At 48.0% G+C, this 137,981-nt stretch overlaps 8 protein-coding genes across 24 annotated transcripts in view; 5 read left to right on the top strand and 3 right to left on the bottom strand.

Annotated features, from left to right (window-relative positions):
* Positions 1–2,407, bottom strand: part of HASPIN (histone H3 associated protein kinase) — a 3,507-nt gene extending 1,100 nt beyond the window's left edge. Inside the window, exons 1-2 of the mRNA XM_028095474.2 lie at positions 2,243–2,407; positions 1–2,111 (exon numbers count right to left, since the gene is read on the bottom strand). The exon at positions 1–2,111 is cut by the window's left edge and continues 1,100 nt beyond it. Coding sequence (XP_027951275.1) covers positions 1–1,375 — 1,375 coding nt within the window. The 5' untranslated portion in view covers positions 1,376–2,111; positions 2,243–2,407. The remainder of the gene's footprint in view (positions 2,112–2,242) is intronic.
* Positions 1–11,807, top strand: part of ITGAE (integrin subunit alpha E) — a 75,000-nt gene extending 63,193 nt beyond the window's left edge. For 3 of the 6 annotated variants that reach the window (XM_028095466.2, XM_028095467.2, XM_028095473.2), the window contains 5 exons: positions 1,577–1,636; positions 1,958–2,065; positions 3,592–3,687; positions 8,429–8,539; positions 10,046–11,807. In XM_028095466.2, the coding sequence (XP_027951267.1) occupies positions 1,577–1,636; positions 1,958–2,065; positions 3,592–3,687; positions 8,429–8,539; positions 10,046–10,138 (468 nt within the window). In that variant the 3' untranslated portion in view covers positions 10,139–11,807. The remainder of the gene's footprint in view (positions 1–1,576; positions 1,637–1,957; positions 2,066–3,591; positions 3,688–8,428; positions 8,540–10,045) is intronic. The other 3 variants (XM_028095468.2, XM_028095469.2, XM_028095472.2) reach the window with 3 other exon arrangements.
* Positions 11,808–24,590: 12,783 nt separating this feature from the next.
* On the top strand, positions 24,591–40,340 carry P2RX5 (purinergic receptor P2X 5). Of its 6 annotated transcripts, XR_015769367.1 has the most exons (14): positions 24,591–24,816; positions 28,885–29,035; positions 29,700–29,771; positions 30,057–30,132; positions 30,219–30,315; positions 30,591–30,671; positions 30,995–31,133; positions 31,701–31,837; positions 32,301–32,394; positions 32,518–32,583; positions 34,904–34,986; positions 35,834–35,983; positions 36,748–37,978; positions 38,252–40,340. XR_015769367.1 is itself a non-coding variant. In XM_028095437.2 (13 exons), exons 1-13 carry the CDS (start codon positions 24,680–24,682, stop codon positions 36,815–36,817), a joined length of 1,353 nt encoding a protein of 450 aa, XP_027951238.1. In that variant the 5' UTR covers positions 24,591–24,679; the 3' UTR covers positions 36,818–40,340. The 6 variants fall into 6 exon arrangements, 5 of the variants coding, with proteins under 5 accessions (XP_027951238.1, XP_027951240.1, XP_027951241.1 ...); XM_028095437.2 differs by having other exon boundaries at positions 36,748–40,340; XM_028095439.2 differs by lacking the exon at positions 32,301–32,394 and having other exon boundaries at positions 31,784–31,837; positions 36,748–40,340.
* Positions 40,341–42,349: 2,009 nt separating this feature from the next.
* On the bottom strand, positions 42,350–43,182 carry EMC6 (ER membrane protein complex subunit 6). Its single transcript, XM_028095436.2, has 2 exons — positions 43,072–43,182; positions 42,350–42,901 (listed from the first exon to the last, which is right to left on the bottom strand). Exon 2 carries the CDS (start codon positions 42,861–42,863, stop codon positions 42,531–42,533), a length of 333 nt encoding a protein of 110 aa, XP_027951237.1. The 5' UTR covers positions 42,864–42,901; positions 43,072–43,182; the 3' UTR covers positions 42,350–42,530.
* A 140-nt stretch (positions 43,183–43,322) lies between these two features.
* Positions 43,323–48,300, top strand: TAX1BP3 (Tax1 binding protein 3). Its single transcript, XM_028095435.2, has 4 exons — positions 43,323–43,465; positions 46,393–46,512; positions 46,901–46,978; positions 47,290–48,300. Exons 1-4 carry the CDS (start codon positions 43,427–43,429, stop codon positions 47,425–47,427), a joined length of 375 nt encoding a protein of 124 aa, XP_027951236.1. The 5' UTR covers positions 43,323–43,426; the 3' UTR covers positions 47,428–48,300.
* A 1,734-nt stretch (positions 48,301–50,034) lies between these two features.
* CTNS (cystinosin, lysosomal cystine transporter) lies at positions 50,035–67,067 on the bottom strand. 6 transcript variants are annotated; one of them, XM_028095434.2, is made up of 11 exons: positions 66,985–67,067; positions 64,381–64,460; positions 60,127–60,205; positions 58,719–58,803; positions 55,353–55,456; positions 55,100–55,231; positions 54,218–54,317; positions 54,006–54,125; positions 52,826–52,996; positions 50,930–51,047; positions 50,035–50,173 (listed from the first exon to the last, which is right to left on the bottom strand). In XM_028095434.2, exons 2-11 carry the CDS (start codon positions 64,439–64,441, stop codon positions 50,118–50,120), a joined length of 1,026 nt encoding a protein of 341 aa, XP_027951235.1. In that variant the 5' UTR covers positions 64,442–64,460; positions 66,985–67,067; the 3' UTR covers positions 50,035–50,117. The 6 variants fall into 6 exon arrangements, with proteins under 6 accessions (XP_027951235.1, XP_027951233.1, XP_027951229.1 ...); XM_028095432.2 differs by lacking the exon at positions 50,035–50,173 and adding an exon at positions 50,212–50,374; XM_028095428.2 differs by lacking the exon at positions 50,035–50,173 and adding an exon at positions 50,399–50,627.
* SHPK (sedoheptulokinase) lies at positions 65,733–100,074 on the top strand. 2 transcript variants are annotated; one of them, XM_028095427.2, is made up of 7 exons: positions 65,733–65,822; positions 80,738–80,879; positions 88,312–88,495; positions 89,035–89,187; positions 90,386–90,561; positions 93,602–93,802; positions 97,426–100,074. In XM_028095427.2, the coding sequence occupies exons 2-7, from the start codon at positions 80,846–80,848 to the stop codon at positions 97,836–97,838; spliced, it is 1,161 nt and encodes a 386-aa protein (XP_027951228.1). In that variant the 5' UTR covers positions 65,733–65,822; positions 80,738–80,845; the 3' UTR covers positions 97,839–100,074. The 2 variants fall into 2 exon arrangements, with proteins under 2 accessions (XP_027951228.1, XP_027951227.1); XM_028095426.2 differs by lacking the exon at positions 65,733–65,822 and adding an exon at positions 67,524–67,746.
* A 10,432-nt stretch (positions 100,075–110,506) lies between these two features.
* On the top strand, positions 110,507–136,898 carry TRPV1 (transient receptor potential cation channel subfamily V member 1). The gene is made up of 15 exons (XM_028095455.2): positions 110,507–110,808; positions 111,607–111,773; positions 111,850–112,002; positions 112,485–112,625; positions 112,773–113,071; positions 113,638–113,817; positions 115,796–115,954; positions 117,597–117,692; positions 119,139–119,209; positions 123,856–124,021; positions 124,452–124,518; positions 127,541–127,863; positions 129,314–129,441; positions 130,005–130,120; positions 136,726–136,898. The coding sequence occupies exons 1-15, from the start codon at positions 110,522–110,524 to the stop codon at positions 136,896–136,898; spliced, it is 2,526 nt and encodes an 841-aa protein (XP_027951256.1). The 5' UTR covers positions 110,507–110,521.
* The last annotated feature ends 1,083 nt before the right edge of the window (positions 136,899–137,981 follow it).

The raw sequence follows: 137,981 nt of genomic DNA, 5'->3' as shown, positions 1-137,981 counted from the left end.
ACTCCAGTTTTTCTGTGGAAAGGCAATAGCTAAAGGGGATAGGACCTTCCTGATTGCATTCCCCATAAACCTTTTCAGCGTCAGATGCCTTTTTGTCTGTGACATGTAGTGTCTTTAAGGGGGTTAGCAAATACATGGAAGAGCAGTGCCAAGGAGACAGAGCACTGTTTGTTCTGTTCATAACCGGAGGGTTTGAATATTCGGATATGAGGGACTCAGAGAGAGAACTGGCAATGGTGTGGCTGCTACATACTTCTGACATAGCAGTCACCATCTTCTTCTTGTGGAAACTGAAGGAAGCCCTGGCTTTGGTCCAAGAGCAGGCATTCTGTAAATGAGCCAGGTCCTGGGCGAGGAATGAGTCTTTTCCCATCTTTTGGCTCTTCTTAAACTGGTGGTAATGGAGAAGGGAGGTTTCTACTGTTTCCTGAAGTTTCCTTTTTCGCCTAGGCCCAGTTTTCTCCAGCCCGTTGATTTCCCCAGGTACAATACAGCCCTTGCAGCCATCTGCCTCGTAGTCCATCTGGGCAGCCCCTGGAGACCCGATCTCTTGACAGGAGTCCTGGTCCGTGGCCCTTTTCTTACCCATGCTTGATAAACCTGGCCTCTCCAGCCTCTTCCCAGCCCGTTTCCTTTCACAGCAAGACTCCCTCATATTCCTCCCATCGGCCCCAAACTCATAATCTTCAGGGTTTCCACAGTCCATAAGACTAAAGACAGCGGACCTGAGACTGGCATGGGCTCGATGGGCCAACCTGGTGAACCTGCCTCCTCCTGTTGCTGCCTCCTGGAAGCCGTGGAGGGGTGCTGGGCCCGGGGAGGCCACTGGAAGGTGGAAGCCGCCCGGAACTTCGGAGGCCGCATCCGGAGAGGCGGAGGGGCCGGGGCCGGGAGAGGCCAGACTGCTGAACAGGGAGGCACTGGTGCCCAGCTCGCCGCCGTCCCCGGGCTGGCTGCACGCGCTGAGGTCCGGGCTGAGGCGGCCTGGGTTGCCGTTAGGGAAGGGCGGCGGTCCGAGCGGGCCGCAGGGGGTGCTGCACTTCTGCGGAGGCCGAGCTCGCAGCCTCGGGCGTCGTGGCGTCGCGACCAGACTCAGCCGGTCCTTGGAGGCTCGACCGCCAGGGCGCCTCCGCCGCTGACCTACCGGAATGCCGAGGAAGTCGGGGTCGTCGGGGTCGTCGGAAGTGCTAGACCGCGAGGGGCCGCCGCTGCTGGCGTCGCTGCTACTGCTGCTGCTGCTGAAAAAACGCTTCTGCTCTTGCGGCGGGAACCACTGCGCGGCTGCCCGATCCGGCCGCCGCCGCGGCCTCCCGCCGCCCACAGCCCCGTACGTTCGGAAGAGCCGATTCCCCGGTCGCTGGAGTGACGCCGCCATAGTCGGCACCCGCCCGGAGGTTCAAATGCAAACACCGCGAGACTTCCTTAAGACAGACGCGCGGGCCGGCCGGGCTGCTGGGTCCTAGCGTCCGGCCGTGAGCACCCGCATCACAATGGGCCCCGCGCGAGGTGGCGGCGGCGGGCGGGTGACGGGCGGTTTGGCGTCTTCCTCTTCGCACTTCCATGGCTCTCGTTTCAGGCCCACACCGAGTGCAAGTCTAGTCCGAAGTCGGACCGCTGTGGGAGCGATCCTGCTTGGGTGAGCGCGACCGTCGCGAGAGGTGGAGGGAGGGAGGAGGCCTCGAAGCGGGCGACGGGAGCGGCCCGGGGTTACTTTTGCGGGCGTTTCCTGCCGAAAGCTTTTGCGGGGTGGCCTCGAGGCTGTCCTCAGTGTTCTCGCTGGGCCCCGTTAGCCACGGTTAGCCACGGTTGCGGCTTTGCTTGAGCCAAGGGGAGCGCCGAAACTGTTCACACCCTCTCTCCTGGGGCCTGAACATGCTCTGCGTGCCCAGTGTTAATGTTTTCTGCTTTTTCACTCAAAAGGGGACGGCGCTAACTATAACCAGAGTTTCATTTTCAGTATGTGGAAGAATGGTATTCAGTGAACTGTACCATCACTTCGAATACAGAAAATGTAACGGTGGCCGCGGAGCTGTCCTTGAATCAATCTCAGCAGATACTTGAGATGGTGAATGCTCCACATTTGATTGTGCTCACGTGCCTCTGCTCTCTCTCTGAGAAAAGTTAACAACATCTCAAATGTAACATGTCCAAGACAGGTGTCCTGATTCACCTTTTGCCCCCGTCTGTTCTTTACACAATTACTTGGGATAATTGATGAGGGTAACTTACTGTATTTACTTACCTTGGGAAATACTTGTGACTTCTTCCTTTCCTACATCCCCATACCTGTTCCAGCGCCAAGCTCTGTCCTTCCACCTCCAAAATAGGTTCTGAATCCATTCACTTCTCTCCACCTCCACTGCTACTGTTGTAGTTCAGGCTACCATCTTTTGCCCAGGCTGTTGCAGTAAACACTGTCTTTTCCTCCGGTCTCTGCTCTTGCCCTGCCCTCTACAAATCTTTCTTCACATAACAGCTATTTTAAAGTAAACATTGTGCCGGAGCATCTGAGTGGCTCAGTTGTTAAGTGTGCCTTCGGCTCAGGTCATGATCCCGGGGTCCTGGGATCGAGCCCTGCATCAGGCTCCATGCTCAGCGGGAAGCCTGCTTCTCCCTCTCCCACTCCCCCTATTTGTGTTCCCTCTCTTGCTGTCTCTCTTTCTGTCAAATAAATAAAATCTTTAAATAAATAAATAAAGTAAACGTGCCACGGCTCTGAAAAGAAAAAAGTGACATTTGAATACATCTAGAGTAAAACACATACTTTTTCAATGGCCTGCAAGGCACTGCATGGTCTAGTCTCTGCTTCTTGAACTTTATCTCCTAGTACTCTCCTCTTTCCCACTTCTTATACTCCAGCTATTCTGTCCTTTTGGTTTCTCCAATATTATTCTGGCCACAGGATCTTTGCACTTGCTGTCCCTGCTGCATGACACTTTTTTTTTAAATTTTCATTTTATTACTTATTTGAGATAGAGAGAGAGAGCATGAATGGGGGGGAGGGACAGAGGGAGAGGGAGAAGCTGGCTCTCCACTGAGCAGCAAGCCGGATGTGGGGCTTGATCCCAGGACCCTGGGATCATAACCCTAGCCGAAGGCAGACGCTTAACCTACTGAGCCATCCAGGTGTCCCTGCATGACACTGTTCTTCCCCCGTATCTTCATGTGCATGGTTTCTTATATTTAGCTCAGATGTTACCTTCTTGGAGAGGCATTCCCTGATCACTCCTTCTAAAGTGGGCACTAGGATCAAGTTTAACTCCTCACAGTGATCCAGATGAGAATGATGAGATCTGAACTGAAGGCGTAGCAATGAGGGATGGAGAAAAGGGACAGATGTGAGAAAGAAAAAAAAAGAATTGTCAAGAACTGATTTGGGGCTGGTGAGTGGGGCTGTGACAGGAGGTAAAGTGTAAAGGAAAAGAAATTGGGGAATGATTGCAGGTTTCTTGCTTTGGCAACTTTATGGTTGCCAAGACCACTAACTAGACAAAGGAATACAGGAGAAGGAACACGTTTAAAGGAAAAGATGCTGTCCAAAAACAATAAGTCTATGTCTAAAATATGTTTTACCTACCCTCCATCTTACAGTTACCAAGAGGTGTAACTGAACTACAGATCGTTGGTGAAATATCTTTCAACAAATCTCTATATGAGAGGCTGAATGCAGAGAACCACAGAACTAAGGTAATCCCTGGCTGTTTTCTGGTTTTCTGAGCGGTGTTCTGGGGAAAACTGTGCCTAGCCTTAGAGCCTCTGTACAGGCAACTCTTCCTGTTTTCAGTCTTGCCACCTCTGATCTCGACTCTACCACAAGCTGCCTCTGTGACCTTGAATTAGTCAGATTCTGCCTCAATTTTTCCATCTTTGAAGTGGCAGTTGAATAAGAGGCCTAAGCTGAAATAACTAGGGTGAAATCAACAGCTGTGTATACTTTGATTTGAAAACGTAGTTTTAAAATTTGCCAAGTGAGAAATTACTTTTTTGTATACATTGACTGTCTTCCTAGTGTGTAGTATCAGTGTTTATAGTATTAACTAGTTACTCAGGAATGTGTGATTCTTTTATAAATTTTAAACTAAATAGTAGGACTCTTGGGATTCCTTTTGCCAAAGTGTGACCACAAGTCAAACTGAAATCTATGGGCTAAATGATCTTGACACTTAACCTAGATATGGTTAAGGGTCAGCTGCAGCAGCTGGCTTGAGAGATAATGTGGGCTCTTTAGTCAGACATGATCATTACTGGAGGGAATGTTAAGAGAGTGAGGCTGGATTGCTAAATATTAGGTCCTGTGATTTCCTTCCTGGAGGAGGAGAAAGGAACAGTTCTCCAGACATGTCAGAAATAACATTACCTTTTATTTTTAAGTATTTCTAATACAAAAAGTTACATGGAAGAAAGAGAAGTGCTCCATTATCCCACGGCCCAGATTTTTTTTTTTTTAAATAGAAGAGCAAGAAAATCCAAGCCTTACAGAAAAATATCAAATGAAAAATAATGGTTCCTCATTCCCCCTCTTCCCATGTCCCCAACTCCATCTTCCCAAAGAGTGCTACAGTTAACAGTTTCGTATATGCACATATATATAATTTATTTCCCTCTCTTACTGATGCTTTCATTTCTGTACATAGATTCCCCATAATTATTTTCCTTTATTTAAATTCAATACCCTAAGCAGAGTATTAAGTTGTTCCTGACAATAAGCAACTAAGGTAGAATGAACCTATGAGTATAAATAGCCATGTATCCAAGCGCATTTCATCTGCAAGTAGGGGAAAACTCCCACTAATGTACCATAAAGGCATCTGTTTGGTCAACAGCCTGGCTCCTTTGGATCTTGTGCCCTACAGGCTGTGCCAGCACAAAGATATCACCTCTCCCAGTGCTGTGTTTCCATGTGGCAGGACACAAAACAGGAAGCAAGAGATCAGTAGCAAAAGGAGTTTTTCTAAGTGTGTCTTCCCTTTTTAGGGAGGGAAATTTTCCTAAAAACTCCCAGTAGCTATCTCCTTACATCTTTTCAGTGAGAACTGGATTTCCTCTTGGTCACTGGCAAAGGCGAATAGCTCTGTCATGATTAGCTTAGACCAGTCATGATTTCTGAATGAAAATTAAAAGGAGAGAATGGTTATTGGGTAGGCCACCATCAGTGTTTGACTACAAGCACTAGTATCCTGTGTCCTGCTTCTCTCTTCACCTTTACCAGAGTAGCTTTAGGTCAAATTTGGAACCTGTGGGTTTAGAAGAGGAAAAGGGGAGGAGGCTTTGAGAAAGAGGAGCATTTCTTCTACTGAAATCTGCCCTGTTACATCACTATGACCTTGGGACTTCATTACTTTCCTAAACCCAGATTCTCAAGACCTTCCCCCTGTCCCCCACTTCACTCTTCCATGGAAGAAAAACCAGCTCTCTTCTTGTTTTTCCTCTCCCTCCCTACTCTCAAGGCCCAGAACTTACTCCTATTAACCTCAGCTACATAGGAATTAAATAGTTGCCTGAAGGATCAACCCTAGGAAGTAACCAGCATTTATAACTTAATTAGAAGAGGCCTTAAAGGGAAATTTGTTCAGGGGCGCCTGGGTGGCTCAGTCAGTTGAGCATTCAGCTCTTGGTTTCAGCTCAGGTCATGATCTCAGGGTCGAGGAATAGAGCCCCGCATCAGTCTCTGTGCTCAGCACACAGTCCACTAAAGATTCTCTCCCTCTTCCTCTGCCTTTCCCTGCTTGCACAAGTGCATGTGTGTGGCGCACGCGTGCGCTCTCTCAGAAATAAAAAAATATTAAAGTTAAATTTGTCCAGCTTTCCAACCCATACAGAAATTATCTCCAAAGCCCCCCAGCCTTGGTGCTTAAACACGTGCATGAAAGGAACTCAGTGTTTGGGCAGGCAGAGAAGTTTTGGTGGCCCTCTGGTCCCACTTAAGTCCTGGGAAACTCTGGCCATGGGAGGGCCATCACTTTCCAGCTGAGTCCTGTTAGTGAGAAGAGGGCTTAGACTCCTGAGACAGCCTTTAGACAAGAATGCTGGGGACAGCAGCTGACTCTTGAGCAACGTGACTCCCCATGTGGTCAAAACCCATGTATAACTTTTGACTCCCCAAAAACTTTACAATAGCATGCTATGGACCAGAAGCCTTATTGTATTAAATACTGTATTCTTTTTTTTTTAAAGATTTTATTTATTTGTCAGATAGAGGGAATGAGCACAAGCAGGGGGAGCGGCAGGCAGAGGGAGAAGCAGGCCTCCTGCTGAGCGGGGAGCCTGATGCGGGGCTCCATTCCAGGACCCTGGGATCATGACCTGAGCCGAAGGCAGACAACCATCTGAGCCACCCAGGCGCCCTCTTTTATGATTTTCTTAACATTTTCTTTTCTCTAGCTTACTTTATTGTAAGAATACAGTATTTAAGGGCCGTCTGGGTGGCTTAGTCGGTTAAGCGTCTGCCTGCAGCTCAGGTCATAATCCCAGGGTCCTGGGATCGGGTCCCGCATCGGGGCTCTCTGCCCCACTGGGAACCTGCTTCTCCCTCTGCCTCTCTCTCTCTCTCTGTCTCTCATGAATAAATAAATAAAATCTTAAAAAAAAAGAAAATCATAAAAGATACATTTACAGTACTGTATTTATCCAAAAAAATATGCATATAAGTGGACCTATGCAGTTCAAACCCGTGTGGTTGAAGGATCAACTGTAGTATACATGGATGCCATTGTGCATTTATTATTGTGTCTCTGAGGTAACATACACTTCAGTTTGGTGAAGAGCAGACAAGTATCTTTGTCATATATTTTGTGTGGGATTTGTGCAAGGTCAAAAAGAGCTGTCAGAAGAGAGTTGAAAAGGACTTAGAGATCATTTAAAATAGGTCATCAGTTTGAAGAGGAGCTTGGGGCTCAAGGACACAGAGTGGCATAGCTGGATGTAGAACTGATTTTCTGTCTTTCAGTGTTCTCTAAAACCTAGAGACCATAATTCTCTGAGACTTCTGTTAAACTGTCAAAGAATCTTTAACAGATCTCCTGACAGACCAAAATAACTGAAAGTATTTTGTTCCTTAGGTAATTTTGTTGTGCTGTTATTGGTGTGTTTTTTCCATCCAATTTTTGTTCTCTTTGCTTTTCATGGATTCCTTTGGTATATTTAGCTCAGAGATTCTTTAACCATGGCCAGTCTACTAATGAGCTCATCAAAGGTATTCTTCATTTCTGTTACACTGTTGTTGTTGTTGTTGTTTTTTTATCTCTAGCATATTTTTTTGGTTTCTTTCCTGGGGTTTCCATCTCTCTGCTTTACGTTACCTATCTGTTCTTTGTCTTTGTTCCTGCATGTTGTCTACTTATCCATTAGAGCCCTTACCATATTAATCATAGTTGTTTTAATTATCAGGTCTGATAATTCAAACATCTTTCTCTGTCTGGTTCTCATGCTTGCTTTGTGTCTTCAAGTTGTGTTTTTTGCCTTTTGATATGTTTTATAATTTTTTAATTTTTTTTTCTGATAATTTGTTCTTGATAGCTAGACATGATGTACCAGGTAAAAGGAACTGCTGTAAATAGGTCTTTATTAATGTGGTGAGGTGTCGGGAGGGGAAGTGCTCTACCATCCTATGACTAGGTTTCAGTCTTTTAGTGAGCCTATGCTTCAGGGCTGTGAACTTTACATTTTCACGTTTCTCATTTTTTTTCAACCCCCTTAACGTGGGACAGGATACCTAGAGTGGGCTTGAGTTAGGTATTTCCCTTACCCCAGGTCAGTTGGACTCTGGTAATACCTTAGCTGGTTAGGCTCCAATTAACTAGTTTCCCCTGAGGGTAGGCCAAAAAGAGTACTGTGGCCTATTTCAAAATGGTTCCTTTTTCTCTCCTGGTGCCAGAGGCACAAAGGGATTTTTCTCTAGTATTTACTGTAGGAACCTGGTAAAGCTCCTGGAGGAAAACCTTATAGTGTTGTGGGGGCTCCATTATGACTGGGTTCCCTTGAGTTTTTAACTCTGAGAGTTGTCAATACTGAGCTTCTCGTAATTCATCAATTACAGATCAGATTTTCTTACCCCAGCACTGGGAAGCCTCTACTCCCTATATTTGTCTATCTCTCTCACCAGTCTTGGGGGCAGCAGTTTGCCAGGTGTCTTTCCCTCTCTTGGGAAGTCAAGAATTGTTGACTTTTGAGTCTGTTCAGCTTTGTACTTGTTAGTACGGAGTGGTGCCTGCCATGTACTCTACACATGGGACCAGAAACTGGAAGTCTCGATGTTAGATAATTTTAGATGATGCATCAAGAAACATTTAGCTTTTTGCTTTACTGTCAGCCTTGGTCAATATACAGAAGGTTGCCAAGTTCTCATATTTTGCTCCTTAAAATAACACGAAGAATTTTTTTCTCACCTGCATTAGCAGACTTATTGGATGCTCTCCTTGTCTCGTTCCAGATCACTGTCATCTTCCTGAAAGAGGAGTATTATTTGTCTGTCATCATTATTATTGGAAGCAGTGTTAGTGGCCTTCTGGTTTTGACTGTGATTATAATCATCCTGTTTCAGGTCAGTTCTACTCATGTGAAAATACCAGAGTACAGAGAGATTTTCCTAAAATAGATATGATGATCATTACCCTATTTAAATACTTTACTCTCCTTCCCCTCTTTTAATGTTCAAACTTTCTTACTGCTTTCAAGACCCTCACTCTGTGGCCTCCACCCCTCTCTACCATTAGGTCTTGCTTTTTTCTCTAAACACGTGTAACTCAGTAAGTTTAGTGTCTCTGTGCTTGCTGTCTGTGCTGCCACCCCCCACACCAACGCCTTTTCCCACTTTTTCACCTTGTTCACACTATTCCCTTAAATCTCAGCCCAGAGATTCCTCAGTCCTCTGGGCTGAGTTATATGTTTTTCCTGTGAATAAGCTGCTTTCTGGAAACGCAAGTGGTAGTCATCACAATGTATGGTAATTATTTTTGTTTCTACTAGATTGTGAGTTTCTTTTTAAAAAAAAAATTTTTTTTTTAATTTTTAAGCAATCTCTACACCCAGCGTGGGGCTCAAACTTACAACCCTGAGATCAAGAGTCACTGAGCTAGCCAGGTGCTCCTAGATTGTGAGTTTCTTGATGTAGGAGGCCATACTATGCATAGTAGGCTGAGTATTTTTACATAAATAAGATCCATTACAGCTGAAACTAGAATACTTTGCAGATTTAGTTAAGTTAAAAAGGTTAAGGAACTTTGGGGCTTAAGGGGAAGGTGATTTTTCACTTCTGACCAGAGAATGAGCACCAGAAGAGGCTTGTGGAAAGGCAGCATTTAAGATGGATCTTGTACAACTGTAGTGAAAAGGGGCACGTGCACACCAGTGTTCACAGCAGCAATGCCCACAACAGCCAAACTGTGGAAGGAGCCGAGATGCCCTTCAACAGACGAATGGATAAAGAAGATGTGGTCCATATATACAATGGGATATTACTCAGCCACCAGAAAGGATGAATACTGACCATTTGCATTGACATGGATGGAACTAAAGGATGTTATGCTAAGTGAAATAAATCAAGCAGAAAAACACAATTATATGGTTTTTCACTCATATGTAGAACATAAAGAATAGCGCAGAGGACCATAGGGGAAGGGAAGGAAAATGGGGAAGAAATCAGAGAGGGAGATAAATCACAAGAGACTCTTGACTCCGGGAAACAAACAGGGTTATGGAAGGGAGGGGGTGGGGGAAAGGGGTAACTGGGTGATGGGTATTGACGAGGGCATGTGTTGTGATGAGCACTGGGTGTTATAGGCAACTAATGAATCGTTGAACACTACATCAAAAACTAATGATGTACTATATGTTGGCTAATTGAATTTAAATAAAAGAATTTTTTAAATATAATCATTCCTGATTAAAAGAAAAAGACAGATCTTGAAGGATCAGGTTATCAGGGAGAGATTCAGAGGAGGCATGAAAAGCAGAGGAGTATAAGGGCTATTTTGGCAACTAGATAATGGTTTTCTAAAACAGGTGGGTATCTTAGGCCTATAATGGGACTTCCCCTCCTTTGTTTTAGTGTGGCTTTTTTAAAAGAAAATACCAACACCTGAACTTGGACAGTACAAGGAAGACCCAGCTGAAATCTGAGAATCTGCTCGTAGAAGATTAGGACCAGCTTCCTCATCTGTTGGGAGAGAACATCAACCAGTCTTGGTGTCGTTCCTTTTTTTTTTTTTTTAAGATGATCTAGAGTAGAATCTAACAAATTAATTGTGGAATATTGTTTTTTAACCATACGTTGTACTAAAAATGTGTGTTGTGCAGAAAATAAACTTGGTAAACATCTGATATTAAATAAAATTAAACTGTTTTCTTTATAGAAGTGCCTTTAATACAGAAACATAATATACTTTGTGATATTTTTTCCCCAAGAGGAGGTACGGCAATTTCTAACCTTATTTGCCTAAAAATGCTTTTTCTCGGCATTTCTATTAATGTCTCCCAATGTAGTCTTCTACAGAGTACCTCTTGGGGGACAGTGTTCAGAAACATTTCCTAGTCTGGCATTTTCAAGATCCTAAGATGTTGCCTATTATTTCAAATCAGGCCATAAAAAAGCACCGCCTATAACAAATGTAAAAAGGAGAAAAACAAAAGTCACCAAAACAGGAACTAGGGAGGCAAAGAGAAAACAAAGACTTTGATCTGTAGTTTCATTTCTGTTGTGTTTAATGCACTGTGTTAATCCTTACCCAGCTTCCTGCTTAGTGACTTGCTCAGGGAGACTTTTGTTCCTCTGTAAATACTGTCACTGGGAGAGAGCACTGTTGCACAGGTGGAGATGGAACCTGGCCTGGGAGTTGGGGGCACAGAGATTAGGGCCTCGTTACAGGCTGGCTTTGTTCTTGGTATCTTACTTTATCTTTATGCCCCATGTTAAAACTTGACCCATCTCCCTACTCCTAACCCTGTAATGGAGCAATCTTTGTTTTCATGGATCATAAAAGTTATTGCATAAAAATTAAATGGTGTGTCAGTATATAATGTAGAAAGTAATCCTTGTCTTTAATTCAGATGCTATCATTTTTTTTAATTTTATTTTTTTTCTGAAATTTATATGTGTATAAGGTATGAATTAGGGACCGAGTTTCGGTTTTGTTTGTTTGTTTGTTTGTTTTCTCCCAGAAGCATAACTTTTACCACATCACTTACTGAAATAAACACCTCCTTTGCTTATCCACACTCTCCTGTGTCACAGGGGCTGAAAGGTTTTAAACATTTCCCAGACTCCTTTGCTGTGGGTTTCTAGTTTAGGTTTTGCCAGTGAGAGGCACTTGCATGAGACTGGAAGGTGGAAAGAAGTCTTTCTTTTTGCCGTGGACTCCAGCAGTGGTGGCAACTTCCCGCACTTCCTGACCTCTGGGTGATACCAACTCTCCTGTTTTTATTTTCCAGCCCTCCTGACAGATTTGAAACACAACTCTCTTTATTAAATCCCTTTCTGCTTGAAATATCTAGAGTGGCTTCTGTTTTCTTATTGAACCTGAGTCTAATTATATTATTTCCAATGAATAATAGTTGTCCCTATGTCATTTATTGAAATGCTCATTAATAATTTGAAATTCTGCTGTTACTCCTTGTGAAATTCATATACATACATATAAATTCTGGAAATTTAATTTTGTTTCACTGGCCTGTTTGTTCCTGTACCAGTACCACAATTGAAGGAACACTTTCTAGCATTATGCAAATGACAAATTCAGAACAGCACAAAGGTATCTAAAAAAGGAAAAGTCAGTCTCCCTCTTCTCTCCACCTCCAATATCTTTCCAAATGCAACCACTGTTAATAAATTTTTAGATATTCTTTTATTTTTTAAAGTATTCTTTTTTTTTTTAAGATTTTTGTTTATTTATTTGTCAGAGAGAGAGAGAGAGAGCACAAGCAGGGGGAGCAGTAGAGGGAGAGGGAGAAGCAGGCTCTTCACTGAGCAAGGAGCCCGATGTGGGACTCGATCCCAGGACCCTGGGATCATGACCTGAGCCGAAGGCAGACGCTTAACGACTAAGCCACCCAGGCATCCCAATTTTTAGATATTCTTTAAAAATATTCCTATGAATATACCAGCATAAGCTTTCTCTTTCTCTAGATATATTTATATATATACAAATACAAATCTGTATATAAATGGAATTACATTGTACCTAGTGTCCCACCTCCTGCTTTTTCATCTAATAGATTCTAGGTATCTTTCAATAGCAACATCTGCAGATCTACCCCAATCTTCTTTTTTAAGATTTTATTTATTTGACAGAGACAATGCCAGAGAGGAAACACAAGCAGGGGGAGTGGGAGAGGAAGAAGCAGGCTTCCCGCTGAGCAGGGAGCCCGATGTGGGGCTCAATCCCAGGATCCTGGGACCATGACCTGAGCCAAAGGCAAATGCTTAACGACTGAGCCACCCAGGCACCCCTCAATTAAATTTTTTTCATAGATGATGGCAACCTCCAAAAAGTTTTTACCAGTTTATACCCGTGCTTAGAGTATATGAAGTGCCATAATGTGCCTTGTCACCACTGGGCGCCATCAAACTTTATTTTGCTAACCTGATCATTGTAAAAAATGGTATCCTGTTTTTGATACCAGTTTTCATCATTATAACTTTGCAGTAAATTTTGATACCTGATAGGACATTTTCATTCTTAAAAAAAATTACTGATTATATTTTTTCAGATAGTTCTTAGTATCTGTGTTTCAAATTCACAAAAGAAACCCCTTGGGATTTTAATTTAGTTGTACAGATTAGGCTGGGAAGAATTGCTTTCTTTATGGTACTGTTTTCCTACTCAGAAATATGACATTTTTCCACTTGCTGAGATTTTTTTTTTTTTTTAAGATTCATCTATTAGGGACGCCTGGGTGGCTCAGTCGGTTAAGCGTCTGCCTTCAACTCAGGTCATGATCCCAGGGTCCTGGGATTGAGCCCCCGCATCGGGCTGCCTACTCAGTGGAAAACCTGCTTCTCCTTCTACCTCTGCCCCTCCCCCCTGCTCATGTGCACTCTCTCTCTTTCAAATAAAATCTTTAAAAAAAAAAGATTTGTCAAAGAGAGAACACAAGCAGGGGGAGAAGCACTGAGCCACATACGCGTTCCCTGTACTTTGTTTTTTAATAGCTTCTTAGTTGAGTCTCGTGGATTTTCAAAGGAAATGCTATCTGGAAATAATGGTGATTTGGAGTCTTATATTTCTACTCTTTTCACCCTTATTTCTTTGACTAGAACTTGTAGAGCTCTGAGAAGTTAATGGGATTTCTCTGTACCCTCCACTGCCTGGCCCACAGCCTGCGCATGGTCCCACTCCCTGCCATCCTGCCTTTGGGCAATTTCTGGGCCTTTGGTTGGAAAACCCATCCACTTCTCATGGAGCCTCTTATTGTGTTAAATCACCAGGCTCTTTGATTGAGAGCATGATCAACTTTTCTGTTGATCTGATTCCATCTGCTTCACTTCTTTCAGGAATTCCTTCGTATTTTTTTTTTAAAGACTTTATTTATTTATTTGACAGAGACACAGCGAGAGAGGGAACACAAGCAGGGAGAGTGGGAGAGGGAGAGGGAGAAGCAGGCTTCCCGCCGAGCGGGGAGCCTGATGCGGGGCTCGATCCCAGGACCCTGGGATCATGACCTGAGCCAAAGGCAGACGCTTAACGACTGAGCCACCCAGGCGCCCCATTCCTTCATATTTTTAGTCCCTTTATTACATCGTTCTCTGTTTCCAATGCTACAGTTCTTCATTCTTTCTATTTCTTGAGTTATTTCAGAGCATTTGCCTTTGAGGGCAAAGAGGTCAGTTTGCTTCGATATTTCTGTTGTTGGACTCAGGAGTTACATCCAAATTTTCAGTGTTATAGGTGACTTACAGCCCTTGCTTTTATATTATTTTATTACAAATAAAACCCTACTCTGATTTTAACAGTCAAGCCTTATATTAAGCACCTATGACCTGTTGACTGACAGCTGTGCTGATCGGATTGGAGTCAAGCCAATGCAATTGTAGTTAAGAGACTACCTAAGGGACCCGCCTGAGAAGGGAGGAGACTTCTGAAGAGACATGATTAGATTTTACAAATTCATGTGCTATAGCTTGGACCAAGGCCTTGTCTTTATTCTAAAAGATGCCTTTCTAGTGCCAGGCATTTTCCATTTCCTTTTTACCCTCCTCTGCCTGGGAACAGGAAGTGCCAAAGCTTGTATAGATCTAAGGACAGTGGGTCACGGCCAATGTCCCGACCAGATAAGACCAGCATGAGGTCAGCTTGACCCCAGCATGGGGAAAATGCCCCTTGTGATTTCTCTGTTTTCATTTCCCCTGTTACAGGCTAATGAGTACAGATTCAAATAAACTTTTTCTCTTGGGATACCATCGGAACTTTGGATTTGGTTGTTGGAGGGATGACATCAAGCAGATGTGAAAACCTAAATCTGTCAGACTTTTTAGGCCTAATTAAATTCTGAGAAAGGATTGCTTCATATGGCCAAGCCTAGCAGCCTTACATTATCCACAAATAGTGTATACTCTATGCACATCTCTACCCCTTCAAGGAAGGATATTTACTTAAGATCAGGATCTAGGTATTTTTGGGTCTCCTAGCTATAATTAGTAACGGTGAACCTTGTAATAGTGCCAGAATTCTACCATTACTTTTTTTTTTTAAAGATTTTATTTTTAAGTAATCTCTACACTCAACGGGGGGGCCCAAACCCACAACCCTGAGATCAAGAGTTGCATGCTCTACCGATTGATCCAGTCAGCCCTGTCATTACTTTAAGAACAAATTTAGTAAATGGAATCAAGGGAAACATTGAATCATTTTAAGAAGAGTAGTTCTAATATCAGAGTTCAGGAAATAGCTGGATGTACCTAAATAGACAATTCCCAACTTCAGTTAACTAACTTGACTGATAAATAGAACAATATTTTGGGGGCGCCTGGGTGGTTCAGTCGTTGAGCATCTGCCTTCCGCTCAGGTCATGATCCCAGGGTCCTGGAATTGAGCCCTGTGTCGGGTTCCCTGCTCCACGGGAAGTCTGCTTCTCCCTCTCCCACTCCCCCTGCTTGCATTCCCTCTCTCGCTGTGTCTCTCTCTGTCAAATAAATAAATAAAAATCTTAAAAAAAAAGAAGATTTAAATAGAATGATATTTTGAAAAGTACATAAATAATAACAATGTCATAGTAAGATCATAGTAAAAAGTGAAAAATTGGGGCACCTGGGTGGCACAGTTAAGCGTCAGACTCTTGGTTTCAGCTCAGGTTGTGATCTCAGGGTTGTGAGGTCAACCCCCACCTCGGACTCTGCTCTCAGCGTGGAGTCTGCTGGAGATTCTCTCTCCCTCTCCCTCTGCCCTTCCTGCTTATGCTCTTTCTCTTACTCAAATAAATCTTTAAAAACAAAAAAAGGTGAAAAGTTGCCTTTGTCACACCCTACCCCATCCGAGCCCCTCCTTAGAAGCTGTGGTGAACTGGTTTAGCATATATCCTTCCAGGCTTTATTCTGTGCATTTATAAATATTCACATATATACATAAATAGTATATGGTTTTGGGGTTTTGTTTTCTTTTACATCAATAGAATCATATATTCTGCCATTTGTGAGAATTTGTGACCATTTTCAAAGAACCGGTGTCAGAGAAAAAATACTGCTGCCAATTGTGGGTGGAGTGGATAAGGAGAGGTGACACTTTAGGTTAATGTGTCCTTGGGGAATTAATAAATTTGCATAGCTCTTTATAGTTCATAAAGAGTTCATAAAGAGGCCCTTTCAACTTTTTCCAAAAGTGCAGTTAAAGACATTTTTGTAATTGCTATACAATGCCAAAGAGCTTTCCCGAAGGATTGAGCCAGGTTACATGGTCCTGAGATCTCCGTTTTTACTTAACTTATTTGCTTGATGGGTGTATAATCATAGCTTTAGTTTACTTTCCTTTGCTGGCAAGACCATGTATTTTCCCATGAAATAAGATGACTTTGTTTTTTCCCCTCTGTGCCTTACTTTTTCTTTCTTGTCGAGTTAAAATATGGCCCTGGTATTTTCTCATTAGCTCTTCTGAACTGCACCATCTTCTGGGATAGAAGTAAGAGAAGTATTTCTCCCTCTGAACTCTGGAGCCTCTGGGGGAGTAAGGGTGATTTGACTCAGAATTGGAGCAATATGACTTCCAGAATGGGGGAACTGAGTCATATAAATTTGCTGGTGAGCATTAGGAAGTAGTAGTCCTTACTGGTAGTCTGTCTAAAAGAGAAACTCTTGGGCACCTGGGTGGCTCAGTCAGTTAATCGACTGCCTTCGGCTCAGGTCATGATCCTGGAGTCCCGGGATTGAGTCCACATTGGGTTCCCTGCTTAGTGGGGAATCTGCTTCTCCCTCTGATGCTTCCCCCTCTTGTGCTCTCTCTCTCTCTTTCTCTCTCTCTCAAATGAAATCTTAAAAAAGAGAGAGAGAGAGAGAAACTCTTCCTAAGTACCCCAAAGAACCAGGACCATGGGGCCAACCTCCAGGAGAGCCAGCTGGAGGTTCTGCTCCCCCCTCTCCCTCCACCCTGAAAACAGGATTCTGGGACCCGATAGCCAGTCCAAGTCCTCAGGGCACAGTTGGGAGGGAGGTGATTGAAGATGTGGCCTCTGGGGATATGTCCTCTTCTGTCCAGGGCCTGGGAAAGGTGCCTGGACTCACCTTGCCTAGAGTGCTGGCAGATGTTCTCGGGCTCTTGGCCTTGGTTTCTGGGGTTTGACTAGTGTCCTACTCTGGGGTAATCTTTTTTCTCTTTAGAGCTGTGAGGTCAGAGATTAAGGTTGGAGTGCTGGGGTGGGAGAAAACACCGCTGGAACACTTTGATTCTGCAAACCTTTGAGATTTCGTAGTTTAGGAAAAGGCTACCAGCCTAACTCCTGGCATTCTACACCGGGGCTTGGGGTACTTTGCCAATGATGAACTCACCCTGTGGATCAGCTAGCTAGTGAAGGACACCAGTACCTCTAGGTCAGGGGTTTCTAACTTTTCTCTGTGCCATAGACCCCTTTGGTGGTCTGGTGAAACCTAGGGACCCCTTTTCAGATTTTTTCCCAGCATGGTATTATGAAGAGTTGAATTTTGCAATTGTGAACACCTGTCTACCCACCATCTAGATTCTTCCATTTACATTTTACACTAGGCTTGCCTTATCACATATTTTCCCATCTATCCATCTATCAGCTTGTTTTCAAAAACATACAATAAAAGTTTACAAATAACCAATTATATTGAAATACAATGATCAGAATATTTAAAAATTCTTATGGAGATACATGTGCTTCTTTATTAAAGTGTTAAAGCAGCAGGCCTAATAACTACCCTTCTTTCAAGGTAGTGATGAGCTTAAAATGTATTTTGAGATATCTGCGATAACTGTAATGTGGGAAGATAGCTGTAACTTCTATTGGTGCCAAGATACAGATATTTCCTAATACTGCTATGGTTTGTTGCCTGCTTTCCTAATTAAAGGAAATGTCAAATTTCAGTTAAAGAGCAGGAAAAAAATAGGTAACATATTTTTCATCCGACTTCACAGACCTCCTATGTTATATGTTCTGGTCCATTTAAGAAAAGCAGTGTCCTACCCTGGGCTTTGTACTTTTGCAGCTAATCTTAATGATCACTCCAGAGAGTTTTACCTCTGTTTTATGGAGGAAGAAACCACCCCACAAGTCTAGTATATAGCAGAGCTGTTGGAACAGCAGCAGAGTTTTGGATCTCCAAATCTAATGATTTTTCCCATAAAAGCTTCCTGACAGACTTAGCCAGGCTGAGGTGAAAGCCCTGGGTAGAGTGGTGGCTTTCAGACTTTGCTGGGCACGAGAGTTATGGGTGGAGCTCAGCATTTCCGGTTCCTTGGCCTTGTCCACTAAAGGCTCTTGATACTCTAGTCCAGCTTGGGCCTGAAAATCTGCTTTTTTGGCAAGCACTCCTGATGATTTTCATGCGAGAGTCACCCCCTGGAAGATAGGAGTTGTGAGATCAGGGTTTGTTTATCCGATTGTTCTTTGTCAGTGGATGGGCCTTAGCACAGACTTGGAGTCTTGATGAGAAGAAGTTGCCTCAGGAGACAGAAGACAATGCTGAGGCAGAACTATCTCTGAAATCTTCTGTGAATATGCACACAAAATAAAGGCTTAGTCACTCTGTCCTCAGACACTTCTAATATGCAGGCTAATGGCCAGAGGCAGGGAGATCAGGAATCAGTCCATCCTCCCTCCCTTTCTTCCTTCCTTCCTTTCTGTCCCCCTCCCCCTCTCTTATCACCCCACAAGGCTCCATGACCACCTACTTCACGAAGGCCGTGTGGTACAAAGAGTGGTAAAGCCCTTTCCTGCACTCCAAGTCCTGTCTGACAGATGTGTACCCAATGGTAACTCCCTAAATTGTACAGATCCTGTCCTTTGGGAATTTAGAGAACGCGAGGGATTCTGGAAGCCTTCATGAAGGAGGCAGACCCCTTGAAGCCATGGAGGACTGAGGGGAGACCAGCCGTGGGCAAAGGCATGGAGGTGGGAAAATGAAGGATGTGGTAAAGCATGTGAGCCAATTGGGCTGAAGTGGAGTGTGCATAATGGGGTATGTGAGGCTGGTAAGCAGGTGGGGACAGTAACTGCAATAAAGAATAACCTAAGGAAGAATTGTGGATAAGGAACTGGGAAGCCACAACTACTCATGGTGTATTTTTTATGCAAGGATTTTCTGCTCATTGCCATTTCATTACCACTTTAGTTCTGTGAATTTGAGAGTGGAACGGAGTGGAGGGGACGTGTGTGAGGAATTTCACAAAGGCTGTGGGAGAAAGCACTGTAGAGAGCAGGAGGAAGAACGAGATGAGCTTGCTCTAAGACATACTGTGTTAGATTGGTTGACTTGAACCTTTATCCTTTTTGGTGCTCAGTAGATCAATAGTTTACTCTTTTAAGTATTTGAGATCTCTGTAGAGTTTTTCCCCAGGTTGCATTTTGAGAACTAAGTAATGAATAACAACCCATCAATTAAGATGGGTCACAGGAGCCACTGATGGACTCAGAAATGCTTCCTACAGAGAGGATCTTCCTTTTCCTGTTGACCGTATTGAAATGACATTAATAATGCATCTGCTACTTCTTTTAAATGGATGAGTAATGTCTATTAATGGAATGCGTTTATCATAGCAGGACTGTCAGAGCAAAAGAAAAATTAAAGGATAAATTGTTTTGTGGGGCCTTTTGTTAAACCCTTTCTACACCATGCCTTTCCCACTCTTGTCCCTTCTGTGCCATCCAGGATACTTAGGACGCTGAAGGAAGGCCGGGTCTGTAGATGGTCCTCAGACGCCTTCCTTAATGTTGCTGTAACTTCCTTTTGTGCCCCAGCACAGACTCAAATCTCCTCCCTCTAGGCCTTGCATGAACCCTCCTCTCCTGGGGGTAGGAAGTAGAAACACATTCACTATATGTAAGTAATATCTGAACCTCCAAGAGCCATATTATTTTATGGACTTTGTGGGGTTTTAAATTTCTATTTGTCTTCCTTTAATGTTTTGGAGAACATTCTTTGGGTTTGTTAGCCTCCTCAGGCTAAAGGAAAAGCTTTAGTACTGGGGGAAGCCCTTACCAGGGCTGGAGAGAAAAGGAGGAAACCATGTGTGTTCGGGGGCTGCAGGGTGACCAAGTGATACCTGCAAGCCTCTGATGGAAACACAGTGATGCTATTGGCCACTTTCAGGCAGCCACCCACCTGCAGCCAGCCCACGGTTTCCCTCCTACAAGCTCCTTCTCATCTCCCACAGAATGGGAGTTTTTCTTGATTAAAGGGGTGATTGCCTTGTAATTCTCCTGCCTCTAAGGCTCACTCTATTGCACGATACTTCCTCCCTTATAATCTCTAAAATTCATAGGAGAAGGAAGAGAGAATGGTATGGCGGAAAGGTTGGAATCAGAGTCCAGAGGGCCTGCTTTCCACTAAGAGAGTCCAACACATTTCTCTGGGGGGACATGTGGAGGCTCTGTCTGTTTCAATTTCAACACTTGAGAATCCACCAGGTTGTTGTTGTTTTAAGATTTACTTGTTTATTCTAGAGTGAGAGAGGGAGAGCACAAACAGGGGTGGGAACAGAGGGAGAGGGAGAGAATCTCAAGCAGACTCCCCGCTGAGCACAGAGCCTGACACAGGGCTCGATCCCAGGACCTGGAGATCATGACCTGAGCCAAAATAAAGTCGGTTGCTCAACCAACTGAGCCACCCAGGTGCCCTATGGATCCACCATATTTTTAACTAGAGATTGTCCCAGGACCCAGAGCAGACCAAGATGGCCACAGCCATGTGGGTTGTGGGTCCAAACCACACAGAACAATAGGCTTAAGATGTTGGCAGGTCTTAGGAGTAAGTGAGATGACATAAGAAAAAAGGTTCTTTAGAAATTCAGTTTATAGGGGCTCCTGGGTGGCTCAGTCGTTGGGCATCTGCCTTCGGCTCGGGTTATGATCCAGGGTCCTGGGATCGAGCCCTGCATCGGGCTCCCTGCTCGGTGGAAAGCCTGCTTCTCCCTCTCCCCCTGCTTGTGTTCCCTCTCTCGTTCTCTCTCTCTCTCTCTCTCTCTCTGTCAAATGAATAAATAAAATCTTTAAAAAAAAAAGAAATTCAATTTATAATTCCCCATCACTTGATTGCTGGTACCTTAGGTCATTCAGCTAGACAAAGTCTTGTGAACCAGATGAGAATGGATAAATTCACACCCATTGCCAATCCTTCTTTCAGGTGGACAACACTCAAGACTTCTTTGGGAAAGGAGAGGGGAGGGATGTGGCAGTGAGGCAGGGAAGGGTTTGACTACTCTGAGGACAGGCCATTCACCCCGACCCCTGACCCAGGAAGTGAGGGTTCAAGGCATTCAGCCATTTCTTGGCATGCCAGGGTGCTCTCTGCCCCAGCAGCAGTGGGAGCTCCCACAGATGGTGCCCATTCTCTTGACTGACCCCTCACTCTGATATGGCATCACGAGAGAGTCTGTTGCCTTTTGAGGAGCCCTATACGACTGGGTCTCAGCAGCTGCCTCCCTCCACGGTGGCAGGGCAAATGTGCGAGCTACACACTAACTGTCATCTAGAGAACCCTCAGGCTCTAGACAACTGAGCCCTGACTGGATGGCTGGGAGACCTAGGACTAACTTTAGCTTCTCAGGTGACTGAGGACCTTGTTCCATCAAATGTGTAATGGGATTGAGAGTTACCTCTCCGGCTGGGTTCACAGAGTGAGTCACGTGAGTTGATGTGGAAACTGTAAAGCACTGTGCTCATGGTGACAGTGGACATCATTGCTTGGGCTGGAGAGCCAGGTCACCTGGATTCAAATTCTGGCTCATCTAGCCTCTTAGGGAAACATAAGGATAATGATTGCACCAAGCACGTAAGTGTTAGGGTTGTGATGATTAAATGAGCCCATACACGTAATGCATGTAGAAGCTGAGCAAGTAGTACGTGCTGAGACACCCTCACTGGTGACGATCCCTGGAACAGGGTGCTTGGGGGGCTTGGAAGACTGTGCAGATGGGGTTAGGTAGAAACTGGAGAAACTGTCACTCAAAAACAGTAGGCAATTTTCTTTCAAGTGGAGAATACATCTTACTTTTGGAAACATCCCTGACTTAGAATTTTATAATAATGGAAATGTAAAAAGCATAGGCCCCTTCTCCCACTTCAGGTATATTGAGTGTCGAGCTGAACTTGTAAGGGTTGTGAGCTGGCCTCCCATGTGGAGGTAGATTGCAGATACTTGGGTTTGTAGCTTTCCAGAAGCATTTTCCACAGTGTTTTGACCATGACCCCAGGAAGAAATACATTTTACATCATATGCACACACTCATACTCCAAACAAGTTTCATGAAACTATGCCTACCTTACTTCCTTAATAAGCACACTGATATTTCTCTCTCTCTTTTTGGGAGGGGGATATGCTGTTTGTAACCCAGTAAGTGGATATCATGATCCACTGATGGGTCTGGACCTAGTAGTCTAAGAAGCTGCGCTATGAGGGAACCCACGGGGGGGGGGGGTCTGGCCTGACCGAAAGAGTGGCCCTTTCCCCTCCAGTACTCCTTCATGTGGTCCCTAAAGCTTTACGATGGTTCTATCAGAAACTGCAGGTTGGTCTTGGCTGAGTCATGGGGGGTTCAGGGAGGGCTCTCCACACTGCTGGGCACACAAGAGCAGAGTCCCTTCTCTAAAGCCAGAGCGGCAGTTAGGATGAGCCACACATGGAGGACAGGGATCCTTGCGTTTCAGCCTTAGCGGCAGCACACAACACACACTCACAAAACGGCTGAGCAAGCAAGAACAGGGGAGAGTGCCCTGGACTGGGGCTAGTTGTAGGCTCTGCCCTGTGACCTGGGTCCTCAGTTACCCGACCTGAGAAATGAAGGCCTGGGTCTCTGGGGACCTCCCAGCAGAACAGGCAGGCCAGGCCACAAAGCCTGGAACTCACTTCGGGGAGTGGAGAGACCCAATGTGGCACCATCCTGTATGCAGCTTATGCAAGGGTAAGGGGCCCTGCTGGTGTGGTGTTTTTCAGCCTCAAGCTCTTCTTCAGACAAGATTTGAGATGCTGAAAGGCTACTTTCCTCCTAGGCTCAGGTTGATGGAATGTTCACAGGAGTCATGTGACTCCCTCGTGGCTGCCTCAACCCACACCCTCATCCCCCAGGATTGGAGAGCCTCTTATGAGGTGGGCTGAGGAAGAGGCTGGTGGGAGAGTGGGGAAGGAAGGTCTGGGGACAGTTCCCAAACCTTCCCCCCAGGATGGTATCAGCTTCTAAAATCCCCAGTCATGACTCCCTGTTTAAAAAATCAGGCCTGAGTTTGTTCCTTCATTTGACAAATATGTATTGAGCTGATATCTGGCAGATACAGCAGTGGGTATAGGACACAAAGATGTCCAAAGGCAAGGTCCCCATGCTCCAGGAGCTTAGGGTCTTAGTGGGGGACACAGTCAATAAATAAACAAGATCCTATCCAAGAATGACAAGTGTTTTCAGGGAATCAGAAGGGGTAATGGGATAGAAAGTGACTGGGGTGGGGACCAATTTTGGGGGGGTGGTAACAAGAATACATCTTTTGAGGAAATGGCATTTGAATTTTTTTTTTAAGATTTTATTTATTTATTTGAGAGAGAGAACAAGATAGAGAGAGTGAGCATGAGGGGGGGAGGGTCCGAGGGAGAAGCAGACTCACTGCTGAGCAGGAAGCCTGATGCGGGACTCGATCCCGGGACTCCAGGATCATGACCTGAGCCGAAGGCAGTCGCTTAACCAACTGAGCCACCCAGGCGCCCTGGCATTTGAATTTGATGAAAAGATGCAAAGATCTGTGCTTCCCAAATGACAGTCTGAGAGCAAAATACAGATCCCCAGGCCCCATCCTAGACTTATGGAATGAAAATATAAGGGGCAGGGCACAGGGATTCGCATTTTTCTTCCAAATGATTCCCATGCACAGTAAAACTGGACACCTACTGCCCTGTAGCTTTTACTTTTAGAGAAAGTTCACCTTGGTGAACTTTTGGGACCCTTCTAACGCCTGGCGCCTGTGGTTCAGGGAGGGGAACTTCTATGTGTGTGAAGGCCTGGGTAGAGAGAGGAGCAGGACCGCTTCTAGTCAGATGGCCGGATGCAGAAACTCACAGCGCCTGCCTCTCCGTGGCTGTCACAAGTTCTAAAACTGATCTCAGAGATGCCCTCCTTCATCCCAGTGCCCATGCCCTCTCATTTAATTTCACCTGCTGTGAGGAGGGTGCAGTTTTAGCACCCTAGATTAGGCGCATCTCTTGCTTTGGGAACATTTCAGACAGTTGGTTTGAACTCCCTCCAGGCATATTTTGTGATTCTGCCTACATCTCTGCAGCCCCAGCCCATCTGTCTGTCCCAGATCTGGTACAGAGGTCTTCATGCTGTGGGCGCTGGGACCTGCTTGGCAACTGACTCCCTGGGAGCGTTTGGTTTTAAGCGAGCAGCAACTGCCCCTGTAGGGACATCCACTGATTCACAGAGGACACAGGAGCCACGGATCAGGCAAGTCTTCAGTCTCTCTCAGCCTGTGTGGTGAGAAGCAAGGTCCCCCAGAGAGCAGGAAAAATCAAACCCGGGGTGTTTGCCTACAAACGCTCTTTACCCTCTCTTCATTTCCTGTGTTGTAGGTCCCGCCGCCCCTGGCCTCAGTTTCCCCATTTATTCAATCTATCCAACCCCCACCCCAGTATTGCTTTGGGAGTAGAAAAAGTGGGGTTGCTTGAAAAGCAGCCCTTCCTACTCTCATCCCCTCGCCCCTGCTCCTCCAGCGCCCGATTTCTGATTTCCGGCTGGGGGGCCGCACGTGCGGCCCTGCGCCTCAGGAAGGCCCTCATAGGCGTGTCCTCCGCAGGGGAGGAGGGAGAGGGAGAGGCGGCGGCCAGGTCGCAGCTGAGGCCGGGCACCGCCACCCTCCGTCCCCGGCCCTCAGCGCGGTTTCCGCAGCGTCGCCGGCAGCGGCCCGCGCCCCCGCGCGCCCGGCCCGGCGACCCTGCGCGTTGGAGCCGCGCCTCCGGGAGCCGCAGTGCCCAGCGGCGTGGGGCCGGCGCGGAGCGCGCGGGGAGCCGGCGGGGAGCAGGAGCAGGTGAGCCAGCGCCATGGGGCAGGCGGGCTGCAAGGGGCTCTCCCAGTCGCTGTTCGACTACAAAACCGAAAAGTACGTCATCGCCAAGAACAAGAAGGTGGGCCTGCTCTACCGGCTGCTGCAGGTCTCCATTCTGACCTACCTGGTGGTGTGAGTTCTCCGGGGGCTTTCGGGGAGTGGGGCGGGGGGAGAGGGAGGCTCTGGGCCACCCTGTGCCCTTCCGGGGCCCGGGAACTGGACGTGCGTTCCCTGTGCTTGGGAAGGGGCTCTTGGGTGTAAGAGTGGGCAGGTCAAGGGGGAGCCCTCTGGTTCCCCACCGGCTCTGCAGATGCTGAGCTGCGGGCAGGGACTTCAGCTTTCCTTCATTTATGAGGCTCTCGGTGGGCTGCTCCTTCCTTCCGGCCGAGCTCTGAGTGTTAGGGCCATCGAGGGGGGCAAAGACGCAGGGGGCCTGGGCTCCAGCTGTTTCCCTGGGAGCCTCCCTGGTCCTTTGGCCTGGTGCAGGCCCGGGCACCGGGTGGGTTATTTATAAACACCGAGCTCATGTGCCAGGCTCCTGGTTGGGGCAGCTCATCAGCCTGGCATGTCTCAGCACTCCCTTCTGTCAACTCACCCCATCCCTGGCTGGCTTCTCTGGGATCCTGCTAGGGGTCCTGCTCAGAGGCCCACTACCCGGCTCCCAGCTGGACTGTCTGCCTCACCTTTAACCCTTCCCACCGTCAGGGGAGGGGGCAGCTCCTTGGAGATGCTCAACCAGGCACTGTTCAGAGCCCCCCCCCCCAAGAAGGGAGGGACAGGTGGAAGGAGGAAATGACACCAAATGAGTAGGAGGCTGATGTGCCTCTTTTACTGCCTCAGTAAATGCTGTTGAGTCCCTCCTATTTCCTGACTGGGCCCCCTGACCTCACTAGGAGGTCAGTGCCCATGGAGCTTCATTCCTAAGGAACCTGAATGCCTCCCACCCCAGGGCCTTTGTACATGTCGGTCCTCAGCCAGGCGCGCCTTTACTCCTCTACTTGGTTAAAGCCCACTTGTCCTTCAGACCCAGGTTCTTGAATAACTCCTCTGATATATTCCGTAGGGATCGTTTGCTTGTCTGCCTTCCGTCCAGTGGGCGGGGGGGGGGGTACACCATGAAGGCACACAGGGCCTGGCATCACCTAACTGCTTAGGAAGCAGGTGTGAAATGAATGAATGAATGTGCATTGTTCCTTGGCATCTGCTGAATGTTCCTGTCCAGGCTGGGCCCAGTGTCCCTACTCATTGTCACAGCTGTCTCAGGTTTCCTTGGGGACAGGAGAGTCTAGGGCCTAGGATGTAGCAGGTCTGCCCCAGAGATGAAGAGAGTGGGCACATCTTGGTTGGCACCTGCTATACAAAGAACCCTTACTGGCATGCTGGGAGGTGCAGGGCACCCCCGGCCACTCCTGCATGACCTCAGGCAGGCAGCTTCCGGCCCTCTCCTGGACTCCGTTTTCCCAGCTTTCCCAAGGGGTTAACCTGGACGATCTCTAACCTTTTTTTTTTTTTTAATTAATTTATTTATTTACTTGAAAGAGAGAATGAGAGAGAGAGCACATGAGAGGGGGGAGGGTCAGAGGGAGAAGCAGACTCCCTGCTGAGCAGGGAGCCCGATGCGGGACTCGATCCTAGGACTCCAGGATCATGACCTGAGCCGAAGGCAGTCGCTTAACCAACTGAGCCACCCAGGCGCCCTGGACGATCTCTAACCTTAACAGTAAACGTCAACAGTAGGCTGGTTAGAGCCTATTTTGAGTTCTTCCGTGGCCCAGCACTCGCTGTGCTAAGCAATTTACATGTGCCATCGCATTAAAAAAAAATTTTTTTTTGTATTTCAACAAAAGTTTAGACTTACAGAAAAGTGACAGGAGTAGTACAAACTTTTTAAAACGTCCTTCACCTAGATTCCCCAGATGTTAACATTTTACTACATTTGTGTTGTCCTTTCCCTTTTCTTTCCCCACATACACATGATGTGTGTGTATATGCAATTTTTTCTGTTTAAGGGTAAGTTGCAGGGGCGCCTGGGTGGCTCAGCCGGTTGAGCGTCTGGCTCTTGATTTCAGCTCAGGTCATGGTCTGCTGGTGTGAGATCTGATCATCGGGGAGTCTGCTTCTCTCTCTCTCCCTCTCCCTCTGCCCCCACTAGCACTCTCTCTCTGAAATAAATAAACAAACAAATAAATAACTCTTTTTTAAAAAAGAGTAAGTTGCAGACATTATGCCCCTCTACTACTAAAGACTTCAGTGCATATTTCTTAAAACCAAGGAATTCTCTTATTTAACCAAGTACAGCTATGAAAATTAGGTAATTAACACTGAAACAATATTATTTTCTAACCTATGGACCTCTTGTAAATTGCTCTAATAATTACATTTAATAGCAAAAAATATATATATATCTGAAATCCTGCCTTGCATTCATTCATTCATTTTGTCTTCTTAGTCTCCTTTAATCTGGAATTGTACCCAAGACTCTTTGTATTTTCTGACACTGATGTTTTTTGAAAAGTACAGGATTTTTATTTTATTACAACTTTTTAATTGAAGTAAAATTTACCTAGCATGTAATTCACCATTTCAACTATTTAAAATTATACTATTCAGTAGTTTTTAGTACATTCATAATGTTGTACAACTATCACCACTGTCTTATTTCAGAACATTTCCATCACCCTTAAAAGAAACCCATGTCTATTAGCAGTCGGAATTCTCCCCTACCCCATCCCTTGGCAACCACTAATGTACTTTCTGTCTCTGTAGATTTACCTCTTCTGGACATTTCATATAAATGAAATCATACAACATTTTTTTGGTCTGGTTTCTTCACTTCACATAATGTTTTCAAGGTTTATCCATGCTATAGCGTGAATCAGTACTTCATTGCTTTTACGGCTGAATAATACCCACATTTTGTTTATCCATTCATCTGTTGACAGACATTTGGACTGTTTCTACCTTTTTTTTTAAGATTTTATTTATTGATTTGAGAAAGAGAGATAGCATGAGCGGGGGAGGGGCAGAGGGAGAAGCAGGCTCCCCGTGGAGCAAGGAACCCAATGTGGGACTCTATCCCAGGACCCTGGGATCATGACCTGAGCTGAAGGCAGACGCTTAACCAACTGAGCCACCCAGGCGCACCTGTTTCTGCTTTTTGGCTGTCACGAATAACATTACTAAGAACATTCATTACAAGTATTTGTGTGGATATGTTTTCAGTTCTCTTGGGTATATATTTTGGCAGGAAGTTGCTGGGTCAACTACCAGCTGTTTTCCACAGCAGCTGCACCATTTTACATTCCTATCAGTGAGTCCCAGTTTCTCTGCATCCTCACCAGCACTTGTTATTTTCTTTTATATATTTTTTTAATTACAGCCAACTTATTCGGTGTGAAGTAGTATCTCATTGTGGTTCTGATTTTCATTTCCTTGATGCCTAATGACATTGAGCATCTTTTCATGGGCTTATTGGCCGTCTGTTTATCTTCTTTGGAGAAGATGTCTACTCAAATCCTTGGCCCATTTTTAAATTGGGTTATTTGTCTTTTTCATTGCTGAGTTGTAGGAGTTCTTTATATATTCTGGGCACTAGACCCTGACCATGTGATTTGCAAATATTTTCTCCCATTCTGTGCATTATTTTTTCACTTTCTTGATAGTGTCCTTTGATGCACAAAAGTTTTTATTTTTTATTTTTTTTGCACAAAAGTTTTTAATTTTGATGAAGTTCCACTTATCTATTTTTTCTTTTATTGTGTGTGTTTGGGGTGTCAAAGAATATAGGATTTGTACTCTCATTTTGTAGAATGCCCCTTAGTTTGGATTTGTCTGCGGCCTGTCCGTGAACAGTTTCAGGTTATGTACCATCTCCTTTAACTGTCCTCACATCCCTGGGGGAGGCACTGTTACCCTGTGTTAACTCCCAGAGTTCATTGCCTCTCCCGAGGTCACATCCCCAGTGCATGTGTGAGCAGGTTTTGGCCCAACCTGGGCCATTTTCAGGGCCCCAGCCCCTGAGAGTAGCTGTCTTCCTGTTCTGGGATTGCTTGTCACCTCTGCTGCTTGCAGAACCAGGTTTTAGGCAGCAGTGGAGTTTTGACCCCTGCCCAGGAGCTGGTGGGAAAGGTGAAGCCCCTGGGAAAATTCCCTGAGGACAGCAATGAGGCTGATGCCCACCTGTTGACCCTTTCCCTGCAGCTGGGTGTTCCTGGTGAAGAAGGGTTACCAAGACACTGACACCTCCCTGCAGAGCAGCATTGTCACCAAAGTCAAGGGTGTGACCTTCACCAACACATCTGAGCTCGGGGAGCGGCTCTGGGATGTTGCCGACTATGTCATCCCACCCCAGGTCTGAGTCCCACACAGCACTAGGGCCCGGGCTAGCAGGGCCTGGCTTGGCGGGGGGGTCACATAGGAAGGTGCTCAGGTACCTAGGGACTCCCTTGGCCCGGGACAGCTGCCAGAGTTTGCAGATGGAGACCCTGCCCAGAGCCTTCCCTCCACACCGACCCCCTGCTTTCCTTGACTGTGCCTATGAGACCCGTTCCATCCCAATAAACCCCGAGCCTGTAAAAACCAAATGGGGCCCCAAGAACGTTCAGGTCAGTGTGAGTTAGGTGGCCTGGCACAGAGCACTGCTTCCTTATGTTAGCCACTGGCTGCCCTTGGGAATGGCTCCCTGGCCTGCTCACAACTGGCCTGGGCCAGGGCCAGGGCCTGGGCCACCCTGTCTGGGCCTCTTCTCCCAGATCTGGGCTTGGATCCCAGGGACTGAGGTCAGAATAAGAATTCATGGAGGGAGCAGTTTGGGATTGTGGGCCTGAAAGGGACCTATCAAAGGATGTCTGCTCAGAGACTTCAAAGTCAGTGGGCAGATGGGTAGGATCCACTGATTTTGTGGCCCTGTTGTCCTCAACACCCATGCAGAGACCCAACCCTTGCCAGGAAGCCCTGGGAAGGAGGGTCCCCAAGAGGGCAGGAGGATGTCCCTCAACTCCTCTCTGGCTCCTCAGGGAGAGAACGTCTTCTTCGTAGTCACCAACTTGATCGTGACCGCCAACCAGCGGCAGGAAACCTGTGCTGAGGTTTGATGTGGTGCAGAAAGCAGGGGAGGGGGTGGGAGAGCCTCCAGCCGTGGTTGGGGTCTACCCTTCTCCTGAAGCAGGGGTTTCTATCCCCTCCAAGTGCCCCAGGGGATATGTGTACCAGAGCACGTACCTGCAGTGTTTGGGGGAGAGAAGCAGGTTCTCAAAGGGTGTGTGACCCCACTCGGGAGGAACCCCTGTCCTGATTCCTGGGATGGGACCTGGTTCTGAACTGGGGCCCCTGCAGGGAAGTTCCCCCACCCAGGTGCCCTTTCTTTCTGACAGAGCGAAAGCATTCCGGATGCCTGGTGCTACACAGATAGTGACTGTCCCCCTGGGGAGCCTGTTGTGGCTGGAAATGGTGAGGCCCGGAATGGTCAGGGCTGGGAGCACAGTGGGGGATGGAGCCAGGAGGCTTCTAGCATCATCTCTGCCCCAATCCTACAGGAGTGAAGACTGGCCGCTGCCTGCGGGTGGGCAGCATGCAAAGGGGCACCTGTGAGGTGTTCGCCTGGTGCCCCGTGGAGACAAAGCCCAGACCAGTGTGAGTGGCTCCAGCCTCAGGACCCAGAAGAGCTCCCTGGGCAGTGAGTGGGTCTCAGCCTGATGGTGGAGACACGTCTACCCTGAGATCCTCTTTCCGAGCACACCCTACCAAGCCCTAGGTCCACCCCAACACAAGCAAATGAATGGTCTTTGGTAAAGGCTCCAGGGGCTGCAGGGAGTGGGCCAGCCCCAGCACTGCCACAGGCCTGGGGGGATGTACAGAGGGAGCAGGGGCAGGGCCTCCTGGACAAGCTGTTCCGGCTTCATTTTCAGGAAGCCACTGCTGGGCAAGGCTGAAGACTTCACCGTTTACATAAAGAACTTCATTCGTTTCCCCAAATTCAACTTCTCCAAGTACGTGGGACTTGGTTCCTGGGGATCTGCCTCCTTGTCACTGTGCGTGGGCCCGTGTGCATGGTGTGGAGGTGTATGTGAATGAACCACCAGGTGATGCTGGAGCACCCCTTCCTCTTGCTGTGGGAGTGGGGTTCTGTCCTTGAATGCAATAGGTTAGTGGGGTGTGCTGAGGGGGAGTAGTCAGGACTTGAGTCGAGGCTAAAGTCAGGGACTCAGCCTGGGCCAGGTAAAGGCCCAGCGACTCCTGGGCCAGGCTGTCTCTGGCCTGGGAATGGCAAGTCTCAGCTTCATTTCACTGTCTGTTTGTGGCCTCCATCCAGGACCAATGTGCTAGACACCAATGACAGAGCTTTCCTGAAATCCTGTCGGTTTGGCCCCAAGAACCCCTACTGCCCCATCTTCCAACTGGGGTCTGTGGTCAGCTGGACGGGGAGCAACTTCCAGGAGATAGCTGTGCAGGTGAGTGGCGTGCTCTCAGGGCACCGTGCCCGGGGGCCAGGGGGCCTAAGAGCTCTGGGTCTGGGCTCTGTCACGAAGAGGATGGTGAGTAGGGGGACCTGTGGGGTGGGATGGACAAAGTTCCCTGCCCCAGGGACTCACTGTCTTCAGAATTAGCTATGACACACAGTCTGTCAGAACTCAGGCATCAGTGGGAGGCACGCTGAGCACCTGCTGTTGGTTCTCAGTCCTTGGGGCATCCGTTGAAACTGAGCCAGAGGGAACCTCACTGGCATATCCTGGCTCTTGTGTGAGGTGCCCATCCCTTTGTAGGTGCTCGCTCACGGAATAATGAAACAGGAGGGTTCTGGGGTTGGGCGCTCTCGGCGATGTGCTTTCCTCAGCCACTCCAAAGGTGGGGCTAGGACCCTGGAACTTCCATCTTCTTCCTGGAAGGATGCTTCAGGGGGGCTGACCCTTGGCCTGAGTACTTTTCCCATCTTGTCCAGCTCCCTGTGAGGAGCTGGTCTGTGCCTTTTGTCCACTCCACAAAGTTCTGTGCACTGATTCTTGTCTCTTCTTCATCAGGGTGGTGTGATAGGAATTCAGATTGAATGGGATTGTGATCTTGATAAAGCTCCTTCTGAATGCAACCCTCACTATTCTTTTAGCCGTCTGGACAACAAATTTTCAGAAAACTCAATCTCCTCTGGGTACAACTTCAGGTAAGTGGGGCTAGACTTGCTGTCTTGTTACCCTGTCCACATTTTGTCCTCTTCTGGGTGCCAGCACTCTGACACCCCTTATTGGGGGTGGATATTAGAGTGGAAGGTATAGGGAGAAAGAGCTGAGGAAAGGTGAGGGATGGCAAGGGGGAGCATCTCTGGGAAAGGAGAGAAGTTTTTGTCACCCTGTGGGCTCACCAGGAAGCTGAGGCTTGGCTTCTTAACCAGGTCACCTCCCTCAGTGCTTTAGTGGCCCTGGGTTGGCACAGCATATAGTGGGAAAGCCCTTGCCTCTTAGGGAATGTCTGTAAGGATTTCAAAGATCTGGATGAATCTTTACCGTAATGTTGGCAAGAGGATCTATAACCTCCCCCAAGGCTGCTAAGAGCAGGGTCTTGGGGGGTGCTTATAAATCTCCAAAGCAGCCAAGTATGTGTTGCCAAGCAGGGAAGGTCTCCCCTAGGTTTGCCAAATATTACCGAGATGCTGCTGGAGTGGAGTTCCGCACCCTGATGAAAGCCTATGGGATCCGCTTTGATGTGATGGTGAATGGCAAGGTGTGTGCAGTGTATGTCCCCTCCTGAGGCTGGGCAGGCCCGGAGTGGGGCGTGTTGGAGTCCCTTGGAAGCCTGCTGTCCACCCATCCCATGTTCACCCTGCTTTGTTTCTCTGTGCTACAGGCAGGGAAGTTCAGCCTCATCCCCACGGTCGTCAACATTGGCTCTGGGGTGGCGCTCATGGGTGCTGTGAGTACCGCCCCCCCCTTCACCTTTACCCTCTGAGCACTGGCCTGGGGGTGGGGGGATCGCTCGGGAGGTGCTGTCCTGATGTTGCAGAAAGAACAAGAGCAGGCGAGGTCAGTGGGATGCAGGTCAGGCTTTCTGGGACCTGACACCTGTCGGCAGCCCCCAGGTGGCAGTGACTGCCCGAGTTTCTGTTTCCAGAGCCAGAGAGCCATCTGCCTGGTGCTCTGGTGCTGGGGGCAGGGCTGGGCTTCTCTAGGATCCGGGGTCAGTCCCTGAACTTCCGAAGCCTCATCTGTGCTGCTGCTGAAAAGAGACGGGACCCAGCTATCTACAGGGTTTCTCAGCTGTCCCTGTTGACATTTTGGGCCAGAGAATTCTTTTTTGTGTGGGGCCCTCTGTGCCCTCTAGGGTGTTTAACAACATGGCGCTGGGCACCTCTACTCACTAGATGCCTGCACTGCCTTCTTCCCCAACCAAAAACGTCTCCAGAAATTGCCTGTCTCCTGGGGAGCAAAAACAAAGCAGGGTGAACATGGGACGGGTGGACAGCAGGCTTCCAGGGACTCCAGCATGCCCCACCCCGGGCCTGCCCAGCCTCAGGAGGGGACATACACCGCACGCAGCCCCGTTGAAGGGCACAGGGCTGACAGACGAGCAGCAGGGAAGTCAGGCTGCAGTCCTCCCTCAGATCTGTCCCTTCAGCTGAGCCCAGGGGGCTCACTGGAGAGGAAGTACTTGCTGGAGGGTAGGCAAAGGTTTCCTCCGAATCTCTTGTCGTGCCCCCTTGTTCTTCTGGAAGTTTCTTAAAGCCCTGGGAGCTGTCATGGCTCGTGCTCCTCCCGGCAAGCTCCTTGCCAGGGTTTCCGGCAGCCTCGTCCTCTTTGCCCTGTGGGAGGCTTCCGGCAGGACCTGGGGTGGCCTTTTTCTTAAGACCAGGGGAACAGGATGTGACAAGGCCATATTCTCCTGAGAGGTGGTGGATGAAAGCGAGCCCCAAATGAGTCCTCTTTACTGCCAACCAGCATTGTTAGGGAGCCCTGCACGTTTGCTTCTGTGACTTCCTTAGAGCTGGGCCTCTGTCAGTCATTACTTCCTCACGCTGTGGGTAAGTCAGACACAAGGGCCTGGGGTCCACACATGTGAAATAAAGAAAACAGGGCAAGGGGTGTGGATGCGGGTTGGGTGGAGGAATGTTCTCTGCGCAACAGGGAAGTGATAAGTAACATTTGGGCACCTCAGTGGGGAGCAGGGGACGAGCTGTGAAGTACCCAGAGTCAGAGGCCCGGGTTCACCTATGAGCCCGTCCCTCAGCCCCCAGGCGCCCTCACCCCGTCCTCAGCCCTGCAGGACACACCCCTGCCCGCAGGGCTGTGGGCGGAGGGGCCCTCTGTGATTTGCCGCACGCCCTCTGGTCGGAGGCTCCTGTGAACGGCTGTTGGTGGGTCCCAGCTGGATCCATCTTGCCTTGACCACCCCTGTCGGCCTTGTTCTTTAGGTCTCCTCCAGTCCATCTCTCAAAGTGACTACTGAAGGGACCAGCCCACCTTTCTAAGCTGCATCCTACCCCTATGCAAGGCCCTTCAGTGTCTTCCCCTAAGGGATTAGGACCGAGGCCTTGAAGGCATTGTAAGACAATTGACCAGCTGGTCCCCATCCCACCTCTCCAGAAGCGTGTCTCGCTTTTGCAACACAGACCCTGTGCACTGTCCTTTGCTACCTGGGCAATGCCCTCCCTGGGCTGGCTGGCTTTTTCTTTTCTTTTTTTTTCTTTCCTTTTCTTTTCCTCTCCTTTCCTTTTTTTGTGTATAAATTCCATTCAACGCTCAAGACTCAGCCCAGATATCTGTCCCCAGGCTGAGTGAAGTCCTGTCTTCTCTCTGCTTCCTTGCTCCTGTCCTCATCATAGGATATGTCACTGTCATAATTTACATGCGTGTCTCCTGCACCAGAGGGACAGTCCCCACAGGGTCTCATTGTCTTAATCCTCCTGCACCCCAGTGCAGTGACGGGCACATGGTGAGTGCTCAGCATACATTCATTGAAGACACAATTGAGTGGGGTCAGGGTAGTGCAGGGGGTGCTTGGCCTGATAGAGCAGATGGGCCCCAGGCTAACTTTGGCTCTACTATGAACCAGCTTTGTGGCCTTTGACAAAGGTGCCTCCTGCTGAGCCCAGTTTCCTCATCTGTTAATTGGGGGACAACGATGCCCCCTTAGGGGTTGGTGCAAGATCAGACGGGATGCCCTATGTGTCAAGTGGCAGTCTGCTTTCTGGATGTCTAGGATTCTGAGTCAGGAACCCCCAACTCTTTTGCTGCAGGGGGCTTTCCTCTGTGACCTGGTACTTATCTACTTCATCAAGAAGAGCCACTTTTACCGAGACAAGAAGTATGAGGAAGTGAGGTCAGTGATGCTTCCTCCCCAGCAGTGTGAGGGGACCCTTGAAGAGCCCCCTTGACCAGCCTTCCCATCCCTGGCCTAGAAACTTTACCCTGGTTGGATGGTGGTGCTTGGGGTGTGGAGGGAGGCAGGGCTGAACCGTTGGGAGCCCCCCTGGAAGGGCGGCAGAAAGTGGGATGTTTGGAGAACCTGCTTTACCGAGCTGGATGTTGCCCCACAGCAGCTGCAGAAAACAAGGCCTGCCTAGGATGGGCAGGAGACTTGGTTTCCCAGCCTGACTCTGCCACTATCTACCATGTGACTTCACACAAGTCCCCCCAGGCTTCCTTGGGCCTCAGTGTCTCTCTCTGTGAGCCTTTGAGCACTTAAATTTTAGGATTCTTGGACATGGTATTCCTGGTGGACTGGGGTTAAGGGACGCTGGAGTGGCAAGGGAAGAAAAAGACGGATTTCTTGTTTTTTACTCTGGGGGTCTATTTCCAGGCTCTTTTGGGCCGTGAGCTTGGTGGTGTGTTATGTGTGTATTCATAGCAGCAGAACACAGTGTAAGTGGGAAATCCAGAGGTCTGTAGGCATATTGGAAGGGGAAAGGGGCTCTGGCCCAGCCATTCTGGAAGAGCTGGGATCAGAAGGGGGATTGCAGATGGTGGGCTCCAGATGGGCACGGGCACTCCCTTGTCCCCGCCACAACACATCATTCCCTGGACTGAACCGGCCCTGAGGCAGGCTGAGCCCTTAACCCTGACCCTGACGAAGGCCTCATCGCTCCACGGCTGGAGGGACAGGGGTGCCCCCCCTCACCCCCGCTGGGCTCTGCAGGCCAGGGTTAACTGGGTCCTGTCCTGCCCAGAATCCTCCGGGTCCTCCAGGGGCTGGCAGAACCCTCGCAGCAGGGCGGGACCCCAGAGGCAGAGGAGGCCGGGCAGCCTGAGGCGCATCTCAGAGGGGGCACCCGGAAGGGGAAAGGCTGTGCAGGCCAGCAACACCTCCAGACCCCCAGGTGAGGGGCTGTGGGGCAGAGGACCCCGGGATGAGCCTTGCAGAGATGGCATGGGCCTCTCCTCTCCTGCCTGCTCCAGGGCGACCTGGCTGCAAGGCAGGATGTCCAGGACCCAGGAGAGCCCCACCACGCTGGACTGTGTGGAGAGGGGGCGCTTTAGCCTGGTATTCCTTCCACGCCCCCAAATGACCACAAGGCCGCCCGCTTGCTGTGCACTCCCAGCCGTACCACCACTCCCTCAGGCTTACTCTGCTGCCGCTTCTCTGAGCTCTTTGTATGTATGAACTCCTTCCGGCAACCTCCTGGGGGGCACACTAGCCGTCCCTCTTCTAACAAGGAAATGGAGGCAAGGAAGGTTAAGTAACTTGCTCAAGTCACAGCTAATACGTGGGAGAGCTGGGATTTGAACACAGGCAGTAAGTCTCTGAGATCCAGTTCTTCTCCATCAGGTTTTTCTGCCTCATCAAGTCCATTCTGCTGCCCCCCATCAGATGCTTTCCTTGCCTATTGCTGTTGCTGTGGGGGCTCTGGGTGCCCTCTGGGCACCACCACAGTGGCAGCTGCTCATTATGGCCCCAGAGACCCCAACCTGAGCATCCACATGCGGCCGGGCTGTGGCCGGGGTGGAGGGGGGGTCCTCTGGACGGCCCCTCTCTCTGGATGCGCTGAGGGTGGGCTCTGCCTTTAGGGCGGCCGTCTCTGTTCTCAGCGTTCCCGATTGTCCTCTGTGTGCCCCCCTCCTCCCCCCGCCCATCCACACACAGGTCTGGCCACCTGGGGAAGGGAGAGGTGAATGTGGAGCAGCTACAGAACCTGCAGACCGTGGACGCATAGCCAGAGATGTTGGGGCTGAACCACCTGCAGCTCTGAACTGAGCAGTGTCTTGTGTTTGCCTGGGATCCTGCTGCAGGCTTTGTGCTGGGTGTGCTGTGTGTGTGGCTGGGGCTGGGGCAGGGGAGCCTCCTAGCGGCCAGAGTGGCTCCGATCTGCAAGAGGCGGCCTTGGAGAGCCAAGTGGGGTAAGGCCGCCGGCCTGGGTGGTACTAAAGTGTTTTCGTTTTTCTGAGAACCTAGTTCGTTCATTCATTCGTTCATTCACACGATACACATTATTTGCTGTAGGCTGTGCCCCATCCAAGAGATGCTTAAATGAGACGCTGACCTGGCCCTCGGGGGCGGGGGCGGGGAGAGCACACGTGTAATTCCCTCCAGAGCCAGTAGACATCACAACCAGCCTCGACCGGCCTGGCCTTCCTCCAGCCTCTAGCTGAGACTTTCACAATCCCTGTTGAGACCCCTGGCTCCTCAGAGAAAGGCTTTGGCTAACATCCACGGGGACATCTGGCCTTGCCCTCAGGGATAAAAAAAGGTGGCCAAGGAGGCCACGAGGAAAGGACTGGATGTGTAAGGAGGCAGCTGGCCCTTGCGGGGAGATGCAGCCTCGAGGGCTTCCAGCTAAGGTGGGGAAGGGGAGGCAGGGAGGCCTCTGCTCCAGTCTGCCTGCCCAGTCTCAGGAGGCCTCGGGCATAGTGTCTCACCTAAATGGGAGATTACGTGCCTGTTCCTGTCTCGCAGTTCTGTGCAGCTGGGTGACCCTACCTGGCCCCCCTCCCTTTCTCCTCAAAGGCTGGGTCTGAAGGGCTGGTCATAACAATAGGTGGCACTCACGTGGCAGGTGGAAGCAGTTGTTACTAGGGAGGCCCTCGCCCCTCACCCCAGCCTCTCCTTTCTCGCCCACTCCACCCCGCCCCCACCCTGCAGAACGGTGCTGCTTCCCCCCCTAGTGGCTGTAGAGCCTCTCTACTTCCAGTGTGGCCCAGTGGCCTCCCCTGGGAGCTTGTTGGAGATGGCAGTCGTGGGCCCCTCCCTTCTCCTACATCAGAACCTGTTTCAGGAAGATTCCTAGGTGATCCGTGTGAACATTGCTGCTTGAGAGCACGGGTTAAAGAGATCTGCCAAGCCTGGTTCCAACGGAGGAAAAGGCCCGCTTTGACAGGTGATGCCAATGTCTAGGTCAGACTTACACATATTGTACTTTGAGAGCAAGAGGATTCCCCACCCCCACCCCCAGGAAAGTGGCAAGCTCAGTGTATTTAAATTAAAATATTTTGACTAGATAATACTTCTATGATTCAAAAACTAAAAGGTACAAAAGATGACAGTGAAAAGCTCCCCTCCCACCCCTGTTCCCCGAGGCAGCCTATTACACATTTCAAGAGGCTCTCCTGTTTTGCTGAGCATCTACTTGGTTACTTGTGCTGTCACTCAGGAAATGAACTCTTCCTGATGCCTGCAACATCAGACCAAGTCTCCTCTGTCAGAAAGGGACACGATGGAGGACACTTAAGTACTGGGCTGGGGAGTCGGCTAGCTCACTTCTCCCTCTCCCAGCGTCTGAGGAGTCCCTGTGTAAACCCAAGAGGAGAGACCTAAAACTCATCACTCACTGCTGTCTGATCGCTCAGTAGCAAAGGCCCGCGGTGCTGCCTCTGGCCCAGCAAGCCCTGGTGCTTTGTTCTCACAGCTACCCGGATGCTAGGGAGCGTCCTCTTTGGAAGTGCGCTCTCTGGGCCACCGTCAAGTCAGAAGGGTTTGGTTCTCTGCACACAGAGGAGGCGGGAAGCATCCTTCCACTGGGGCCTTTGGAGAGGTCAGAGGGACTTGCAAGAGGGCTGTGCCCCTGGGGCCAAGAAGCATGGTCCCCCCCAAACAGGAAGCTTGCTCCTTGTCGAGTAACCTGTCAACAAGCCCACTTGCTCTCTGAATGGAAAGTGAAAACTCCGGGTGATCCACTATGGTGTTCACTTCCTCACTAAAGCAAACCCTAGGGTTTGATAATCTGGCGTGGTACTTTCATGTTCCGGAGGAAATAAAAAGGGCAGGCACCTTGGCTGCTTAGGAGTCAGTGTGGTTTGTGTGAACCCGTCTTTAGAATTGCTTGGCAGTGGCCACGTAACTCGGGGAAAGTTGTACTATTGATCTTACCCTGGGATCAGAATGGCTTCTTACAGTATTCATTCAATTGGTAAATATTTGTTGGGTACGTATTGTCCGGTGCTGGACTAGATATGGGGACACAGTTGTGAGAAACACAAAAACTGTCCCTGTCCAAGTGCGTACAGTCTCGGAGGAGGTGTACCTTAGTCAGTGGTCACGCCTATGACCACAAACTGAATTTTCGGCAAGGGGTAGTCAGAGGTTTCCCCAAGGAAGTGACATGTAAGCTGAAATCTGAAAGCCATCTAACTAGGCCATGGGGAAGCATTCCAGGTAAGGGAAGCACACGTGTAAAATGAACACTTTGACATGAGAAGGAGTAACTGAGGAAATGGGTGGAGACAGTGTGACTGAATCTGGTTTTATGAGGCTTTCTTTCCATCCACTGACTTTAAGGGTTGCCATTAAACTTCAGTGTCACAGAGGACTTAGCTTCCAGTCCAGCTAAGCTTTCCAGGTGGCCCCCCCTACACATCCTGGGTCCTGGGCTCAGAAAAGCCAGTGACCCCATTCCAGCTTCTGGATAGTATTGCACGCTGCCAGTTTCCTTGCTTTTGCACAACCCCCCCCCCCTTTTTTTTTGCATAATCTCGGTGCATGAGTGGGAGGCTCCTGAATCTTACAGAAACTGGCTTTGAAATGGGAAGTGAAGTGGGAACCTGAGCCCCACTTGGGAAGGCCCCTTCCCTTTGGGGCACCAGTTGCCTCCTCAGGAAGATGAGCATATCAGCCTCTCCAGAGCTCCTTTCCATGCTGACATTACAGGATCACCTGAACCATCTATGCCTACCCTCAGGCCCTGGCCTAAAGCCATCCACCTGGTATTTTCCTCATGATTTAATTCCATGCGTTGGGAGTGCCATGATGCTGGCCAATGGGATCTGTAAACTGGGTGCTACTATCAAGGGGACCAGCCATGAAAGAGCGAAGTGTTCTCACCAGGGCTGACCAGTCATGGCTGCCTTCTTGCCCCCGCCACCCCATCAGTTCTTCTCAGTGCTGTAAAGTGGGAACAGGACTTCCTTCAGGTATCTGAGCACCCCAGCTAAGGACTACCGTGCTCTGCAGAGTCCCTAAATCACCCCACTTGGAATGGCATCTTGCATGTCTGAAAAAGGGCTCCACTTGATTGCAGTCCACCCACCCAAGTGATGCAACTCTCCTCAGAGCATACTCTCCAGTGGACCCTAGAGAACTGTCTCTTCAAAAGGCACACCTTTCTCCTGGCTGTTTGTTTTCCCTTAGGCCAGTGCACAGAATTAAGAGGAGGAAAGATGGCAGCCATTGTCTGGGACCTGCCGTATAAACGTATTCTGATATTTTTGTTTGGTTATAAAACAATAAAAGGTTTTAACTTTAAATGTATCTTGATTTTTTCCCCTCTTTGTATCTTCTTGGTCACCCTGTGTTTTAGAGGAAAATGTAAGGAGAAAGTGAGACCAAAAGAGGCAGATACAGGAACAATCGGTGAGCAATAGATTATGTTCCCTATTATTTTGCAAAGAAATTCAAATGGAAGGAAACTAAATGAGCAAACATTAAAAGGCTAGGAAGGCACCATAAAACTGGTACTTTTTCATTCAATGAGTGTTAACTGATAAAACTCTGGAAAGCATTTGGAATCAAGTTTTTATCTTGTTTTAGGAGTTAAGTTCCCTCAAAATGATATAAAGACAGTCTCTGCAATATTTTTTATAATAGTGAACATTTTAAACAACCTTACTGCCTAGTGATAGAGAAATGGTTAAGTAAATCAGCTCACTTATTCCGCACTACCCCCCCATCCAGTAGGACTGCCTCTTTACTCCACATCAGGAATGAACTTTCCCTTTCCACGGAGAGAAAAGCCCTAAGAGGTCAGGGAGGTTGAGAAGGGTGAGTATGCAAACCATGCTTGTGAGCCTCTTCAGTGGTGTCCTGAGAGAGTTTGGAGGTCACTGGGTGAGGGAGGCAAAACTGGTCTCACCTGTTTCTTCCCTTCGTGTGCAAGCACGTGGCCCAGAACCCCAAAGGCTTCAGGAGGTCTGAGTCCCAGATCCATCTCTGTTATCTGCCATGGGCCACATACTGTCTGTAAAAGGGGACTTGGATTCAAGCTCAGATCCTCTTCTGACCTGAAACTGATTCTTTTGAAAAAATCCAAATGTGATCACATCACTTCTGGCTAAAACTTCCAAAAGGCTTCCCCCAATTGCTCTAAGGATTAAGGCCAAAATCTCCACTACAGTCTTCCATGATCTGGTCCAACTACTGGTCTTGGCCTCTTCTCCAAGTCTCCATGTACAGGCCAAACTCCTTCCTACCCAGTGGTCCTCACACATGTGCTTTCTTGAAAGTAGCCCCTTCTTCATACTTGTTATTCAACTTTGAGGTCTCAAATATAATTTCCTCAAAGACTTTTTTTTTTTTAAAGATTTATTTTGAGAGAGCATGAGCACACGCGCTAGGGAGGGGGGCAGAGAGAGGGAAAGCAGACTCCCTGCTGAGGTCCTAGCCTGAGGCAGGGCTCCATCCCAAGACTCCTCCCCCCCACCCCCACCCCAAGATCATGACCTGAGCCTAAATCAAGAGTCAGAGACTTAACCGACTAGGTAATAGGTAATACTGGTCTTCCCAGTTAGACTACAAATTCCATGAGCAACATGTTCACTACTATGACTCTAATGCAATATGTATTTCTCAAATGTATGTACTTTATTCTAAGATATCCTCTGACAAGCAGGGATCATGGGTTAGCACAGAGACAGAAGCATTACACTACACTCTAAACAGGCCCAAAGTTTAGCTTAAATGTCTTCTATTTAATCTCCATTAGACATATTCTAGAAAAGAGCTTGAACGTATTTAAAACGGAAATGACAGCTAGCTGTAACTAGATGAAATGGAACTGAAATTCATACCTGAAAGTGGTGGTTACTGAGCGGGGCGGCTGGGATCTGAAGAGGTACACTCAGCCAGTACAGTGAGAGCAATCGAAGACCTGTATTTCAAACTTGGCTCTCTTTCTAGCTGGGCCTCTTATGGCAGAGGTATATTTAACCTGAGCCTCAGATTCATCAATGAGGGATAATAATTGTATCTACCCCATGAGGATACTGCTAGAATTAAATGAGATAACGGGTGTAAAAGGTACAAGGCACAATGCTTGGCATATAGGAAACGCTTAATATTAACTGTTCATTAGTTCTTAGGATGTTAACAGTAAGTTCTCTTTACTTGGGCCCCAGTGGCCCTCTCTGGATGGCCTACGTGTAAATTCAAGGAAATTACAGAAGGCTAAGACCCAGCACAGCTCTCTAGGAGTCAAAACTTGGCGTTTTGCACCCACGGCAGACATGGGGTATGAGTGAAGATACGAAAATACTCCACGAAGTGTCTCACGTTTCATTTAATCTGAAGAATATTACAGGCTCTTCGTCTTCAGCTATAAATTATAACGTTACAGAACAAGCAGCGAATTTAACAATTTAAAAACTAAGTTTACACGGTGTTAATTTCTGGCGACAGTCCTCCCAATCTGTTTTTTTTAAAAAAGTCATCCCTGCCCCCGTTCAGTAGACGTGCACCATGCCATAGAGGAACGTCCAGAACAGGACGTAGGTGAAGAGGCCTCCGATGAGACCTCCTGTAAAGAGGGGTCTTCGTGATTTAAAGTATTTGTTCCACCTCCTTCCCGCTTTGAGAATTAAGAGCAGGGAGAGCAGGATGGAGGCAAGCAGGTAGAAGATGAAGCCGTAGAGGCCGGTGAGGCCGAGGATGCCGGCCGTGGCCCCCGACAGCGCTGACACTGAGGTCCGGCAGTAATCCAGGACGGCGGCGTTGCCTCGCACAGCTGCCTCGCTGATGAACGGCGGCCCTTCCCGCTTGGCCACCACAGCGGCCATCGCACTCGCCCGGGCTCAGCCTCTGTCTTTTCGCGGAGCTGCGGAGGAAACCAAGTTGCAAGTGGCCCGCAGAGCCTGGCGAGTTACCTTAACGCCGCCCCTCCCCCCGGGACTTCCAACACCTCACACCACTCCTGCTTCTCGGACCTTCAAAAGACGCAGAGAAGGCTGAGGGCTCGGGCCGACCCACCCAGGCTCACCCAGTTACCTGCAACACGGCGGCGGACACAGACACTTGGCGTCCCGTCAGACGACCAGTTGCAAAGCGCCTCCCGGCGCCATCTTGCGCTGGAGGTTGCTGGGAGGACTCACGCTGCGCATGCGCTTAAACCTCGCTCCCGCCCCCTGACGCGGGCGCCCACCCACTCCCCGCCTTTCTACGCTCGCACAGGGACTTCCGGAAGCCGAACAGCGCTCCGGCGGGTGACTGGCTGGGGCTTCGTTACTATTCATGAAGGGGCGGCCCGAGTCGGGGTGCCTTTGTTAAGCAGGGAGGGCGCGGCTGCTGGGATTTTCGCTGCGGGCTTCCCTGAGCTGGGCTTGGTTTCCAGATTGGGGTCGAGATGTCCTACATCCCGGGCCAGCCGGTCACCGCCGTGGTGGTGAGTGCGCTCGCGGGCTCCTCTCGGTCTTGGCTTAGCCCCACTTTGCAGATAGGAAAACGGACACCCCGCACAGGTTGACAAAGCGTGGAACCCAGGGCTGTTGCAAACCGGCGGCCAGGCCTCCGGTCCCGGCTCTGTCCCAGCGGGACTGCGGTCTTCCCCAGCCAGGAAATAGAGATGGCCGGGGCCCAAGTGCCCCCGGAACACCCGGAGTCGCGACCAGACCCCGCGCACTGCCGCCGCCTCGTTGGACTCCATCCCGCCGGCAGAGGCGGGAAGGACTGAGGAGAAAATCCTCAGCTGTGGGAGTATCGGGAGAGCGCCCTCTTCCCCGGCCCGAGGCCCCAGCTGGGCAGCGGCGGGGGGCGGGCGCCAGCCCCGACGGCCGTGAGTCGCAGCCTCTGGAATGAGGAAGTGCTTCCTCCCCTGCCGGAGACGCCGCCGCCGCCCAGAGGGAGACTGGGGGGTGGAGGTGGCCGGGGCCTGAGTAGCAAGCCGGCCCTTATCCCTCCCGTCCAGCCTTGCTTGCTCGGACCCAGCGCCGCCCGCTCCAGAGTGAGGGCGCACGCAACTGACTCGCTCCTGCTCCAAACTTTCCTTGGCTCCCCAGCCCTTGGGACAAAGTCCGGGTGCCCCGCCTGGCACTTGGGGCCAGAGGAGACCAGACCCTTTGGGCTAGCTCAGGCCCCTGGCTCTCGCCGTTGGCTTGTCTTGGGTGCCAAGTGCTATTAGAATAGGCAAAGGGAAGGAGAGAGACTGGGACATTAGACTCAGACACCAGTGCCAAAGCTGAGTGGGGCCTGGAGGCCGACTCCGAGGCGGAGGTGGAGAAACTGAGTTCCATTGAGAGGTCTGTTCACATCCAGCCCTAAAGGAAGCCCACAGGAAGAACCCAGATCTCTGAGAAGAAATGCCTGCTGGACAGGCTTTGGGTCAGATGGAAGTCCCAGTCCTGAGGCCACGGGACCAGCTGCAGTATCTCAGATGGGTGTGCAGGGGAGTCAGGCGCTGACAGGGTGTGAAGCCGCTGATTAAAGTGGCATGTGAGGTTGGGCTTAGAGAACGAGCTCTGGCCTGGGCTACTAAGAAACATTTCTGCACCTGCGGACAGCTGTCCCAAGCTTCACCCTGACTGCACCAACCTTGCTTTTCTAGATCCCTAGTTGCCTCAGAGAGAAGGAGCCAGGTTTGCTTCTTAAATGGGGGTGGGGGTGTGGGGTGTGGGGGAAAGGTGGTGTAGGGGAGGCACAGGGGCAGTAACCTGCCTGATGGCACCTAGTAAGTCAATGACAGGGCCTTGTCTTCCAGCCCAAGGGCCTGTACTCCCTTCTAATCTTGAGGGTGGCTCAAAGGTGTGCAAAGGTGTTGGAGGAATTCACACTTTGGGGCACAACGATCTAGGTCTAGTGGGCCTCAGGGGTCACACTTCCTGCTTCCTCTCTCGCCTGTCCTGGCAGGTTCTTGGGCCTTCCTCGGAACTGTAAGACCGTGCCCTCCCAATTCTTGTTAACACTAGGAACATGTCTGAACGTGCTGGGTGGGGTTTGGCCTCTCTTGTGTTTTGGATTGGGGATGGGGTAGGGGAGGCTTCCTCCCAGGTCTCTGCCTTATCCCATGTAGTTAGTATCTTGAGAATGTTAAAACCGTTTTGGCTTCTCCTCTGAACTCTGGCTCCATAGGTCCATTTGCCTTCTGGACATTTGCCTGGGTGGCTCCTGGCCCTCCAGAATGCTTCTTCAGTGTCCCCAGCTGGGAGATGTTTGTGTTCAGCCAGGCCACTTGGCTGGGTGCTTCGCTTGACTCCTCTCCACCACAAGCAGTCCTCAAGTCTTGTTGATCTCACTTTCCAAGTAGTCATGTCCCCTGGCCTCCAAATCCCACCGCTGGAAGACATCCATTCCCCTCCTAACTGCCCAAGTGGTCATTCTAGCATCAAACCTGACCATGACCAACCTTATTTCCGGACTCTTGAGAGGTCTAGTGGGCCCAGAATCAAAGTCAGGTGTCCAAACTCCTGTCATTCAAGGCCTGGTTTGAAACTCTTCAGGTCCAGATCAAGTCACTTTGGTTTTTTTCCTTCTTCCTGTAAACTCAACTTTTGGGGTGGGGTGATCTGGTCTAGCCCCTATGCTCTGGTGACTGGAAGGTGCCTGCTGAGGGCTTTGAAAGGAGCCTAGCAGTTTGGGAACCACAGCCCCAGAATATGGTGGGAGAGCTCTAGAACCCTCTTCTGCCTCCTCCACTGCACAAGAGCAGGGTCTGGGGCTGACAGAGAAACCCCCTCCCCCTCAGGGCCCAGCATCTTGGGCCTGCAGTCCACAGCCTTCCTGAGCTAGCCCCAGCCTCACCTCACCTCCCAGTTCCAGTCCTGTAGTGGACACTCATCTCATGGACATACATCCATAGTACCTTCAGGCCTCTGCCTCTGTCCCTTGGCCAGGACAGCCCTGCCTCTCCTTTCTGTGCAAGTTTGAACTTCTCTTTTTTTGGAGCATCTCTAGTCTTGCCCTTGACAGGTTTGGCTCAGCAGTGAGCTGCCTCAGCAAAGTACCTGCACTTTTTTTTTTCAGGGCCTGACCCCTTCTGCCCTGTGTGGTCCCTCCCCTGGGACACAGGCCCCCCATCTATAGCATCCTGGCTCTTGGACCGGGAGTACATGTTGACTAAGGCTGGTGCCTGAGACTAACAGGAAGGGGACAGAGGCTAGGAGAGAAGGTTGCATAGGTGGGTTGTGGCTGAGTTCTGAGTCTCAGCCCACCGCAGATCTCCCAGGGTGGTGACCAGCTGGAATCCTGCAAAGGGCCCTGGGCTCCACCCCCTTGGCATGGCTCTGAGCTGGCCCAGCAGCCTGAGGCTGCTGCTGGACAGACCAGATTCATTGTCCACACACCCACCTGCCCCCAACTCCTTTTTTCCTTTGCCAGCAAAGAGTTGAAATTCACAAGCTGCGTCAAGGTGAGAATTTAATACTGGGCTTCAGTATTGGAGGTGGAATTGACCAGGATCCCTCCCAGAATCCATTCTCAGAAGATAAGACAGACAAGGTGAGGGGGACCAGGGTCCTGGGACTTTTCCACTGGGGACAAAGGCCTGAGATGGTGGATCTCTGTTTCTAGGGCCTTCATGGAAGGAGTAGACCTGTGTCTTTCAAACAGTCCTAGGAAGGTTTAAGAAATGATAAGTAGGGATGGGGGTGGGGAGTAGACCTCCCAGCCCTAGGAAGACTCACTCAGAGCCCAGGAGGAACAGGAAGAGGCCAGCAGCAGGGGCCAGAGCATGGTGGGGCAGCTCTATTTTGGCACAGCCTGTACTGGGGGGCAGACTTGGTGCAGAGTCAGTTGGATGGCTGGGAGTTTGCCATGCTGGGCTTTGCTCTCTGGATAGGTGCCAGTCCAGTGACACTGGGCTTTGACCTGGGCTGTTTCTTTCCAGGGCATTTATGTCACACGAGTATCTGAAGGAGGCCCTGCTGAAATTGCTGGGCTGCAGATTGGAGACAAGATAATGCAGGTAACACATGTCCCAAAGGAGGAAAACAGGGCTTGGGCCCAAGGGTCTGAAGCACTCGGGGTTAGGGGCTGCCCTTGCCTCCTGAGGCAGCTGGGAGACTCCCTGAAACCATCGAGAGTGCATGCTGGTGCTGCTCCCAGAGGGGGCGGACTCTCTCCTCTGTGTGCCTCATCTGTGGTGCTTGGCACCCCCAGCCCAGACACATCAGCCTGGGAGCCTGCTTGGGTGACCCAGGACCCCAAAACCCGTCCTGCTTCCAGATCCCAGACAGCAGAGAACTGAGGTAGGCTGTATTTTTTTCCTTGGGCCAGGTGAATGGCTGGGACATGACCATGGTCACGCACGACCAAGCCCGGAAGCGGCTCACCAAGCGCTCGGAGGAGGTGGTGCGCCTGCTGGTGACGCGGCAGTCACTGCAGAAGGCAGTGCAGCAGTCCATGCTGTCCTAGCAGCCCGCCACGGTCCCAGACTCGTGCCTGCCTGCCTACAGTGACACCACTTCCACGCTCTGTCTGCCCCTCATCCTGGCTTCTGCGGAGTACTGCGCTCCAGCTCAGAAGGGCCAGAGCTGGTCCCAGAGGCCTGTCCTTGGGACCTGACCCAGCCTTCCTTCCCCACCTCCCGCCACTGGCCCGAGGCTCTGGGACCAGCTCTCGTCCTCAGACACTGAGAATTGTCAGTCTGTAGCGACCACAGGCTTGGCCCTCAGACCCCTGCTGCATGGCCTTAGCAGTGCCCAAATGGGCAGAAGGTCCCCCACTTCTTGAGAGCCACCACAAAGCTGGGGAATGCCGGCTGGGGCCAGCCTTTCCCACACTGAGCCCTGGCTGCAGGGCTTGGCCTGGCCCCCCGTTATCTCAGCTCTGCAGTGACTACCCCATGTTTTTTCCTGCCTTCCCCAGCAGGGACTTGACATACGGCCAGAGGCACTACAGAGCTTGGTCCAAATGGAACCCAGGCAGGCTCACAGTTGACCCCATCACCTCCCACCCCCCCACCCCCCCGAGGGGCGCTGGCCTCCCCAGGGTTCACCTGCTCAAAAGATTTAGATGAAGTTTGAGGCTGACATTTCAGGGCAGTTATCAGGATTGCCATTTCCTTCTATGCCTGTGGGTTTAACTTTATATTTTTTTAATCACAATTTTGATAGAAAACCATTTTTACCTTACTATTTGGAGATGCCAATTCTACTCCTGAATTTATCTTACTAATTCACATCTGGAAATAACAGCGTTGCTTTGGTTCCTGTGGAAATGGGGTAGTATGAAACTGCCCCATACCTGACATCTTGGGCCCAAATAAAACAGTGCTGGAGTTCACAAGGGGTTTTTGCTGAGGCACAGGGTAGGGGTGTCTGGGGTGGATGGTGGCTAGAGCTTCGGTTGTAGGGCTGACTACCCTGGCCCCCAACCCCTTCTGAGACGAAGCCCCGCTGATGCCAGGCCTGCCACTTACTGTGCGGCCAGGGCCACATTGGTGGGAACATCGGGAGCACCTTCACTGGAAGGTCCCCTGTGTAATTCAGCTTGTGCTCCACCCGGGAGGGGCTCCTGGGCACTGTGGGGTTCATGGGAAAAACCCCTACCCCCTAAGACTCTTGAGAGCGTACAATTATCACAGACAGGAGTGCGGCTCCACATTTCCAGGGACTGTGGCCTGATGAGACGGGGCTAAGTTGAAGACCCGCCCGGGGCCTCTGCCTGGCCCAGCACCGGTTGCCCTACCACCTCTTGGACTTACTGTCATTTGTGGACCCACCTACAAATGCCAAATCCAGCTTTTCGAAGTTTCAAATCTGAAATCTCCCATTTCTACAATCTCTGCTTTAGGGAAACAAAATCCTAAATTCTCTGATAATGTGGATAGAGGAATCATTGAAAAATAAGACACCCTCCCTTCCCCCTCAGTGAGAGTGCCCTTAACCCATCCAACCCATGCTCACAACCCCAGCTTGAGCACCATGCCCTGTAGAGACATGGCACCCGTGTGACCTCCCTGCCCCTGAGCAGGCAGGCATCTTGCACTACCCAAGAGGCTTCCCTTGATGAACTGCCAGGTCAGTATGCAGCTACCTCGCCATCAGCATACTTTGCAACCCATGCGTTTCCTTACGTGAAGTGAGTAGGGCTGTCTCCCTAAACCCTAAGGATTGGTTCTGAAGCCAACACACCTGTCTCCCACATCTGGCAAAATGCTCCGTGTGCAGAAAGGAAACAAATCAGGTTTTAATTAGGGATATACAAGCACCTCATTAATCTTGTAGTAAAAAGTCTGAGAGTGAGCTGACAAGGCACATCCTGGGACCCTCCCCTCCTGCCACAGGAAGGACAGCTGCCTGGGAAAAGAGGGAAGGAGGTTTGGAATAAGGGTTGGGCCCATGAGGACTATGTGAGTTGGTCTCAAGTCCTTAGGTGAGGCTCCTGAATAGCCAAAAAATTGGTGAGTCTCAGGTAGGGGTCTGGGGTAAGTGAAGGAAGGGGGCCAGCCCTCCCCTACAGGGGAGCTACTCTCACCAATTGGCAGGTCTTACTGGCCTCTAAGGCACAGAATGGTGTGCGTGTGTGTGCATGCGCACACGTGTCCTATACTCAAGACACAAGGTAAGGAGCAGTTGAAGGGGTACATAGGGTCCCTGACTCTGGGAAAGTAGAGGTAGGCAGAAGGTGAAGAAATTAAGCCACTCACTTCCAAAACATCCCTACAAAAAATCCCAAAGGGGGGTAGTGTGATAAAGATCCAGAGGGTTTGGGCGTAAGCCTAGCTCAGAACCAATCTGTTGGGCACCTCAAGGCTCAGAAATCCAGTTTCTTTACCAGACCCTAGCCTGGGCCACCTGTGATTACAGTTGTGGGTGTTGAATTATGCAGAATGAGTGTCAGGAAGGTGAATGCTCAGAGCATGTGGCCTTCAGAGAAGGGACCCCCCCCCCCCAGGCCTAACCCCCAGATCAGTCCTATCCCCTCTGCCACCAGCATGAGCACCAGCACCTCTGAGTCCACTGGCCACACCACCTGGCTGCTTGGGTCTCTGGGAAGACAGCAGTGGCAACAAAGCACCCTTGGCTCACAACTGCGGGGTCAGTCCTTCAAGCTGCTCCCAGAAACACTGGTTGCTTAGGTCAAGGCCTTCGGCTCCAAGCTCAGCACCCAATCCTGCCTGGGACGGCTGTCCGAACCCGTGTGTGCTGCCTGAAGCCTTAAAGAAAATAGAGACGGTGGCATCAAGATGCAGGAGAGCCAGACGCCCGGCTGGCAAGGCCTGGGAGGGGCCGTCAGCAGTGTGGTTTTCCGTCTCAGAGCAGAGTCTGGTGTCTGTCTCAGGGGGAGGCTCCTCCCCAGCCCGGCCTGGGAGAGTCCTGGCTGAAGGCAGGCTGGTTTGTGTGTAAGACGTCTGGCCCTGAGGAAGAGAGCACTTCAACACTGTCCGCACACTGAGCCAGCCCTGCGCTCCAGCCTCTGCCCCAGCCTTCCTGGTGGGCACGTGACCCGGGGCCATTTATGCTGGGTCCCTGGGTGCTAGTTGAGTTGGTCATACCCTGGTCTCTTTCTGTATAAGCAGAAGTGCTGAATGAAGAAGACAATATCGAAGAAAATGGAGAAGAGGCCGAGTCCAAACTTGGTTGGGTCTCCAAAGATCAGTGTCCACTGCTCTGTTAACAGTCACAGAGGACAGAGTTTGGGTTCAAGTTGGCAGCTCCTGAAGCAGCTGGAGCATGTGGGGCAGCGGGGCTGTGTGGGGTGGGGAGGTGTCCTCATCTGCCCAGAAAAACCACAAATCCTCCAGCTGCAAAGGCCCCTAGGTGAGTCTCCCCTGGGTGCTGGGACTGGGTTGGATTCCCAGGCTGAAGGGCTGGGGGGGGGGTGGGGGGGGTGGAGAGGTATCCCGGGATGCCTAGCCTTACCCTGTGCCTCCAGCCCACCAGATGGGCAGGCAGCCCGCTGGCTGACTCACCATTGTTGTAGGACTGGAGGAACATCTGGAGGAGGCTGAAGCTACCCCCAGTGAAGTCCAGAAGCACGTTACCAATGCTCCAGCCCTCGGTGCTTTTGTAGTAAAAGTTCATGTAGGCCTGGGTCAGACAGACAGAACGACGGCAGTGAGGGGGCTGGGTGGCTGCCTCTTAGACCTTGTGACCGTCACTCCAAACAAGAGCAGCTCTCATTCCTCCCACTCATGTGCTTGGGCCTCGGCATCAAGGAACACAGTGACCTTTGGGCTCTGACAAGTCCCCGCCAGCAGAGGGAACAGTATGGGCGGGTCCCGGGGTCTCATGTGGGTGCACAGCCAACAGCTCTTCTCCTCGCATCCCACACCTCACAACTGCAAAGGAGGGGGAGATGTTGCTTCTCCATCTTTATCCTTCCCTGTTCTGGGGTGAAACCCTATTCTGGTTTTCTAGCAATTGATTTTTCTTCTCACTTCCAGTGAAGGAGAAACTCAGCCTGGACTTCATGTTGTGCTTATGAACATGGGCTAGAAGTCAATTTCCTGGTCTGGCATCCCAGCTCCACCTATGGAGGGAGGTTATCTTGGGAGTGTTACTGAAGTCCTAACTTCAGTTTTCCCCATCTGTAGAATAGACGTGACTCCCCCCTCAGCTCTGGCTGGGCTCTGGAGACTCCATCTCAGGCTTCCTAGGTTTAGTGGGTGGGTCCACTTGGACATTCCCCCACTTTCTGCTGCCACTGCCCCACATCCTTCCTCCAAAGCCAGAACCCTCTGGACTTCTCTGATTGGGGCAACCTCCCTATCACCCAAGAGGATGTGGCCTCTGTAGTGGTCTTCCCTCAGTCAGCCTCCTGTCAAGTCCCCTTCTTCATCCTCTCCCCCCCTCTTTCATGCTTGTGGCCACCTCTCTAGTCTTGGGACAATTCCAAACATCTGCAAGTGGAGCTCCTAACTCCTGGGTTGACCAGGCCCAAGCCTTCCCACACTCAGGGACTGTGGTCCCTACTTCCCTCAAGACCTCCCCCCGCCCACTCCGAAGCCTTCTTCCCCAGCCCCCTAAGGCCTGACCCTACCTTTTTAGCTTCAACAGTGCTTCTTGGTACCTCCCACACTCCTCTGACTGCAGACTGCTCCCAGCCTAGAATGCCCCCTCCTTTCTTGCCCACAAAATTAAGTCCTCCTCATCCTTAAGAGCCTGGATCTGTTTCCAAGCCCTCCAAGAGACAGGCCTGGACTCTGACCCAAATGCTCTCCTTCCTGAGCCCATGAGATACCAGGTTCCCTGCACTGGGGAAACTGAAAAGGAGGCGCCTCCATGGGAAATGGGGCTAGATTCCGGGGTGGAGCCCGCCAGTGGCCGCTGTCCTACGCCTCCCCCGGTCCTGGGCCATATGGGCTAAGGGGGAAGATGTGCTGGACTCTACGTCTCTGTATCTGAATAGAACCCAGTACTTGAGGGAGCATGCTGAGGGTCCCTAAGGTGGACCCCGGATGGGATCTCTGGATGGGAGACAGAGGTCAGAGGTTGCAGTGCTGGGCTGCTTTCCCAAGTATCCTGCCACTGCTTGTCCGGGTCACCGGTTGTAGCAATGGGGGGCAGAACTGATGTCCTTAGGAAAGACTGGGATGGAGAGACAAGTGACCCGTACGACCTGACTCTCAGAGCTGAGCATGAGCTCAGAGAAGTCGCCACACTGACCCTCAGGTGGTTCCTGGCTCCAGGGAAGAGCAGCAGTGCTTATGGCCAGCTTTCTGCCTGGCCCTGCACTGGCTGGGCTCATGCCTTCCACTGCAGCTTTCCATGCACATCTCCTTACCCCAGCTAGAAGCTGCCCCATGCGAGCAGCACCCAGGCCCTGTGTCTCATCCCTCTCACGCTAATGGCCACGTGAAGAGTACCTGGGGAAAATACTTGATCAGCGTCACTGCGAGCTTGATGTAGGAGAAGCAGAAGAGAAATCGCAGCCATGTGATTACCCCAACTGCAGCCAAAATCACGGTGATGAGCACCAAGACCCAGGAGAGCACCAGGAAGCTGACGGCAGGCCAGGACACATGCTGGTTGCCTCGCTGAAGATGACCGAGAAAAGGAAAGGAAGTAGGTGGTAGGGGTTCGGGGGGTGGGCACAGAAAGCCCAGTACCAATCACACCCTTGTCGCTAGCAGGGTCTCTATTGCAGTCCTTAGACTTTCCAGAGCCCATTTCTTCCTGTTCCCACACTGCAGAACTGGGTGCCTCTCGGAGGCCACCAGGAGCTGGGAATGTGGCCTGCAACACACTGGAGGCCTGTGCCTCATTCCATGATCCAGGTGGAGCCTGATCATCTCTGGAACCCATCCCTCACCGCTCCCTTCCCCAGAGCAGGCCTTCTTCACCAAGCCTCAAAGCAAAGGGTAAGAAAACCTAGAAAGTTTGTGAAGGTAGGAGCCAAGCAGTCCCTGGCTGACCTTGCATGTGCAGAGGGAGGTCCCTGAGGGAAGCAGTGTATCCAGTGAGAGAAAACGTACCTATCAGTGTGATTCCCTGAAAAGCGGCCTAATGGTGCCTTTCTCTGCTGAGATGCCCAACAGCCCTCCAGCACTCCAGCTGAGGCCGGTCTCCTCAGCATGGCACTGCAGACCCCTCAGGAGACTCCGAGCCCCATCCACCCGTTTGCTCATAGTTCCTCTCGCTGTTCCTTGGCCTTCACAGCTCTGTCCTCCAGCTGGGGCTGCCCCACCCTGGCCCGCTTCCCCATCCCCATGGCAACATCACTTTCACTATGGACCACAACCCCATGCCACTTCCTTGATGCCCTCCTTCCCTCTCCTCCCTGGCTATGCCAGGGCCTCCATGAACCGCCTGTGTCCTCCCCGCCCGCTCAGCTCTCAGCCTGCTGGGTCATCACTGCCTCTCTGTGCCCCTCACCCCAGACCTGGGGTCCCGAGAGCACAGGGCCGGGCCTACTCTCTCAGCCTCAGTAAGTAGATGCTGACTTTCTGTGTCTTCTGTAACACGGGAGGTATGGCCAACAGGTGGTAAGGGTGGGTGTTGGCCCAGGGAGCCCGAGGTGGGGTGGGCACCAGATTCATCTCTCACCTCATAGAGGAAGCACTGCACCATGACAACCAGGGTGAGGGCGACTGCGTGCAGACTGAAGAAGACATCATTACTGTCCACGGGGTTCACCCCATTGGGGTATTTGAAGAAAAACTGCTCCTGGTTGAGGGGTCGGGAGAAGCTTGGGGGTGAGGTGCAGCCAGGCTACCAAGGAGCTGGGGCCGGGCTACAGTGGGCAGGCAGTGCCATACCTTGATGTAGGGTACCCAGAGGAGACCAATGTTGAACACGCTGTAGGCCACGAAGCCTGTCAGGTTCAGGGCCACGAAATCAAAGCTCAGACCAATGACACTGTGGCATGGGAGCAATGAAGAGACAAAGCAGGGCAAAGGGTGAGAATGGGGGGAGGGAGGGGACAGAGCTCCCAACGCATGGGGAGGAGGGCCCAGCTCTCCCAAGGACAGCACCGTCCTCAGGTCCCTTTGCATCCCCCAATCAACGCCACCCAATCCCACCCTCTTGGGAACCAGTTACCTTCCTCCCCCCCTCCCTCCCTCGTCTCCTGCCTCTTCAAGTCCTGGCCCCAGAGGAAAGTCTTGAGCCTCCTCCACAGAGGAAGCATCTTCCCCCCGCTGGCTCCCAGCTCCGCAGCCCCCTACGAGGCCCATTTGATGGGGGTGACTGCAGGAGAGCTTGAGTTCTTGATGTGTGCAGAAACACAACTCCAGGCCCACTTTGTCTTTAAAGTCAGGGTGGGGCAGCTTAGCCTCCGAGGCTGAAGGACCCAGCTCCGGCACAGCAGCCAGACCTGCCACTAACTCCTCCAGGGCTGGGTGGACCAAGAACAGAGCAGATTTGGTGGACTCCCCCAACCCTGCCTAGTCTCCACTTCCCTGAAAAGCCCCATTTTGTTGCTTTCACATGGAGGAACTGAACTGGGCCACAGACCAAATGCCCGGAGCTGCAAGTCCTGCCACAGGCTCTTACAGCTGTCACACTGGACACTTTCTAGAAAGGGCAAGAAGAGAGAAGAGCAGAGGAGGAAAGTCTGAACCCATGCTGCCTACAGCCTCTCTGGGATGCCTCTCATCTTACTAGTCTCAAGTGACTTCACATAAAGCTTAGCAGGTTACCTTTTCCGCTTCCAGTTGGTGATCACCTGAGGGTAGAAGGAGATGGACCAGGCCACAAAGTAAATCCAGCCAATCACCTGGTTTATGATGCTAACGACATTACTGTGGATAACCAAGAAGTGGATCCTCGGGCTAGAAAGAATTTGGGGACTGAGATGAGCTGAGGCTGAGCTTGAGGGAAACCCCCATGTACCCAACACTGCCTGCCTCCCGTCTTATCATTTAAGGTCCACGTGGGCTGAGGTCAGCCTACCCGGTCTGGTTGGAGTAATTTCCGTGCAGATAAACAGTAACTTGTCCAACATTTTGAGATGTCACTTGAAAAGAGGAATCTGTCACTCCGGGAGGCACCACAACCTGTTAAGAAAACTGAATTCGATCTGGTGCTACAGTTATTAGGACCTCACTGAGTATCCAGCTCCAGGCTACACTCTAGGGAATGATGGGACAGATCACACATGGTCCCTGCCTTCCAAGAGCTTACTAACAGGAGGGAGAAACACTGGACCAACTACTTGCGCCCCCACCCCCCAATACCCGTGTTACACGTTCTGAGCAGAACAACAGCCCTGCCTTCAGGCCCTCCCCTGCCTCAACTACGAGGGAAGGTGGGATAGCTCGATCTCAGGCAAGTTATTCAAGCTCTGACCTCAGTTTGCTCACCTGTACAAGGGGATAACAGAAGTGTCTACCTTCCAAGGTTGCTATGAATGGCACAGTGTCCATAAATACCATGACTGCTATTCTACTTCTGTTATAATGGAAGGCTCCTTAATACCCACAAACAATGTCTGCCCCATACCCAGTGTGGCTGCCAAGTGACAAAACAGAAGACAGACACCTGTCAGGGAGAACATTCTTACCCTCCTTTCTGCCCAACACTTATCAAAAGCTCTGCTCCGAGAAACAGTACTTGGAGGCCTGCCTGCAATATCTGATCTCCCAGTCACCCGCCCCCACCCCCTGACATTCTCAAATCTCCCAAGTGTGGCAGGGAGCAGAATGATACCTTCCCTGAACCAACCGTCTCCTCCTCTTTGTTCCTTGGATATTGCTCTGGGCCCCAGACCTCTACCCATACCACAGGCACTGTGAGGATGCAGCCATTAGGATTCAGTGGCTTCTTTATGAGGACCCTGGAAGGACCATCTTTTTGGTTTTAGCTCCAGAAATCAGGGGGCTTTGGCAGAACAAGTGAAATGGTATAAGCAGCTGCAGCAAAGCCCAGAGTCTGATTCATGGCCCACCTCTTGCAAGCTACATCCTCATGACATGTACTACTCTTGGCTACTTTTTCTTATCTTTAACAAGTTTTTTTTTGGCAATGTTGGTTGTATATTTTAAGTGGCCACTAAGTCCCTTCAGGAACTAGGCAGGAAGAAAACTGGCCAACTGGAAATCAACTGATACGAGGCAAAAGGAAATCATAACTATCACTATCTTTTTTCAAATTATTATTAAGCTTTATTTTTAATTAATTTATTTTAGAGAAAGCGCACAATTGGGGAGGTGCAGAGGGAGGAGAAAAATCTTAAGCTGGCTCCACACTGAGCACAGAGCTTGGTGCGGGGCTTGATCTTACGACCCTGAGATCATGACCTGAGCTGAAATCAAGAGTCAGACACTTAGCCGACTGAGCCACCCAGGCGCCCCAATAAACTTTATTTTGAAAACAGTTTTAGGTCTACAGCGAAATTTATCACTATTTTTTACTGAGTGCTTTCTTTCTACATGCCAGATACAATTCTAGACATTTTATACTTGCTACAGCTTTTAATCCTCAAAACCCTGTCAAGTAGACATTACTAACCTTATGTCTACAGATGAGGAATCTGCGATGTAATGGGGGGAGTACCTTATCCAAGGCTCACGGGTCAGGCTTCTAGACTACCTGACCCCCCAGTTCTAACCAGTGGTTTCCAAAGGCACGGGAAGTAGATAGGAGTGCTCAGAGCTGGATGGGGAGGGGCCGTATAGGTTGGCCCCTGGAGAGTGGGTTGGCACCCATATAGATCATTTCTATAATTGGATTTGACTTTCCACATAATTTTTTAAAAATTATAGTTGGCATACAATGTTATCCACCATTAAATAGATATGAAATTGCATTATAACATGTGCAGAAAAGTACACACATCACAGCTTGATGAAGTAACAACCACAAACCAAGATCAAACACTCAGGTCAAGAAATGGAACACTTCCAGCACCCTAGAAGCTTTATTCTGCTCCTTTCCAGTCACACCTGATCCCCAAGGGGAAACTGCTATGCTGACCAACACCACAGATTGGCCCTGACTCTGTTTGCACTTTATGCCCAAGGAAGCGTACAGTGTAGGCTTCTCTACAGCTTTTTTTTTGCTTAAGATTGTGTTTGACTTTTACTGGCCCTAAACTAGGTGATCAGCGTCATTCCTCAGACTCTAAATTTGATCTGTGGGTCAAACCAGACCTCAGCTGGGTGCCACAGTCTGCTCTAAGAACCAATGCCTTTTCTTACCCTGTAGCAGGCTTCATGCCCCAGGGCAGGGGGAAAGTTGTGAGAAATGGCTCTGTCTAATGAGGTGTGGTGTTCACCAGAGGGTGAGAGAGGACTGCCTTCCCACACAAGGCCCTTCTGGGTTGACACCCTTTATCTGATCACATGCTTCAGTACTGTTTTCTTGCCAGGGGCCTCACAGCCAACCTGCAGCCCATTTCTACAACCACACAGGGCCTCGTGACATGCTGCGTCGTTATCCCTGCATATAGCTTGTCTATTTTTTTTTTTAAACTCTTGTTTATTCTCTACATTGCTGCCTTCCCTACTGATATTTTTTTATCTAGTCAATTGGCAATTGCTCAAATGTTGGTAAGGTAGAAGCAGTGTGTATATTAACAGATAAATGCATAAGGACTATGAATAGTTATTGTTAGATGGCATTTGGCACTGGCATTTGGCATTCCGACCAATGGAATCTTGGAAGACTGCTTTGCAAACTTCAGTGTGGGCCTAAATCATCTGGGCATCTTGCTCATATGCAGGTTTTGAATCAGTAGGTTTGGGATGGGGCCCACGATTCTGCATTTCTAAAAGATTTTCAGGCAGGGACAGTACTGCTGGTCCGCCAATGCCCTCTAAGCAGCCAAGCTTTAGAAAGCTATCTTATTAAGAATTTCTTCTATAGGGCGCCTGGGTGGCTCAGTTGGTTAACCGTCTGCCTTCGGCTCAGGTCATGATCCTGGAGTCCCGGGATCGAGTCCCACATTGGGCTCCCTGCTCGGCGGGGAGTCTGCTTCTCCCTCTGACCCTCTTCCCTCTCGTGCTCTCTATCTCTCATTCTCTCTCTCAAATAAATAAATAAAATCTTTAAAAAAAAAAAAGAAAGAAAGAAAGAAAGAATTTCTTCTACATTCCCAGAACCATTTTTGCCTCAAATTTCTTACTACCACCTTCCTCATTCCATCTACATGGCATAAAATGGCCATCCTCAAAGAGATGAACAAAACCAAAATCAGAGATTTTTAGAATGATGGAACAGAACAGGAGCAGCCCACGGTATAAAAACAAGGTGGCCTATTTCTAAAAGCACTTTCTTAAAAAGTATTTTATTACCCAGCAGTTAAAATTCATTACTTACTTCATTAGGGAGCTCAAGGATAGTGACATTTTTTGAACGAAATGTGATTTGAAAAGTGATCACCAAGGTTGCATTTAATGGATGCCTGTGGAGAATAAGAGTCTGATTATTGCTGAGAAGTTGGACACTGTGAGATCTCAACCAACCCTCTGGATTTCACATAGGGCCTGTCACTGCTCAAGCAATTATAATTAAGTGCTATGTGCTAGGCCCTGAGTGGTAGAGGTGGGGTCCTTGCTCCTAGGAGCTTTCCATTGGTATTGGGAGACAAGAGGCCCGCAGGGGCCAGGTGAGAACATGAGAAGGTGGGGAACAGGTTGTGACTGCCAAATCAGGTGTCCAGAGGCCAAGAGGACCATGCCATCTGCTCTGGTAGAGAAGGCTTTAAAGGGCTCGGGTCTGAGCAGGGACCGTTGTGTCCCCAGAAAGCCAGGAGACATGTCCAATGGGAGTAGCTGGTGGTGTCCTCAAGTGTGAATGTACAGACCGGGAGTGAATTTGGAAGGCCATGGAAAGCCACTCGAGGATTCTGGAGAGGGGCGGTGTGGTGAGGGGAAGGCTTGTCAGATTTATAAGGTGTCCATGTAGAGGGGTGGCAGGAGCTGGGATGGAATGCAGGTTGCTATCAAAGCTTTGGTTTGAGAGCAGACTTCCCAGGAGAGGTGAAGAAAAGGGAGAAGGTAAAGAGAAAAGGCAACGTTCTAGATCTTGGGGAATCCTCACGGCTGGCAAGAGTAGGGAGAAGCAGTAAAGGACAAGGGAAGAGGCAGGCTCTCTGGCAGTCTGTACTAGGTCAGCACCTCATGCCTGAACCAGCAGAGGTTCGCCAGTAAGACACTCAGAAAAGGCCAAGCGGGAATGTCACTGTGAATGGGATCCACTCAATAAGGTCACTTCTGCTTTCAGAAGGGATCTCAGAAGTGCTGCCAAACAGCTCCTTGCCCCCTGACCTTCAGGGCACTCATCAGATACTTAGAGCCTTGGAAGGGACCACTCTGAGCTCTGGCATCAACTGCTGGTCACTCAAGGCCAGCTCTCAGCTGGGGAAAAGGTTCATGTCTCTAGGGGGAAACCCGCTTCCTCCTCCTCCGACCAGAAACAAGGATTCAGTGGCCGGGAGTAGAGAGACTCTAGGACCTAAGTCTGCACACCACCTGCTATCACCTCTCTTTCTCTGGCTTGTCTTTTTTTTTTTTTTTTTTGAAGCTTATTTTATTTTCTCAGGAGAGAAGGGATTTGATACCACCATACAGAATATCCACTGTCCCTAGGGTTCTCTGGCTTGTCTTAAAGTGAAGAGGCAAAGCTATCACATTTGAAATATGAACAGACAGAACCAGGGGTCAGCCTTGACCTGCCATGGGGTGAATGAACAGGGCTGATGACAGAGTTGGGCCCGGGAACTTACTGAAGCGTGATGCTGATGTTGGCTGAGCTTCCATTTTCCAGCTTCACAGTGGGAGGAACAGTGAGGTCGACTGTCGACTCTGGAAGGACCCAAACCAATGACAAATTGTTAGGTCAGAGAACTCAGGCTCCCAGGGAAAAACTGGGATGAGGCTCCTCAACATCTGAACTCATGAGCTCTGACTCATGACAACCCCCGTCTTCTAGAAGAAGACATGGAGGTCCTGAGAGGGCAGGTGATGGGCCTGGAAACCTGAGCCTTCATTATGCTCTCTCCCCTTCTGCTGCCAGAGAGAGGTAGACACAAGCCTGAGCAGGAAACACCGCAGCTGCTTCTTCCCCCACTGAGAGGTCTGAGGCTGAGTTATCCAGAATTTTAGAACAATGGAGCCCCAAAATTGTCACACAGGAATTCATGCATCAATCTGGGACTGAAAAATGTGGACCTGAACTACCTCTTCAGATGGGAAAGCATAGGGGTCTCCTCTGTTCATGGAGCTAAAATTGCCCTGCAGCACTGGTCCAGCCCCTTCCTGTACTCTCAGAGACACACAGGGCCCAGCTATCCTGTTTCTAAAGAACCCCTGTGGGCTCTGTACTAACTTAGCCAAACCCATTCACTGATCCCCTTCCTGAGACTGACTATGCTGGGGAGTGGGGGGAAAATGGTGTATACCACAATCTCACTATCAGGGATTTCTTCTTGGCATTAAGGTGTTAATGCAGGATAAGGTAGACAAATTGGCCTTGGGAGTGAGGGAGGAAGCAGGTTTGGGAGGCCAAATACCCCAGAGCAACTTGGCCATAGAACCAGAGCGAGTGAGCCTCTCCCTGACCTCTTCCTGTGTTCTTTGGGCAGCCCACACTTGCACCCCACCCTACTCCCAGGTGCACTCAAAGCCCCAGGCCCCTGTCCACTTCACCTCCCTTACCTCAGGGCCTTCAGGGTTCTGCAAGGACTAAGGAGTGGTCATGAAGCTAGACTGGGCAGGAAGGGAGCCCATAGGGGAAAGGAGCTTAACTTGATTAGGATGGTCCTCGTAGGGGGAGCAGCTACAGGCAGGGCCCAGGTTTCTCTCTCCCCAGTTCCCTCTAGGCAGAAGATAAATAAGATCTGAAGTTTTAGGTGTTCAGGTTGGAGGGGAACTTAAAAGTTCCCTGATATAACCTCCACTGTCTGATCCCTTTTTTCATTACTCCTACCTGGAAGTTGCCCTTCCTCTGCCTAAACACCTCCCAAGAATAGTGACCTCATCTCCTGCAAAGGATTTGGCCAGCCTGGAACTTGTACTTCTGGGCCTGGCTCTGAGAGCTGCCTTCTCCATGACAACCCTGCACACATGAATGCAGACACATGCTCTGTCACCTGCACCTGCAAGCCTCCAAGCTGAGACTCCCACAGTCTGAGGTCTCTAGTCTCAGCACTCTCCTCACATCTGCCTGGCATCCCACCGAGTGGGCATGTCCCCACGTTGGCCCACTCACAGCTGAGTAGGACGACCCCTCCCTTATGTGTAGCCTCAGGGCCCGGAGGCAGCTTTGCAACTCTGCCCCTTCTTTTTCACAGTCTGATAGCAACCTGAGGCTTTGTTCTGGGCTTGCACAGCTCAGGGGCAGTAGGACTTAAGGTCCCTGATGTTACTTTCTACCTAGAGTTGAGGACCACACCAGAGAAGCAAAACCATTGACCAGACAGTGCCCAGGACAGAGATATTGAAAGTGATGCCAGGCAGCACCCCCCACCTCTGGGGCCCGAAGGTTCTGCTGGGCTGTGGTCACGGTGAGAGGTCCGCATGGCCTTTGCTCTTCCATATTCTTTGCACTTTACAAGAGGAGGCTGTGAGCGCCTGAGAACCAGATCAGGTAATGTTTACTTTCCCCTCACTTAGAGCCAGTGAAGACAGTGGCTCTTAGCAGCTGAGAGACTGGGCTCTGAAGTCACACGGTCCATCCCGGCTTTGTCCCTTCCTTGCTCTTAACTTCTCTATAGGGCTCTAGTTCCTCACCTGTAAGATGGGGAGAACAGCACTATGTATTTCACATGGGGCCGTGAAGACACAGTGTGGGAGTGTTTGTGACACACTTCCCATGTGGCCTGAGTGCTAGATGATTGCTGGTGTCTGTTCTCATCATCATGTAAACACTGTAGGACATTTTCAAGCCCAAGATGGAAGGCAGTTATGAAGCAGGCATAATTTCCAGAGAGAGCACATTTTAAAGTTTGCCCTTGGGCAAGAGTCTTGGGACACCACATCAGAATTACCAAACAAGTCTTCATGAAACCAACTGAAGTTTCCCCTAAGGAAGGGTCTTTTTTTTTTCAAAGGAATACTTATTGGCACCCTCCACTGTGCTCCCCATCCCACCCACTCTACCTCATGCCCCATTCTCTAATTATTGTAACAGTGAGAGGTGGGTATTATCCTTCCCAATTTGGATATAAGGAAACAGAATCCCAAGAGGGCAAGCGCCTTGCCCACATAGCTCAGACATGATGGAGGCAGGATTCAAACCCAGGCCTGTCTGGTCCAAGGCCCAGCTTCTTGCCACTAGGTGGCAGTGCCTCAAGATTCCATCCAGAGAAGTCAGAGACCGATCATCTCATCCACAGTCCTTGATGACCAATCCCCAAAGCAAAGAAAGAGAAGACAAGCAGAATGAGCTCAGAACCCCAATTCTAGTCACTTGATTTTATGGTGTTTCCATTACTCTTTTTCAATGACATTCAGGAAAGGAGGCAAAGAAGTAAAACAGAGCAGGGATCCCATGCAGGTCCCACCTTTGGGGACTCTGTGACTTTGGGGAAGACTTTTTGGGTCGAAGTTTCCCCTCTGTATAACTGAGGCGGTGGTGGCCAGATGTGTTCTTCTTTCCTGGGCTTTATCTAAAGCCTGACAGTGCAGAGCAGGTCTGGAATGGGGCTCTGGAATTCGTATGGAGAAACACCAGGCTTCATGGTACCCCCTTTCCGTTCTTGGAAATTGTTTATTCACAAGGTGTGACTGCAAAGTAACATGACTGATTGTTTAACGAATCTGGAAGAGCCTTCAAGTGGCCACATAACTGTAAATGGTACAGCCACTGTGTACAGCTCTCAGGGGGCTTCTGTAGGATTTGTACTGTTTGTATAAAGGTCATTTGAAATCCTTAGGGATTTCAAGATATATTTGATTTTTTAAAAAAGATTTTATTCATTCATTTGACAGAGAGAGAGAACACAAACCAGGGGAGCGGAGAGGGAGAGGGAGAAGCAGGGAGCCCGACATGGGGCTCGATCCCAGGACCCTGGGATCATGACCTGAGCCGAAGGCAGACGCTTAACCGATAGCCACCCAGGCGCCCCAAGATATATTTGATTTTTTTTTTTAAAGATTTTATTTATTTATTTGGCAGAGAGATACAGAGAGAGAGCAAGTAGGCAGAGAGGCAGGCAAGAGGGAGAGGGAGAAGCAGGCTCCCCGCTGAGCAGGGAGCCCGATGCAGGGCTCGATCCCAGGACCCAGGGATCATGACCTGAGCCGAAGGCAGCCGCTTAACCGACTGAGCCGCCCAGGCGCCCCAAGATATATTTGATTTTTGACAACAGCTAAGCTGATGATCAAAATAACCAGCCTGCCATCCTAGGAGTGCTAAACACTTTCCGTCCTCTTCATGGAAGGAATTTCAGCAATGTTTTAGGCAGTGGAAGAACTGATAGAATGATGCAGACCTCTAACGGCCCTGCTGCTCTTACAAACCTCACAAGGATGCCCAAACCCCAAGGTATTTTTTGACAACCAGCCTATGTTATGTGAGGCCCCTAGCCGCACTTGGGCTGCTGCATCCTGTTCCTTGGTTTCTCTCTAAAAGGTTTTTCCATCTTACAAGGGGATGCCTGGCAGACTCCTCAGGTATCTGAACCTGACAGAAGAACCAGGTGCTACAAGATGGCCACCTCATTTGCTTCTGCAGCATCTCCTAGGACCTATAATTCCTTTTGTGAGGTCCACAGAACAGGGAGTTGTTGAAGCTCTGTAGTTTTGACTTTGGTGGTACAGAAAAGGTAACAGGGACCCCATGGAAGAAGGTCAATTATTTGTGAAAGTCCTGAACCCCAGACCTGGGTCTGCTCCACCACCCAGTGGTCGTTTGGCCAAGGAGCCAGCAGACATGCAGTCTGGACAATCCTAAACCCTTGGCTACGAACAGGTCTGGCTACTTACTCTATTGCACCATCTCCCTCTTTACAAAGTTGATGACCCATTTCTAAACTCACCACATTTCCCTATGAGCTTCAGGGGAAGAAGGATAAAAATAATCAGCCAACTCCTTATCATGTTCCTCAATTTCAAAGAACTAGGAAGAAAAACAAACAGGAAGAGAAGTTCAGGTTAAAGTTGGAGCAGCTCAGCAACAAATGGACCATGGCACAGACAGTTCATAAAGGGCTTTCACCTCACACCAGTGACCTCACATGCTTTGCATCACCAGGTGACTGGGGGGTGGGGTGTGCGGAACATAGCTTTCTTTGATATGTGGAGCCATGGGCTCAGAGAGGCTAAGTGTTTTGTGTAAGGCTCCACTCTGAGGAAGGAGACAAACACCAAATTTTTCCCTCTTCAGCTGCTTCTTGTAACCTCGTTAACCAAAAGAAAGAATGTAGTTTTATTGGCTGGGGGTCCTTTTTTTCAAAAAGTTATCCAAATTGTGGTCAGATATTTGACTTTGTGAACTTATGAACCTTAAGGAAATTAATTTCATTCCTTGTCCTGGGTCAAAAGCCAAAGGGGCCAATGCCACCAACTGACACCAGGTTAAGACTTTTCCATTTGACAAGTGTCACCTCTCCAGGACTGGCAGGGATCACTCATAATGGGGACCCAGTGTGGGAGGAGCCCCAGATTAGCCCAGGGGAAACTCATTGGTTAAGTGAGGGAGATGTACTACATAACACCTATAACCCCAATGCACAGCAGGTGAACCACGTGTCAAGATGGGGCAGGTCAGCATGGATATCTCTAACTTGGTCTGTACATGCTGCCTTGGCATGCAGAGCCTAGGCCCTCCCACCTGACAGCCTCTGGGGAGTCCCATGGGGAGAGCTAGGAGTGGTCTGTGTGGAAACATCTCTCTGATTTGTTTTCCCCAAAGGCCTCAAGGAACCTAGTACACCCCTCCCTTCAAAGACATCTTCCTGACTACTCTAGCCTGCCTGATCTCTGCCTGTTCCTGTCTCCTCCAGGGGCCTCTCTGCCTGGGCAGCTCCCTTTGATCTGTTAGATCTTACTTCAGGAGCTTTCCCACCTGCTGGCATTGACCTGCTCTGTCTCTGGCCTCCTCTGGATCCCTTGCCTTTGGTGCTGTATCCCTGTGCTCCCTACCACCCACTTTCTGTACCCTGACCTGCAGGGAATTGCTCTGCTGTGTCTGTGGAGTAAACACGGGTCTCCCGTGCACTCTTGCCACTCTCTGCTCCTCACACCTGCCTGTGTCCTTATGTTCAGGATTCAGAATGTCCCTCAGGGTAGAGTCTGGGTTTTCCCCCAGAAATCAGATATGAATCAAGCCTAACCAGCTCCTCTCTCATCCTGCAGGAGTGGAATGTGGACTAAGAAACTAAAATGTTTGGTCAGCAAAATTCCCGCCCCCGCCTGCCCGTCCCAGAGTCTGAGATACATACCTTGCAGGAAAGACACCAGGACAGATAGACATTGAGAGGTAAGTCGATTAAAATTAAAATGTCAGAAAAATGTCAGGGTGATAGTTATACACTAAAACTATGTCTTGTGAATGCTACAAGGTAGAAATGTAGAATTTCACGACAATGGGCTCTTTCGGGCATGCCCCTCTTCCTGGGTTAAGTTCTATCTCTCAGGCGTCACTCAGATACCCTTTTAAGAGGTCTCCCTCTCCCAAACCATGCATCCCCAGAGCAACCTGGGGTCAGGGGTCTCCAGCTCCTGTCAAGTATCTGACTTAATCCTGTCAATTGTTTTACAACCTGGAACTCCTTGAGTCTCCTTCTCTTGTAGGACAAGTGTCAAGAATGTGTGCCCTGCAGACAGACTGCACAGGTTTGAACCTGGGCTTCCCATTTATTGTGTGACATTGGGGTGCTACTTAACCTCCTCAAGCTTCAATTTCCTAATGTGAAAACAAGACAGTGGGATTACATTATAGGACTTAAATGAGATGAAATGCATAACATGGCTTGTGGCCCTCCAAAGGGCCACAGTACACAAACAGACTTAATCAGTGGTATTAAATAAAACTTCATGGTGGTGGGGAGGAGTTCATTAGGAAAAAAGGTTGAGAAACAATGTCGTAAAATGATTACTACCATTGCCTCGGGCACCTAGCAAGCTCTCATAAAGCACAGGTGGTTATTTTTCTCAATTCTGTTGAAAAGGGTAGCCAGTCAGTTGTCCTCCCTTCCCCCTGCCTGAAAACCCCGGAACGCAGGGCGGGGTCTCATTCTGCCCAGTTCCCCAGAACCCAGACCCGCGCCGAGCACACCAACGGGAGTTCGTGGAATGGGCTTTTCAGCACCTCCTCTCTCCAAAGTAATCCGCCAACTCCGCGACCCAGATTCAGGCGGCAACTAACCAGGAGGCGGGGAGGGGGCTCGGACTTGCACTGGAGTAGAGCCACCCACACCACCTCGGCAGCCCAGGGTCCCCTGCCTCCGCTCACCACCACGCGGGCCTTCCAACCCGGAGGCTGTCTGGTGTCTCGAGGCCGGGACCGCCTGTAGGTGATGGAACCCTGGCGCGGCTGGAGGGGCACTAGATTCTCAACCGACTTACACTGCCAGTCTTTAGCCCTCTCGGGGTCCGCCGGGTAAATGGGGGGAGGCTGTTGGGGCCGCGCCGACGCTCACCTGAGATCCTCTAGGCTCAGGGCAGCGACCACAACGGACGCTGGATCCGTTTTGGACTGTACCGACTTCCCCCGGCAGCCAGACTTTGGGTGAGGGCGGGCCAGAAGTCACCTGACTCCAGCCACCTGATTCTCGGCTAGCGGAGTTCGGTGCGATGCACGCTGGGAACTGTAGTTGGGCAGGGCTGCGGCGCGGAGCAGAGGGGCCCAGCGCCTTGGCAGGGATGGGGGCTCGGGTGTGTGGGAGGCTTAAACCACTTTTGGGGACACAGAGCCTCCCGGAGCCCCCAGTGCCTGTCGGCGAACTCCGCGATACCACGGTGAGCGAGGCCGCGGGAGCGCTCCGCCGTCTTAGAACGGCCGCCGCGTGGAACTGGGCCCTCTAGGTCCTGCCTTCCGCCGCCTCTTCGCCTATAGGCGGGGCCCGCCGGGACGGCGCGCGGGGCTCCGCCTTCCTCGACCAATGGGAAGGCCAGAAGCCTCCATGCTGGGTGTGGCTGAAGGGCAGGCCCCGCCTCGGCTCCTGGGAACCCGCCGGAGCGTGCAGGAGCGGGCGCCACTCCCCCAGACGTCGGCTGCGCTGCGCTCCGAGGCTATGGCTGCGCGGCCCGTCATTCTCGGTATCGACCTGGGCACTACGTCTGTGAAGGCGGCCTTGGTGGAGGCCGTGCCCGGCGACCCATCGGGGTTTGTGGTCCTGGCGAGCTGTGCCCGGGCTGCGCGGGCCGAGGCGGCGGCCCAGAGCGCGGCTGCAGGGCCCCAGGTGAGGCAGTGTCCTGGAGCGGCGCCGCCTCGGGAGCCGCTCTCGTGCTCTTCAGAGGAGGCCTCCTCGACACCCATCTTCTCCAAAGAAGTGTCCCTGGTTTCTCCAGCCTGCCTGGCCTCTGCCTGCCTGCTGTAGCTCCTTCTGGTCCGTTAGGCTTCGTCCCAGGAGCTTTTCCCACCTGCTGACCCCGATCCGGCTCCCTGGCGTCTGGGGGCCTTGCTTAATGGCGCTCTATCCCCGTGCTCTCCGCCTTCCACTTTCTGTACTTTGATCTGGGGAAATTGCTCTCCTTGTGTGACCTCGGGCCTCCCTCTTGTTCTTGACCCCTCTGAACCTCACACCTGCTGGTATCCTCAAGTTCAGGATTCAGTCTGTTCCCCGGCGCAGAATTTGGGTTTTCCTCAGGAACTAGGTCTGTGGAATCAGGGCCTAGGCGGCTCTTCTCGTTGGGCAGGTGGACTGGGGAATTCAAACACTTGGTCAGCAAAGATACCAGGACCCAAAGGCTGAGACACCTTGGAGGAAGGACTGCTCAGACAGAGACAGGAGAAGATCGGACGGATCATTATACATTAAAACTAGTGTCTAGTGAAAGCTACAGGGTAGAAATGGAGAATTTCGCCACATTGGGATCTGTTTGGAGATGTGGGTTCAGGAAGATCATCAGTTCTTAGAGCTGGATTCTATTAATTCTCTGAAAAAGGTAGCTCTATGTTCAGTTAATTGACAATAGAAATTAATATCCAGGAACTTTCTGTGTACCTTATTACTTTTTTTTTTTTCTGGATTTCTGCTTGTTCTCCCAGTTGAAATAGGTGGCCTCCTTAAGGCGCTTTCCAGCCCTGACCCTGAGTTTTCTAAGCCCCACTCCCAAGGGCTTGTTTTTCACAATCTTTTGCCACTTACCTAGACTCAGTTCTTTAGGGTTCAGAGTCCGTCTTGCTCAGAAACATTTCAGAGGGTAAAGAGTTCAGGAGCACTTTGCATTTTCATAGAGACTCAAACTTAGTTTGATGAGGGCATCAGGGTATTTTAGAATGATTATTTCACCACATGGACTATGAAATGGAGGCATGTTCAGCTCTGACCTTGTGGGGGTAAGCGGCAGAGCTGGGATTACAGGGAGTAGGTTTAGGCACTGCCCTTTTTTCTTGAAATAAAGCCACTTTTTTTTTTTTTTTTTTTTTTTTAAGTGGGCTTCCTGCTCAGCGTGGAGCCCAGTGCGGGGCTTGAATTCACAACCCTGAGATCAAGACCTGGGCTTGAGATCAAGAGTTGGATATCCAGCTTAACCAACTGAGCCACCCAGGGGCCCCAAAACAGGGTCACTTCTTGAAAACTACTTTCCCTGCTTCGCACAGCCTTCAGCAGGCTGTTCTGTGTTTACAGGCACACCATGTGCCACACCTGCCTAATGAGGGGTTTAGGAGAGGCCAGGAATAGCCGCCCCCCCTTGCATCCTCCACGTGTGTTTTGTGCTCTGGGACAAACGGTATTGCTGTAATTTATAGCAAGATTTCTCAACCTTGGCACTGTTCATACCTTGGGTTAGATGATTCTTTGTTATGGGGAGATGTCTTGTGCATTGTAGGATATTCCGCTGGCCTTTATGTACTACATGCCAATAGACCCTTCTACCCAGTTGTGACACCCCAAAATGTCTCCATATTGCCAAATGTACCCTAGGGGACAAACATCACCCCTGGGGTGAGGACCACTGAGCTACAGAAATGCCTGATGACTCTGTCCTTTCCTTTTCCTTCCATACTTTTTACTCTTAAGAAGTAGTGTATACACCAAGGTCAAGCTTGGCGGCTGTATGGAAAGTCAGGCTTTTAGGTATTTGCAACTTTAAAATACCAGGATTTTTGAGGGAATCTCTGTGACCCTTTCTGAGTTACTAATTTCTTCTTTCTAGGCCTCAGTTTCCTCATCTGTAAAGAGGGGTGTGGGGGGGGCGCCTGGGTGGCTCAGTTGGTTAAGGGACTGCCTTCGGCTCAGGTCATGATCCTGAAGTCCCGGGATCGAGTCCCGCATCGGGCTCCCTGCTCGGCGAGGAACCTGCTTCTCCCTCTGACCCTCCGCCCTCTCGTGTGCTCTCTCTCTCTCTCATTCTCGTATTCTCAAATAAATAAATAAATCTTAAAAAAAAAAAAGAGGGGTGTGGGGGAGGAAGGTTGAATGAATTTCTAAGTTCTTTCTCAAATCTAAAGTTTTAGGATTTCATTTGGTTGTAGAGGGATGGATATTCTGAACCAAGGAATGGGGGCAGCACTTTTCCTATTACAGTGTGGGTATACCCATTGTCTGAGAGCTACTCCCTGATCACATTCACCACTAAAACTCGAACTAATTGCTGAACACTGACTGCCCCCTTGTCTTCACTTCCACCTGGCCCATTTCCCTCCTCCACCATCCCCACCTATGCAACTCACCCACCCTGGGCCCATTTGAAACAGTGGCTCCTCTGTCTTGGATTGACACACTGTCTGAGGCTGTGTGGGAATTCTTTAGCAGCATCCAAAAGGAATTCTAGCCACAAATGTGACTCACACCTGTAATTTTCAGTTTTCTAGTATTAAAAGTAACACTTGAAATTAATTTTAATTGCATATTTAATTTAGTCCAATGTATCCAATGTACTATCATTTCTATTTTTTATTAAAATTTTTTATTGTTATGTTAATCACCATGCATATTACATCATTAGTTTCTGATGTACTGTTCCATGATTCATTGTTTGTGCATAACACCCAGTGCTCCACGCAGAACGTGCCCTCTTTAATACCCATCACCAGGCTGACCCATCCCCCCACCCCCCTCCCCTCTAGAACCCTCAGTTTGTTTTTCAGAGTCCGTCGTCTCTCATGGTTTGTCTCCCCCTCCGATTTACCCCCCTTCATTCTTCCCCTCCTGCTATCTTCTTTTTTTTGGTTTCTTACCATATATTGCATTATTTGTTTCAGATGTACAGATCTGTGATTCAACAATCTTGCACAATTCACAGCGCTCACCATAGCACATACCCTCCCCGATGTCTATCACCCAGCCACCCCATCCCTCCCACCCCCCACCACTCCAGCAACCCTCAGTTTGTTCCCTGAGATTAAGAATTCCTCATATCACTGAGGTCATATGATACATATCTTTCTCTGATGGACTTATTTCACTCAGCATAACACCCTCCAGTTCCAACCATGTTGTTGCAAATGGCAAGAGCTCATTCCTTTTGATGGCTGCAAAATATTCCATTGTATATATATATATTGCATCTTTTTTTAAAAAAAGATTTATTTATTTATTTTGAGAGACTGAGAATGAGAGAGAGAGAGAGAGCACATGAGAGGGGGGAGGGTCAGAGGGAGAAGCAGACTCCCCGACAAGCAGGGAGCCCGATGCAGGACTCGATCCCGGGACTCCAGGATCATGACCTGAGCTGAAGGCAGTCGCTTAACCGACTGAGCCACCCAGGCGCCCTATATCACATCTTCTTTATCCATTCATCTGTGGATGGACATCTTGGCTCTTTCCACAGTTTGGCTACTGTGGACATTGCTGCTGTAAACATTGGGGTGCACATACCCCTTCAGATCCCTACATTTGTATCTTTGTGGTAAATACCCGGTAGTGCAATTGCTGGATTGTATGGTAGCTCTATTTTCAACTTTATGAGGAACCTCCATACTGTTTTCCAGAGTGGTTGCACCAGCTTGCATTCCCACCAACAGTGTAGGAGGGTTCCCCTTTCTCCCCATCCCTGCCAAGATCTGTCGTTTCCTGACTTGTTAATTGTAGCCATTCTGACTGGTCTGAGGTGGTATCTCATGGAGGTTTTGATTTGGATTTCCCTGATGCAGAGCGATGTTGAGCACTTTTTCATGGGCCTGTTGGCCATTTGGATGTCTTCTTTCGAAAAATGTCTGTTCGTGTCTTCTGCCCATTTCTTGATTGGATTATTTGTTCTTTGGGTGTTGAGTTTGGTAAATTCTTTATAGATTTTGGATACTAGCCCTTTATCGGATATGTCATTTGCAGATATCTTCTCCCATTCTGTTGGTTGTCGTTGGGTTTTTTGGACTGTTTCTTTGGCTGTGCAAAAGCTTTTTAACTTGATGAAATCATTTTTGCCCTTGCTTCCCTTGCCTTTGGCGATGTTTCTAGGAAGAAGTTGCTGCGGCTTAGGTCGAAGAGGTTGCTGCCTGTGTTCTCCTTTAGGATTTTGGTGGACTCCTGTCTCACATTTAGGTCTTTCAACCATTTGGAATCTATTTTTGTGTGTGGTGTAAGGAAACGGTCCAGTTTCATTCTTCTGCATGTGGCTGTCCAATTTTCCCAACACCATTTGTTGAAGAGACTGTCTTTTTTCCATTGGACATTCTTTCCTGCTTTGTCAAAGATGAGTTGACCATAGAGTTGGGGGTCCATTTCTGGGCTCTCTCTTCTGTTCCATTGATCTATGTGTCTGTTTTTGTGCCAGTACCATACTGTCTTGATGATGACAGCTTTGTAATAGAGCTGGAAGTCCGGAATTGTGATGCCGCCAGCTTTGCTTTTCTTTTTCAACATTCCTCTGGCTATTACGGGTCTCTTTGGTTCCACACAAATTTTAGGATTATTTGTTCCATTTCTTTGAAAAAAGTGGATGGTATTTTGATGGGGATTGCATTGAATGTGTAGATTGCTCTAGGTAACATTGACATCTTCACAGTGTTTGTTCTTCCAATCCATGAACATGGAACGTTTTTCCATTTCTTTGTCTTCCTCAATTTCTTTCATGAGTATTTTATAGTTTTCTGAGTACAGATCCTTTGCCTCTTTGGTTAGATTTATTCCTAGGTATCTTATGGTTTTGGGTGCAATTGTAAATGGGATCGACTCCTTGATTTGTCTCTCTTCTGGCTTGTTGTTGGTGTATAGGTATGCCACTGATTTCTGTGCATTGATTTTATATCCTGCCACTTTACTGAATTCCTGTATGAGTTCTAGCAGTTTTGGGGTGGAGTCTTGGGTTTTCCACATAAAGTATCATATCATCTGCAAAGAGTGAGAGTTTGACTTCCTCCTTGCTGATTTGGATGCCTTTGATTTCTTTTTGTTGTCTGATTGCTGTGGCCAGGACTTCTAATACTATGTTGAATAACAGTGGTGAGAGTGGACATCCCTGCCGCGTTCCTGACCCTAGGGGGAAAGCTCTCAGTTTTTTCCCATTGAGAATGATATTCTCTGTAGGTTTTTCATAGATGGCTTTTATGATATTGAGGTATGTACCCTCTATCCCTATACTCTGAAGAGTTTTGATCAAGAAAGGATGCTGTACTTTTTCAAATGCTTGCTCTGCATCTATTGAGAGGATCCTATGATTCTTGTTCTTTCTTTTGTTAATGTATTGTATCACATTGATTGATTTGCAGATGTTGAACCAACCTTGCAGCCCAGGGATAAATCCCACTTGGTTGTGGTGAATAATCCTTTTCATGTACTGTTGGATCCTATTGGCTAGTATTTTGGTGAGAATTTTGCATCCATGTTCATCAAGGATATTAGTCTGTAATTCTCCTTTTTGTTGGGGTCTTTGGTTTGGGGATCAAGGTAATGGTGGCCTCAGAAAACGAGTTTGGAAGTTTTCCTTCCATTTCTATTTTTTGGAACAGTTTCAGGAGAATAGGTATTAATTCTTCTTTAAATGTCTGATAGAATTCCCCTGGGAAGCCAGCTGGCCCTGGGCTTTTGTTTGTTGGGAGATTTCTGATGATGGCTTCAATTTCCTTAGTGGTTATAGGTCTGTTCAGGTTTTCTATTTCTTCTTGGTTCAATTTTGGTAGTTGATACATCTCTAGGAATGCACCCATTTCTTCCAGGTTATCTAATTTGCTGGCAGAGAGTTGCTCATAATATGTTCTTATAATTGTTTGTATTTCTTTGGTGTTGGTTATGATCTCTCCTCTTTCATTCATGATTTTGTTGATTTGGGTCATTTCTCTCTTCTTTTTGATAAGTCTGGCCAGGGGTTTATCAATCTTGTTAATTCTTTCAAAAAAGTAGCTCCTAGTTTCGTCGATCTGTTCTGCTGTTCTTTTGGTTTCTATTTTATTGATTTCTGCTGTGATCTTTATTATTTCTCCTCTGCTGGGTTTAGGCTTTATTTGCTGTTTTTTCTCTAGCTCCTTTAGGTGTAGGGTTAGGTTGTGTATTTAAGACCTTTCTTGTTTCTTGAGAAGGGCTTGTATTGCTATATACTTTCCTCTCAGGACTGCCTTTGCTGCATCCCAAAGATTTTGGACAGTTGTGTTTTCATTTTCATTTGTTTCTATGAACTTTTTTAATTCTTTAATTTCCTGGTTGACCCATTCATTCTTTAGTAGGATGCTCTTTAGCCTCCATGTATTTGAATTCTTTCCGACTTTCCTGTTGTGAATGAGTTCTAGTTTCAAAGCATTGTGGTTTGAAAATATGCAGGCAGTAATCCCAATCTCTTGGTTCCAGTTGAGACCTGATTTGTGACCTAGGATGTGATCTATTTTGGAGAATGTTTCATGGGCACTAGAGGTGAATGTGTATTGCATTGCTTTGGGATGGAATGTTCTGAATATGTCTGTGAAGTCCATTTGGTCCAGTGTGTCATTTAAAGTCTTTATTTCCTTGTTGATCTTTTGCTTAGATGATCTGTCCATTTCAGTCAGGGGGTGTTAAAGTCCCCCACTATTATTGTATTGTTGTCAATGTGTTTCTTTGCTTTTGTTATTAATTGCCTTATATAATTGGCTGCTCCCATATTAGGGGCCTCGATATTTACAATATTAGATCTTCTTGTTGGATAGACCCTTTAAGTAGGATATAGTGCCCTTCCTCATCTCTTATTACAGTCTTTGTTTTAAAATCTAGTTTGTCTGATATAAGGATTGCCACCCCAGCTTTCTTTTGGTGTCCATTAGCATGGTAAATGGTTTTCCACCCCCTCACTTTCAATGTGGGGGTGTCTTTGGGTCTAAAATGAGTCTCTTGAAGAAGGATATCGATGGGTCTTGTTTTTTAATCCAATGATAGCCTGTGTCTTTTGATTGGGGCATTTAGCCCATTTACATTCAGGGTAACTATTGAAAGATATGAATTTTTTTTAAAGACTTTATTTATTTATTTGACAGAGACAGACACAGTGAGAGAGGGAACACAAGCAGGGGGAGTGGGAGAGGGAGAAGCAGGCTTCCCGCAGGGCAGGGAGCCCGATGTGGGGCTCCAATCCCAGGACCCTGGGATCATGACCTGAGCCGAAGGCAGATGCTTAACGACTGAGCCACCCAGGTGCTCCAGTTGAAAGATATGAATTTAGTGCCATTGTATTGCCTCTAAGGTGACTGTTACTGTATATTGTCTGTGTTCCTTTCTGGTCTATGCTGCTTTTAGGTTCTCTCTTTGCTTTGAGGACCCCTTTTAATATTTCTTGTAGGGCTGGTTTCGTGTTTGCAAATTCCTTTAGTTTTTGTTTGTCCTGGATGCTTTTTATCTCTCCTTCTATTTTCAGTGACACCCAGCTGGATATAGTATTCTTGGCTGCATATTTTTCTCGTTTAGTGCTCTGAAGATACCATGCCAGTCCTTTCTGGCCTGCCAGGTCTCTGTGGATAGGTCTGTCGCCAATCTAATGTTTCTACCATTATAGGTTACATATCTCTTCTACCGAGCTGCTTTTAAGATTTTTCTCTTTGTCACTGAGACTCGTAAGTTTTACTATTAGATGTCGGGGTGTTGACCTATTTTTATTGATTTTGAGAGGGGTTCTCTGTGCCTCCTGGATTTTGATGCCTGTTTCCTTCCCCACATTAGGGAAGTTCTCTGCTATAATTTGCTGCAATATACCTTCTGCCCCTCTCTCTCTTTCTTCTTCTTCTGGGATCCTAATTATTCTAATGTTTCATCTTATCGTATCGCTTATCTCTCGAATTCTGCCCTCGTGATCCAGTAGTGGTTTATCTCTTTTTCTCAGCTTCTTTATTTTCCATCATTTGGTCTTCTATATCGCTGATTCTCTCTTCTGCCTCATTTATCCTAGCAGTTAGTGCCCCCATTTTTTATTGCACCTCATTAATAGCCTTTTTGATTTCAACTTGGTTAGATTTTAGTTCTTTTATTTCTCCAGAAAGGGTTTCTCTAATAACTTCCATGCTTTTTTCAAGCCCAGCTAGTATCTTTAAAATCATGATTCTGAACTCTAGGTCTGATATCATACTAATGTCCATATTGAGTAGTTCCCTGGCAGACGGTACCACCTCTTTTTCTTTTTGTTGAGGTGATTTTTTTCGTCTTGTCATTTTGTCCAGAGGAGAATAGATGAATGAGAGAACAAAATGGTAACAGGTTAACAACGTCCCCAGAAAATATACTCTAAACAAAGCAGAAGAGACCTGAAACTGGGGGAAAAGAAAGGGAAAGAAAGAAAAAAGAGAGAGAGAGAGAAAAAAAAAGATAAAGATAAAAACAAACAAAAACAGAACAAAACAAAAAAAAAACAGAATATGATCAAATATGATCAGGCTGGTTCATAGAATAGTGCCACACACTAGATTTTGGGTGTATTTTGGTCTGTTAGAAGAAAGTGACTCCTAAAATTTTAAAGAAAGACTTATATATGTATAAAATAAGGGTTGATACGATGAAGGGATGGAATATGACTGTAAAAATGAAAATTATAAAAAATTTTAAAAAAGGAATTGATCAGAAGGTGCTTGAAAAAAATAAAGAGGATAAAAAAAGAAAGAAAGAAAAGGGAAGAGAATGTGATCAGGCATGAGAATGGAAAAAAGGCATACACTAGAGATTTAGGATATATTTTGATATGTTAGAAGAAACTATTTCAAAATTTTAAAGAGAGAGCAACTTACATATATATATATATATGCCAAAAATAAAGGTAACTGCTATGAAGGGATAGAATATGACTCTACAAATCAAAAATAAAAATGTTTTTTAAAAAAAGGGGTTGATAAGATGTTGGTTGGAAAAGGCAAAAAGAAAAATTCAAGAAAAGAAAAAAACAGTTAAAAAAATTAACTTTGAAAGACTAATGAATCATGGTAAAAAAGCCATGAATTCTATGTGTAGTATTCACCTAGCGCTGGAGTTCTCCCGTTCTCCTTGATCAGTAAACTTGGTCTTGGCTGGTTGTTTGTGCTGATCTTCTGGGGGAGGGGCCTATTGCCGTGGTTCCCAAATGTCTTTGCCGGAGGCGGAACTGCCCCACCCTTGTCAGTCCGGGCTAAGCAATCTGCTCAGGTTTGCTCTTGGGAGCTTTTGTTCCCTGCAAGCACTCGGTACAGCTTTGGAGGACGAGAGTGAAAATGGCGGCCTCCCAGTCTCTGCCTTGGAGGAGCCGAGAACTCGGGGCCCCGCTCCTCAGTGCGCCCCCAGAGAAAAGCAGTCACTCCCGTGTCCCCGGTCTCCGGCTGCACTGCGTGCTCACCCGGCCTGTGACCGAGCGTTTCTATCTCTAGCACCCGACCCCGTGTGGAGTCTCCAAACCCAGCAGCTCCCTGCGGTGCGCTCCCGCGCCGCTCCTCCCGTGGGAGGGAGGGGAGTCTTCCCAGATCTGCCACTTGTTGGGTCCCTGCTGGAGGAGCAGTGGCCTGACTGTCACCGATCACAGTTTATGGCCACCCCGAGCTGAGAGCCCGCGCCTCGGCTCCGTCTCTGCAGCCGGCTTCCCCCCCCCCCCCCGATTTTGTGCTATGCGGCTCTAGCATTTGCCAGAAGCGGCTGACGGAGGCCCCCTCCCCCGCCATCTATCCTCCCGAATATCGCCTCGGATTCACTTCTCCGCACGTCCTACCTTTCAGAAAGTGGTCGCTTTTCTGTTCAGAGAGTTGTTGCTATTCTTTTCTTCGAGCTCCTGTTGAGTTCGTAGGTGTTCAGAATGGTTTGATCCTTATCCAGCTGAATTCCTGAGACCAGACGAAAGCCACGTCTCCTACTCCTCCGCCATCTTCCTCCCTTCGCTATCATTTCAATATATATTAATTAATATAAAATTATTAATAAGATATTGTGTATTTTTTCATATTAAATCTGAAGTCTGGTATGTATTTTATACTCCCAACACATCTCAATTCAGGTGCACAGCTATGCACCTCCTCTCTGCTGGTCTCTCACTGCCCAGTCAGTTCTGCCATAGTCTCTCCCATATATAAAGAGTCCTATTAGAATCTGGGGCTGCACCCTCAGGAAGATGATTTGTGCTGTCTTTGCACTCCTTCCCCCATCCTACCCATCCTCACCTTCCTTTTTTTCTGCTCCTTTATTCATGCTTGTTTGGAACCTAAAGTTCCCCTGCCCAAGGCTGGCAGACTGACAGGGCAAGTGAGGGCAAGTGAGGGGTTTGTCCCAAGGAGGCGAAGACAGTGTTCTGCCTTGGGCAGGGTAGCCTGGGGCTTGAGTTTTCCGTGGGTCCTTCTAGTTGTTAAGTATAAGTTTATTTTGTGCCTTGAGACAATTTGTGTGCCAGAAACATTTTACTTTGGTTGAAATAAAAATAAGTATTCAATTTATTAAATTCAGAACCCTAGTTCTTAAGCTTTTAAATTTAGCCTATAAAGCTGTTTTCTTTTTTTTAAAGATTTTATTTATTTATTTGAAAGAGAGAGACACAGCGAGAGAGGGAACACAAGCAGGGAGAGTGGGAGAGGGAGAAGCAGGCTTCCCGCGGAGCAGGGAGCCCGATGCGGGGCTCGATCCCAGGACCCTGGGATCATGACCTGAGCTGAAGGCAGACGCTTAACAACTGAGCCACCCAGGCGCCCAAAGCTGTTTTCATTTATAAGTCTAACATGTAACTATCAATTTTGAGGACCTTTGAATAATAATGCCATTTCAGTTAAGTACCTTAGTTATACATTAGTTATACACACACACACACACACACACACACACACACACACACACACGTATTATAGTTGCCTGACCCAAAGCTTTTCAGAACACTTAAATAATTCTTGTAAATCTAATAAGTTAAATGGATAGCTTTGTAAACTTTAAATGTTTTATATGTTTAAAATCCTTTTATAGGGTGCCCGGGTGGCTCAGTTGGTCAGGCGACTGCCTTTGGCTCAGGTCATGATCCTGGAGTCCCAGAATCGAGTCCCTTCTCCGGCTCAGGGAGTCTGCTTCTCCCTCTGACCTTCTCCCCTCTCATGCTCTCTCTCTACCATTCTCACTCTTAATAAATAAGTAAAAATCTTTATAAAAAAATAAAATCCTTTTATAAATGTACAGTAGTGAGATTTGAATTTATAATCACAAATCTAGATCAGTTACTCAATTACAGAGGTACCTAGGCCAAATTCTCTTAAACATATAAATTTACCTAAAATACCAAATACTCAGAAGTTTCTTTAAGCACAAATGTTAATCAGATAGGTATGACTCTTTTAAACATGCATATTTAATTCTTGATTTTGAATTCTTTGATATCTACTTAATCATGGGGCTCAGTTGGCTAAGTGTTCGACTTTTGATCTCAGCTCAGGTCTTGATCTCAAGGTCATTCCACACTGGGTGTGGAATCTACTTGAAATCTACTTAATCATCGAGAAAACAATTATGTCATCTGGGTTGCTTTTCCAAGTGTATATTTTGTGGTGGCCTCCTTAGTTTTTTGAGACTTCTTACTGATTAGAGGCATCTCCTGGGATGGGATGGGATCTTGGAGTCCGATTTCTAGTCTTTAACAGGGACTTCATAATTTGAAAGAAGAGATGGTCATGGAACCTAAATGTTTTTTGGTGTGAGTCACCTACTTTTAATGTTACATTAGTCTGGACCTCCCACCCGTTTGGATTCACTGCTTAATTGGTTTTGGCATTTCATTATCTCTAACATACCTAAATGTGTTTTCGCTTCTGATTCCAGAGACCTTTAACCTTTTTCAAATCCTGCATTCTATTCATATTTTTTCTCTTGGGACTTATAGATAATAGTATGCTGTTTGATTCTCCTTATTTCTCATGACTTTGTTTTTCAAGGTTATTCTGCCTAGAGAAATTCTTAAGGAGGCAGCAAATCAGAAGAAAAGGCAAATCAGGAAACAATGGTCCTGACTTTCTTGAATCTCATTTCCAGCCCCCCAAAATCTCTTTATACTATCAGTCTCTCTCTGGGTAGCTTATACCATTGCCTAATTAACCTTACGATGATGGTACTGTCCCATTCAGAGAGTCCGAGGTGCTCCCCATTGGCTTTAGGAGGAGCCCCTCACCCTGGGGCTCGAGGTCCCCCACTGGGCTCAGCCTGTCCTCTTTTATAGCCTCATCTCCTGCCAGCCCCTTGCATGGACCATCTCCCTGACACTCTGCCCAGGTATTCTCGACATTACCTCCTTGCCTGCCTTGCCTAGTGGGTGTTTTGTTTCCGAGTCTAAGGCCTGGCCCTTTAGGCACTCAGGAAATGTTTGCCACATGGATGAACTAAAGTCCAAGTAGAAGCTAGAGCTTGTCCCAAAGTGCTTTAGTCCATGAGGCCTTGCTTGGCTACAACTTTCCTGCCAGGTTTCTCCCTGCTGTGTTCCATCCTTCCCTTACCCCAACCCTCCGTGTGCCTTGTGATAGACCCTTAACTTCTTCTTCCGTTACGGTCTTTCCTGTGTTTTGCTGTCCTCCCTGCTAGATTGTCCATTCCTCTATGGCAGAAGCAGTGCTTTCCCCAGCTCAGACTCACCCACAGTGGAGAGCAGAGCCTTGGCCATTTCTGAACCTAATCTGCAGCAGCGCCTCACCTGTGCGGGGAGGGAGTGGAGTCTTGATCACCACATTCCTGCTCCAGGCCCTGCTGGAGGTGGTGGAGAACCCTCAGTCCCACATGGCACCCCTGAGGCCAGTCAGTGGGTCCTGGAAGGGACCCCAGTGCAGTTAGCTCGGCAGCTACTACCCAGGAAACTCCTGGAGGCCTCTGTCCTCCTCCCTCCTGTCTGTGTGCCCCTGCCCACCATGTCCTGTTCTGTTTCCAGGGGCGGGAGCAGGATGTGAGCAGAATCATCCAAGCCCTAAATGAGTGCCTTGCTGCCCTTCCTCGGCAGCTGCTCCAGGACGTCTGTGGCATTGGAGTGTCAGGACAAATGCATGGAGTCATGTTTTGGAAAACAGGCCAAGGTATGCTGGGCCCTGGGGATGATTTTGTGCTCCTAGCAATCACTGTGGGATAGTAAAGTGCTGCAGAGGACTCTCCTCTGAAGGATCAGGTCACCCTGAAGTGGGAACGAAGTGGCCTACACGGCCTCTTGTATTTTGTGTGCATCCTTTCTTGTACAAATGTGTAAGGAGTAAGCGAACTCTCCACTCACACACTGTCCATAAATAGGGTGAGGGAAAAGCGAGTTCTCTCAGATTCTCTGTAGGATTCAGTGGAGTGGATTTTCCACAACTTTCTCTTTATTTCTGTTGGTGTCTCAGAGCATCAAATGCAGACAACTAAGGATTAGTGTAGTTGAAGGAGATGCCAAGACACAGAGGAAACTTGAATTTGGGCATAATGTTTGTTGTTTGCCATAATCACAGATGTTTGTGATTTTTAAATTTCAGGGCATCCTTTTTATGGGCTCCAGGTGCTGAGTTTTATTTAGTTGGTCGTCTTCTATCAGGTCTACCACATGCAGAAGTAGGTGACCTGTTCTGTTTGGCCTCCAGGAGGAGGCTTATTAAGCCAGCAAAATAACAATGAGTACTTTACATGCTTAGTCCTGGGCTAAAAGTGTTACCTGTATGATCTCATCAAACTTTCCCAACACCTTTATGATGTAGGTTACATTATTGTCCTCATTGTGCAGATGAAAAGTGAAGGTTCAGAGAAGTTAATATACTGAGGGTCAAATGGCAGCAAGTGGTGACTCCAGCTTTTGAACCCAGGTTGGTCTGACTTTAGACACTGAGCTCTTAAAGGCCTCTAGGAGGACCAGAGCTGTAGGTGGGTGCAGTAGTTCAATGAAGGGAGGAACTTCCCAAAAGAATGTCCAAGGAAGGATTAGGATGCTATGAGTTTCTGTTACAGCAAGCATTAAAAAGCCTTTTTTTAACTATTAAAAAATTCTATACAGACATAAAAGTAGGGAGAATATTATGAACCGACACATACCCATCACCCACCTTCAAAGCTACCAACATTTTATGGCAGGTATTTTAAGTAGAGGATGGATGGCTACTTTGGGGGCTGTAGTTCAGGGGATTTGAACATTGGATTCACTACTTTTTCCCTGGAGAGTTAGTGATTTCAGTTCTCCTGGGCCAAGTGAGTGGTGACCTGTCTCTCACCAGTGTGACAGATGTCTAGCGATGCATCCTTTGATCAGTCCCCAGGAAGGCCTGGGTGACTGTAGAAGCCGGTGCAGGATCTCTTGCTCCTTCCCTCCTTCTTGTCTGCCTGTTGTTAGGCTGTTTGGGAACCACAGGAGCTGCTTGGCTCTAATTAGTAGTTGGAGGAGAAGGCTGATTAGGGTGTTAGAGCTGGCCTCTCAGAGGGAGTCTAGGTTGTAAAAGCTTTTTAAACTCCTTAATTTTGCATTAATGAGAATAAATGTCCTTTTAATACTAAAATCCTTCCCGAAGAGGACAACAGAGATCTAAAGATTGTGGTCTGGTCATACACCTCCCTTTCTGCCAGTTTCCTGGACTCTGTAACAACCATACAAACCATTGCCCACATTGTTGGAGAGAGCTGCTTAATATTTCATTGAGCCAGACCACATGCCTCCTTGTTTTGTTTTCTGCTTCTGGGAAGGAGGGAAGCCACTCTTTGATGATGATAATACTTGCTTAGTAGAGTAGAGTGAATCATATTTGGAATCAAGTCATTGTGTTTTTAATGGTGGCCATAGATTAGTTTGGCTTCAGTACCTACAATATATAAGGCTCCATGCTAGACCCCACGGGAGACATAGATACGAGCAGACGAAGCCCTCATCCTCCAGGGCACAATCAAGGCCGTCAACACAGACAGGCACCAGTGAGCTGAGCAGAGAGCTAATTGCTTCCACAAGGGCAGAGGCCAGCCAGCGGGCAGAGAGGAAAGGCAGTGAGAGTGTTTTCTGAGAGGCCTGTGGTTACACCTGTAGACTCCATTTCCAGGCTCAGTAATAGCAGGAGAGAAGTGGGGATCATAAAACCAAGCTAAAAGGCAAGCAGCCGACTAGGAGAAGACATTTGCTAGTGTGAATATGGGTACATAATAAAAAACCAAGAACAAAGAAAGGACAAGTGGCTCTGTGGAAAATGGGCAAAGGATACCGAGACGGGCAGTTCTAGAAGAGGAAATACAAGTGGCTAATAAGCACGTGAAGAGATGCTCAATGTCATTAGTAATTAGGGCCGTGCAGATGAAAACAACAAAGAGAGATCATTTTCTACCCACTGGATTATAAGAAATCAGAGTCTGAAAATGCCAAGAGTTGGCAGATGGGGTGGAAAATTGGTTTTTTAAAATATGGTTGGTAGTAGTGTAAATTAGCATAGCCGTTTGGAGGGCAGTTTGATGGGACCTGTTAAAAATAAGAGAGCTGCAATGACTCAGCAGCTCTGCTACTGGGAGTCTGCTCGGGAAAATTACTTTCACATGGATGTGCGTAAGGGTGCCTACTCACGGTTGTTCTTTGCCTTCTTGTTATGGTAGTGAAAACTGGCATTTAACCTCAGGGGAATGGATGGATAAATGTTGGTGTGCCCGTGCTGCAGAAGGATATGCAGTAGTTAGAAAGAATAAAGTGCATTCATGTATACTGACATGGAAGGAACTCCAGAACATTTGTTGGATGATAAAAACAACGCCTAGAGAAAGAAATACAGTATAGTGCTATTTGTTTTTAAAAAACAGACAAAAATAAAATAAAGTCAACCAAACCAAACCCAATATGTTGTGTTTGTGCTATTTGTTTTTAAAAAACAGACAAAAACAAAATAAAGTCAACCAAACCAAACCCAATATGTAAAACTTTATTTAGATGGTTACCCACAAGGACTAACGGACAGGAAGGGGGCTGGGACCCAGGTGGGGATATAAGCAGGCCTTTGGCTTTATCTGTAGTATCTGAACATCTTATACTGAGAATTATCTTTAATATCTGAACATCTCATACTGAGAATCCTGGTTCTACCACGTAGTAGCTATGGGACCTTTGGCAATTTTTTTTTTAACTTTTCTGTGCTTCATTTTTCTTGTACAAAGGGAATAATTATCATACCTATGTGATAAGGCTATTATATAGATTCAATGAATTAATATTTTTGAAGTGCTTTGAATACTACCTGGTACATGGTAAGAACTCCATATTTGTTTTATAATACAAACAAAATAAAAATGATAGTCCAAAATTTTTTTTTCTTTGAAAAAGGACCAGAGTTTTGAAGCAGATACAGGGGTTGAAAAAAGCTGTAGAGATCCAGGTTTAGGGCTGGGATAAGAATCCAGCTCGAAGTTTAAGTACAGATGTAGTATACAGTTAAGAAGGTGCACTGCCTTGAGGAGTCCTTCACCCCAAGTAAAACTTAATGTGCTTTAGGTGCATGATCTGTAACGTGCCTCTGCTTTTCTGGCTGTCGGCCAGGGATACCAAACAGAGACTGACAAGATCCCTTAGATCCTTTGCCCTGACCCATCTACCTGCAGCATGTGTCCCTAGACATTCTTATGGCCCACTTCCTTACTCCATTCAGGTCCCTCCTCCTTAGAGAGGACTTCCCTGATCACCTCCAAATATCTATCACTGCTGTATGTTTCTTCACAGTAATGAAAAGTATCTGGTATTATATATTTGCTTGTTTATAGTCTATATCCCTAGTGTATAAGCTTTATGAAAGTAGTGACTTTTCCTTGATCATTGCTGTATTCTCAGGGACTAGAACCAGTGCCTAATACATATTAGATATTTAATACACATGTCATTCAATCATGCAAGTATGAATGAATGAATGAATGAATGGATGGATGTTTCATGGCCTGGAACCCAGGGGGGAGGGGCAGTTAAGTCTCTTTCTTTGATTCTTTTTTTTTAAGATTTTATTTATTTGTTTGACAGAGACACAGCGAGAAAGGGAACACAAGTGGGGGGGAGGGAGAAGCAGGCTCCCCGCCGAGCAGGGAGCCCGATGTGGGACTCGATTCCAGGACCCTGGGATCATGACCTGAGCTGAAGGCAGACGCTTGACAACTGAGCCACCCAGGTGCCCCTCTTTCTTTGGTTCTTAATGAATGTATTTATAAGAAAATGTAATGGTTTGGGCTCCCAAATCTGGGACTTGAGATCAGGTATAGCCATGAAACTGCTGCATGTGGGGCTTTGCCCTGCTTTGCTTCATGGCAGGCATTGTTCTCATCTGGAGGCCACCTCATGTCACATGGAGCCAGATTCCCATCTCTGTCCATTGGGTCTGGAGTGTTCTTGCTGTTGATAACTTTTCTCAACTGGCACTTAATGTCAACATTCTTTTCCCATTCTGCTGAAGTGGTTATATTAATATTGTGTGGAAGTGTGAGAAATCTCCCTTGTATGAGGAGAGGAGAGAACAAAAGATATGTGTGGGGGGGGTGTATTCTCTTTCTTTAAGACTGTTGGAAGTCTTAGACCATCAACAGAGTTTAGAAGGTAAAGGTTCATTTTCATTATTATCATCACTAACATTAATTGAGTCCTCACTGTGTCAGATACTGTTCTAAATGCTTTACATGTGTTAACTCATTTAATACACACAACCCTATACACACAACACACACAACACACCCTAACCCTAACTCTAACCCTTCCCCTTGCTACTAGTTTGACAGCAGAGTCAACACATGGCAGGAAGAGATACCAGGACCCAGGAAAGAGTTATAAGTGTCCTCCACCCCTGGACTTCCAGATACACTTGCCACCAAGCTGCTGAACTAGCTTAACTGTTGGCTCTCTCCCCCAAGATTGGTTTCAGAAGAATTGTAAGAGAAAAACACCAAGGAAAGGGGAGAACACTGTGAGAGAACCTAGGGTGATGGGGCTACTTGGAGTTGGTGTGTGTTGGTTGATGATTTGGGTGTGGGGCAAGAGGCAACCAGCCTTGCCTGTGGGAGGATAAGGAACTGCTCGATCCCCTGGATTGTCATGGCTTTGGGACAAGCAGCACCTTGTCCATAGCAAGGTGTCTTCAGGAATAAAATCAAGGCAGTGGAGAAAAGCAGGTGTCTCTCCCCAAATCACAGGGCTGGTGACCTATAATCTAAGGATCCTCAAAACACTGTTTCATCCTGGGGGGCAGAGTGGAAGCCCTGACCTGAAGAGATGTTTTTCAGGGTGGGATGGGTTAGCTGTGGATTCACCCCAGGTCTCATCCATCCTCCCCAGACCTTTGGGAACTGGCAGGGACTGAGGTCTGGCTCATTTACACTGCCTGACAGAGTAGCCAATACTCCCAGAACAAAATGAGTTCAGGGACCAGGACAATAAGACATTTCAGGTTCACAGCTGTTTCACAAGAAAAAAATTGGAGATTTTTTTTTTAGATTTATTTTTTAATTTATTTTAGAGAGGGAGAGAGGGAGAGGGAGCAAGTGTGAGTGGGGAAAGGGGCAGAGGGAGAGAATCTTCAAGCAGACTCCCCACTGAGCTCAGAGCCTGATATGGGGCTCGATCCCATGACTCATGAGATCATGACCTGAGCCGAAACCAAGAGTTGGATGCTCTTGGAGCCACCCAGGCACCCCAGATGGAGATTCTTTCAGAAGTAGAACTATTAGAATGGACAGTCTAAGAATTTAAAATTAGCCTGACGTACATACTAAAATATATGAAAGGAGAATATTAGCAAGAAACAATAAGAAGAAAACATTAAAAAAAACCAAGTAGAAATATTAGGTATAAAAAATAAAATGGTTGAAATAAAGAATGTAATAGATGGGATTAATAACAATGGATAGAACTTCAGAACAAATTAGAGAATGAAAGATGCAAATTTAGGAAACCTCTCAGAAGGAAGAAGAAAAGAACAAAGAAGTAGAAAATATAAAACAAAAGGTAAGATATTGAAGATACAAGTAGAAGCACTAGCATCTGACTACTAGGAGATCCAGAAAAGGAAAAATAAAAGTGGAAATATTTGGAGAATTAATGGAGAAAATTTACTTACCATAATTGACAAAATAAGATGTAACAGTCTGGACCAAAGGTGCCTGTAGAATGTCAAAGAAGAGAGAGAAGGAAAACCTCACAGCTGGATATGTTATAGTGAACTTTTTAGGATTTCAGAGACAAAGAAAATTCCAAAAACTCACAGAGTGAAAAACCAGATCCTATATAAAAATTAGAAGCAGATTGACTAGATAGTTGTCAGCAGCCACATTCTATGTAAAAATGCAATGGAATCATATTTTGGTTTTCTATTGTTGCATAACAGACTACCTCCAAAACTCCATGACTTAAAACAGCAACTATTTTATCATATCTTGTATGATCTACTTCTACATATTGGATTGAGCTGCTCTACATGGGGTTGACGGAGGCTGCCTGGGAGTATTCACCTCATGGACAGACTGGTCTGGAGGGTTCCAGAGTGGCTCTACTCAGTGCCTGATGCCTTGGTGGGGAAGGCTGGAAGGCTAGACTCAGCTGAGGATGAACTGCTAGATGCCTGCATGTGATTTCTCCACATAGTTTCTCCAGCGTGGTGGCCTCAGGGTAGTGGGACTTCTTACATGGTGGCTGGCTTCCCCCAGAGTGAGTGCTCCAGGAGGCTCTGGTGGGAGCTGCAAGTCTTCTTATGACCTAGACTTGGCAGTCCTAGGATGTCACTCCCCCCACATTCTCTTGCTCTCGCAAATCATCAAGACCAGCCTAGATTTGAGGAAAGAGGATTTAGACTCTACCCCTTAATGGGAGGAGTAGCAAGGAATTTGTGGCAATCTATCACAGATCCACAAAGTGTTTTTAAGTATCGAAGAAAGGGAACTGAGAACCTAGAATATCACAGCCATCCTTCAAAAATATTCTGAGCCATGTAGGCTTCTAGATGCTTTGCCACAGAACGAACTACACTGGAACTAGTTTGGGGTAAAATATTTAAATAAGAGCAGAGGAAAAAAAAAAACTAGATTTTAAGAGATAAATGAGAAAAATTAAGTAAAGATGGCCAGATTCCTGAGTAAAGTTTGATGTCTAAAAATCAATTAGCTAAGACCAAAGGAAAAGAGAAAATATATCCACCATCATCCAGAATCAAGTCTAGCTAATATTATCATGGTAAGTGTTGGAAGGACAGAGACCAGGGGACTTGAGTGTGCCAAATTTCTTTTCTTACAGGGTGGGAGGGGATATAATATCAACTTTAAAAAAATGAATTAAAGGGAACATAGAAGAAGTGGGATAAATGGGGGGAGTAGGTGACTTGGCATGAGTCACACAGCTATTGGTGGTGGAGCCAGGTGTTAAACCCAGGTGCTCTGATATCAGAACCCACGTGCGTGAGTGAAGCATTATCATTGCTGTAACCTCACTAGCAGAGTGGTCGCAAGGACATGTTGCTGCTGGTCGGGTGTTCTTTTCTCTGTTTTTGGTAATTTCCTTTGTTCCAGGCTGTGAATGGACAGAGGGAGGGCCCTCTCCTGTGTTTGAGCCCGGAGCCGTGAGCCACCTGGTCACATGGCAGGATGGCCGGTGTAGCAGTGGGTTCCTGGCTTCTTTGCCCCAGCCAGAGTCCCATCTCAGTGTGGCCTCAGGGTTTGGCTGTGCAACCATCTTCTGGCTTTTGAAGAATAGGTATGGACAACTGATTTTTTAATCGGGTGCTGAATTTCCAGGGAAATGAGAGTGGCCAGGGGATTGTACCTCCAGCCGGTCAGCATCACTCCATCTGCTGGAGCATCCCTCAGTGAGGTGGCCTGGCACAGGGTATGGTTGCAAGACCTAGAGTTGGTCTAGAACTGCTTCATTTCTCAGAAGGCTCTTTGTTGGTTATCTGATTCTAAACCAGAGGGGGAAAGAAAAAGGCAGAGAGGGCAAGGGACTTGCCAAGGGTTCCATGGTAAGTTCATGGTGGGGTCAGGGCTGTTGAGAACAGCCAGTGTTGTGCTTTCTCAAGCGTGGTGCATCCTCCCCTGAGACCACTCCCTGAAGGCCGACTCCAGCCAGCTTTGCTCTGAGTGGCTGGGAAGTCCTCACCCTGGGAAGTTCAGCATGTGGGGTTGCTTGCTGCCACCCAGCTACGCCATGTCTATTTCACTGCCCGCAGCTAGGTGGGGCACGGGCTTTCAAGTTGCTATTGGACTACATTGAATTGTTTTTGATATGAAAACTAGCCCAGAGTTCCTGAAGTCCTACGATGCTGCTGGCACCATCCATGACTATGTGGTTGCCATGCTGTGTGGCTTGCCAAGATCACTGATGTGCGACCAGAATGCTGCTAGCTGGGGATATTTCAACACTCAGAGCCAAAGCTGGAACTTGGAAATGTGAGTATATCCTTGCAAGCTGGCTCCAGGCTAACGGCCAGAATCTCGAATGTGAGAGATTTAGTGGGGCTTTCCCATTTGGGAACAATAGTGGAAGATTCCAAGAGCCTAGGAATCAGGTTCCCCTGCCCCTTAGCCTGTCCAGTCACCAGGCAAGGGTGGGCCTGGCTATAAGTGAACCCTTGGAGGGGGACACCTCTTACACCCTGCTGTCCTGCTCCCCTACAGTTGCCCAGACCTAGGTTGGGCTCCCCCGTTCTCTATGACTCGGACCGAGCCTGCAGCTTTCAAAGAACAACTGTCAGTGTAATAAATTTTAAAATAAAGGGGCGCCTGGGTGGCTCAGTCGTTAAGCGTCTGCCTTTGGCTCAGGTCATGATCCCAGGGTTCTGGGATCGAGCCCCACATCGGGCTCTCTGCTCAGCGGGAAGCCTGCTTCTCCCTCTCCCACTCCGCCTGCTTGTGTTCCCTCTCTCACTGTTGTCTCTCTCTGTCAAATAAATAAATAAAATCTTTTAAATAAATAAATAAATAAAATTTTAAAATAAGGTTAGGAAGTGAAAGTAGTAGTCTTGAGGGATGTCTTTTAAAGTTCTTTTTAAGGAATTGTTTGCCATTTCAGATCCAGGAATCCTGTGCCCTCTAAGTTCACTTCCTTCAGGTTCCAAATTCTGAGCTCTGTAAAAAAACAAAAAGCACCTGGTAGTTCAGGTAAAGGACTTTCTATCATGTTGTGTAAAATTGACAGTCCCCTGTTTACTAACCCCGAGTGATGAATGCAGTTGGTGTTCAGGAGACTGATGGGTCTGACTTTGGTTTGGCCGGTGCTAACTGACTATAACTGTGCTGAAACTCTGTCTCCCTTTGCAGAGTATGTTCCCTTCAAACACAGAAGGCCGGATAGTGGTGACATCTGGCTCTTTCTGACTCTTCCTGATCACCCCTGCTTAAACTGGTGGTTTTCGCCCCTGGAAGGCCAGTCCCAAGCTTTTGAAAGCCAGTGTTCACTTTTTAAAAAATGCAAGTCTGTTTCTCATGGTTTAAAAAAAGCCACAGAGGCCCTCTGTCAAAACACTGGATTCTACCCTCCTTTCTTGTATGTGTGTCCTGTAGGGTTTTCCTTCACTGAGCTTCCTGGAAACAACAAAGACCCAAAATCCAGCTCCGGGTAAATGCATTGTCCATTTTTGGATTGCAGATTGAGGGCCTCAGGCTTTCCCGTGCACCTGCTCCCAGACATCGCTGAGGCCGGCAGTGTGGCGGGCAGAACTTCCCGTGCCTGGTTTGAAATCCCACAGGGGACACGGGTGGGCGTGGCCTTGGGTGATTTACAGGCCTCCGTCTATTCCTGTATGGCCAAAAGGACAGATGCAGGTAAGTCTTTCTTTTGTTGGCTCCTCAGACTTCTACTGGTGCCTCCTAAGCTCCAGCTCTGTGTGAGGGCCCAAGGGGCACCTGTAACCAGCAGCCTCAGCATCCTGTTGATCACTCTTCTGTGAACATGAAAAACAGCCTCCTCCCTGCGGGTGAAGCCCCTCCTGGAGCTTACAATCCAGCAGGGCAAGTTCTGTCCCTGACCACAGTCTGTGTTTTTCTTCTTTAGGGCCAGGTAAGGGAATTGACTCTCTCTAGTTGGCTGATTTCTGCATAACTCCGTGACCCAAAAAGTAGATTAGTAGATTAGGGTTTTTTGTTGTGTCTTTGTCAATGGAAGTTCCATCCGATCTGATTAGGAGTGCAGTCTTTCTGCATTCAGGGTAAAAGAGTCACAGTGAGGTGGAGGCTGCAGTCTAGGGCAGGGCTTGGTAAACTTTTTCTGTAAAGGGCCAGATTGTAAATGTTTTAGGCTTTGTAAGCCATATAGTTTCTGTCCTAACAACTCAACTCTGCTGAAGCATGAAGCAGCCATAGCTAATACATAAATGAATAGGGGTATAGCTGTGTTTCAATAAAACTTCATTTATAGACACTAAAATACAAATTTCATAGCATTTTCATGTGTCATGAAATTTTCTTCTCCTTTTGATTTCTTCTTAACCATTAAAAAATGTAAGAACATGCTACTGGGATTGTAAAATGCTATAGCCCCTTTGGAAAACAGTCTGGCAGTTCCTCAAAAGTGAAACATGGAGTTAGCACCTGACCTAGCATTTCCAGTCCTAGGTGCACACCCAAGAGAACTGGACACATGTCCACACAAACACTTCACAAAGATGTTCTTAGCAGCATTATTCATAAATTCATAATTTCAAAATTAGCTGAGAGGGAAAAGTGAAATTCTCCCTATTTTGTTTGCACATATATGTGATAAAATCTCTTAAGGCCAACAGTTGTTCAAAACCTTTTCTCCCCAGTTTTTTTTCATATGTCAGCATCCTCCTTTTTAATTTTTTTATTATGTTCAGTTAGCCACTGTATAGTACATCATTAGTTTTTTTTATGTTATGTTAATCCCCATACATTACATCATTAGTACGTCATTAGTTTTTGATGATGCAGTGTTCAATGATTCATTAGTTACATATAACACCCAGTGCTCATCACAACCTGTGTCTTCCTCAGTACCCATCACCCTGTTACCCCCTCCCTTCTGAGACCCTCAGTTCATTTCCCCGGGTCCAGAGTCTCTCATGGTTCATCTCCCTCTCTGATTTCTCCCCCTGCAGTTTTCCCTCCCTTCTCTGTAACCCTCTGTGCTATTGCTTATGTTCCACAAATGAGTGAAACTAAAATCAATGCTTCAGGAAAATATGCTAAATTTATTCTGTGACTTTTAATTTTCCTAATATGGCATCTCTTGCCCATATCCCTTCATCTCAAAGTGTGAATGTCAAGGAACTCACATGGACTTTGGAGTCCAGTCCACTGGCCTGGGTGAGAATTTAGCCCCTCTTCTCCTTCGGTGTGACTTTGGACAGGTTGTTTTTTTTTTCCTGAGCCCTTGTCATCATCCAAAATGAGGGCAATGATATGTTTCTCATGGGACAGTTGTGGTGACACACTGGGATGATGCCTATAAAGAGCCTGGCTCTTTCTACCTTGGTGGTTTTCAAATCGTAAGCTGTTCCCTTGACAGAGGGCTGTCCTGTGCCTGGATGTAAATGTGCTTTCTCTGTAGTAAGTGAGGGACTAGTCAAATGGGAAGAAAGTAGGTATTGGGCTCCCTCTTCACTGAGCTGGTTGTAGTCTCTGGTTCCAGACTGGGTCTGCTGGCTGTGCTCACTTGTTCTGTGTCCATGGGCAAAGTTGGGTGGCCTCCGTCCTTGACACCTCCACTTGAGGGGACAGGTGGAGGGCATGTTGCTTCTGGTATAGAGTCATGGTGAAAGGCTTGATGTGGCAGAAAGTAAAGGTTATTGGCTTTCCAAGATTGTTTTCAGTCTCCTTGCTTCCAACCTCCTAGTAGGTAGGAAAGTTACATGCTGATCTCAAGTTATTTCAGACCCCAACAGACTGAGAAGAACAGGCTTTTTGGCCAGGTCTTGTGAGAAATGGAAGAGAAGAGACTTGCAGGGCAGTCCATAGGCCCTGGCCTCAATCCAGAGGAGAAAATCATTCCCTCCGTGCTGAGTCTGGGAGCTTTTCCCCTGCTGGTGGAGGAGGTTAAGAAAAACACCATGGATGTTATGCACAAACAATGAATCATGGAACACTACATCAAAAACTAATGATGTAATATATGGTGATTAACATAACAATAAAAATTTTTTTAAAAAAAGAAAAACACCATGGATATGAGAAGGAGGTGGCACTTGCTGAAAATGAATGAAACCTCCCCAGAGAGTCAAATACTTGGGCTGAGAGAGGTCTTACTATCTGTACATTGTTGTCTATTGCTGTGTAACAAATCACCCCAGTACTTAGTAGCCTAAAGCAGCAAACGTTTATTATCTCTCATAGTTTCTGAGAGTCAGGAATCTGGATGTTGCTGGATGGTCTGGTTTAAGGTCTCTCATGGAATTGCAATTAAGCTGTTGCTTAGCTGGGTCTGCAGTCATCCAAAGGCGTGACCAGGCCTGGTGGATCTACTTCTCAGCTCATTTACGTAGCTTTGGCAGGAGGCCTCAGTTTTTTGCCACATGGACCTCTCCGCAGGGCTGCTCATGACATGGTGCCTGCCTCCCCCAGAGCAAGTGATCCAAGACAGAAGCTGCAGTGCCTTTTTATGACCTGGGCTCCAAAGTCACACAGGGTCACTTCTGCTTTATTTTCTCAATTAGAAGCAAGTCCCCAAGTCCAGCCCACACTCACAGGATGGGGGAAGTTAGTTAGGCTCTACCTCCTGAAAGGAGGAGTCTCAAAGAATTTGAAGACATTTTTTTTTTAAACCAGCACACTCTCCCCTTGCCCTACTGTGACCTGTGACCTCTGAGTCAGCCGGACAGGCCTAATTTCTGCTTTCCTTGGACCCCAGTTCTCAACATCAGCACTTCAGTTCAGTTGGCAACCTCCATGCCTTCAGGATTCCAGCCGGCGCAGACTCCAGACCCTGCGGCTCCAGTCACCTACTTCCCGTACTTTGACAGGACCTACCTGGTGGTGGCAGCGTCACTCAATGGGGGCAACGTGCTGGCCATGTTTGTCCACATGCTGGTCCAGTGGATGGCGGATCTAGGTAAGGTGTTGCCCACATGGTGATGTGTTCCCCGCTTGTCCTTTCAATGCGGCAGTGTCTTGGTGCTGCCTGTGTTATTTAAGCTTCTAGATTCATGTGTCACACCCAGCCCGGCTCCAGCACATCCCTTCCTTCTTTAGGGATCTGGGCCTGTAGCCTTTTTTGCTGAGGTGCCGTCACCTCTTTTTTTCTGAGGGAGCACCTTTTCCTCTAACATTGACTGGTCTCCTGGCTCTCCCCTGCCCACTGGTTACTTTGTCAGTAGCTCACCATCCCTTTCTGATGACTGCAGAGAGCTGAAAATAAAATGATCAAACATGGATGAGTGAAAAGACTCCTGGTATTTTACAATATTATAAAATCCTTATAGCATTTATTCCTGGCAAGTGGTTCCTGACCCCCTTTCTTGGAAGGGATCCCTGAAAAGTCTGATGCCCTCCTGCTTTCTTCAGGGTAGACTAGATCGGGCCTTTCTCTACTCTTCATTTGCAGAGAAACATGTAGCCTCCTTCCAGGAGAGGTTCCCTTTCCAAGCCCTTAAGGTAGGAATGAAATTTCTGGTCAGCCATGCAGGTCTAGGGAAATCACTGGTCCACCTGTAGGAGCTCTAAATCAGGTCACTCCAGGAAGCTTTCAGCGTAGTAACAAGGTGAGGCATGGGCGGTAGGGAGCACGTGGGAAGCTCAAACTGCTTGTGCAGACAAGTGTTGCTGACCCATGTCAGTGCTTTCCGGCTGGCCAGGGATGTCAGGATTTCAGGGGAATTCTGCCCCCTTGGCTGAGATCCCCTCAGGAATGAGTCATTAAGAGAACAGAACTCTGATTTTGTTTTGCCTTGTGTCAGAAAAGGTTTTCAAGATGCAGAACCAGTCATCAGAACCTTCAGGCAAGCCCTGTATTTAGATACTGTTTTAACTGGTTGGCTCTGTCAATTGTTGACTGAGTTGACCTACCGGTCTTATCTTTACGCAGAAGTGACTGTTATTTTTACCCCTGAAAGAGATGGTAATATTATTTAATTTCTCTGTAAGATGCTTTCAAAAAGAAAAGTCCCTTGCATTTTCATGGTTCTTGTTTTGATGAAACTGAGGACTTTGAAGGTTAGTATTGTACGTAATTTAACCTTTTAAGAAATTTCTACAATAATGTCATTTGATTAAAAAATACATAGGTGCCGGGGTGCCTGGGTGGCTCAGTCAGTTAAGCGTCTGACTCTTGATTTTGGCCAGGTCATGATCTCGGGGTCCTGGGATCCAGCCCCCCATAGGGCTCTGCACTTGGCATGGAGTCTATTTGAGGATTCTCTCTCTCCCTCCCTCTGCCCCTCCCCCTGCCCCTCCCCCTGCTCACGTGTACTCTCTCCCTCTCTCTAAACTAAATAAATAGGGGTGCCTGGGTGGCTCAGTTGGTTAAGTGTCTAACTCTGGATTTTGGCTCAGGTCATGATCTCAGGGTTGTGGGATCAAGCCCAGCATCGGGCTCCGTGCTTAGCAGGGAGTGTGCTCAAGATTCTCTTTCTCTCTCTCTCTTCCCCTCTGCTCCTCCTCCCTCTCTAAAATAAATGAATGAATGAATGAATAAATAAAATAAATCTTTAAAAAATATATAGATGCAAATACAATAAGGTTTGTTGAGATAAGAGACATTACATTTATTAACCAGATATGGAAATATTAAAGCATAAGATATAAAAATAAAACTCTCTATTCAGAATACCCTAGGTTTGCATTATTTTCCAGAAGTTAGGAAACAGGGAGTTCCACCCTCATGCGGTTTAGAGTAGGGACTCTGAAGCTAGGTGGCCTGGGTTTGAATCCCAGCTCTGCCACTTTCTTGTGCTTTGGGGCAGGTTGCTTATCCCCTCTGTTCTTCACTTTCTTCATCTGGAAAGGGATTATCCTAGATCTACCTTAAATAACTGTGGGGATCAAATGAGTTATATTGCAGAGCACTTAGAATGATGTCTGGCCCATAATAAGTGTGGTATAACTGCTTGTTAAATAAGCATAGTGGTGGTGCAACCTGGGAGAGTGCCTCAGTTCTCAGCTCTGTCAAGTCATTATGTGGCCTTGGCAAGTCCCTTCCCTTTGGTGTTTCTTCAGCTCTGATGGCCTGTGGTTCTAAGCCTGTGACGTGAATATTTGGCAAATCATAGCATTTAATCCCCACAGTAGAATTGGATGAGGTGGTAAGCCAAGGGATGCAGAGACAGGACTAGAAGCCAGGTCTCTGAGACCTTCAGCTGCTATACTCCTTCCTTCAGGTGCCCCTCCAAGGCTGGGGTCATGGCTCAAATGTTTCCCAGTGAGGAAGAACACTTTATTTTAACATTTCTTTAACATCCTTTTGGGAATTTTTATTAAGGACATACAAACACATCGTTTATTGTTTTCTTCTTTTAACTGTAGACTTTCTTGGGGTTTTGACAGTTTTCCACTAATGTCATTTTTCTGTTCTAGGATCCAATTCAGGATACCACATTGCATTTAATCATCATATCTCCAGTCTCTCTGCTTTCTTTTTTTTTTTTAAGTTTTTATTTATTTAAGTAACCTCTATACCCAGTGTGGGGCTTGAACTCATGACCCTGAGATCAAAAGTCATATGCTCTACCGACTGAGCCAGTCAGGTGGAGCTTTTCTATTTGAAAGCTTTCTATTTGATTGATCTGTTTTTTTTTTTCTTTTTCATCTTTTTTTCCTTTTTTCCCCCATAATTTTATGGCTTTATATTCTTTATTCTTTCAGAAGTTTTCAATGTACTATGTTTCCTAGGATGTGGAGAGATAATCCCTCTTACACACTGCAGTAGTAGTGTAAATTGGTCCAGCTTCTACAGGGCGATTATGATGTACATATCTTTTGAACCAGCAGTTCTCCAAGGACTCAGTCCTACAGATTTGTATACTTGTACACATGTGCTAGGTTATTCATCAAGCATGTGATTTTTCTGAGATTTTAGTAGAATTTCTAGAGGAAGGGGAAAGATTAGTATTCATTCTGGCTTTTTTTTTTTTTTTTTTTAAGTAGGCTCCATGCCCAACATAGGGCTCGAACTCACAACCCGGAGATCAAGAGTCACACGCTCTACTGACTGAGTCAGCCAGGTGCCCTGATTCTGGCATATTTAACCAGAGTTCTGCTGTTCACATTTTGACTGATATTTAAATTATTTCTCCCTCTTCCTCTCTCTCATTCCCAAGTGTGCATAGCTGAGTTTGTATAAGTTAAATGTGCTGCCAATGAGACTTCACGGTGACACTGGGGTGGTGGCTCTCAGCACTGGCTGCACTCTGGAAACACTTGTGAAGTTTTAAAAACAATGTTGATGTCCTAGTCCTGCCTGCAGAATGCTGATGATTTGGCCATGGGGTGGGGTGGGGTAGGCATTTTATAAAAGCTCCTCAGGTGATTGTTATGCCCTTAAGTGTTGGTAAGCACTGGTCTAGAACCTTCTACTTCTTGGGCCAGCAGCACTGGCTTCCTCTAGGAGTAGAGAACAACTACAGAATCTTAGGGCCTACCCCAGGCACACAACTATGCTGCCCCCCTGGGAATTCTATACTGTCTCAGCCTATAGCAAGGGGTGCATGAACTCACACAGGTCTTTTCTGTTCTTGGAAGGTCTAGAGGTCGAAGAATCCACTGTGTATTCATGTATGATCCAGGCAGCTGCACAGCAAAGAGACACCTGCCTAACTATCACTCCAACGGTATTGGGCGAGAGGCACCTGCCGGACCAGCTGGCCTCAGTGACCAGAATCTCCTCCTCTGATCTCTCCCTGGGGCACGTGACCCGGGCCCTGTGCCGAGGCATTGTTCAAAACTTGCATTCCATGCTTCCATTTCAACAGCTCAAGGAGTGGGGTGTGGAGCGGGTGATTGGCAGTGGGAGTGCACTGTCCAGGAATGAGGTGCTGAAGGAGGAGGTGCAGAGGGCTTTTCCCTTCCCAGTGTCCTTTGGGCAGGATGTGGACGCAGCTGTGGGGGCAGCTGTGGTCATGCTCCAGAGAAATCTTAACCAGAGGGAGTCTTAGTCAGTGCATCCTTTGGCCAAAAGACTGTTGCAAATTTTATCTAAGTAACATTCCTGACATGACCTTGTGGTCATCCTTTTCCTGGACAGTTTTCTGGGCAGCTTTTAAGCAAAGCTTGTTTTCAGGGCACCATCTTGACCAAGAACCTACCTTCATCCTCTAATAATGCAGCCAGGACTCATCAACTAGATCCCAAATCAGTGCTTTCTAAGAGACTCACTTGGGAATTGGTCGCAAATGTAAATATGGAAAAAAGAGAGAGGGACAAAGAAAGAAAAGGAACAGTAGCCCAGCATCGTGGTCAGCAGGCTCTTCTGTGATTCACCTGTAGACAAAGAGAAAATAAATGTGACTTCAGGCACCAAAAAGCCTCCAAATAAGAAAAGAAGGCCCCCCCACCCCCCACCCCCTGCCACTCCAGCTTTTGGGATGATTGTATTTTGGGACGTGAAGCCCAGACTTCGGTCACGTGCGCTGTTGGAAAAGTCCTTCCCTCCTGGATCGTACCATGTGCCCCAGCAGTCCCCCTCCCGTTCTTGTTCTCCCTCGGCCACAGCTGGTTAGCTGAGGCAGGGCGTGGCCCAAGATAATATGGCTCAAAGGCACATAGCAGGGAAGGAAAGGGGGGGTAGCATGACCAGCGAGGGAGACAGATGCTGCATGGCCCCACCATTCAGGCACATCGTTCCTAAGAGTCTGACCAGGCACCAATAGGACCCCTTTTCAGGGTGTGTCTGGGCAGCAGTGTTTTTGGCCCTGTACATTCTTGGGAATCTTTCCAACAGAGGGATGTGTCTGGGCATGCTCCTGTCAGAGAGGGTGGACAATTTACTCAGAACCCCTTATCCTGCGGCCCTAGCCTTTTTTTCTCTTGGTGTAGGCCTTGCTGGGCCACTATGTGTCCTGGCCTGCAGAAGCATCCCCCTGAAGTCAGCATCCCTGCAGGGATCCCAGAGCATCTTAAACCTTCCTGTAGTTGGTAGGCATGAACATGGATGGCATGGCTTCCAGGAGAAAGCCATCATTGCTGCATCTAATTCCAGACTCCCAAGAGTGATCCCAAGGCTCAGGCAGGCCTGACTCTGAGGCATCTGGGCAACTATGAGTCTGGGAAGCAGTCTTGTTGTCTCTTTGTAAATGTCACTTTATGAATCATGTGATTGTCCGAAGCTCTTAGATTAATCTGCCTGGCCATGCTGATTGGATTTTAGATACTAAAGCTCATTCTTCCAGAGCCTTGTACCTTTAATAAGACATACCTGTCTTCTTTGGGATTGTTGTAAATTATGGCATAGCTGCAGAGCTTGGTTTGGGAGGTTGGACACAGCCCTGAGGATCATTTGTAGGTTGTACTATAGAAAACCCCTGCTTGCCCCACAGTTCTGCCAGGACAAGTGGCTGAAGATCACTCAGGAAAGTCATGTGAGTTTTCTCTCAGCTAGAATGAGTCGACACCATTATTTTGGAGCCCCTGTGGGAGGCCTGTGAGAGAGAAGCCACCTTGGAATAGGCTGAAAGGTAACAGCCCTGTCCATCAGGAGGAATTGGCCCTCCGACTTCGGGGAGGCAGCCTGTCTTGTGTCCTCAGAGTGCTGTGGATGGAGTCTGTCAATGTAAGAGGAGAACCTGGATGCAAGGCCAGGAAGCCCAGCCCAGTGCCCAGTGTGGTGCTGGGACTCCCTGTTCCCTTTCCACATGTCCCCTCTATCTCTGAGGGCTGAGCCTTGTGCCGTCCAAGCTTGTCAGCTCAGAGCCCTGCTGCTGTATTTATTGCACCTGGCCTGGGCCTCTGCAGGGGGGTTGAACATAGTTCCCAGGGCCTCATTTCTTCAGCCTGAAGTCACAAACCACTCACTGCTTTTGCTGTCATTCCTGGAAGGTACCAGTGTTTGATACCAGCACGATCCTCATATGAGCAACTGGCCTTGACTGCCTGCCCACGTCCAGATCTTACAGGCACACTGTAGGCTCACACTTGCCTACCTGATTGTTTCGGCCAGTGAAACGTGAGCAGGAGTGTGTCACTTGTTCTGTGCCTTCAGGCCAGTTGTGTGGGCCTTTAGGAGCCAGTGTGTGATGTGTCACATTCCCTTCCTTTTGCCACCAGTGACTGGTAGTGTCCCAGAGAAGGGCTCTGTCAGCTTGGGTTCCATGTTAGGACCGTGTGGTGGAGAACCCTCACCAATGAATGAGCAACGTGCAGTGTGACTAAGAAATAAACCTTTGATGTTTGAAACCACTGAGATTTGGGGGTTGTTTGTTACCACAGCATAACTCAGTGTATCCGGACCACTACAGCCACCCTAGAGACCGTACCTAGGCTCAACTGCACCCAGCACAGACTGACACATTTATCAACACCCACTAGGAGCTGGGTTTTCTGTCAGGACAATGATGAGTTGTTGAATTTCCATCACTAAGGAATGAAATAAACACTAGGACAGATTTGTGTGTGTGCAGAAGGAGGAACAATTCATTCTTTATGTAAGTGACACTGAGCTAAACCTTGGAGAGTTTCAGTCCATCAATACCAACAACAGCTAACACTTTTTGAGTACCTGCTTTGTACGAGGAGCCAATCTAAACTCCACTTGTTCGGACCTATTTGATCTTTATGGTGATCCTAGAAGGTGAGTACTATTATCTTCATTTCTCAGATGAAGAAACCGAGACACAAAAATGTTATGTAACCCACCCAGGATCATAACCCTAGGATTCAGCCCCAGGGCCCACTTCCTTCAGTGTTCTGGGCTGAGAGAGCAAATGTGTTGACATGAAAGACTGGCATGAGCAGGGTGTGATGAATTGTCTGGTGTAACTTGGTTATAGGGCATATGAAAGGGTGTGGTAGCACTTGTGACTGGAAATGTCAGCCAAACTGTGAGGGGTCTTGGGTGCCAGATGGCGGGGTTTAGACTTTTCTCCTGTGGGCAGTGGAGTGGAGGACAGCTTCATGGGCTTCAGGAGTAGAACTGCCAGTGTCCAGACTCTAGATTGGAGAACAGGTGTTGCGGAAGGCAGGGGCCCAGTTGGAGGGGCCTAGAAAGCAGCCTGTGAGACATGGTGGCCCGAACCAGCCGGGGGACAGAAGCTGCCCCCCTTACCCTTCCTTTGGCCCTTGACTATGACTAGATCCATATGTTTATGTGGCTTTCATGTTCTCTCTTTTTCTTCTCAACTGGACTGAAAGCTGCTTGAGGGAAGGGTTCCTCTTAAGCTGTTCTCTGATCTGTCCTTCTGCCTAATCTTGGGCTGATGCCCATGTTTGGAATGTCCTCCCGGGGCTGAACATCATACCAAGGCCCAGCTCAAGTGCCATCTTCCTGCTATACAGACTCCCCGGCAGCATATTTCTCACTGGATTATGATTGCAGCTGACATCCGGGACCCCGCTCAGTGTTTGCTGTTGGCATGGCATATTGGCCCCTGGCTTGTGACTTTTACAGGGCCCCCCACTCAGTAAAGTGTCAGAGAGAGCCTAGCAGATCTTCCTCCTCATGCATCCTGGCCTCCTTGAGGGCAGAGACCAGCTTATTCACCCTACTCAATTGCTGTGGGTTTGCTAGTGCTCAGTGGTCCTTCAGGAAAGAGGGCAGTTTGCACCTGACCTCTTGTCTCAGCCACAGTTAGATGGACAGATCACATCTTTGAAATCGAGAGATTCTGGGTTTAGAGAGGCTCACTGTATGAGTCATGAAACATTAAGCAAATCTTGGGTTTTTTTTTTTTTTTCATTAAAAAACAATTAGTCACAACCTCAAGCTAATGGCCAGATACAGCTTAACAGTCAGCAGATGCGGTTCTCATTTGAAATAATGATGAGAACCATAATCCGTCGTGCCTGCCTAGAGCTTTACCAGCTCACAGAGACCATTCACACCCCGTATCCTTATTAATCCCCCAGAAAAGCCCTATAAAGCAGGTAGGGCAGGTGCTCTCGCCCATTTTGTGGATGAGGAAGCAGGCCCAGAGCTTCAGCTATCAGCCCAAATTTATGCAGTGGGCGTCTGGCACAGCTGGACCTCCTCTCCCGCCTCCGTTCTCTGCCCATGCTCCTGATCTCTTCTCCCTTTTGTTTCCAGCCCCACCCTGGGTCCCAGCTCTGCAGAGCAGGGCTCAGTTTTTGGGTGCTGAGTGGATGCCTCATCCCTCCCTGGCTTAGGTGGCCAGCTCCATTCACTTCTGGAGTGCACTGACCCCTCTCACAGAGCCCTGCCCTCCACAGGAACTGACTCACGTGGGTACCTGGTGATGCTAATGCACAGACCAAATGCAGAAAGGAATGTAGGTTTGCTGTTTGCCATCTGCACCTGGGATCCCTGAAACCATTTAAAATCTGGGAGGCAAGACACAAAAATCAGGAAGTTAAATGTCAACACAAGGTTTAGAAAGCTCAAGATGAGACTAGTAGAGCTGACACTGTCCTTGGGCGGGTTACAGTGTCCTTAACCACTTTCCCTGGGGCTAGAACTAGCACTGCTTGGTTCCTACCCAGTTCCTCCCAGAAATGCCAGGCTGACAGTTCCTGATTTGGGTAATCAGGCTTTTTCAGCACATGAGAGTTTGCTGGTTTCTAGCTGTACCAGAAAGTCTGGCTTCAAATTGGTGAGGACCCAGATGGATGAAGAAAATAAATGAGGCTTCTATGGCCAGAGTCAAGGGCTCCGTTTAAGTCAATGTGCCCCCTGGTGGTAACACTGGGAGAACTGCAGCTGTTGGTGACGGGTTCCAGCTGACTCCGCCCACCCACTTGGTGGTGTGGCCTTCAGCACCTTCCTCCGGTGCCCCTTGTCCCCATCAGACCAGAGCTTGGAATAAGTGCCCCCTCCTAGAATTCATCATTTAAACTCATCATTTAAAATTCTGATCTACTTACAAAGAATTTAAATGGGTACATCATTACATAGATTCAAGAACACCCTTAAAGAGTTATGGAAGCTAGGGGCAGGGAGGTGGGAAAGAACACCTTGTTGCACATTATGACCCAGAAAACTAGGCTGATGGCAGCAAAGCTCAGTCCTAAGGTGTTGTCTCTGCCACCATTTCATGAGTTTTAGTAGAACCACTCAGTGCAGATTTTGCTCAGATAAGACCATGCCAATAAATATTTACAGTGTGCTACTTTGGGCAAGGCATGGAGCTAGGCTTAGAGAAGGAAAATTGAGGGGACAAGAGCCCTGTCACCCTGAAGCCATTAAAATCTGTGAAATAAGACATAAACATCAGAGAAAGCTCAATACAAGCTTTAGGAAGCTTCAGACAAGACTGGTATGGTTGTCACTGTCCTTGGGCGGGTTACGTAGCCTGTCTACAATTCATTTCCTAATCCAAAATCAAACTTACCTCATGAAACTTTGTGAGAGTTTGATGAGTTAATGGCCAAAGTGCTTACCCCAGAACCTGGCACACTGCATGGGCTTAATAAGCACCCACTGCCATTATTGTTGTCATTGTGATCACATGCACCAGTTGCTACAGGAAGGTATAACGCTGAAATTTGTGTAGGAGTTTAGAGGTGAGCACTTTGGCTGGGCCCTTGGTGGAGAGGCGTTTTGGAGGAGGTGGGAGTTGAATGATAGAATCTCAGCATCCACAGTACTCACCTGCCCCCTGGGCCTTAAAGATGGGTTAAGTGGGATGCATAGAGCAAACATGTTGGGCAGAAGAAGGGCACGGGAAGAGCATGGAGGCAGGCACAGTTAGTGTGACTAGAGGGGAGATGTGTCTTGGTGACAGCTGGGCCATGGTAGGAATGGGCTTAGGGTGCCAGGGTGAAGGATAAGGCCTTGTTCAGTAAGGGGGCAAGGTCAGGAGAATGTTCCGGGACTGGGGATTGAGAGGTGGTGGGTCGGGGTGCTGGGCCAGGGAAGGGAGGCACTTCTGGAGCCTCGGGTGAGAGGAAGTAGCTGCCAGCTACAGTGGGTGGATTTGAGGACGGTGAGGACAGAGAAGGAGAGGCTGGAGATGACAAAGTATGTCAGGCTGGATGAGCACACAAAGCTGGTGCTTTTCTAGGCAGGAACATTGAGGGGAGGGAACGTGGAGGGCAGAGGAGTCTACTTGGACGTGCTGAGTGGAAGGGGTTTGTGGTCTTCATCTGCAGATTCCAGGAGGTAGGGATGGAACTCATGGGAGAGGGGAGGGCTGGACCCCTGGATGAGGGAGTCCCTGGCTTGGGAATGTCAGATGGGTCCTTGGAGGAGTGGGGGTCTCAGAAAGGGGTAGGAGGATGTAAGGGTCAGTCATGGGGAGCCCGCGTGTGTGGAGGAAAAGCTGTCAGGGAAGGAGGAGGAGGGTCACGATTTCCCCTGTAGCCCTCACAGCATGCAGACTCTGGGAGATGCTGTCAGCACCCAATGGCTCTGTTCCAAAGGGGACACATTTAGTGATGTGTGTTGTCCTCACCGGAGGCAGAAATCACCTGGGAAGCTAAGGGGACGGTTCTAGTGGAGAAGTGTAAACTTCCCCTTTCTTGGACCGTGCCCCTGAGCTGCCCAGTTGTCTCAGTGCCTTTCTCAGATGTCTCCCACCCATGCCCCGGGGCTACCCATGGCTGAGACCCGGCCCTGGTCCAGGCAGTGTCCCTAAGACAGCATGGGCATGTCAGTCTCCATACCAAGGTGTTCCTGCAGCAGCTCTGGCCCACAGTGGTTAGAAGGAACAGTGACCCCAGAGAACTTGTAGGTTGAGGGGTCACTGCTGGTGAGTTTTTGTGTTTTTTTTAAAGATTTTATTTATTTGTCAGAGACCCAGCGAAGAGAGGGAACACAAGCAGGGCGAGTGGGAGAGGGAGAAGCAGGCTCCCCGCTGAGCAGGGAGCCTGATGCGGGGCTCCATCCCAGGACCCTGGGATCATGACCTGAGCCGAAGGCAGACGTTTAACGACTGAGCCACCCAGGCGCCCCGAGTTTTTAAAATATATGTAACAGATAGTTATGTATGATTAAGAATGAATTCCGTGATCCAGCAATCCCACTTCTGGGTGTATATGCCCCAAAGAATTGAAAGCTGTAACTCAAAGAGGTATTTGTACACCCATGTTCACAGCAGCATAGTTCACCCCACAGTTAAAAGTTGGAAGCAACCCAAGTGTCCATTGACAGATGAATGGCTAAATGTGCCATATACGTATGATGGATTATTATTCAGCCTTATAAAGGGAGGAAATTCTGCAATTTGCTACAATACGGGTGAATCTTGAGGATGTTACACTAAGTGAAATAAGCCAGTCACAGAAAGATAAATGGTGCATGATTCCACTTATATGATGGTCTTAGAGTAATCCAGTTCACACACAGAATGTGAATGGTTGTCGGAGGCTGGGGGAAGGGAGCAATGGGGAGTTAGGGTTTAATGGGTATAGGGTTTCAGCTTCGCAAGATGAAAACAGTTCTGGAGATGGATGATGGCAATGGCCGCACCACAGTATGAATGTACTTAATGCTACTGAATTGTACGCTTAAAATGCTTCAAATGGTATTTTTCATGTTATATGGATTTTACCAAAATTTCAAAAAAAAAAAAAGAGATGAATTCCAAGGTTCATTTTAATTGAAGCGGAAGTGGCTCATATGAAGTGGCACACATGTAAAAAGGTGTCCAAGCAGGGGGCATGGTATGGTGTGTTGAGGTGGGCCTGGCTTCCATGCTCAGACCCCCAGGGTCAGCATGACCGGGGCAATCAGCTGCGCTGATTTCCCACGTGTAAAATGACCACGGCAATTTCTGCCCTGCCACTGCTCAGGGTGTTGTGTTGCCTGGGAGAGTGAGCTTGCACAGCCTCTCTGTAAACTGTAAAACGTTGTGCAAAGTCCGTGCAGTGTCTGCACTCTACTGTCTTGACTCAGGGGTCAACCTTGTGAGCTACTCCAAGTAGGGCTTTGATGGGCCTTTCTGGTATGTGGCTGCTCATTTCAGGCTGTGTGGGGCCTGTGGCTTGTGGGGTCCTCTAGGGTTCCTATGGGCAGCTTCCAGGATGGGTTCTGCAGGACATTTTGGGCTGCCAACTGCAGGCATATTCAGAAAGACTTTGCAGCTTTTCTCAGCCATATTCTGGGAGGGAATTAAGCCTTACTGTATTAACTTTTCTCCTGTGCATTTAGGATGGCACTAAGAGAAACAAGGAAATAGACACAGAAAATAATTTTCTGAGTTCTGTGGTTCCACGAGGAATCCCAGTTGAGCAAGGCTGGGACCTAGTAGACCCAGAAGCCTCCCACCTCAATGCCTACACCATGGTGCCACAGGGAATGAGAGGCCCAAGGGAGGCAGGGACTCACCCAAGGTCGCACAGAGCTGGTGGCAAAGCCAGCATTCAAAACCAGTCCTTAGATGCCAAGCCAGGACTGTATGATGGGTGACGTGACCATTTCCATCCCTTCTACATGGTGCTGGGTTTGACTTTTCTGGTCGTGACAGTGAATTTGTGGAGTTTGTGAGGGTGGTGGGTTTGGGAGGCCTGAGCAGTGCCCTCCTCTTCCTTGTGAGGAAGCTCTGGCTGGTTCTGGGCTGTGTGTGGCTAAGTGCACTGCAGACCCTGGCACGGTTGGAGGCAGGGCAGCAGCTAAGTGGTTTCTGAAAAAGGGCAGAAACGATGGGAAAAGCTCTGGGGTCCTCTGGGAATTGGAGCCACGGCAACCACAGCTGCGGCCATTGCTGGAAACGTTTTCCTTGAGTGCCAGAGCGGACCCACAGCTTGTCCCTGCAGCGCCGAGCCACCACGACCTGGGGAGGGGCCAAGGCCCCTCACCGAGGCAGGGGAGGCAACTCTTCTCCCCACACCATTTCAGCTCTCCCCTCAAGGAACAACGGCCTCGGAGCTCCAGTACCCACCGTGTCTGGGGTGTGCCTGCATCTAGCTGGTGAGTCCTTTTTGTTGTTTGATGGCCAGTGTCGATGTTAGCTTTTAGAATGGCATAGTGAGCTGTCGGAAGCTGGGCCTTGTCTCTGTCCAGCTATGTGACTATGAGCAGTTCAACCAGCCTCTTAGCACCTCAGCTGCCCCACCTGGACATGGGGTAATCACAGTGACTGCCTCAAAGTCGTGGTGACGCTGAAGTGAAGCTGTAACTATCGTGCACTTAGCGCGGCTAATCATGAACGCCTGGCAAGCGAGAGTGGAGGTTGCTATTGTTGATGTGTATTATTTGCACCAGAGTCATCCTGGACCCTCATCCTGGAGCAAAGAGGCCATGGGTCTTGCTGAGGCCAGTGATTTGTGGCTGGAGGTTTCGCCACATTGCCCTCTCTGTACTAAAGGGGCGCTGGGCTGGGAGGCAGGAGTCCTGGGTTCTTGTCCAGGCTCCAATCACTCTCTGTTTTGCCTAGAGTTCCTCTGGCTCTTCATCCATAGGTTGGGTAGCCCCCCAGATCTCCAATCCTCTCTAGCCAAATGCTCAGATAGGCCAAGAGGGCAAGACTGATGTGGGCTGGGTCCTGGACCAGCTCCCAAGAGCCTGCAGGGAGGTCAGAGGCAGACAGATACTTTGAGCAGAGAGGGAGTAGGAGAGCCACACCCCAGGATGTCTCATCTGGACTGAGGAGAAGAGGAAGGTTTCTCCCAGGGGTTGGCAGTGTCCTCCCTGGCTCTGGAATTGAGGAAGACCCAGAGGCCAAACCAAGTCTTTGCTGAGCCAGGTCAGTCTTTCAGGACTGTCCTTTAGTCCAGACTGGTATTTGTGAATCTTGCATAAACCAGAACCACCATCTCCATTAGACACCCCAAGTCATGGCTGGAAATTCCCCCATCATTGCAGAACATTCAACTGTGACGGGTACATCGCCACGGGACTCACGTGCTAGACACACCCAGGCCTGGCAGTGGCAGGCCATCTCGTCCCTGTCTTACGCCACAACCCAAAGCAAATGGCCTCTCAGTCCCTGTCCTTCGCTCTGCTCCTGAAGAAGCCTGGCTTCCAGTAGGGAATCAGGTGCGAGGCATGCATTGCAGATTTGGGGTTTCTTGACCTACTGAATGATGTTACTGTGTGGGCTGCTTCATGTTTCTTGGGTTTGGTTAGATTTGGACCAGTCAGAGGAAGAGGCAAAAAGGAACATCGCAGAACAATTTTGTGGAGGCTCCTGCTAATGGGTGCTCTTGTTGGGATAAGAGCTGTGAGTCAGGCAGCAGGTTTATTCTTGGTTTTGTGGCCAATCCTATCCAAGGGAATAGCCCTGGGAGAGTCAGGCCTGGCATGTGGCCTGGATCTTACTCAGACTTCATTTTGGGCTTTGAGCTTCCTGGGATGCTTGTTTGAGCAGGAAGGTGCTACAGGTTAGGGCTTCTGATGGGAAGGTCATTGTGCCTGCCTGCCTCGCCCCAGGGCTGGGGAACCCTGGTCTGATCAGCCCCCCACCCTGGGGTGAGATCTGGGGCTGAGTTTAATGGCTGAGAAGAGCCCTGAGCCTTCAGAGAGGTGGTGGGGTGCTGGAGATGCTCTGGAGCCGGGCTGCCGAGTACCAGATCCAGCTTCCTCCTCTGCCTGTGTGGCCTCATGTAACCGCTGTCAAATACTTACTCTGAGTCTCCTCACCTGTCAAATACTTACTTCTTAGAGATGGGAAAGTGAAGTGAGTGCATGTGACGTGTTAGAATGGTACCCACTTTTGCACAGGACATGCTCAAGCATGTCAATTATTTTCATTCTTACTAGCCTCCTGTGCCTTTTGAAGGTGACAGGCTCCCCATAGTATGAACAGTGCTGGACAGGAAGTTACCTTTTGAAAGCATAGATGAGTGTGGTCTTCACGCTTCTGAAGCTTCTCGTGGCTTCCTACCATCCACACAATTGTATCCACATTCTGTTCCTTGACATTCAAGGACAGTAGCCATCTGGTTCTGACCCTGCTGCCTGTCTTCCAGTCCCCCTGGCTTCCTCTTCATCAGCTAGTCTTCGATCCCCATCATCTCCCCCAGTCCCAGGCCAACCCTGCTCTCTTTCCAGGCCCAGATCCTCTGTCACTTCCTCCGTGAAGCCTTCTTCAGTACCCTGGCCCCTCCTACAAGAGCCCTGCCCCAACCAGCACCTGGTTTCTGTCTCAGATGGGGCCTGAGTGCTCTCTGTGCCCCCAGCACAGGCCTGGATTCCCAGTAGGATTCTGTAGATGGATGTTGAGTGATGGAATGAATAAATGGGTGAGTGGTCAGAAGTGGGATTCCCTGTGGCCGGGCACACTTGCTGCTGCAGGGTTTCCATCCAATGGATGACCCAGAGAAAGCCTCAGGCCCTCCTGAAAGAGGAACAACAGACAGGAGGGAAAACGGGGCTGTCTCATTCACAGGATGCAGAGGGTGAGGCTGCCTCATTTTCTTCCCCCAAGGATCTGGGCATCAGATCGTAGCTGATTTATTGCCAAGGCCCAACCATGTGCTCTGAGTGATAACTGCCTGAACTTGCACTTGAAAATGCAGGCCTTGGGGTACCTCCCATTCCTTCAGTGGCTATTTTTTGGAATCCAGCCACTGCTGGGACATGACTCTCACTTACTTCCTATGCAAATGGGAACAAAAAAGGTCTGCATCTGATCTCCTTCATGTCCCCCACAGTGACCAGCACAGATTTTTTCATAAGGAGAGGGATCAGGCAAGCTCCCTGCTCAGGAGGAGGTCACAGGGTGTGAGGGAGATAAGGCAGTGCCAGATAGAAATTGCTAGAGTGCATAATGGACGTTGCTAAGAAGGCCCTGAAGGATGATGGACAACCAACTGGGCCACTCTGGAGGGGCTTATGAGCATGGCCAGTGCAGAGCTTGGGGGTGTGGAGGACGCCAAGGGGAGGTGGCATCTGAAAAGTGGTAGGATTTGGGCAAGAGGAGGAGAAAGAAAAAAAGCACCCCTAGTGGAGGCACTGCAGGAGCAAAGGCCCCTGAGACGTGGGACAGCCCTGGGCACCAGAGAGCGGGGATGCCCCACTGGATGGAGCAAAGAGTGTGGGAGAGGAGGTTAGGAAGCGAGTGGAAAACAGTTTCAAAACGAGTTCACGGCCATATGTGCTGGAAGGCCTGGACCAGCCCTGAATCACTTAAAGTTTAAAAGTTCAGGGATGCTTGAAATATACTAATTTCACAAAAATGACTAAAAGTGCAAAAAAATCTCCTACCAACTCGACAGTTGCAGCCCCTGGGTTGAAGAGCAGAGGAAAGCGAGCACATGGCTAGTGACAGGGACACACCACTCGCCTTGTTCGTGAAGACACAGCCTGCCCTGCTCTTTGGGGTTGAGCCATCCTCATCACCGAGCTCCCCGCTGAAGGTGCAGTCAGTGAAGGCCACTCCCATTATTTCCCTTCCTCTGATCTTGGAGGGAGGCAGAGCAGTGGTTATCATCTTACCTTGCACTTGAGGCACCTGAGGTCCAGAGGGGAGAGCAATACATTCAAGTCCTTCAGAGCCTGATGGCTCCAAGCTGGGGGACACATTCACCCCTGAGCTCAGTGCCCATGGGGCCGCTAGGCCTGCTCTCTCCCCTGGGGCCTCTGAGCTAGAAGGTACAGCACCTCTGGAAGCTTCAGTTCTGGGGGGCCAGTGCCAACAGCTATTGGACCTCTGGGGTGCACCGCTTCACAGAGGCCTTTGCAAGGAGGGCAGATGGGAGCTCGAATCATGTAGTCCTCGAGCTGGGAACAAACCTGATTTCGGTGGCTGCCCGCAGGCTGCCTCTTAGTCCACAAAGGATCTGGCAAAGGATGAAGAAATGGAGGAGCTCAGATTCAGGGGAGTCTGAGGACCCACCCCAAGAGGACTCCTGCCCAGAGCCCCTGGATGGAGACCCTAATTCCAGGCCAGCTCCAGCCAAGCCCCAATTCTTCACCACGGCTAAGAGCCGTAGCCGGCTTTTCGGGAAGTGCGACTCAGAGGAGGCTTCTCCTATGGATTGCTCTTATGAAGAAGGCCAGCCAGCCTCCTGCCCAGCCATCACAGTCAGCCCTGTTGTCATCATCCAGAAGCATGAGGATGGCCCCACCTGTGCCAGGTAAGCTGTATCTGGAGCCTGGGTCCTATCCTCACCAGGAGCCGAATGGGCTTACCTGGCAGAGGCCCCAGCAACGGAGATCACGTGGTGCTCGAGTTTCTGGGCTGCAGGTCATAGAGCCAGGGAGCCGGGGAGCCTTCAGAAATCTGGTGGTCCAGCATCTGCACTCATAGGAGCTTTGGGACACATGGTCATGGATGCTGGCATGTATGCTGATATTAGCTGCCGGCTGATCTCTAGGTGTCCGGGCCTTGAATGCTCAGCAGCCCCAAACATTTAGACTTTCAGTTGAAAAGCTCAAAGCCAGGATGCTTTTAGTCAAAGAGTGCAGAACAGTTCTAGTGAGGAGCCCACCAGCTCTCTTGCCTCCGCCAAGGCAGGTCAGGGAGGGTGACCTGCTAACTACTAGCTAGCCTCCGGGCCAGTGCGGGGACAATTTTTCACTTGGCAGTGGCCATCCAAACCCTTGAAACCCCTGCCTCCAGCCCCCTCCAGGCCACTGCCTCCAGACCCCCAGCTCCTGAACAAGCAGGGAAGTGAGGGGCCGGGGCATTGGAGGAAGCGGGGACAGGGAAGACTTTCTACATGGTGCCTACAGATGGGGTGGGGATGGAATGAGGGCACATGCACCCCAGAGTTCCTTGTTACATCAGTTTCCCGGACAGTCCCCTAGACTAAGGGATGGGTTTTGTACCACGTTTTCCCCTGTTTTGGTTTGCCCTGGGCTTTCGCCATGCTCCCTGACAAGTGCTGAGGGCAAATCACAATAGTCCGATGAAGGTGTTGTCCGGCCCACAGGCAGCCATCCCAGGATTCTGTCACTGCTGCACCTGAGAAGAGCCTCAAGCTCTATGATCGCAGGAAGATCTTTGAAGCGGTCGCTCAGAATAACTGTGAGGAGCTGCAGAGCCTGCTGCTCTTCCTGCAGAGGAGCAAGAAGCACCTCATGGACAGCGAGTTCAAAGGTGGCCCTGGACAGCCAGATTCCTGGGAGGGGCTGCGGCCGCTGTGCCCTGCTCTGACCCTCACTTTGTCTTGCAGACCCAGAGACAGGGAAGACCTGTCTGCTGAAAGCCATGCTCAACCTGCACGATGGGCAGAATGACACCATCCCCCTGCTCCTGGAGATTGCCCAGCAGACGGACAGCCTGAAGGAGTTAGTCAACGCCAGCTACACAGACAGTTACTACAAGGGTGAGGAGGGGGTGGGGTCTGGCGCGGCTCTGTCCACAAGCACACCCGGAGCCCGGAGGCGTTGTTGTGCCTGGGCAAGCCTCTCAGCTCCTTGCTCCTTGCACCGGCCACTGATGGCATGTCCTGCTCCCAGTGGGTCCTTGCCCCCCGCGCCCCACCTGTTGGACTTGGTTTCTCCCGGTGCTGACGGTCCCATCCTCCCCTCTGCGGACTGGGTGTTCTTTGCCTCTGGAAGCCATGGCTACTCTCTCTGCTACTGTTCCTTGACGTTGGGCAGTTCTGACTACTCCAGTCCCCGGTCTGGTGTTCCCCTGGGGGTCTCTACTCCTGCCTCAGGGACTCCCTGGGCCCCCTTTGGGCATTCCAGCCTGCTCTCCTCTTTTGTGGGGGAGTCATCTGGCACTTTCTGCCGAAGTCTTCCCCCTTGCACCTGTCCAAGCACAGGACTGTGAGTACAAAGCCAACGGCACACATCTCCACAGGCCAGACGGCCCTGCACATTGCCATTGAGAGGCGGAACATGGCACTAGTCACCCTCCTGGTGGAGAACGGGGCAGACGTCCAGGCTGCAGCCAACGGGGACTTCTTTAAGAAAACCAAGGGGCGGCCTGGATTCTACTTTGGTAGGGAGACCAAGAGGCAGACACTTGGCTTTTTGACAATTGCTAAGGGGAGGTTTGGGGTGGAGACAGAGGGATTTGGAGGCTGGGTGGTCCAGGGACCAAGCTAGTCTATTCCTGGGGCCCATCATATGCCTGTGTTGGCCACAGGTGAGCTTCCCCTCTCCTTGGCTGCATGCACCAACCAGCTGGGCATTGTGAAGTTCCTGCTGCAGAACTCTTGGCAGCCAGCAGACATCAGCGCCAGGGACTCCGTGGGCAACACGGTGCTGCACGCACTGGTGGAAGTGGCCGACAACACAGTGGACAACACCAAATTTGTGACGAGCATGTACAACGAGATTCTGATCCTAGGGGCCAAGCTCCACCCTACACTGAAGCTGGAGGAGCTCACCAACAAGAAGGGGCTGACCCCACTGGCTCTGGCCGCCCGGAGTGGGAAAATTGGGGTAGGGGGGAGGCTTCATGCCTGAGCTGGGGGTGTGACTTTCAAGGGTGCTGTGGGAGGGGACTGCCCGCCTTGCTGCACACCTGGCATCACCCCCCTGCAGAGCCCTGCTGTTGTGATACTAGCCTATAGGGGTGGGGGGTAGGGGGCTATTAGAGTAAGCCAGAGGGATTGTGAGATGCTGAGCAGAAGCCAGGCATCACCCCTGTCTCTCTCTGGTTTCCACCTCTGACAGCACCAGCCAGACACGGAGTGGGAGTGAGGTGCTGGTGCCTGGGCATGGGGGTGGGTTGAGCCAAGGGTGAAATGGATGTGACCAGGTGTGATCAGCCAAGTGCGATCAAGGCAACGATGGGTCTGATGTGGCTACAGTTGGGGTCTGAGTAAGTGGGCAGGTTGGTCAGGAGGTTGCTGCATAGAAGTGAGGGCTCTCCTGGGGCTGGGTTGGGTCTCCAGCTGGGCTAGGAAGCAGACTTACTGTTGAGGCAGAGCCGGTGGCCGGGTGGGGATGCCCCTGTGGCGGGGCTCCAGGCTGGTCTCTCACAGGCTCTTGTATCCCTGTGGTAGGTCTTGGCCTATATTCTCCAGAGGGAGATCCAGGAGCCTGAGTGCAGGCATCTGTCCAGGAAGTTCACCGAATGGGCGTACGGGCCCGTGCACTCCTCGCTCTACGACCTGTCCTGCATTGACACTTGTGAGAAGAACTCGGTGCTGGAGGTGATCGCCTACAGCAGCAGTGAGACCCCCGTGAGTGGACCTGGGTGGGGCCTGGGCAGGGCGGGCTTCTGGCCTCTTTGTGCCCCAGCACCCCCCCCGCCCCCCCCCTGGCCCCAGCCCCCATCCAGCTTTGCCTGTCCTTTCATCAGTGAAAACTCCTGCCTGGGGCCTAGGCCCTGATGCCTCATCTCCCCGTTTATTCCCACTGAATGTTTTCCTTCATCATACAAATAATGTAGGGTAGTTTTCCCATAAAAACATAAATATTTCAGATAGACAAAAAGAACCCTCTTTTTATACCATATAAAAACATGTGGCTTCATTTTGTTTATATAAACGGGATCATACTATACAAAATGTAGAACAAGCAGTTTTTTCACTTAATGGTGTGTCTGTAGATCATTTTATATCAGTACATATGGGCCTGCTCCATTCAAAAACTCCGTCTGCATGGTGTTCCATAGTAGGGATGGGGAGTAAATGTCCATTGGAGGACATTTAGGTTATTTCCAGTTTTTTGCTACCACAATGCTGCAGGCCACTTGGCATGGGTTTGGGAATTTTTCTAGGATGCCTGGAATTGGAATTGCTAAATCAAAAAAGTATGTATGTTTTAATGTTTTAATAGCTACTGCCAAGTTGTCCTCCAAAAAGACTGCATCTATTCATTTGCCCACCACCATGTCCTTGTCAACCTGGGTATCATCAATCTTTTCTCAAAAACTAATTTAAGTTCTTGGGGCCAAAAATACTATCTTATTGATGTCTTCACTCTCATTTTCTTGACTGATGTGAGGTGGATAATTTTTCGTATAGTTATCTGACCATTCATATTTCTTTGGTAGATTTCCTATTCATTGTCCTCGGCCATCTCTTCTGCTGGACTGTTGGCCCCATTCCTTTTGGTTTGTAGGTGCTCTTGTTATAGAATGAATTGATCCTTTCTCTACTGCATAAGTTCCAAATATTTTATTTTCTTCCAGTCTGTCTCTTGCCTCCTAACTTCATGTAAGGCATCATTTGCTTATAAAAGGTTTTCATTTTGAGAGTCAAATTAATTAGTCTTTTTCCTTTATAGCTTCTGTGACTTGTATCTTGCTTTGCAAGGCCTTTTCCATTTCAAGATTATACACATATCCTTCAATACTTTTGTTTAGCTCCTTTGTAGATATTTTATGTTTGGCTCCTTAATTTATCTAGAATTTATTTTTGTGTAGGTGTGAGGTAGCCATCTTACTTAATTACTTTGTTTCCAAATGAGGGTCCCAGGGCCACTTAATGAAAAGTCTGTCCTACCACCTCTGCTTTGAAAGGCCACCTTCCCTGTCCATTCTCTCTAAGGCAATACCTGCCCCTGAGGCAGACCCAGGGGTGGGTCTGTGCTGTCAGTGAGGAGGGGCTGCCACAGGATCTCACAGGACAAAGGCTGTGTTTACAGGGGCAAAGTTCAGGGGAGAGAGAGGTCTAGCCTGCTTTGCTCTGCCCTGTCAGCCTCCATCTGGGCCGCCTCTCTGAAGCAGGGCTTTGGACTTGGAATCCCAGAGGGCTGGCCCATGTAGGAAATGGCTCCAAAAAGGCTGGGGTGTTTGACCTAGAGAGGAGAGGGCTGTGGGGCCATGGCTGCCATTTTCATGTCTCTGAAGGCTCTCTTGGGCAGAAAGTCAGTACTGGGGTCCCTGAGTACAGAACTGGGACAACTGGTGGAAAGCAGAGAAGACCAACTTTACTGCAGAGGTTAGATCTTCCTGACAGCATTTCTCCCCAGGCTGTGCGAGGCAGCAAGGCAATTCCTATCCCCAAAGGTATTGAAGAAGTCACTGAACAGAGACCTCACTGGGGGAGCTTAAGCTTGGGCTGGGGGTTGGGCTTGATGGCCTGCAAATGTTAGGATGACCTGATTTTGGCTCATCCATCTTAGGGACACTGGAAGTTTAACAGAGACTCTTAGATATGAGATTTTGTGGTTTCTGGCTGGGGAGTGAGCCTCATCTCTCTCTGCTCCCCTTAGAATCGCCACGACATGCTTTTGGTGGAACCTCTGAACCGACTCCTGCAGGACAAATGGGACAGATTTGTCAAGCGCATCTTCTACTTCAACTTCTTTGTCTACTGCTTGTATATGATCATCTTCACCACGGCAGCCTACTACAGGCCTGTGGATGGCTTGGTGAGGACTGAGCCTCAGCCTCCGGACAGGGGAGTGGGGAGAGCGATGGGCATTCTTATAAGACCCCCAAGACCCAGCCCCAGGCCAGGCCCTGGACTCCTTCCCAGCTTGCTGGAGAGATGACAAGATCACCTGGAGCTCCTTATGTACCCATGCTCAGCCTTCCCCCTCTCAGGCTGTCCTGGTAATACTCCTCCCCCTGCCTTCTCACTCCCTCCTTTAGCCTCCTGGTTCTGTGAGGCCGAGTGCGCGGTCTATGAGGTCCCTGATGGCAGAGGAGGGATAACAGGTTAGAAGAGATGGAGGAATTAGGGCTCCAGAAGCAGCTCTTCCTTGGGTTGGCTGTCTGCAGGGTCATGGGCTGGCGTGAGCCCTGGGCCCATTGCCATGCTGCTAAACCTGCCCACTTTTGTTCACTCACTCGCTCATTTTTCATTCCCTGGTTGTCTACTTTTGAGCACATCTTCTTCTTTTTTTCTTCAAAGATGTTTTTTATTTATTTGAGAGAGAGAGAGAGAGCACAAGCAGGGGGAGCAGCAGAGGGAGAAGCAGGCTCCCCACTGAGCAGGGAGCCCGACATGGGGTTCGATCCCAGGACCCTGGGATCATGACCTGAGCTGAAGGCAGACGTTTAACCGACTGAGCCAGCCAGGCGCCCCTTGAGCCCATCTTCTGTGCCAGGCCCTGGGCCATCCTTCACATCAGCTTAAGACCGGACTTCTTGCTCTGCCAGGAGCTATGGACTCCTTTGAGTTACTGAATTGGATCCTTTCTATTTGATATTGAAGCACTTACTTTGTTGCCTTTATTTCCAGGGTGCTTGCCTATAAATTTGATTTAAAACTCCACTTCCAAGTTAGGTAAAACCTGGCTTCTATCCACCTAGTAGGGCCATTTAATAATTTCATTTTATGAGAAAAGAGAAACATGCTAATAAGACAAGCTAGTGAAGCAGTGTTTACAAACCACCGATGGCCGGCAGAAAGGAAACCCACCTCAGGAAAGTGTCTGAGACACAAGGATGACACATGTGTGGGGGACGTCCCACCTTCTGCCATCCGCGGGAAGCCTTGACAGGGGCCCACCGTGGCTGTGGGAGCAGCAGGATGCACATGGCATTGAGTCTATAGGAGTGTCTCCGGCTATGCCATCAGCTCTGTCTCAGCAGAGCTCTGGGCTGGGACACTGTCTGGGAGGTAGCACAGCACGGTGAGGATACTCTGCCTGGCACCTAGGGGCTGCCACTTTGGGAATCAGGTCCCACAGAGGGGCCTCCTTGCAATGTCCCCAATAATGCATGGTCTTTAGTTATGCCTCTCTCTTTTTTTAGATTTTATTTATTTATTTGACAGAGAGAGATATAGCGAGAGAGGGAACACAAGCAGGGGGAGTGGGAGAGGGAGAAACAGGCCTCCCATGGAGCAGGGAGCACGATGCAAGGCTCGATCCCAGGACCCTGGGACCATGACCTGAGCCGAAGGCAGACGCTTAACAACTGAGCCACTCAGGCACCCCTATGCCTTTCTCTTGATAGAGGGTGAGCCTCTTGGGCAGGGGCTGACTCTTAATCACAGGGCTTGGTAAATGTTTGTTGAGTGAATAAATGAGTGAATGGTGTCACTAACTTCTCTGCACCTTGCAGCCTCCCTATAAGCTGAAACACACCGTTGGGGACTATTTCCGAGTCACTGGCGAGATTCTTTCTGTATCAGGGGGAGTCTACTTTTTTTTCCGCGGGGTAAGCATTCCTTCCCACACCATGAGTTTCCATTATTACCAAAATAAAAAGCCAAGAGACTCACTCATTGCTCACTCACTCTTTAATTCATGGGAGAGATACACAGGTGAAGATGAGAGCCCTCCAAGCAGTCACGACTAGGGGTTGAGGGTCTGCCCAGTGGGTTCCTGCAGGCCCAGGGTAGTCACGTTCGAAGACAGTCAGGACCCCTCACTGAATGTACAACTGACCCTTGAACACTGCAGGGATTAGGTGCGCCAAATGCCTCCACAATCAAAAATCTGCATATAACTTTTGACTTCCCCCAAATGTAACTACTAATAATGATATATGTATTGTGTACTATATTCTTACAATAAAGTATGCTGGAGAAAAGAAAATGTTATTAAGAAAATCATAAGGAGGAGAAAATACATTTACAGTACCATACTGTATTTACCAAAAACAACAACAACAACAAAAACTGCGTGTAAGTGGTCCCTCACAGTTCAAAACCATACTGTTCAAGGATCAACTGTAATATTTAGTTACAGAAGTAGAATGGAAGCGTCTTAAGTGACAGGATCATGACTGGTAGTTGTTCAATTAATCCAAACAGTCTGTTAAAGTTCAAAATAATGAAAGAAATTTACACATAAACTGGTATCATTTTATTTTACCTGAAAATACATGCATATTCCTTGGCAATTTTTCTAACATACGAACAGTCTTTTCTTTGAAATTGGGACCACTGTTACAGGTTACATTGTTACAAATAATTGGAGATTATTGTGATTTTTTTCCCCTTAATCTTTTTGATCTAAGCTACATCCGATTTTTCTTAGTGACTCACCATTAAGGAGCCTTTCCAAATCATCGGACTCTGTCTTCACAGAAGCAACTATCTTTATTTTGCACTCGTATTTTACATTATAATAAAATACAAAGCCACAGTAGCAAGTGCAGTGGGCAAAAAGCGCTCTTGGCAAGCAGGAGTAACCAGTGGGAGGGAGTGGAGTGTGTGTGTATCCGAGAGAGGATCTCCTAGCCACCAGCACTGAATGTGGGCATCAGTCAGAATGATTTCAGGGAGTGGAGAGCCCTGCCTAGTCTAGGGATTTAGTTCAGTGGAGGCTGATTAAATTTTTACTCTAATGCACAGTTCTTAAAAAAAAAACTAGGAAAAAATGCACTCTCCATCTCATCATTCAAACACAGCCATTAATAATATTTTGATGATTTTCATTCCTGTCTTTATTTCTAGCTATAGTTGTAATTCCACTCTCTATTTTTAAAAATCTCTCCCAACCGAGTTACATAACATTACTTGTTAGCCTCACTGTTCTACCCTCTTCAGAGTCTCTGCTCTGATGCACTCCTCTGTTCCATTGTAGGCCCTTTAGGAAACATTGCAAGTGTTCACCATGTAGCCTTTCCTGGGATCTCACTCTCTCTGTTTGCCTGCAGATTCAATATTTCCTGCAGAGGCGGCCGTCACTGAAGACCTTGTTTGTGGACAGCTACAGTGAGATGCTTTTGTACGTGACACTTTGACTCTCATGCCTCAATAGAACACAGCCTCTTTTGGCCCTGTCCTAAGATTAGAGCCCTCGGTTCTCACCCATGCTTTTACATGTGCTGGGCCTGGAACATAGTAGGACCTCACAAACGTGTTGAATGAACGATGGAAGGCCCTCAGTAAATGTGTGTTGAGTGAGTGGATGCTGAGGCTCTACTCTATGTCAGATATGCACCGGGTGCTAGGGAATGACAGGGGTTGGCTTGTGTGGCTTATGGTCTGAATTACGGTCGGAACACTCCCGTTCATTTTTTTCATACATTTGTCCGACCATTTGGCATTCACTGAGTTGGCACTGGGATACTGAGATGAAACATATGATTCCTAACTTCAAGGAATTTCCAATCTTTAAGGCAGGGTTTCTCAGCCTTGGCACTGTGGACATTTTGGACTAGATGCCTCTTTGCTGTGGGGGCTGTTCTATGCATTGTAAAATGTTTAGCAGCATCCCTGGCCTCTACCTTCCAGATGTCCCCCAGTCTTGACAGCCCAAAATGTATCCAGATACTGACAAATGTCCCCCACTTGGGGAGGTACACTGCTTTATGGGGAGACAGATCAGCAAAAACAGAGTTATAAAACAATGTGGATGTCACTGAGAACCTCCTTCCTTCACAAAATAAACTGGAACTTTAGGAGGTTTCCTTGCAGGACCCAGGATACAGAGGGGATCTTCAGATGGGGATGGATTCTTCTCCTAGGATCTCTTCTACGGACTTTACTCTGATCTCCAGGTTTCCCTCATTCCTGAGGCCTCTTTCTTTATTCCTGGCAAATGCAAGGAGTTGATTCTCATCCAATTGTAGCTAGCTTGTCCCTAAGACTCACAAACCCCATCCTTTTACTATAATCTTGAGATGCTTACACTTTTATTTTGTTTTGTTTTTTATTAGTTTCAGGGGTCGAATTTAGTGATTCATCAGTTGCATATAAGACCCAGTGCTCATTACATCAAGTGCCTTCCTTAATGCCCATCACCCAGTTAATTACCCCTTCCCCCCACCCACCTCCCCTCCAGCAACCCTCAGTTTGTTTCCTAGAGTTCAGCATCTCTTACGGCTTGCCTCCCTCTCAATTTTCATATTATTTCATTTTTCCTTCTCTGCATCTATGTTCATCTATTTTGTTTCTTAAATTCTGCATATGAGTGAAATCATATGGTATTTGTCTTTCTCTGAGATACTTACACTTTAACCCCAAAGAACGGGGTCTGTAGGGTTAGTGCAATGCTGGTTTGCTTTACTAAGAGAAGCAATATTCTCTTACATAGCATTGTGCCAATAAACTTGATTCTATTTCTAGGAATACCCGTTGTAGGCAGGTTAGAAATTTATTTTATTTTAATTTTTCAAAGCTACCCATGCACACAGGGAAACATTGAAGAGCACTAAAAAGCTTAGAGCCAGGAAATGAGTCCCTCATCTTAACCCTTCCCATTCCTTGCGTTCCTCCTTCCCAGGGACACTTTTCATTCTCGTAACTTTCTTCTGATGTTTACTCACCCAGTAGATGACGATTTAGCATCTTTATACGTCCTTCCTTTCTGCTTCCACTCCTCTAGCCTTCTAATATGGTTCATAGTAATTTTTGTTTTCCTGGATATTGAGTAATTTATGTTCTTGTGTCTCTACATGTAGTATTCACAGTTGAGCTTCATAATATACTATATTTCTTTTTTTCCTGTTTCTCCTAAAGTTAGTAATTGTCTTGTTTTTATTTGTTTAGTTTTATTTGTATCCACTGTTAACTCGTCCCACACATCTTGAAGTCTCTCAGTACAATTTTTCTCAAAATCAGTCACCTAAATTATATGATTGGAATCCCCTGCTCCCCCCCCCTTTTTTTTCCCCTTGAGAGATTTCCTCCTGAAGTGCTGTCCTCTCTTTCTAACTGAGCTGCTTGCTCTCTGGGCCTGCTGCTTAGCTGCCATCCTGGGACTCCTCTTTGCTGCCAGCCTTGGGATACTCACTGCTTTCTTCCTGGGCTAGACTTCTTGTCTCTTTCTTGATTTTCCTCCTCGTTTTGTTTGAGCACATCCTTCAGTATTGTCATCTGGTGAAAAGGATGGTCTTATGGTAGAGAACACAGTGATGACAGCTTTCCATACCTGGTTCTTGAGTCTCATTGCTGCCACGTATACATCCAAGGTGTTATCCCTTCACTTGCACCTTGGAGATCCCTTTCACCTCTCTCCTGATTTGAATCCCTTATTTTCTGAACCTTATGTCTTCCTCTTTACTGATTCACTCCCTTGTTTGGGGGGAAGGCATCCTTTAGCCAAAGAGAGAAGACACATAGTAGGGAAGGGGGGAGTAAAATTTATTTTAAATCTGGCATGTCTGATAATATTCTACTATACCTTCATGTTTGGTTGATAGCTTGGTTGGGTATAAAATTCTTCTAAAAATTTGAAGATATTTCTCCATTGTTTCCTTGCTTCCACTTTTATAGATGACAAGTCCAAAACCATTCTGATCCCGGATCCTCCTTTAAGACCTTATTTGGTTTCTCTCTTTGTAAATCTGTAGTATCTTCCATTTGTTCCTAGTGTTCTTAAACTGAATGATGTGTCTTGATGTGGATGTGTAAAAATATCCAATGTCCTGGGCACTTAGGGGGCTCTTTCAATCTGGAAATTTATATCTTTTATTTCTGGATTTCTCTTCTGGAACACTATGATATATATATTGAACTTCCTGACCTAGTCTGAACCAGTTCTTATATTTTTCTCACTTGGGTTTTATCTATCTTTGGCTCTTCTTTCTGGGAGTTTCAAGTCAACTTTAATTTCCAACACTTCTATTGTATTTATTATTTTTTATATCATGTTTTTAATTTCTAAGTACTCTTTAAAAAATTCTTTGTTCCTTATTTATAGCATTCTATTCTTGTTTCATTGATGCAATCTTCTTTTGTCTCTCTGAGACTGTTAAAATAGTTTTTGGTAAATTTTTCTTCTTTTTGCATAGGTTTTATTTTCTCCAAATTGTTGTTTCCCATTTTCTTGTTTTGCTCTATCTTTCATGTTAGAGGATATTTGGAAATTTTTGCTGGCTGCTCATGGGTAAGAGTGGAGGACTGAAAAGCTGGTTGGAAGCTCTTTTTAAAAATTTTTTAAAAAGATTTTATTTATTTATTTGACAGAGAGCAGGAGAGAGAGAGCGAGAGAAAGCACAAGCAGGGGGAGTAGCAAAGGGAGAGGGAGAAGCAAGTCCCTACCGAGCAGGGAGCCCAAAGCGGGGCTTAATCACAGGACACCAGGATCATGACCAGAGCTGAAGGCAGACACTTAATTGACTGAGCCACCCAGGTGCCCCTAGAAGCTCTTAATGCATGAATAGGGCTTATCAATTTTGAGCTTCACTATAAACTAGTCTGTGTAAGCTCTTTATTGAAGAATATCCAAAGTTAGTCGATTGTATCTTTTCAATATTCTACTTGGAGGGAAGAAGTCTGGTTGCCAGATTTCTGAGAACTGAGTGGAAAAGAGGGATTTCTGTAATCTGTATTATATAAAAATCATATAGTCTCCTGCTTTTGGTAAAATACCAATGCTTTCACTGTTTGATGAAAGTGGGTCCAAAGATCTTTTGTTTTATCTTCTTCAGAGACAAAACCTCCACTCTTCCTTATTTTAGGTCTCTTCATCTCTCCTCCAGAGGTCCCTAAGCCTTTTGAGACTTTCCCCCCTACAGATTTGGATTTGGTTTTGTTGCATCTGCTAAGTCAGTTTCCATTTGTCCACTGCTTCCCAAATTCATATGTGGGGACTCCATTTGCCATCCAAGGCAACTCTTTACCTATTTCAACTGGTGTCAGTTCTTATCTTGGCTAAGGTTCTGCAAATACAGAGGAATAAAGTTCTGCAAATACAGAGGAATAGTTTTCCTTTGCAGCGGAATTGATGAGCCAGTCTACTGACATCAATTTGCAGTAAACTCACATCAGCCCAGTGATAATTTTTTGCTGGGTTCTCTCCTACAAATGGGAGTTGAGGTGGTCAGTGTGGTCTACAGTGTAAAGGTAGCTGGGGGAACTTTCAGGAGGAGGCCATGATGAACAAGGAGACCTGGGATTAATATGTAAAGAAGGGAGCCCTGGGCAGACTCTGACATAGGATTATCAGATTTACTCTACCTTATCCATGGATCCTACTTAGGTAGCCCTCAGCAGGCCAAGTTGTTGAGGGACATCTTCCCTGGCTCTGCTTCTGAGTTTGAGGGTGTGACCTGCAGACTCAGGTCAGACTGTGATTTTTCAGGAGAGCATGGCCTGCCCCTCCTTACTGATAAAGTCAGCCTTTTTTCATTATTACCTTTTTAGATGTTTTTTTTCCTAATTGCCCCTTCCATGAAATCTAGTACCACAAATATACTGTATAGTTGTCTATGTACTGTGTTAATATTTGTGCTTTCTACAAAAAGAGTGTAAGATTTTGCACCCCCTAACCAACTTTTGCCCCCTTGGGGTCGCTGTTGCTCCCACTGGCTAAAGGAAGCAGGCCAGCCAACCCTGGCTCCTACCCCAGCCTGTGGTCTGTGCTTCTGAGGGGTGCCAGGTCTCCTGGGTGCTCACAGACAGAGCTTCCTATCCCTCCACTTTCAGTTTTGTGCAGTCACTGTTCATGCTGGGGACCGTGGTGCTGTACTTCTGCCACCACAAGGAGTACGTGGCCTCCATGGTGTTCTCCCTGGCCATGGGCTGGACCAACATGCTCTACTACACCCGCGGCTTCCAGCAGATGGGCATCTATTCTGTTATGATTGAGAAGGTGGGTGCCAGTGTCCAAGCAGTTTGCCCACAGAGCCCGTCTATATCATGGGTGTGTGGGACATGGTCTATAAACTGTTCATCCTCTGTAATGTCTGGGGAGGTGTTGGTTTAGTTCAGGACCCACTTTCCCAGCTAATTCCTCAAGAATCAGGCTATCTGGCCCTGACCCAGGTTTGGGGGCTCCCCTGAAACTTGACCCCTTTACATACCAGGCCCCCCTCTCCCACCAGAACAAAGGCCAAGGAGGGGGGAGTTGTGGATGACGTCCTTATGACCCCAGAACTGAAAACCACCAAACCAAACCCTCCTGCATGTTCTCCAGTTCTACTTGGGCTCAAGATTAACCCCCAGGCTGACATAGTCCTGACCCTTCCCTTGGCCTTGTCTGGGACTGGACTTGGTTCTGACAAGCCTGCTCTCTCCTGCAGATGATCCTGAGAGACCTGTGTCGCTTCATGTTTGTCTACCTTGTTTTCTTGTTCGGGTTTTCCACAGGTAATGGGCTTGCTCAGGGCTGGTGGTGGGCAGAGATCCTGCTCACCTCAGCTTCCTGAGGACTCTGCAGGGGCTGGGTGGGGAGAGGCCTGCTGGGGTGTGTATCTGCAGGTGACAGAGCTGGAAAATAAAGAACACAGTGAAATGAGCAGGAGAACCTGGAAATGTAATTCATAAAACATTGTAAGCAATTTTAGAGGTATGAAGTACTGCTTGCCTAAAGTATAGCTGCATTTTGGCTTAGTTTTTTTTTAATTTTTTATTTTTAATTAATTAATTAATTAAGAGAGAGGGAGAGGCGCAGAGGGAGAGGGGGAGAGAGACACTTAAGCAGGCTCCGTGCCTAGCGCAGAGCCTGACCTCACAACCCTGAGATCATGACTTGAGCTATAATCAGGAATTGACACTTAACTGAGCCACCCAGTTGCCCCTTTTTAAATTTTAATTTTGACATTATTTCAGACTTTCAGAAAACTTGTAAATAATGCAAATAACTTTTCTTTACTTACTATCCCGATTCTCCAAATTTTACCACATTTTAAAATCACATTCTCTCCGTGGTACACACACGCGCACGCGCACATGCACACCACCACCACCACCACCACCACCATACTTAAAAAAAAAATAATAAGCTGCAGACATGATCAGCCCTTTACCACTGGATAAAGCCTGCATTTCTTAAAAACAAGAATATTTTCTTACATAAGCAATGTATAATGATCAAAATAAGGAAATAAACATCAATACAGTACTATTAGCTAATAGCTAATAGTAGATGCCCAGTAGATGGGCATCTATGCTGTTATGATTGAGAAGGTGGGTGCCAGTGTCCAAGCAGTTTGCCCACAGAGCCCGTCTATACCATGGGTGTGTGGGACATGGTCTACAAACTGTCCATCCTCTGTAATGTCTGGGGAGGTGTTGGTTTAGTTCAGGACCCACTTTCCCAGCTAATTCCTCAAGAATCAGGCTATCTGGCCCTGACCCAGGTTTGGGGGCTCCCCTGAAACTTGACCCCTTTACATACCAGGCCCCCCTCTCCCACCAGAACAAAGGCCAAGGAGGGGGGAGTTGTGGATGACGTCCTTATGACCCCAGAATAGTAGATACCCAGCAGATTTCACTAATTGTCCTAATAATGTCGTTTAGAGAAATGAAAATCCCAGATCAGGAATTACATTCAGTTGTCATGTCTTTTTAGTTTCTTTAATCTGGAGTGGTTTTCCAGTTTTTCCTTGTCTTTTGTGACCTTAACATTTTTAATGAGTAAAGGCTAGTTTTTACAATGTCTCTCAATTTGAGTTTGTCTGATGTTTCCTCACAGTTAGATTCAGGTATGCATTTTTTTATCAGAATATCAAGGAAGTAATGTGTGTCTTCCTCAGTGCATTGTATCAGGAGTCCCATAATGTTTGTTTAGTCCATTTCTGGTGATGTTAATTTTAATTACTTGGTTTTGATGGGTCTGCTAGATTACTGTCAAGTAATTACCTTTACCTTTGGAATCAATAAGTAATTTGTGAGGAGATGCTTTGAGACTAGGTAGATATCCTATTTCTCATCATAACTCAACTGGTAGTTTTAGCATCCACTGATGATTCTCACTTGAATCACTTAATCCCAATAGTTGCCAGATGACAATTTTCTAAGTCTGTCATGCCTTCCACATTTATTAGCTGGTATTCTGTTGTAGGGAGGAGCTTTCCATTCTCCTACATTCATTTCCATTCTCCTACATTCATTTATTATTTACATCAGCATGGCCTCACAGATTCTTTTCTGGTTTTGTTTCTTTTTCATGGATTCTCACTTTGTTAAATGGGTTATAATCTTTACTATTACCATCTATCTTGATGCTGAGATTGTCTGAGTAATCATATTTACTCGGGGTCTCTCCAAGCTGGTTCCTGTGCCCTTCTGACACATGCACAGCATTTCTGGGCACCTGGGTCTGCTTTGATCCTCATCTGAGTCCTGCAGTTATGTGGTTGATATGCACACCGTCTCCTGTCCCCACCCCACAGCCTGTTTTGGAATCTCTGTCTCAGAGTTATGGACAGCTTTGACTAGGCACTTTGACTGACAGGGATGGGTGTGGGCCCTGGCACCTGGTCTGAAGGCCCTGGTCTGTCGGTACCCACAGGACGTGGGTTAATGGATACTGGATACACAGTAACCATGGGACACAACTGCTACAGAAGCTCTCAGGCTCCAGATTCTCTTTCCCAAAGAAAGGTGTAGCATGCAGCGAGACTCTTCTGCTCTGAGCTGCTTAGTCCCTATCATTCTGGAATGAGCTGGCTCTGGGTCACCCTCTAAGGGGTACAGGCAGACAGGGGGTGACTGAGAAGCTGGGTATGGATTCAGAACTGATATGTAAAGTTAGGCAGGTTGTGTGCTGCACAAAGGTGACTATATTCACATTGTATATATAGATTTGCATATTTATTTTAACAGTTTTTTCCTAGCAGAGGATGATAAAGTTCTTATTGTAACAGAACAGTATACAGTTGACCCTTGAACAACGTGGGGATTAGGAACACCAATTCCCTGCACAGTCAAAAATCTGTAAATAAGTTTTGACTCCCCCAAAACTTAATAACAGCCCACTGCTGATCAGAAGTCTTACCAATAACATAAACAGTTAATTAACACATCTTTTGTATATTATATATATTATACAGTATATTCTTATAATAAAGTAAGCTAGAGAAAAGAAAATGTTATTAATAAAATCATACAGAAAATACATTTACAGTATTTGTGTTTATTGAAAAAATTCTGTGCATAAGTCGACTCATGCAGTTCAAACCCATGTTGTTCAAGGATCAACTATACTACAACAGTTTGCTGATAGTTCTGAAGAAGAGGGTTGTTTTTCTGTTAAATTCACAAAAAAAGTGTCCCATGGCCAAGCAGCATTCCTGCTGTAGACTCATCCTGAGTTATGGGGTATGTCTGTGGGTGGATCTGTCTTGGCTTCCATGCAGCTGCACCTGTCCCTCCCCATGCCCTGTAGCGGTGGTGACGCTGATTGAGGATGGGAAGAATAACTCTGTGCCGGCTGAGTCCACATTGCACAGGTGGCGAGGGCCTGGCTGCCGGTCACCTGACAGCTCCTACAACAGCCTGTACTCCACGTGTCTGGAGCTGTTCAAGTTCACCATTGGTATGGGCGACCTGGAGTTCACCGAGAACTATGACTTCAAGGCTGTCTTCATCATCTTGTTGCTGGCCTACGTGATTCTCACCTATATCCTTCTGCTCAACATGCTCATTGCCCTCATGGGTGAGACTGTCAACAAGATCGCGCAGGAGAGCAAGAACATCTGGAAGCTACAGGTGGGTCAGTGGGTGGGGTGTGTGCAGCAGGAGGCTGTCTGCAGCTCTGTTTGCTGCTTAACACAGCTAGGTGTGTGAGCTCCTGCAGGGTTTGAGGAAGGGCAGAGAGCCCAGGCAGGCCTGGGGGATCAAGCAGCAGCGTCTCTCCCCCAGTCATCTCCCTTCTGAGCCCTTCTTCAGGGTTTTCCTCCCAAGCATCCCCAAATGGTGTTCACAGCATGTGCTTACTGTGGCTGGGCAGTCCCTAGGGGTAGGAGATGGAGGGCTCAGCCCCATGGGGTGCCCGCCTCACAGGAGCTTGGTCTAGTGTGGGCACCAGAGACCAGACTTGGGGGCAGCAGCCAGAATGGGGTGAGCCCTAACAGCTTCTTTTTTGAGGCCCCTGGTCCACATCTACCCTCCCACCTAATAATAAAAGTGTCATTCTTATTAAGTAGCATTGACTCTATATACCATGTATTGTTCTAAGTGTTTTACATCCTCTCATTTAATTCTCACAACAATGCTATCAAGTGGCTACCATTACTGTTCCCATTTTTGGATAGAGGCACTGAGGCCTAGAGAAGTTAGGTATCTGTGTCCAAGGTAACTACAGATCTTCCTCAACCTGCAATGAGGTTACATTCCGATAAACCACCATAATTTAAAAATGCGTTTAATACACCCATCCTACTGAACATCACAGCTTAGCCTGGACTACCTTAAATGTGCTTAGAACACTTAACATTAGCCTACAGTTAGGCAAAATCATCTAATACAAAGCCTATTTTATAATGAAGTGTTGGATGTCTTATGAAATTTATTGAATACTATAATAAAAGTGAGAAACAGAATGGTTGTATGGGTACAGAGTGGTTGTAAATGTACTGGTTGTTGACCATTGTGATTGCATGGCTGCCTGGGAACGCCCAGCATCATGAGAGAGGATTGTACCATGTTTTGCTAGCCTGGGAAAAGATCCACATTCAAAACTTGAAGTATGGTTTCTGCTGAATGCGTATTGCTTTCACACCATCATAAAGTTGAAAATCACTAGGTTGAACCATTGTAAGTTGGGGACTATCTGTAGTAAGTAGCACAGTCAGTATTCAAGCCAAGCGGTCCCATCTTGTGGCCCTGCTCTTAGCTGCTACACTATCTGTCCCTTTGTGAGCACTTCAGGGAAGAGTCCGGGGCTAGACACTCCACATTGCTCATGGGAGGCCCTGCCCCGACCTGACCTGGCAGGCACCAGCAGCACCTGGGCAGGTCTGGGCTGGATAGGCTGAGCTTGGACTGTGCACCTGCTAGGCTACAGAAACAAGCCTGAGATAAAAGGCACTGGGGTTTAGCTTAGGGACACTGGGGCTGGGAGAAACTCTGGAGAGGATGATCTTGGAAGCCCCACTGGCAGCCAAGGGAAGCCCTGGGATGAGCCCTCTGTCCCTCTGCTCTCTGTGTCTTCTCCCAGAGAGCTATCACCATCCTGGACACGGAGAAGAGCTTCCTTAAGTGTATGAGGAAGGCCTTCCGCTCAGGCAAGCTGTTGCAAGTGGGGTACACACCTGATGGCAAGGATGACTACAGGTGGTGTTTCAGGTAATGCCCAGGCAAGAAATCAAACTTAGGGAGCTCAGGGGCTTACCTATAGATATCAGGGATCTACCCAGAGCCAGCTATGGGTACAGAGGCCATTCTGGGGCTTTGTGGGCATAGGGGGCTCACCTAGAGCCAGCTGTGGATAGAGAAACCTGCCTCAGGGCTTCCTGGGACCAGTCATGAACATAGGGGACTCTCCCAAGGCCAACTGTAGGTAGGCACAGGGGCTACCCCAAGGCTCAGCTGTGGGCACCAGGGACTTACTGTGGGCATAGCAGACCTACTGGAAAATGAGGTGTCCAAAACGGGTCATCCAGTGATCCGGGTCAGAACCAGGAATCCAGCATTTAAAGTCCCCGGGCTTCATGATGTGGTCCGAGAACACAGCTTTGGGGGTGGTGTCCAAAAAGCAGCCCCTCTCAGCCCTCCCCCTACCAGCTATGTCTCCTGATCCTGGTCTATGGGCTTCTTGGGATTGGCCTGTGGCACTCCCCTCAACCTGGGAAGCCAGGCATGGCTTTTAGGCCATCAGCTCCTAGCTCCCTTGTCTCCTTGCCCTGCAGGGTGGATGAGGTCAACTGGACCACCTGGAACACCAATGTAGGTATCATCAATGAAGACCCGGGCAACTGTGAGGGCATCAAGCGCACCCTGAGCTTCTCCCTGCGGTCAGGCAGAGGTGAGGTGTGAGGGAAGGGTGCTGTGGCATGGAAGTGGCCTGATGTTGGGCAGGTGAAGCCTTGGGGTCCCTTGCTCCTTGCAGGCCCTCTTCACCCCCCAGCCTGGATGCTGGGACAGCCCCAAGGGTCAGGCACCTGCACACACTCAGTCACAGGCACTCTTGTGTACTCTCACACATTCCTGCACAGCTGACTGTGACACATGCCCATGCTCATGCCCAGCTCGGCCGGCACCCTGGCCCAGGCACCTGTCCTCAGGTGCCCCAGCGGAAGCCCTTGTCCCATGTACAGCCATCTGGGACAGCTGGCCTTGTTGTGGGCTGCCCTATCTCCTCTTCCCGTTGCTCATACCCAGTGTCACATTCCGCTCTGTGAGGCCTACGGCACAAGCAGGTGCAGGCAAAAACTCCCCTTGCAGGAACACATCCAGGCAGGCAGAGGAAGCATGGGAGGAGTAAAGGGTAGGTATACCTTGAGCAGAAATACTCTGTGGAAAACCACCACCAGAGAAAAAGTCCTTTAACAGTTCATGGTAAACATTTAATAGTACGTGTTAAATTGAAGGTCTAATTGAGAACATTTACTTAAAAATGAAGCAAACCTAGTTTGTATTGAACAGATTTTGAGTTATAATTACAATTCTGCACTAATTCTTTGTTTTTAGCTTTTAGAAAATTGTGGTAAAATATGTATAATACAAAAGTTGCCATTTTAATCATTTTTTAAGTGTACAGTTCATTGGTGTTAATTGCATCCACAATGTTGTACAACCTTCACCACTATCTATTTCCAAAACATTTTCATTATTTCAAACAGAAACTCTGTACCTATTGAACAATTACTCCCATTTCTCCCTCCCCCCAGCCCCTGGTAACCTCTATTCTACCTTCTGTCTCTGTGATTTTGCCTAGGGTAGATACCTTGGTATAAGCAGGACACACCTTTTGTGTCTGGCTCAATTATATTCCAGTGTAGGTATATACCATATTTTATTTACCATTCACCTGTTCAATCAACATCAAGAATTGTGTCCAACTTTTGGCTGTTGTGAATAATGCTATGAACGTTGATCTACACAGTTCTGTTTGACTCACTGCCTTCAGGTTTTTTTATTATTAATTAATTAATTAATTTATAGAGAGGCAGAAGCGGGGAGGGGCAGAGGGAGACAGAATCTTAAGCAGGCTCCACACCCAGTGTGGAGCCTGACAACGAGAGGCTCAATCTCATGACCCTGAGATCAAGAACTGAGTTGAAATCGAGAGTCAGATGCTTCCGTTCTTTTGGATAGAAATGAAACTGCTGGGTCATATGATCATTCTATGTTTAACTTTTTAAGGAACTGCCAAACTGTTTTCTAAAGCAGCTGTATTTCTGTACATTCCCACCAGCAATACATGAGGCTTCCACGTCCTCACCAACACTTGCTGTTTTCTGGGTTTTTATTGTTGTGGTTGTGGTTGTAGCCAACCTAATGGATGTGAAGTTGTATCTCATGGTGGTTTTGATTTGCATTTCCCTAATGACTAGATTTTGAATATCTTTTCATATGCTCATTTGTCATTATGGGTACTCTTTGGAGAAATGCCTATTAGAGCAATTTGCCCATTTAAAAATTTGTTTTGTTGTTGCTGAGTTATAGAAGTTCTTTATACCTCTGGATATTGATCCTTATCAGGTATATCATCGGCCAGTGTTTTCTTCTATTCTATGAGTTGTCATTTGATATGAAAGTTTTTATTTTGATGAAGCTCAATTTATCTATTCTTTTCTTTTATTGCCTATTCTTGTGCTGTAATATGTAAGAAATTATCGCCAAATCCAATGTCTTGAAGATTTTCCCCTATGTTTTTTTGTAAGAGTTCTATGGTTTTAGTTCCCTACCATTTTTACATTGATTTTTTTTCTCCCTTGGATTTCTTTATTTTATTTTATTTTATTATGTTAATTACCATACATTACATCATTAGTTTTTGATGTAGTGTTCCATGATTCATTGTTTGCATATAATACCCAGTGTTCCATTCAATATGTGCCCTCCTTAATACCCATCACCAGGCTAACACATCCCCCACCCCCTTCCCCTCTAGAACCCTCAGTTTGTTTCTCAGAGTCCATCGTCTCTCATGGTTCATCTCCCCCTCCGATTCACCCGCCTTCATTTTTCCCTTCCTACTATCTTCTTCTTCTTTTTTTTTTTTAACATATAATGTATTATTTGTTTCAGAGGTACAGGTCTGTGATTCAACAGTCTTGCACAATTCACAGCGCTCACCATAGCACATACCCTCCCCAGTGTCTATCACCCAGCCACCCCATCCCTCCCACCCCCCACCACTCCAGCAACCCTCAGTTTGTTCCCTGAGAGTAAGAATTCCTCGTATCAGTGAGATCATATGATACATTTACATTGATTTTTAAAACTGATTCAGCATTTACTTGTTTGCTATAAACCTTAGACTATTTCCCAGAGTTGTGACAACATTGGTTCCAAAGTTTCTGGGTTTTTTTTTTTTTTATCTGTTTTTGATGTTTTTGTGGAGGCCTAGGTTTTGGGAGCTGCCTACTTTGCCATTTTGCTGATGTTACTAATTCTTAAATAAAGAATGAATCAGATGTTGACAGTTTGGGGTTTCTTTGGGAGGGTGGGGGAAGGGGCACAATTTTCAGATCAACTTGCCTGATAGCGTGATACTGCATTTTTCATATTTGATATTGCTTCATAGAAAACTCATTTTTAAAATATTTTATAAACTTAAAATCAACTTTATTAGATATAATTTACATACAATAAAATGCACACATTTTCAATGTATGGTTTGGTAAGTTTTGGCAAATGTATACTCAGGCAACCACCACTCCTCCACTCAAGATATAGAACATTTCCATCAGGCCAGGAAGTACCCTTTTTGTAATCAGTTCCACTCTCCCCATCCCAGGTCACCACTTGTCTAATTTCTATCACTGTCAATTAGTTTGCTATCAGCTTTTGTTTACTTGAAAATGTGAATTTCATTCTCATGTTTGAAGGATGTTTTCACCAAATAAAGAATTCTGGGTTAACAGATTTTTTTTCCTCTTTTTAAAAACAATTTCCATCACTAACTTTTTCTCCACTATCTTCTGGCCTCCATTGTTTTTGATGAAAAGTTACTCATCATTTGCATTCCTGTATGTAATTTGTCTTTTTCTTTTTGACTGCTTTCAAAATATTCTCTTCATCTTTGGTTTTCAGCAGTTTGAGTAAAATGTGCTTAGGTTTGGTTTTTTTGGTTTATCCTGTTTAGGGCTTGCCTGAGGTTCTTGGATCTGTACATCAGTGTTTCGTCAAATTGGGAAACTATATATATTTTGCTTCATTGTCCCTAACTTCTTTTGGGGGGACTTCGAATACATGTCTTTTATTTAATTTATTTTATTTAAGCTTTATTTATTAATTTGAGAGAGAGAGACAGAGAGGGAGAGAGAGCAGGGGGAGGGACAAAGGGAGAGGGAGAGAGAATCTCAAGCAGACTCCCTGCTGAGTGCAGAGCCTGACACAGGTCTTGATCCCAGGACCCCAAGATCATGCCCTGAGCTCAAATCAAGAGCCAGATGCTCAACTGACTGAGCCACCCAGGTGCTCCTACATGTATTTTAGATCATTTGATATTGTCCCACAGGTTTCTGAGGCTTTATTTTTCCTTGATTTTTTTTTCTCTCTGTTTCTCAAATTTGATAATTTTATTGTTCTGTCTTCAAGTTCACTGATCCTATCCTCCAAATTACCATTTAGCTCATCCAGTGAGTATTACATTTCAAGTATTATGCTATTTGCTTTTTGAATTTCTATTTGGTTATTTATTTATTTATTTAATTTATTTACTTATTTACAGTTTTCCTTTCTTTCCTGAGATTTTCTAGCTGTTCTCTCGTCAAGATCCTATTTTCCTTTGTTTTTTTTTGAACACATTAATAATAGTTGATTTAAATTGTCTGCCCACTAAATCCAACATCTGGGCCATCTTGGGGACAGTTTTTATTGACTGCTTTTTCTCCCCTCTTATTGTGAGTCACGTTTCCCTGTTTCTTTGCATGTCTAGTAACTTTTAATTGTATACTGGGCATTGTGGATAATATGTTGTAGAGACCCTGGATTGAATTTTTGTTTTAGTTGGCAGTTCAATTATTGATGAATCACCCTGAACTTGTGTAGGCTTAGTTTTAAACTTTATTATGGTAGATCTGTGAAATGCCAAGGGTATTTGCCAATTCCATCAAACATGTGGGACTCAACTTCCAAACTGTTTCCACTGAGGATCTTGTCAGGGCTTGGTTTTAGGCTTTGTCAGGTCTAGGTTTAGGTCTTGCTTAGATCTTACTCTAGGGCATGTAGAGTAAGTAGGGCATTTCTGGTATTTTAACTTGATCCTCAGAGTAGAAAAAAGGTGTTAAGGAGGTCTCTCCACTCAGTACTGCTCAGCTTCTGGTGTTTCTATCCCACTTTCAGCCCTATAGTGGCCACTGTCTGGTAAGCCTTATGCAGTCTCACGTTGTACAAGTACAGTCCAGCCCCCAGCCCAGACTTCTAGACCTTCACCCCCACAGCTCTCTTCTTCCTCTTTTTCTGAGCCCTTTCTCACAGATTCTTGTGCTTCACTTGCCCCAAACCCTGATCTCTTCTTCCTTAGTTCTGAGGTACTGCCATGCTCTGCTTGGACTCCAGCTCACTGCACCACAGTCAGAGAAATTGTCCCTATGCAAAGCATCAGGGCGATCACAGGGCTTACTTTGTGAATTTCACTTTTTCTCAACAATTGCAGTTTTCGGTCTGTGTCCTATGCCTGGAAACATTTACTGCAAGCATTTTGTCCTGTTTTATGGTTGTTTACAACAGGGTAGCTAGCCCAGTACTACATACTCCATCAGGGCTGGAAGTAGAAATCTATTTTATCAAGAGCCTCCTGAAATCCTGTAATTTTCCCACTAGTTTCATTAGAAGCACTTCCTGTGTCATGTCATAATACTTATTGATTATCTCTTCAATTGTTACTGGTCTAACTTTGCCACAGAGCCATTCAAAGATGATTTTGCCTGTAATTTGAGCAGTTTTCCAATATCAATCTTATTGATTTCCTGAAACCTCACATCTTTGAAAGATTTGCTGTTTTACTTTGCAGCTGATTTGCATTGTGTTTGCATGACATTGTTGGCTGTTTATAACATTGCACATTCACTGTGATCTTAATAAAGATATTGACCAAGTAGCAAGGATATACACATTTGTGTTACCTGGGTTGGGGTAGGAGATGGTTAGAGGTTCCCTGATTTCACATTTATAATTAGTTAGTGAATATTTCCTGGGGATTTTGCTTTTTTGTACAACTTTGTAGCAGTGGACACTTTTGTAATGAATAGTCATACAATTCAGATTACAAGGAACTCTCCCACCCACAAAGTGTGTATGATTGGGAAGGGGTGAAGGAATGCATGAGAAAAAGGCCAGGGAAGAAAGCAGTTAGTGGCTGAGCTAGGGAGGGCACTGAGGGAGTCTTGGCATCAGGACTGTGGGAAGTGGGCCCTGGGAGCCCCATGCCTCCTTTCAGGGCCTTTGAGCTAGAGCTGGGCCAAGCAGTCTCTGAGGTTGGGTGTCCCCAACACTGAACCAGCCAGAAGATTGTGTCTCAATGAGACCTGGCCTATGTCCCCATGAAGTCCTGCTTCAATGCCTGGGTTTCCCAAGGGATCCTCCTTCAGCAGTTGATGCTTGATGTAAGACTATGTTTGGGGGCAGGCCAGCATCAGCCTGCAGGCTTGGGTAAACACCAAGACTTGGGGAATTTGGCTGGGGTGGTCATGATGGGCCCAGTCTCCCATATTCCTGATGCCTTTGACATGTGGTCAGTGTTAGACACCAGCAGAAGAGTCTGAACTATGGCCTGAGGGTAGGAGGTATAAATTGAGGCTGGTTTTCTGGAGAGATTAGGCCCAGGGTGGCCAACCAGAGGGCTTGGCTGACCAGGGCTCTGGCAGCAGTAGGAGAACATGTACAGCTTTCCCTCTTGGTTTTTGGTTTGCCTAGGTGGCTGGGAAGCTGGAGGTGGCTATGGTGGTGATAACTGGATTCTCTTCAGCAGCTCCCTGCCCACACGTGAGAGCCCCATTCAAGGCCTAATGATACCATGGTTTCTTTGGCATTGTTCCCAATCTGCTATGCCCTGGTGGGGCCTGGTCCACAAATCCTGATTCTTTGGCTGCTATTCATCACCTTACAGCTGACCTGATGTGGCGCCACCATAGCACAGGCCCCAGTGTTGCTCTGTGGAGATCTGCTCTTCCTCCCATGTGGGCAGGGAGGAAATGGAGACTAAGGAAGGGCAAGCAATAGACTCTCATGAGGTCCCTGCAAGTCAGGGTGAGGTGAAGGAAGAGAATTTAGGATCTTCCAGAGTGGACGAGGCTCCTTAAACAGGCAAGGGAAGAGGAAATGGCACCTATCCATGTGTCTCAGGAAGGACCAACTGTCTGGGTCTCCTTTAAGAGACCAACAAGTTGGTAAGGCCAAGAAATAAGTGTTTATTTCTGCTTGCTGCATCCAAGGCAGTAATGATGTTTTACCCTTTAGTTTCAGGAAGAAACTGGAAGAACTTTGCCCTGGTTCCCCTTTTAAGAGATGCAAGTACAAGAGAAAGGCACTCTGCCCAGCCAGAGGAAGTTCATCTGAGGCACTTTGCAGGGTCCCTCAAGCCAGAAGATGCTGAGGTCTTCAAGGATCCTGTTGCTTTAGGGGAGAAGTGAGGGACCCCTCTAGGGTACTCTTAACACTGTTGGTCCTCAGAATATCCCACCGTGTAGAGAACAATAGGGCACTATTAGCAGCCTGACCTGGTCTGGGCCTGCCTAGGCACTTGCCTCCCCTTCTCTGGACAAGCTGCGGGAAGCATTGTTGGATGCACGGGAAGAGATAGTCGTCCAACCCTCACTGTCCCCAAGTGAGTCTCCACCAAGAAAGGATTTTGCTCTCATATTTTTACTGACTTTGTTAAGTATCATGAATGATGAATCTTTGTGTGGACATATGTGATGACCCTGTTTTATTTATTTATAGTACTAGGAGTAAAAGTAAATGAGGCCCAGGAAAACACCTCTTAGAACAAAACAAAACATGTCCTTTGATGTAAAATGCTGAAGCTGTTCTCTGTATTGTGTTTAATACCTCCCCTGGACAGAGTGGTCTGGGGGTGATGTCCTTTAGTCCTCAGAGAAGGTAGGGGAGGCTGGCCCTATTTCCAGCTCTGCCAGAATCAGGTTTCGCCAGAGCAGCTTCCTCCTTCTGTGTGATACATCACAGTCCCAAAAACATTAGCTCTATTGCTGTTCAGATAAAAGTACAGAACCATGTCTCAAAAGCACGTGGCAAGAGTTTTTAATGATCTTCCATTTATAGTGACCATAGTCCCGCCCCCTGCAGTGGTACATACCTCTGCCTCCACCCATCCTGTCACTCATCAAATAAATAAGTAAGTAAATAAATAAATAAATATCATACCAAGTGTGAACTTTGTGCCAGTCACTGGGCTAGCATAGCTAGTTGGCTCTGTGGTGTGTATGTGTGCGTGTGGTACTATCGAGGCTGGGACTTACTATTGAGGTTAGGAAGGTTACACAGCCAGTAAACAGCATTGCCTGGGTCTGCCCCCAAGCAGTCTGACTCCAGAGCCTGGAACTTAACTGTGGTGCCAGGCTATCTGGCAGAGAATGGGCTAGGGCATGCCAGGCCATCCCTGCAGAGCGGAGACATGAGGGCTTTGTGCTTCCTGTTGTGGGTCTGGGACCCCTTGCTTTTCCTGTAGGCCTTCCTTAGAGGGTGTCATGTAGATG

This window comes from Eumetopias jubatus, unplaced genomic scaffold, assembly GCF_037043125.1.
Source record: "Eumetopias jubatus isolate StellerSeaLion01/CBP00866 unplaced genomic scaffold, mEumJub1_p1.0 scaffold_10, whole genome shotgun sequence".
Classification (NCBI taxonomy): domain Eukaryota; kingdom Metazoa; phylum Chordata; class Mammalia; order Carnivora; family Otariidae; genus Eumetopias; species Eumetopias jubatus.
The sequence above is the reverse complement of the archived record's forward strand: the minus strand, read 5'-3'. Positions and strand labels throughout refer to the sequence as shown.

What these genes read in the sequence shown, in the direction of transcription:
- P2RX5 (XM_028095437.2), top strand. Translation starts at nt 24,680, where the DNA reads ATGGGGCAGGCGGGCTGCAAGGGGCTCTCCCAGTCGCTGTTCGACTAC. An exon ending in ACTATGTCATCCCACCCCAG is followed by an intron (nt 29,036 to 29,699) that starts GTCTGAGTCCCA and finishes CTGGCTCCTCAG; the next exon opens with GGAGAGAACGTCTTCTTCGT. An exon ending in TCCTCTGGGTACAACTTCAG is followed by an intron (nt 31,838 to 32,300) that starts GTAAGTGGGGCT and finishes GGTCTCCCCTAG; the next exon opens with GTTTGCCAAATATTACCGAG.
- EMC6 (XM_028095436.2), bottom strand. Translation starts at nt 42,863, where the DNA reads ATGGCCGCTGTGGTGGCCAAGCGGGAAGGGCCGCCGTTCATCAGCGAG.
- TAX1BP3 (XM_028095435.2), top strand. Translation starts at nt 43,427, where the DNA reads ATGTCCTACATCCCGGGCCAGCCGGTCACCGCCGTGGTG. An exon ending in AGCCGGTCACCGCCGTGGTG is followed by an intron (nt 43,466 to 46,392) that starts GTGAGTGCGCTC and finishes TTCCTTTGCCAG; the next exon opens with CAAAGAGTTGAAATTCACAA. An exon ending in CAGAAGATAAGACAGACAAG is followed by an intron (nt 46,513 to 46,900) that starts GTGAGGGGGACC and finishes GTTTCTTTCCAG; the next exon opens with GGCATTTATGTCACACGAGT.
- CTNS (XM_028095428.2), bottom strand. Translation starts at nt 64,441, where the DNA reads ATGATAAGGAGTTGGCTGATTATTTTTATCCTTCTTCCCCTGAAGCTC. An exon ending in TCCTTGAGCTCCCTAATGAA is followed by an intron (nt 55,457 to 58,718) that starts GTAAGTAATGAA and finishes TTTTCTTAACAG; the next exon opens with GTTGTGGTGCCTCCCGGAGT. An exon ending in ACCAACTGGAAGCGGAAAAG is followed by an intron (nt 54,318 to 55,099) that starts GTAACCTGCTAA and finishes CCCATGCCACAG; the next exon opens with TGTCATTGGTCTGAGCTTTG.
- SHPK (XM_028095426.2), top strand. Translation starts at nt 67,579, where the DNA reads ATGGCTGCGCGGCCCGTCATTCTCGGTATCGACCTGGGCACTACGTCT. An exon ending in CAAAGCTGGAACTTGGAAAT is followed by an intron (nt 89,188 to 90,385) that starts GTGAGTATATCC and finishes TTTGGATTGCAG; the next exon opens with ATTGAGGGCCTCAGGCTTTC. An exon ending in CCAGTGGATGGCGGATCTAG is followed by an intron (nt 93,803 to 97,425) that starts GTAAGGTGTTGC and finishes TGTTCTTGGAAG; the next exon opens with GTCTAGAGGTCGAAGAATCC.
- TRPV1 (XM_028095455.2), top strand. Translation starts at nt 110,522, where the DNA reads ATGAAGAAATGGAGGAGCTCAGATTCAGGGGAGTCTGAGGACCCACCC. An exon ending in GCGGCCTGGATTCTACTTTG is followed by an intron (nt 112,626 to 112,772) that starts GTAGGGAGACCA and finishes TGTTGGCCACAG; the next exon opens with GTGAGCTTCCCCTCTCCTTG. An exon ending in TCTACTTTTTTTTCCGCGGG is followed by an intron (nt 117,693 to 119,138) that starts GTAAGCATTCCT and finishes GTTTGCCTGCAG; the next exon opens with ATTCAATATTTCCTGCAGAG.